The 144,179-nt window shown below is 39.3% G+C and overlaps 1 pseudogene; it reads left to right on the plus strand.

Annotated features, from left to right (window-relative positions):
* Positions 1–13,774: 13,774 nt before the first annotated feature.
* LOC149254642 (uncharacterized) lies at positions 13,775–88,360 on the plus strand (annotated as a pseudogene).
* The last annotated feature ends 55,819 nt before the right edge of the window (positions 88,361–144,179 follow it).

The following is a 144,179-nucleotide window of genomic DNA, read 5'->3' on the forward strand; positions in this document are numbered from 1 at the left end:
GAGTAAACAAGCATAATCACTCCATTACTAGTGAACCATTACATTAGTAGGGGATACTACGTTACTAGTGAACCATTATATTAGTAGGGGATACCTCCATTACTAGTGAACCATTACATTAGTAGGGGATACTACGTTACCAGTGAATCATTACATTAGTATGGGATACTGTTTGTGGACATTTCCAATGGCACAAGGATCAAAGTATATTCAGGCTTACATATAACTATGAACCAATCCTCACAACCATTGTAACTAGGGGAAGAAGATCTACTAAAAATCCAATCAAGATAATGTTGACATATAACTACGCATTTTTCACAGCATAAAAAGAAGTACTTTAGAAAGGTGGAACATGGTAGATGAGGATAAGAATTGGATCCTTCGTTGTATTTCTATTTAAACATGTCATTGAATTGAGTGGCATGGATCTCTTCCATAGTAGTCACATTGGAGATTTGGAGATGGATTTTTCTTGAACTTGGGCCAACTTCTTGCCCCACCCCCTCCTCTTCCCCACACCAAGCCCTTGATATTCCCTCTCTAGCGCACAACAGTAAAGTGAGCAAAGTGAGAAAGCTAGTATCAACACCAACATCTCGATGTAGAACATAACAAGTAGCAACAATGACATTGGCCTTCATTAAAATCCTTCTCTCCTCCTCCTTCTCAATGGTGGGCTTCAAGCCGTGCTCGGTCTGCTCAACCTTGAAAGAAAGCACCAAGAATCCTAGCCCTGCTTAGCCACAGAAAAGAGAACGAAAAAACATGTAGGGTGAAGCATGGCTTGTTGATGTGAGAGGAGAGGCCAGTCACCCCAGGGAAAACAAGATTGTTGAGGTCGTAATAAAGGCCTAGCCCTAGGGGGTGAATCTCCTCTTGAGGATAATTTTAATGGTGATTGAAGTGCATGACCCTATTATCAGGGCCATGTTTAGCCACTGGAGAAAGGTATTAACACTAGAGCTAAAGTTTTTCTCATGGAATGACGCCATTGAAGAAAACAAAGGTGATCATGATGACTGAGAATTTAGAGACGATAAGAATGCCTTATGTTTGTGTGCTTGGCTTTGTCTGATCATCTACATTTTGGTTTTCTCCGTTGATTGCAAAGCCACCATAATGGAGTTTGAATCACGTGGATAGATGGAATGTGAATGTAGTTGGAGACTGCAACTCGAGCGCGTCATGGAGGGTGGTGTGCATTAATGAAGTAGCGAGTTGAGGAGAGAGCTACACAGTGACAAAAAAAGATAGAATCCAAATTTAAACGGAGTTAGTTGCCAGCAAAGGGGAAAGAAAGTGGTGAACGTGCTGCCAATAAACTACAAAAAAAAAGCATTTGGGAAAGCCAAAATGTAGCGGAATAAACTACGCCATAGAGGAATGACGTCTATTCCTACAACATAAACTACGCACAATAAATAACAAAAAAAAATCATTATTGTAACTAACTTGACATTATAAACCAAGTATCATTAAATATAAAAAATAACCCGTAGTCTAATTAATAGAAGAAATGATGTTTTTTAGGGCATTTTTCTGGTTAATTTTAACAAAAATCCAGTAGAGGTTTTTAAAACTTTGAGTTTAAGTTGTTTAATTTGTAGAATTCGAGCTCCCCATGAGTTTTTTAGGGTGTTGAATCTATTTATGCATTCCAAAATGTATTTTAAACAACAAAAAATTCATAATTTTGCTTGAAATTGTAACGACAAATTGTAATGGAAAAAATCATTTCTTCTATAAGTTAGACTCCCAAAAAATAATAATTTATTATTATTTATAACCGTTATTGTAATTAACTAAATCCAATAAACAATGAAAACATGTTAAATATCCATCATAGTATATGATTGTTTTAATTGAAAATATTTGTTTCTTTTATTAATGATCATTGACATTAAAGGAATCAGTACAAATATTGATAAGTATTGTTATTGTAGTATTTTTAAAACCAACAATGTAAACTTTGAAACGAGAATTGATATTGTTACCCATTTTGTATAGACAGCAAAAAAGTGACCCGATTTTGAAAAGGGGTGATGCAGAACACACATGTTTTTTTTAGAGCATAGTTTTTGGCACTTTAATTTTTTTTTATGTACATTGCGTTTTAGAATGGTAGTGATTTTCATGCTGATTTAAATAAGTGGTAATTCTGCATCAAGTCCTTTTTTTAAAAGACCTATTTTTTGACTTTAAATTTTCTAATGTATGCAATGTAAATAATTAATTTCTAAATTTAATAATTGTTGAAGTGGTCTTCTTCTTCATATATATATATATATATATATATTTGTAGTGAGGTTTTTATTGTTTTGCATATTTAAAGAAGAAGGTCGATATTTTGAATTTTTGATATTCTACAGATTTATACATCGTTAATTAACTTTTTAATCCACATGAAATAATTATTTATAAAAAAAATAATTTTTAACAATTGACATAAAAATAACCATTTTTAACATAAATATAACTAAAAAACTACATGTTTTGATAATTTTTTCATAATTTTTGCTAGAAATGACATGTCAAAATCACAATTTTTATAGGAAAATTTTAACTAAATATTTTTTTTTGTTTGACAGGGGAATCGGCAACTGGGGTAGCCTCGCAACTTGAGTAACACGGGGTAGATTCTGGCCGCTACCACTATAACCCCTGGGAGACTGCGCCCCGCCCCTCTCCACAGCTCCGGGTTAGTCCGAGGGATTTGAACTCGTGACCTTCAGTACAGAGCTTGCCTTTCTAATGAACTTCACCGCAATGTGATTACAAACTCGCCTACCCCTGTGGGGCTAACCTTAACTAAAAATTGTTAAATAATAGTTTTTTTAATGAATTTCATGTCAAAAAAATAATAAAAATCATAGGCTTTTCAAAAAATAAAGATTAACATAAAAATTAATGCGAAAATCACATAATACAAATATTGAACGCATAACAACCTTAATTGAGTGCTTATTCTTCTCATAAAATGTCAAAGTCAAAACATTACAAGTATAACTAATTAATAGTTACAAAAAGTGATCTTGATTTCCAAGCATAACTTAAATTTAATCAACAATGTCACGTAATCCAAACTTTGTCCTCTAGAGTTTCATCATTGTCTTCTTCCACAATGTATCCAAAGCTCAGGCAGTAAACAAATGTAATATTTTCTGCTTCATTTTTCTCATTTTCCTCTTCTAATGGATCTTTGATGTCTGCTAATCTCCCAATGTATGCCTTTCCAATCATTTCGTGTAATGGTGGTTGGGGTTCCTTTTCCTTCTTTGCCACATGTGATTCACTAAAGTCCCCTTTCTTCAACCCAATTTCTTGCCTTGCATCTGGAAGAAATTGAAGAGCATTAATTCTTTGCTGAATAAAATTGCACTGTATTGGATCTTTTTCAATGGCAATGTAATTTCTTCCTTTTTGAAGGCAACATGCTAGTGTTGTACCTAATTGTCAAGCACAAAATAAATAATGAAGTAAATTAGTACAATGACATATAAATTAAGAAATAACATATTGAAATTCAATTCCATATAATAAAACTTACCTGAGCCAGAAAATAAATCTAGAACCCAATCTCCTTCATTTGAACATATGTCTATAAGATAGTTAATCAATAATTGTGATTTTTGATAAATGTTAACTATCTCTCATTTTGCGTTTTTGTCTTCATATGTTAGTTTTCTCACAACAACATCATAAGTCAGTATTTGGCTATGACTCTTTCCATCTACTTGATTAAAAATCATAGACATATAGCTATCATCTTTTGCCCAACTATCAATATGGATGAAATCACAATCATTTATAAATATTTGATCTTTACGGTCAAGAAGATTTGACTTTTTCCTGTAACATGAAATAGTAAAAGTTCAATTAACTTGTACATAAATGAATTTTTTAACATTAATCAAATATACATTTTAAACGTCTTACCATGTAAGCTGCATCCTTGAATTTATTTTCCTCTTGGAGCTTGACAATAACATTGCCAATTGTGTGTCTGAATGAAATGTCACAAATCTCCATAATGGCCATGACATGACTTTTAGAAATCCCGCAACCACTTTATTAAGAGCTTGATAAGTATAAGGGTCACTATCATAGTCAATGTTTGGAATATTGAAACCATAGGGAATATTTGCAATAATTAGGGCATAATCCCTTTTAGGTATGAGTTTAGCAATGTCTTCACAGTTGCCTTGTATTACTTGATATTGAATAGTGTCAAGGCCATTCAAAATGAAATAAGTAAGAGTTGGACCATGTTCAACATTCTTAAGACGTTACTTCTTCAGTCTTTCGATCTTAATTTTTTCAATAAATGTTTTGAAACTATTTGGTGCTCCATTTGCATCCTTCTTCATCTTTTATAAAATAAACAAATATATGTGTAAGTTCTAAATTAAAAATAGTATACAGACGAATAAAAATGAATGTATAAATCAACATACCTTTTTAAATGCAAGATACTTTTTTTTCGATGTTGATGTAGAACTTGAATCTGGATAGTTGCGTACAACATCATCCCAACTATCTTTATTCAACAATTTAATCATTTGTTCTTGAATTTTCATGTAAACTTTGTGACTGCATAGATAAAGTAAAAAAGGTTAATATAATGATATGTATAACAAATACTACCAAGAACAATATGTTATATTTAAAAGAAAATTATAATCTAGAAATAAATAAAAATAATTCAACAAACTTACTTTTGAAATTCCTCATATATTTCCTCCAATGATAATTCCCTTGACCTCACACGAGATAATATTGCTTTGACAAGTTTTTAATCCTTCACTCCTTGCAATGCTCTTGAAGGTGTGATAGTCATATCTTCTGGAAGCTGCTTCATTTCAGGACCTGATTTACTATTGCTACATATCAATGGTTTAGACCTTTTGACCTTCTAGTTTTTAATGCCAATGTTCTCCCACATGCTAAAAATCTCATTAATTAACTCCCATATCTCTCCAGTTCTAAATGCCAACTAGAAAATTTTATCAACACCTTTGAATAAATCACTAAATTTGCTGCCTTTGCAGCATTTTGAAATAATTTTCTCTTCAATTTGATAGCCTATTTCCATACAACATTACTTTCGGAAATCTATAGTAACATTTATCCTATTCCCACCACATTTTTCTTCAAATTCACTATGAATAAATCTAACCCTTTGGATGAAAGTCATAGACATCCTATATTCATTATCTAAATTATGATCCCATGCCACTAACTTTGCTTCTGTATCTGATAAAACAGGATAAATGATACATTTCATTATTTCAAAACGTGGGTTATTGGGATATTCCTCCATCAATTGTCTTTGAGCTTCTACTGAATGGTTCCCCCCAAGCACATAATAATTGTATTCAAATCATTTTGACTTATCAAATGCTTCTTCATCGGGAACTTGAATTGGATCAACAAGAAGCACATAATTAACCACATGAGCATATGGATTGTACCTTATCAATGTCTTCAAGTTGTGAACATGTAGATGGTGTGACTTTCTGATTTGATATTTACATTGTCCTTCACTTGCCTTATAGATTTGTTTGACATTAAGCTGAAATGTACGACCACCCTCAATTAAGTTTCTCTTTGTCAAGTTTTATCGAATGGAATTTTGTTTTGTTTTCATAATGCCATCCTCTAAATCAGCTCCTGGTGTAATGATTTCTCTGCTTTCTTTTGAAGTTTCACTAGGTTCTTGACTATTGGTAATGACTACTTCAAAATGTTCAACTTTACTTTTTTCCCTCGTAACATTCTCATCATTAACTAGAAAAAAATTATTCTTGGGCATTGTTACTTTTGGTCTTTTACGGTTCTTCTCAGTTCCAATGTCATCCTCAATAATGACAACATATTCTTCACTAACAGTTTCAACTTCCACGTCTTCAAAAGTAACTTATCTACCTTTGCTAGATTTATCCACTAGAGGATTTTTTATTTTATTTATTATTATTATTTATTTTTATTTTTATTTTTATTTTTATTTATTCTTTTTATTATTATTTTGATCCCTTGGATGTAGTGTTGTAGCATCATGAATTACTACATTTTTCTTGTTTGCCATATCTTCTTCTGACACTGAGTAGAAATTGCTGATAACTTTCATAATATCATACTCTATGAAATGAATGCCTCCCAACCTAATTGAACAACTTTCAACAAAAGTCTGCCAAACAAAATATCATATGTCAATAAAAACAAATTTATAAAAATATAGTGAGACAGTTACAAGAATGCAAAACACAAATATAAATAACAATACTTATGATATTTTGTGTCATCTCATTTATGATTTATTTACACAACTTTGTAGATACCTCTTTCGTGTCATACAATGAATATGATAACTGGTATTTAATCCTTTCATGTTACTTGGGCGGTTTTGTAAGTATGTAAACAACTTTTTTTGTCCGGTATCGAACACATGTCTATGACCTTTCCCATCACCTCATAAATTCCATTATCATTAGGTATATCAATATATAGATATATCTGCAAATTTTGGCTTTCTCTTTCTTTCACATACCAAACATTTGATGGAAGTTTCACTTCTTTTGATTTCTTCTAGTATGAAATCATCTTCTTATCGTTTGAGACACTTGAAAGATTTGTAGCCATCAGCTCAGGTGGGGTTCGTTCACCAATGTTTTTTGAAGATCCACCTTTAAGAGTCTTTGGTCTAGAAAGATTCACAAAAATCTTCTTTGATGCTATTTTCCTGAAGAAAAAAAAAGACATATAAATCAGTAAATCACAAAAAAAACTTAAATTAACAACGAAAACGATAAATGATAATTAATTTTATAAACCTGAAAATCGGTCGGCCAACCGAGTCAGCCATTGGGTCTGGCCCCCCTAGTGGCCCAACCACTGCCCCCTTTCCCGAATCCCAGCCCCACCCCACCCCGGTGGCCTAACAACCTGCGGGGGTGGCACAACAATTCCTAGAATCGCCCTGCCACCCCTACGGGCCGCCGACGTGGGGCAAATGGCTGTGGACAGCCCCTGCCCCACCCCGACAACCCAACGACCTGTGGGAGTAGTGGGTCGATTCCCATAATCGTCCCGCCACCCTCGTGGGCCGTTGGGCTGCCAAGGTGGGGTAGCGGCTGTCCGCAGCCCTCCATCCCACCCCGTCTCAAGTCTCACCCTCCTTTCCTTTTTGACCTCATCCATGATTATCAAAATACACCTCTATTATAGTTCAATACATGGTACATAAACAATTGATTTCAAGAGAATATTTTACCTTTGTGGTTGTATCATCATTCATGTCAACTTAAACTCTCTTTCTTCTAGGAATGTTAAGGTATTTTGATTATCATTACTCATACAAATGATAGAATTTAAATGAAACATAGAGAGTCATTATTTCTCTTTATTTTCATTGGCCCCCATGGTGTTCAACATTTGAATATATCCATGTCATAACAGGTCTTACCTTGTGACAGTTGTAGTCTCTAGTTCAAGTCAAAGACCCCTATGCTTGATAATCCATCAATGCCACCAAGTACAAACACGCAACATTAGTTTTTGTATCAAGTTCTATGAAGCATTTTCCTAGAGATAGTGCTTTATTGTTATCGGCACCCTCGAGGGTCGTATAGTTTTCTATTTCACAATTCATCTAGTTACAACATCTATAGTTCTCTTTTGCACATTTGTTATGCTCATAAAATAACCAACTACCTTTTGTCAACTATTGTAAAAATATTTTGATAATTTCACGAGCATGGACATGCTTGCCTCATTACTATAAAGAAAATAATATTTCTATGCATGATTGCATTGTAGGTGGTTTATCCTTCTTCCTATAGGGGATGTTCTTATGTCACATGCTCTCTCTCTCTCTTTCTCTACAAATAATTGGTTCAATAGTAGTAGCTAAAGAAAAAAATGATGTATTTAAGCTACATGTAGACTTCTCCTAACCTCACAAATCATGGGGAAATTGTTGTCACTTAAAAATAACTCACAAAGTTATACTTGTGATTACCATATAAGTCATTGTTACCAATGGTAAAGTTTTATTACATGGAAATCTATCACAACCTTCAATGGAGAACCAAAAATTATGCATTTTTTTGTAGGTGGGTTCTCCTTCTTCCTCCAAGGGATGCTCTCTCTCTCTCTCTCTCTCTCTCTCTCCAAAGAAGCTAAAGAAAATAGGGATGTATTTGAGCTACATGTCTTCTCCTAATCTCACACATCATGGAGCAATTGTTATCACTTAAAAATCACTCACAAAGTTCTACGTGTGATTACCACATAAGTCGTTGATACCTATATTAAAGTGTTATTACGTGGAAATCTACCACAACCTTAAATGGAGCACCAAAAATTATGCAACATGGATTGTCATGCATTTGCATAACTTACTAGTTTTGATTTTGCACAACTTTGTCATCAATAACTGTGAAAATCTCGTAAAAGTGAATTCTTGCATGAATAAAATGTAGTAAATGAAATAATAGTGTCAAAGTTACTCTCAAGGTGGTGCACCAGGTTTGATATGAGTTACATTTCCATTAATTGTGAGTTCTTGGGTGGTGCCAAGTCTCTTCACATGTGGAATCACAGTTCAAACTTGGTTCATTCACATTGGAAACTAATTTTTATGAAGCTTGAAGACATCCTATAAGAGGAGGCCATGGAACAAAATTTCAGGGAGAGAAGACAAAGTAAGGTTATGTTATTTGAATGATACTTGAAGCTCCAATAGTCTTGTGATCCGCTTAGAGCATCCATAGCTACTAGCTTTTGCTTGACCTCTTCAATCACACTTCTTTCCTAGAGAAAGGGAAGAGCTTCCAAGAAACACAAAAGAACCCTCTTGTTTCATGTTTAGTTGCACTTAATAGATTATGAAGACCCCATGGCCCAAGACATAGAGTACTTATCAATTTTTATTTTATTTTAATATATTTTTTTTAATTATTTATTTATTTATTTATTTTTTCAGAATTCCAGACATTAGCAAGACATTATGGCACCTATTGACATTTTTCTCTCTCCTCTCTACTTAGTTTTCTCTAAAATTATGCAATCATCTGAGGAATTATATCAAAATTCACTAATATGATAAATTTTTGTAAAAGTTTCAATATACTTGGGACTCAAGCATCGAGTGCTTACACTCTAGAGTGTTTTTTTCACTTAGCTAATTATTCTTGCTTTTCAACGATGAATAATTAGTTGAGTTTTTTCACTCACCTACCTCCAAAGCTGGAGTGACGACTTGATGACTGAATATCGAGTTCTTCCTTGTACACAAAGTCAATGTATATTACCATACTAGGACATATCTAAAGTTTCGCGGAATTTGACTAGGTCTAGGTATGATTTTGTAATAATTAAAAAATTATCACGGAACAAGATTTTTTAATAAAGTTGTACGTAAAATGTAAATAAGTCATGCCAGAAGATGTTGGGGTTGTAAGAATACTCTAAATTCATCCTATCCACCTCAAAAATCTTCTGGGACACAATTTGGGGGTCAAAAAATCAATATCTCCCCCTCAGAACCCACTTTTCCTATGTCGATGGCAAAAAGTGGCATAAAATTTTAAAAAATAAAATAGGTGGTGGAAAAAATAAATATTTCCACAAGTAAAAAAGGAGTGGAAATGACAAGTGTTGTCACTCGTTGCATTGTGGGTTTTAGTTGGTCAAGGTTGCCTAAGAGCAGTGAATTTTGAAGCCACCTTCCGAGGCCACATAAAATATTAGAGCTTAATCAAACCGTCTCCATTGCATAGTACTCAGAGAGATATTTTCAACGGTATATGGAAGTCCACGAATGGACTTATGGATCAAAAGTTAGAGCATGTTGAAGTTACCCTTGGAAAGCCCAGAAAACAAAGAAAATGCCCAAGTATAAAGGCAAATTGCGTATCGGGGGCCCATGGCACATAGCAGGTCAGGGGGTTCGCAATGTGGATCACTGATATCACATATCGGTGATCATGAAAACAAAGGGAAGCACAAAAACACCGGATCATGAAGTCGTCGATGCCGATAACACTAAAAATTGTTGAAATCTAGGCCTTAGTGTTAAAGCACCAGGAGGGTCAAAATCCGATTAACAAATGAAATGCATGAAAAAATAGGAATAGGCGACACCCTTTCTCTCTCCTCCATGGGGTAGTAAAGAAGGTGATGTGGTCGTACAGGGGACATGTGTCACTCAGTTTCGACATTTTCAGGGTTCCTATAGGGGCATTTCTAGGTGACACGTGTCCCCACTCACAGGGTGACACATGGTAGTAATGACGTCACCCCCCCACAGATCAGCGATTGGTGATCACACAGGTTAAGGCACTCCTGCACCTTAGTCTCTCTCGACTTGCGATTGTGAGATGCGGGAAATCCACTTGGATGCGATGTTTTATTTTTTCTATCTCATGAGGATTTCGCATCTAGACAAGTCGGCCCATGTTATGGAAAAAAGGTAATGGGCCTTTACCCTCCCGCATTGCGATTGTGATAACTCCAGTGGGCCCCACCCTGCAGGGTTCAAATGGAAGTCTTAGGGGCAAGCATTGTAAACTGTTGGGATGCGGGATTTTGCGTTACAAAGGAAACATGCCCCCAGACACAGGTCCAAAGGTCTTAGCGCCTGAAGGTTAAGCCCCTAGTCATGGCCCCTAGTCATATAAAGAAAGAAACAGTGTAAGGGGCTAAGGGAGATCAGGATTCGTCTGTTTCGTAACGCTTTTTACAGCCAAAGGCCTATATGAAAAAGTCCTCCATATTGCCACCAAGAGAGCATCACCAACTACATCAAGGTGGCGATAGTGCAGGACAGGGATTTAAAGGCGTGAAGAGTTGGTAGGTGTGGCTTTAAGGGAAGCATGTGGTACATTCAAAGCCAAGATGGGCTAATTCAGAAAGGCTCACTATGACATGCAAACGACGGGGTCGACGCCGAAAGTAGCCGTGGCTTTAAATAAGGGAGATGGAGCATTCAAAACTAGGCACGGGCAGACCCAAAAGGGTCTTTTGTGACACATATTTGGAGGTCGACGCCAAATGAAATAAACACAGAAATGACAAAAGTCGACTAAGCATCACATGAATTCATACCGTGAGTAGACTAGCTCCTGAAGCAGAGATGATCATACGATGGGAAAGGAGAGATTTTTATTAGATTGTTTACTTATTTATTGTACTGTAATGTGCCTCCTTTCAAAGAGGCATTTAATTCTGTAATGATTTTGGGCCACAGAGCCATCTATGACTGAGACAACTAGTCAACTCGATAGTTGAGACTAGGCTAGAGATATTTTATTATAATGAATGTTCTTGCTCCCCTCTCCAGATAAATAGTGGAAAGCAAGACTTAAGAAAGGTTCAGTAATTTTAAAGAAAGACTACATGTTATTTTCAGACTGTATTGCTTTGTAATACAGATCTTCATAATGTCAAGGAAATGGTGGTGATTTCCCCTTCAAGTATTACAGTATGTGTTCCCTCTATTGAAATCCATTTTGTGTTCATGTTTCTCATCTAAATTCATGCAATTATAGTTTCTAGAATTATTTCAATATTCCTCATAGATTCATTTGTATCAATATGTTTATGAAAGTTCTTGTAATTATATCACATATTCACTTGTTTCACTACTGTTGATGCATGTGCCTATATGGATTATTGAAATCATATCTTTAAATTTGCACTACATGATTCATAGCATTCAGTTCCCCCCTTTATCCATTATATCTTCTTGTAACTCAAATCAGTGTAGAAATTCTTAATGCCTCAAGCTCTATGTGTTAAGTGTAGAATTATTGAAGCCTTATGCTCTATGTGATGAGTTTCTCCTTCTCCTCATCCTCTCTCATATTCCCTGCAAAATCTTATTAAGTTGTAAGCCCTTGAACTACTCAGCCTCCATTATTTTATGCATATTTATTAGATTTGTACATGTGAAGAAGTACCATAAATTCATGTCTTACTCCTTTAGGAGAATGAACCAACCCAATATATATATATATATATATTGGGTTGGTTCCTTCTCCTAAAGGATAAGACATGCATTTATGGTACTTCTTATATATATATATATCTATATATATATATATATATATATATATATATATATATATATATATATATATATATATATAAACTATATGTGATGTTTCCATTTCTAGAAAATCATATGAGACACAGAATTTAGATGTGCCCAGGAACTGGTCTTGTAAGAAATCCAAGGTTATCTCTGGGAGCTACAACAACATGGGAAAATGTAAATTCAAAGTTCAAGTTGAGTGATGAGTGGGAATCCACCTAAGGCCCACAAACTAAGTTGCCACTTAGAGGTCAAAGCATTTCATAAGAGGGCTCACGAGTTACCAAGGACACAGATCATAAATTGGGTGCTCACAAAAACTATATGATTTACCTTTGATTAAAGTCTAAAGTTAAAGTGAAGTGAGTGGAGGTAGACCCCACCTGACTCTATTTTCTTTGCTCCACGTATACTCATTTGCATGAATAGAATACACAACAATAACTAGAGGTTCCACGTAATAGGGAATATTTCCTTGATACACACATATTGGAGGGGATAGTCCAAAGTTTAGTTAGCAAAAAATTTCACAGAGTTTGTCTCCATCTAACTCCACACATGGACACACATGAATTGAGTTACCATATTCTACTCCCATGCAGGAAGACTAAGAGGCCACAACACAACAGAAAATTAATGTATGTGAAGGGAAATTGGTTGAACTATGAGTCTAGGTCAGATTTTGTTGAGTTTTCACCAGTCAATAGGACAAATGATAGAGCTATTTCACTGTCATACTTAAGTTTCATTCTAGTTGTTATACGCATGGTTGAGTAAGTGGATACATTGGCTAGTTTGGATAATTTGATTTCTGCCTACAACTAGTTCTCTATCCACTTGTGAATCGATTTCCTCATAGAGATTTTGAACTCTTCTCCACTTGTCATTCAATTTTCACATTGGGGTTTTCTTCCAAAACTCTGTATATGTAACCCTTTGGCTACCAATTCTCATAATTGGAAGCTGGTATCTTTTTGTAACTCTGTCAAAATTTTGATTCAAGTAATAAAAAATTAAGCCCTTGGAGGTCACCAAGTTGGGTTTCATTGTTTCTCCTTGTAGCATGAGGTAACATGGTATGTTTTTCATTGAGTTATTCTTGCATTACAACAATTTTTGTGTTATAGCTTGAGGGCATTCTTGTCTAGGGAGGGAAAGTTACAATTAATTGTAGTTTTATTTTGGGATTGCACATATCCTAGGCCTAGTTAGGGTTTATATGTTCTAAATTGAAGTACAAATCCAACTTTGCCATCATATGGCAAGTTCCCATTAACACTAGTATTTTGTTTTGCAAGATTGTGGTTGTATTGAAACAGGTTACCAATTGCATTGGATTTAGGACGTCCTTTGCTAGACTAGCCATCTACATTGACTTCAAGGAGAACATAATTCAAAGAGCGAAAGACATTCCGGGAATTTCCCCACCACCCCCGTGGGCCGTTGGGCTACCGAGTGGGGCAAGGGTTGCTAGAATTGCCATGCCACCCCAGCGGGCCGTTGGGTCACCGGGGTGGGGTGGGGGGTTGCAGACAGCCTTCGCCCCACCCTGGAGGCCCAATGACCCACAAGGATGGCGAGGTGATTCCGGGAACTGCCCCACCACCCTGCGAGCTGTTGGTCTGCCGGGGTAGGGCGGATGGCTGCAGACAACCCCCGCCCCACCCTGGTAGCCCAATGGCCCACGAGGGTGGTGGGGCAATTCACAGAATCGCTTCGCCACCCCCATGGGCCATTGGGCTGCCGGGGTGGGACGGAGGCCTGTGGACAGCCGCCGCCCCACCCTGGCGGCCCAACGACCCACGGGGGTGGCGGGGCGATTTTGGGAATCACCACACCACCCCCACGAGCTGTTGTGCTGCGAGGTGGGGTGAGGTGCTAGATAGCCAACCCCATTACCCCTAACCTACGGGCCCGTTTGGCCGCCGTGAGAATTACCGGGCCCACCATGCCCACTGCAAACATAGTGGGTAAATTTGGCCCACAAATTTTTTTAATTAAAAATAAAAATAAAAATTAAACTTCATTAAACTTATTTAATTTTAAAATTTGCAAAGCAGAAAAATTAACTAACCTCTCAAATTCGAGAATCCTCTGTTGAATATGTTGTTGTGCAATGTAGCTTCTCCACAAAACAAACCTCGGAAAACCTTGATGTGATGTGAGTAATAGTGATAATGAAATTTATTATATAGGTGAAATTATGGAAATGTTTTACCGCACGGTTAATGTGGGACTAATTTGTTTGTTTGTTTGTTTTTTTTTAAATTAACATGTTAATTTTGTTATGGCAATATATGAAACTATGATAAAACGAATATTATGGAATTGTTTTATAGCACGGTGAATGTGGGATTAATTTGTTTAGAAGGTATTATAAAAATAAATAAAAAAACATTCAATTGTCTAGTAAATATTATATAGTTTAACTATTAAATTAATTTAGGTAAAAGATTTAGTTTACAATTTTAAATTTAAATATTTATTTCATAAAAAAAATTATTTAAAAATTTTCAATAAATTGTAGAATATAATAATGGAGGGAAATACATGAAACACAATTTTTGGAGGAAAAATTTTATTCTTTAAGCTATATAATATCATTAGGAGAGTTTGCATTTGTATCATCCAACCTCTTCTATTTGAGAGGGATGGATTCTTCTGATAGTGAAGTTTCTCTTTGTGAAGCATCAACATCTTCGTCGCATAACAACTCTATTCATATTGATGAATATAACGAAAATTCTTCCACTGTGAATAAAAAGTCACTTCTTCCACTTAGTCCTAACCCTAAGGACTATGACAACATCATTGATGAAAGAGGGGATGAAGAATTTCAAATAAATAAAGAGTTACAATTTCCACTTAGTCCTAATCCTAAGGATTATGAGAGCAACAGTGATGAAGAGCATGATGACGAATTTCAAAAGAATGGAGTGTCACGATGTCCACTTAGTCCTAATCCTATGGAATATGAGAGCAACAGTGATGAAGAACATGATGACGAATTTCAAAAGAATGGAGTGTCACAGTGTCCACTTAGTCCTAATCCTATGGACTATGAGAGCAATAGTGATGAAGAGCATGATGATGAATTTCAAAAGAATAGAGTGTCACGGTGACGACTTTGTCCTAATCATAAGGACTATGAGAGCAGCAATGATGAAGAGCATGATGAAAAATTTCAAAAGAATGGAGTGTCACGGTGTCCTCTTAGTCCTAATCCTATAGAATATGAGAGCAATAGTGATGAAGAGAAAGATGACGAATTTCAAAAGAATGGAGTGTCACGGTGTCCACTTAGTCCTAATACTATGAACTATGAGAGCAACAATGATGAAAATTTTCAAAATAATGAAGTGTCATGACGTCCTCTTAGTCCTAATCCTATGGACTATGAAAACAACAACAATAAAGAATTTCAACTGAATAGAGTGTCACAGTGTCCACTTAGTCCTATGGATTATGAAAGCAGCAATGATGAAGGACATGATGAAGAATTTCAAAAGAATGAAGTGTCACGATGTCCACTTAGTCCTAATCCTATGGACTATGAGAGTAGCAGTGATGAAGAGCATGATGAAAAATTTCAAAAGAATGGAGTGTCACGGTATCCTCTTAGTCCTAATCCAATGGACTATGAGAGCAACAATGATGAAGAGTATGATGACGAATTTCAAAAGAATGGAGTGTCATGGTGTCCACTTAGTCCTAATCCTATGGAGTATGAGTGCATCAGTGATGAAGAGCATGATGGAAAATTTCAAAAGAATGGAGTGTCACAGTATCCTCTTAGTCCTAATCCTATGGACTATGAGAGAAGCAGTGATGAAGGGCATGATGAAGCACTTTGTCCTAATCCTAAGGACTATGAGAGTAGCAGTGACAAAGGATAGGATGTAGCATTTTCAGTAAGTAAACAGTCACATTTTCGACGTAGTCCTAATTCTATGGACTATGAGAGCAACACTGACAATGCACACGAGGAAGAATATCCAGTAAAAATCGAGTCAAATTTTCCATTTAGTCCCAATTCTAAGGACTATGACAGTAGCACTTAAGAAGGGGAAGATGAAGAATATCCTCCAATTCAGTATTTGAAAAGCACAGCTGATCATAGTGTGGATAGAATTCCTCATAATGATGATGAAAATGCTTATACAAATGATGATCCAATGATGGAGATGTTGCTAAGAAATATTGTATCGAGGAGTAGGAGTAGACCTTTTCGTATCAATGCAAGATGTTCATGTTATACAAGGGGTAGAGTAGAATATCTTACAAGAAGAAGTTCTATCAACACTCTCATTTGAAGTGAATGTTCTCAAAAAGATTGCTTGAAACATATGGATTTCAAATTTGCATTAGAGAAAAGGAAGAGATATTTGTCAATGAATAAAAGCATGCAAAATTCATATTTAGTCGGGTGGATGCAATCTACATTGTCATGTTATGATTATCATATTGGGTCTTTATTTATCTATACAAAGGCTTTCAAAATGTTTCATATGATGGGCAATTTTCATCTCTCGAGAATCCAAGAAAATTTGGAAAAGGATCCCACATTTTATTCAGAAGTACGTCATAAACAACAGTTTGTGCCATTATCAAATACTGCAATGTCATGGATGAAAGATTTCTTTTCAAAGCATGGAGAGTGTATGCCAAATAGAGAAAAAATGCATATTCCAGATAATTTTTCAAGACGAGAAATCTACAACTTATACAAAAAAATATGCAGAAGGTGTTGAGGGACATGGTCGATTTATTACATATCAATATTTTGTGAAGGTATGGAAGAAAGAATTCAACAATGTCCATATTCCTAAGAAGACAAGGACGGGGATTTGCAGTACATGTGCTTCTCTTAAATAAAAAAGGGACAAATGTGAACGGTCAGAAAGAGGTAAGCATTCATAACTTTAACTTTTAAAATTGTATAGTCATCAACTATGAAAACGTATTTCTTAATGGCTTTCTTTTATGTTGTGTAGATTCAATTGTCAAAGAACTTCAGGAGCATTGCGAACAACAAACAAGTGAAAGGAAAATGTTGTACAAGCATCGAAAGAAGTGTTATGATAATCGGGTTTGATAATTGATGGTATGGACCAGAATAAAACACTTTTACCACATTTTGTTCGCACACCAAAAAATTTACAGGAGGAAAATTTTATTCAGTATCACTTGGTCGGTTGTATGGTCTTCAATGGGAAAATGTTGCCAAGGGTGTACTTCATAGCTCCAAATATTCATAATTATGCAAATCTGACAATAACCATAATTCATGATGTGCTTTCTCATTGGTCTGGTAATCTTCCTGAAGTTTTGTATCTATAATTGGACAACACTTTCCGTGAAAACAAAAATCAGGTTGTTTTTGGATATCTAAACATGCTTGTTGAGTTGAGAATTTTTCAGAAGGTAAAGGTTGGTTTCCTTCTTGTTGGGCACACTCATGACCATATTGATCAGATGTTCAGTCATTTTTTAGTCACATTGAGGAGGAAGGAAGTTGGGAGCTTGCCATCATTAATTGAATGTATTAAGAAATCATACATGCTAGAGCCTAATTTTGATGTGTTGGAAGAAACTGCTGACATGCAAAGGTTTATTCTGGGATCACATGGTGAGGAGAAATGCATTGAAAAACTTAATGAAATTAGCTTCCAACATCAATTTCGTATCAAAAAAATTGATGGGAAAACACTAATATGGGGCAAGAAGTATTCAACTACTGCAAAATGGGCACCGTCATCAGGTTTGGAATTTTTGAAGTTCATTCCAGATCATCCAATATTTTCATCAAAAATATCATTATTAAAATCAGTTAGTGAAGTTCATAATGCACGCAGACAGAATAGAGATACAAATTATTCTGATTGCCTAGAAGAAATTAAAAAATGTATAAGATATACATATGAGTACTTGACATTGTTGATTCAGTTTGGTAGGAGTCATTTTCAATAATCAAAGTGATCTCATTTCAACAACAACAAATGAAGATATATCTTTGAAAAATCCATTTATTTGGCCAAAAAATGTGTCAAATGAACATGAGGAAATAAACATTGTTGAACAACAACAACCTCAAGGTATTATTAATTCTTCACAAGCAGAGGAAAGAGAGATGTTTATTGGTTCCATAAGATCTTGTGCACAACGTGAAGCCATAGAAGACCTTTACAGGGGTTCAATACAAGATATTAAGGAGGGTTGCATGATTGCAGTGCTAGCAGATGGAGATCCAAATGGATATCCATTTTTGGTTGCTAAGGTTATAAAGGTCTTTACAGAAAATGAGGATGTTACAGGTGTTGAAGTACATTGGTATGCCACAAATATACACCCATTCAATGGTGTGTATAAGCCCAAGATGTTAGTTGACAAAAAAAATGCCGGAAAGAGAAAAAGAAAGGGTACAAATATAAATCGCCACCGCATCGACCTCTTAAAATTGGTGGATGTTGACATACTTGTTTATGAATTCAATTTAACAAAGAGAGTAACTCTTCGCTTCAAGACGATAGAGATTCTGAAAAGGTTGTTACTAGAAGGAACAATGTTGAGATGGGAGTCCACTGAAACCAGTCATAGATCTAGAAAAATTTTGAAACCTGAAATGGTGGGCATGCATGTGGACTTAGATGGGGCACTAGTTGATGAAAGAGAAGAATATGGAACATCTTCATCTGCATCTAGTCATTCATCTGAAGATGTGAATTCTGATGGTGTGCAAGAAAATATGAGTGATTTTGAATAATTGTCTAAGACAGTTTATATAACTGATGTTTGCATCGTATCTTGAAATAAAAATTTTGATTTCCATATGGTGTTAAATAAGAAGTTATGAGTCATTTTTATGTTGTTAGATTATATGTCTTGATTATGATGATTTTTATTGTTTAGAATATCTACAATGCAACATTAAATTAGAGATATAATGTATGTTTCATTCAATATACAAATAATGACATTTTGATTAATTTAGTCATGTAATTTGTTCATAATGTCATGGTTTTTTAATTTTATGGTTGAAAAAATTCCAATTTTTTTTGTATCTTTAATGTTATGGTTGAAAACAATTAGAAATTTAGCAATCTTTAGTGTGATGTTATTAAATGTTTAACAAGATGGATGAAAACTAATAGAATTTTAATGTATTTCAGATCCCATTATTTTATCTTTATGGTCATTACTAAAACATGTTGAATTTATACTTAGGAAAGAAAAATGTTATTCTACCAAAAACATTAGTGTGTTTTTTTTCCTCATAAACAACTGTTTTTTTGCACGAAAATTTCATTTTCACTGCCATTTTCAAAAAATGTTCAAATTGACCCTAAAAAAAAAACCATTGTTCCAGTATACAAACTTTTCGTTTTTAGCACTATTTTTGATGTTTTTTCGGGGTTTTTTGGCCAAAGTTCCCGTTTTGAGTTTATAGTTCCCGTTTCAAAGTTTACATTGTTAACCAACCTAGATCTCATTTTTTCCATGACTTTACTCCCCTACACTTGATCATGTATGTTTTTAGCCATGGATTTGCTTATTTGCAATCCTCTTGACTATAGTTATTCTTTCACTTACACTATCTACCTATATAGCAGAACCTAGATCCATCTTAACTTCGGATCTACCAAGGGTCAAGAGCTATTAAATCTCTAGAGATGCAAACCTCTTTTAGAGTGAGAAGATATTTGATCCATCTCAGCACTTGGTAGATCCAAATTTAAGATGGATCCGAGCTAGTTTAATTATTAATTAATTATAATTATAATTATAATTATGAATTTTATGCTGATCGAATTTAGGCTTCTGTGATTCATATCTAGTTTCAGAGATTTTTTTTTTGGTGAAAATCACATAAAGATTCATTTGTCGACACATTTCGAATGAGCCAGTGTGGTTCATCGTCACGACAAGATGAAGAATGATAGCAAGTTAAATAGAGAGACAAATCATTCCAACCACTAAATTGAAATGGCTACATTTGACTAGGTCATAAATTGGGTAAGGGATTATCAATATGGTAATATATAATTAATCAAATAAAATATATTTAAGATATTATTTTAATATATTATTTTAATATATATTATGTTTTACTTAGACTAAGGGATATGAAAAAACTAATAAATAAAATATATAAGATTAAGGATTAATGATGGGACATACTAAAAATATATTTAAGATATTATTTTAATATACAAATTATACTTGACCTAGATTAAGGGAAAGGAAAAAACTATAAAATAATAACTAAATAAAACATAAAAAGACTAAGGAATAAAAATGAGATTTTACATAATCCTCAAAACCAGGCATAGGATAATTTATAAAAGATAAATTACAAATGGTTAAAAAAAAAATACTAAAGATAAAGGGACAAAAATATTATAATTGAAAAGATTAATAAAAGAAAACTCAAAAGATATATAAAATTCTAATTCCATCCAAAGTCAAAAGGTAGAAAGTAAAAATAAATAAATGAAGGAAAAACAATTAAAGGGACAAAACTAAAACAAAGGAAAGGGGACCAAAGATGAGACACTAAATCCTTGGGTAGAAATCTAAAAATAATTACAAAGCTATTAACTCAAAAATAAAAAATAAAATAAAATAGAAAGGGGAAACAAAGAGGCCAAAACAATCACAAGGAAAAAGAAAGGCTAAGAGGAAAGGGCAGGGATCCAATAGTTGTTTATTTTCCAGCCATCATCCCTATTAAGATTGCTAGGCCTCCTTTCAATTTCAACGACCTCCCTAAATTTCCAGTGATGAAAGTGAGAAATCTTCGCAATTACCTGTGCCTCCTCAATGCATATGTGATGTTTTGTCTTATCTGCATGTTCTGCCAAAGCTGAAGATTAGGTCCTCCCATGCTTGATGTCAGTTGAGTGCTCATTAATCCTTTGATTTATAGAGCAACATGTTTCACAAATGTATGGGGTCATGTTAGCCCTAAGGTGCAACGTTGCTATTTTAATGGAAATGTCCCTTGTTTTAGCTCTGATGGTCCACGTCTCCTCTTGCTCCACTTTGGCCATAAGTCGGACTTCAAAAATTATACACCTATGCTCATAAATATTGGTGGGTCCGCTCTCGGTTCATCTCTTTTCCACTATGCTCTCCATTCTCTGATCTCCGATCAGATCGATCTCTGTCATCCATTTCATTTTCCAATCCAACAACTATTGCGCATCACTTAATTGCCAATCGGCATATCGTAATTCCATCACACTCTCCGCCAACCCTTCACCTTTGCGATTAACAATCAGATCTTGACCATTGATCTGAACTCGATCCGACGATTGTCGCTTAGCTGATCAAATCAACTTGCACAATGATCCTCAACCGTCGATCTTCCTCCATCATATCTGATAGTTCACAACGATTTCGGGTGAGCAACGTGCACAAGGATTAACCACCCGAAAAGTGGTTTCCTCTCTCCTCCTCACTGCTACATGTCACTTGATGAGTGGAATCGAGTGCCAATCTGAATTACCACTTACCTCTTGTGATCTCGCTCGAAATACCACCTTTCTCTTTCAAATATGCCGATGCGATATCAATTCCTCTACCTCTGTGATATGATCCTGTCCACTGATCATATCGATCTAACGACCTTGTATGCCACTTCCCACTAGTCACCCAGGGAGGAAATTTTTTGGCTCTGTCAGTGTTTTTTGATGGTCAGACAGTTGAACTGAAATAATAGAATATATGGCCGAAAGGGGAAAAACAACAACGCAATGCAGCCGAACTAACACAAATGGTCATGGAACGTCGTTGGCACGAGCGAGCCACCTGACAGCATGAAAAAATTACCAGAATTTGGTTACTGTGTTGTTAGAAAAAGAGACCTATGAGCTCATGCTTTTCTAGTTATGGCATCAAGTATTTAAGAATACAGAGGTGATAGATTAAGACATCTTGAGCCTCAGAGGGTTCGAGAGCATTGTAAAAAGCCTATAAATGGTTGAAAGTTTGAAGGATCAAGGGTTCAACTTTCAGAGACTGTGGATACTCTATTCCTCCCAGCGTCTCATCTTCATTCCAGTAATATAAGCTTATTTTGTTGTTACATGTTCATCGCCATCTTCTCCTCTGTTCTAAGATTGAACTTGAATAGGTTATTCATGTTTTCTTCTGTGTCAAATGCCAGATAACTGTCATCTTATCTCTGCATTGATAAATTAGATTTGTAAGCTTCATTTACTTTATGTAGCTAGCCATTCATATGTGTTTATGTATGTATCTGTTGGTATAGTCAGGATTCTCCATCTATTCATTGAATCTATAAACTATTGAGCATTAGTGGTCGAAAGTCTTGTCAAGCTGAGGGTGTTCATGCATGTCTTGAGTGAGAACAGAGTTGAAACAATCATCTGACTTGATCCAAACCCTAATCCATTCCAATAGTTCAGAGAATGATATTGAAGATTTATATGTTTCCAGGCATCTCCAAGCTACAACCTAGGAGAGTTTCCTGGAGTGCTAACATAATTGGTGCCGCTGCTGGGGAGAGGAGACTGAAGCTTAGCTTCCCTAGGGGATGACACAGATCCAAATTTGATGATAGACAAAGTCTGGACACTATTTGGGTTGTAGTCATCTATCTGGCGACTCTACTGGAGGACGAACCTCTTGGCGACTCCACTCCATAGTTCTGGCTCATTTTGTGAGGCATACTCGGAGAAATCCTTAGAAGCCACAAGCTGACCCAGTACTTGACCTTGAAAAAATCATCAAAGAAAGAAAGGCATTGCAAAAAGGAGCATCAGGTTCAGGTAGCTCTAAACAATATTCTATATCTCTTCAAGAAAATCTTGTAATAGAACAAATACATGTTGAGAGTATAGCATCTAATACTAGTAGCGAAGAAAAAATCTCAAAGATTCATAGAGCTCCTTATTCTTTAGGTTCTCCTTTCATTGTAAGCCCAAAGGAAGCCTCTCCTCCTATCCATCATACTCCTTTAGTCTTATTAGTCACTCCTCAACCCTCTGTCATTCAAACTTCCAATACCCTTATAGCCACCACAGCTATGGTAGCACCTACCAAAATGGAAAGAATCATAACTGCTAGGTATGGACCTTCGGTACTACCCACTCCTTTGAATGCCATGCCTACTGGAGAATATTAGAAGTATATGCATAAGTTCACTAAGACTGAAGGTGTTACAGCTAAGGAACATCTTGAATCATTCTATAGCTATGCTCATAACCTAGACATTAGTGAAGATGATGTATGGATGAGAGTCTTTGTCCAAAGTCTAGATGGAGAGGCTAGAAAATGGTTAAAAGAACTGACCCCAAGGTCTATAGCATATATTGAGGCTTTAGATGACGCATTCCTAAAGAATTTGGGGGATAAGAAGGATCTACTCTACTACCACACTGATTTTGGGAACTTAAAGATGGAAAATGGTGAGTTGTTGTTTGATTTTAATAAGAGGTTTAACCGCATGTACAACAAGATACCAGCTGAAGTAAAACCAACCACTACCTCTGCTAAACTCACCTATGCCAGTGAATTTGATTCTGACTTCTGTCTATTGTTGAGGGAGAGACGATGTGCTACATTGGCTGATATGTAGGATGCAACCTTGGAAGTAGAATCAAACATCATGGTTGTAGAGAAGCTCAAGGGGAATGTTGATTGAAGGAGACAAAGGGGCGAATCTTCATCATCTTCGGATCCCAAGATAGATAAAATGACCAAGATGATAGAGACATTTGCCACTGAAATCTGCAAATTAAAGGTTGAGTAGCACCCTAGGAAAGGAAGACTTCCTAATACCGTTGGTCCTAGAAATCCAAATCCATATAGAAGAGCTAATGAGTAGTTGTAGATTCTGCAAATAAGCAAAGATGCCAATGAAGACCAAAGGGTGAAGACCCCTTTCCAAAATGTAGTCATGGAAGAAGAGCAGTTTGAAGAAGATGATGAGATCCATTGTCTGGAAGACAAAGGCAGTGCCTCCTTTTTGACCTTAGCTTCCTATGAAAAGTCATTATTCAATGACCAGATCAGCCAAAAGTGGAATGGTGGAGCTGTTATGCAAACTGATGATCAACACAGATATAATCTGAGGTCAAAGATGAATAATGCCAAGGAAGCTCTTGTTCAGAGAGCTACTGTCCCTGCAATACAACAAGGTAATAAGCAGAAATGACCGACAGTTGATCCCATCATCCTCAAAGCTCCAGCTCATGAGGTAAGAGGCCTTGACAAGTCTCCTTCTCCTTTCAGTTTTGAATCATAAATTAAGAAGCTAAGCATACCTATATCTCTGATTGAACTAGTGAAGAATGAGTCCTTCAAGAGATCTATCCTCGAGGCCCTTGAGCCTAAAGCCATCCAAGCCTCCATTGACTATGTAAATCTGCAAGACAACAAACCAACTGTTATTCTTAGCCCAATGATTGAAAATTGTGATGATAGCTCCCCATAATTCTATGTCTCGTTGACTATCCATGACAAAGTACTTCACAAATGCCTTCTGGACACAGGAGCCAGCCATAATCTAATGCCCAAGGCTATCATGGATGAGTTGGGTCTTGACATTACCAAGCCTTATCATGACCTGTTTTCTTTTGACTCTAGAAAAGTGAAATGTTTGGGATTCATCAAAGACCTATCCATCACCTTGTCTCAGCTACCCATGAAGAGCATGATGATGGATATTGTGGTAGCAGATGTACCCCTCAAGTTTGGCATGTTGCTTTCCATAGGTTGGATCAAGAGATTAGGTGTGTCACACGGAATCAGTCAAGGGTGCGGACACAGCTGACCTTCCTAGAAGTCTAAGACATTCTAATGACAAACAAAACAAACTGGAGCTATCCTTCTCTAAACATACATTATGATATGAGAAATCAAGGTGTTTCGTTCTTACCTCTGTCCAAACGCTGTTGTAGAAGTCCAAGCTTTGTTGATCCGGATGAGCTCCTCCCGTTCTCCAAAACCTGCAATCACCAACAGTCAAACAATTAAATAGCACCTGATTATAACATAAAACAAAGCATATTCAACATATAGACCAAGGAGTACATGAAATAACCCATTAACAACAAGCTATTGAGAAGAATGGACCAATTTGCATTAAAGGTAATCAAAAGGAACCATTACAACCTGAGCCTTGGTGTTGTGCAAGCTCCTTCCAGGGTCCACAAGAGTCTTCCTCTACTTTGACAAAGCTCACCCACTTCCAAATAGAACAAGTAAAGATGACAATCTCTCCTCACAAGCTTCTAAATGGGAGTCCTAATTCCTGCAGCATTTACCCTTAGAAATCTATAGCTTTCAACCTTCTTCCTTCTGGCTCAATGCCTCTTTTTATAGTGCTCAAGAGGAAGTTAATCAGGTCCACCATCAATGGGATAGTCCCCTCTTTGGATGGGATCACTCCCTTATTGATGGGATAAGTTCCTCTTTGATAGGAGTGCATGAACCATCTGGAGGCGCTCAATATTCATCCAAGAATCTTCTAGAAAGCTCTAGAAGTGACCACAAGTAAGTTTTTGAAGATGAAACTCATGCATTTTAACCTTTTCAGAGGGACGCACCTGCCCCTTTAGATACAGAGCGTCCTTGGACGCAGACCTTGTGAACAAAAGGTGCGTACCCGCAGGCAAGGCTTGAGAGAACCTGCGTACCCAGAGATAAACATATTTCATAAGGACTTTCTCTCTTTCTTGGATTTTGACATGAATAGCAGAGGCCTAAGACTTGCTCAAAAAGGGTAGTATGACTGTTGATTGAGCCATACTGACTGTAAATAGCCATGGTGACATTTTTTAGTGTAACAGATTGCCCCCTAAAGTGCGAAGCCTGGAATAGATTAGGGTTTTGTATTATCTAGGAAGGGTGAAGCGCTTTATCATTTCGAGGATTATCTCGTGGAGAACCTGGTTGGAACCTGCAATTTTCAACACAAAATACATGGATAAGATTATATCATCACTGAGGTAGGCATTCCCATACTCAGATAAAAACTTTAACTAACAGACTAAACTACTCTGATACAGAAATGATTTTGTAGTACATCATAATCATAGACTTTTGTAGACACAGTATGGGCGCAGCCATCTGTTTATGATTAGTCTACTTAGATAATGAATACAAAACTCCTCGCAGCCTGGACGGTAAAGATTTGACCCAGGGTCTTCATTCCTACTCCTCGAATTGGTACGATTCTAGCCATGCGAATAAATGAGTCGATGTCGAACATGGTAGAAACCACTTGATTACCAGTCGATGATGTGAACTGTTAACAAGCGTGAGAGAGACCACCAGTAATTTCAATGGTTCTCAAAGTACCCAGTACAATCCATGAGATGTGAATGAATGAGTTGGTGTCGAACATTTCACGGAATCCTTCGATCGAAAGTCAATGATGTAAACTGACGTCAAAGGCGAGAAACCTGCCATTGATGCATGCAGACTTCAAGGCACTGACGATTTCTAAGTCATCTCTCTAGATAATGTGTTGATGTCGATAGAAAGAGACTCGTTGCAGGCAAGCCCACAACACGAAATCATTGTTCAAGTTGAAGAAATATTGCTTTAAGGACTGACTCAGGGATGGTCAAATGGATGACAAGTATTTTGCAGATGAAAGTTTTGTTTGCAGACCTCTTGAACACATAACGACACGACAGATGGTTTGGTGCTAAATAACTCAAAGTTAATCCCCGGAACCCGGTTAAAGACTTTCAAAAGTGGTTTGATTGACTGTGAGGTAAAAGATTTCCCAACCCAGGTGAATGAAAAGTGTCGTGTCCAAGAGTGGTAATAAAGTTTCTTTTGAGACAAAAGGTAACAAATAGGCTCATTCTTCTCTCTTTTCCCCCACCATTTCTGGCAAGTACCTCTTTATTTTTAACAAGCTTGAGGAGGATAACATATGCTTGATTATAAGCCCATCCTTCGGACGAGTCCAACCTAGTTTTGATTCGAACCCTAGGAAGGAGTGGTTCGTTCCTGTTTGTAATTGAACAGGTCCTTTACTGTGAAATGTTTAACGAGCCCAGTATAGGAGAAACTCGGCGTTTTTCAATTTTAGAGAGTCTGAAAAACTTAAGGAAACTCCAAGTTGAACTTTTTCGTAAATTTGTGTCCCTCAAGCCCGAAAAAGTATAAAATAATACCTGGGGGAACCGCTTGATCTTGCGACCAAGGAGTACTTTCATAGTTAGTGTCATTGACCTGAAAAGTAAAAAGCGATCAAGGACACGTCGTTTTATTTCCATATCGAGTTTGAAACGACAAAAACACGGCAATCTTTTCCTGATTTTACGGTCAGAAAAGAGCTATAAGGGGACCGTCTTTTAATTCCGTTTTAACGAGTGTAAAAGAAACGCTCGGCAATCTTTTCATGTTTTAGGAGTCAGAAAAGGGCTTAAAAGATGACTCTGATATTTTGTTTGTGAAAAATTACAATTTTCCCTCTAAGTCCCTTTGTCCTGCACAAAAGCGACACATTACTCATACCTGTTTAAGATAGGCAAAAATTCATCGAAAAACGTCTTTTCATGGTGAAAAATGAACAAATTCATCCAAAAAACCTATAAAAAGACTTTTTACCATGTCATTTTTACCGTTTGACTGTTGAGGTTGAAAAAGGAGCTTTTGACAAGAAACTTCCCGTGGTCGCTGCGGAAAATCTGACCGTTAGAATCGAACGCTGTCTCTTCCAGGTATTTCACAACATCCTCCTTGTCAATTTCATCCGTTTAGAATTTTGTTTCAAGTTTCATTTTTGATTTTTAGGGGGTTTTGGGTTTTGGAAACCGCCCTGCGGGGGACGCAGCTTTCCTAAAGGCTGACCTGCGTCCCCCGACTTTTTCCTACACAGGGAAAAGGTCGGGGGACGCAGGTTGCCTTCAGGCCACCTGCGTCCCGGCGCACTGTGTGCCAAACGCGGGGTGCGTCCTCCGCAAAACGCGGGTTTTGAAACCCCAAACTCCCAAACCACCCAATGAAATTTCTCAAAACTAATTTTAATGCTTGTGTAATCATGTGTAGGGCACTTATCATGCTGGATTGGAGAGAAAGAGAGCATGAGGAGGTTGATGAAGCTGCAATCAATCATCAACCCTCCCTCGATGCCCTAAGAGGATGTGGTTTATACAAATACTGGTCCATTCCCGGTATGAGAGCTCAGGTAAGGTTCTTGGAGTGGCTGGTTGAGAGATGGAACGTTCAAGAACAATGCTTTTATATCGGCGGGCAAAAACTCGAGATAGAGCCTGCTGACATTTACTTTCTTACTGGCTTGCCGAACAGAGGTGAGCAACTCAATCTGGCTGGGACTAGGCCGGGTGGCCAATCCCTTGATAGTCTCCGAGCAGATTGGTGCCTTCCTGATCGAGAGCACAAGAAAGGCATAGAGATCAAATATGTCTCTCAACGTGAACTCATGGTCTTGGCTTTCACTGTGACCAGAATTTGTGGCTCAGCCACTTTACATATTGCTACTGGGTCTCAATTTCGGATGGCAATTGATTGTCTCCAAGGCACCATTTTCAACTGGTGTGATGCACTGTTGGCTAACTTGAAAGTCCAACTGACCAAGGCAAAGACCGGCAGACTAAAGACCTTTGGATATGGGCCTATAGTCGTGAGCTTTGCCTTAGAGAGGGTACCAATGCTGATCCCTCAGCATCTCACTGTTGATATTTCGGGTCCTCAGGAGCCAAAGCTGGTACGATGGGTTGCTGTGATGGCCCGACATCCGGACGAGGGTGCGGCAGTTGTTCGATTCACTGACAGTTATTTTCACTGGTTAGAGGACCAGGTGTTCGTGATCCAGGATTTTCCGTATGCCGGAATAGATTTTCGAGGTGATCCGGACATGGTTCTTCCACAGGGAGAACAATGGGATGACAGAGGTACTTTATTTTTCACGAGTTTTCAAATTATGTATTTTTTTTTTTTTTTATATATATCGTCTCAAACTGACAGTAAAATTTTCAAAATGCAGATGTTGGTCCACAGCGTCCAGCCAACCTCCGGCTTTTTGAGAGGCGACATCCAGTTGCACCGCTACCGGCCCCACAGGACGCGGCGGCTGCGGAGGTACTGACTGAGTTGGAGCATGATCTACAGCGTCTGACGGCAGATATACCAGAGACATCTATGGATGATATTCCTATCAGACTGCAGCGCTACGTAGTCGCGGTCCCTGGACCGTTGAGGAGATTTTTGCGCAAGGTAGCTCGTGCAGTGGTGTCGTACAGGGAGCACCACCAGTGATTAGCTAGTCACTTGTGGACACATGTGACATTTTGACTTTTTGTACTTATCATTTTGCCGATCATAAGGTGTTTTTCAACCTATGATCGAAGACGATGTATATTTTTTGACACACTCTTATCTATATATATATCACTATTACCGGCTTATCTTGTTTAACATGTATGATGAAATGTTTTTTAAATTTACTTGCATGATTATCGTAAATGTCTGTCCAACACTCGAGAAGCAATTGCATCTGCTAATGTATTTAAGGACCTTGGAATATGCTGATATTCAATGTAATCAAATTCACGTTCCAAGAGACGCACTCTCAAAAACAACCTTAATAACACAGGATTTCTAATGGCATAAACTCTATTAAGCTGTAATACAACAAGTTCAGAATCTAACCTCACTATCAAACGTCGAATTCCAAATGAAATAGATTCGGATAATAATTCAACCACTGCACTGTATTCTGCAATGTTATTCGTTGTTTGACCGAGGCTTACCCCATGCATAGAAACTAACTCGTCAGAGGGTGAATAGATAACCCAAGCTGCGGAAGAGATATTCCGTGTACTACGACAAGCACCATCAGCGAATCCAATGTATGTTTGGAGGGGCGTCGACATCTACAATATCAAGAGCAAAACCAAGATAAGCCATAATAACGACGAAACACACTCACTAAGCTAAGCACACTGTTACACTAAAAAATGTCACCATGGCTATTTACAGTCAGTATGGCTCAATCAACAGTCATACTACCCTTTTGAGCAAGTCTTAGGCCTCTGCTATTCATGTCAAAATCCAAGAAAGAGAGAAAGTCCTTATAAAATATGTTTATCTCTAGGTACGCAGGTTCTCTCAAGCCTTGCCTGCGGGTACGCACCTTTTGTTCACAAGGTCTGCGTCCAAGGACGCTCTGTATCTAAAGGGACAGGTGCGTCCCTCTGAAAAGGTTAAAATGCGCGAGTTTCATCTTCAAAAACTTACTTGTGGTCACTTCTAGAGCTTTCTAGAAGGTTCTTGGATGAATATTGAGCGCCTCCAGATGGTTCATGCACTCCTATCAAAGAGGAACTTATCCCATCAATAAGGGAGTGATCCCATCCAAAGAGGGGACTATCCCATTGATGGTGGACCTGATTAACTTCCTCTTGAGCACTATAAAAAGAGGTATTGAGCCAGAAGGAAGAGGGTGGAAAGCTATAGATTTCTAAGGGTAAATGCTGCAGGAATTAGGACTCCCATTTAGAAGCTTGTGAGGAGAGATTGCCATCTTTGCTTGTTCTATTTGGAAGTGGGTGAGCTTTGTCAAAGTAGAGGAAAACTCTTGTGGACCCTGGAAGGAGCTTGCACAACACCAAGGCTCAGGTTGTAATGGTTCCTTTTGATTACCTTTAATGCAAATTGGTCCATTCTTCTCAATAACTTGTTGTTAATGGGTTATTTCATGTACTCCTTGGTCTATGTGTTGAATATGCTTTGTTTTATGTTATAATCAGGTGCTATTTAATTGTTTGACTGTTGGTGATTGCAGGTTTTGGAGAAAAGGAGGAGCTCATCCAGATCAACAAAGCTTGGACTTCTACAACAGCATTTGGACAAAGGTAAGAACGAAACACTTGATTTCTCATATCATAATGTATGTTTAGAGAAGGATAGCTCCAGTTTGTTTTGTTTGTCATTAGAATGTCTTAGACTTCTAGGAAGGTCAGTTGTGTCCGCACCCTTGACTGATTCCGTGTGACACACACTGACTAACTAACAATCAAACTAGCTAGAAAGAAAACCTAACCTAACTAAAAATCTCCATACCCACCATTTAAGCATAATACCTCTTTAGGTAAAGCCCATTTCTGGGTTTATCCAAAGAGTCCCCATCAAAATCTACTAGCTCATAAGCCCCTTTTGCTAGCTTTCGCTTTACAATATAGGGTCCATGCCACATAGGAACGAATTTTCCAGTGCCTAGCTTATCGTTAGCTTGATCATATAAGAGCACTAGGTCTCCCTCTGAAAAATTTCGAGGGGTCACATTTCTATCATACTGAGCTTTCATTCGCTTCGCGTGAGTCTCGATTGCCAATGTAGCGTCACGTCGAGTCTCATCTAATTTAGCTAAGTACAATAAACGTTTCTCCTCTTCGGAAGTAGCTGGAAGTAATTCGACAGCCATTTGAAGTGATGGGATTTCACATTCAATGGGTAACACTGCTTCTAAGCCATAAACTAGCTGGAAGGGAGTGAACCCTGTTGAGTTTTTCACTGAGGTTCGGTATGCCCATAGCGCCGAAAATAACATGTTATGCCAATTCGACCGATGAATACCAATGGTTCGTCGGATCATGATAACCAGAACTTTGTTGATAGACTCAACTAAACCGTTGGCTTGCGGATAATAAGGAGTAGAGCTGTCATGGCGCAAACCAAGCTGGCTTGTAAGTTCAGTCATCATGGTGTTTCGAAAATGGCTTCCATGGTCAGTAATAATTGCTTGTGGGACACCAAACCTAGTTATTATATGATTGAATATGAAAACTGCAGCTGTTTTGCCGCTTGCGTCGAATGTAGGCATCGCCTCGGCCCATTTAGTGAAATAATCAACCGCGAGGATGATATACGCATGCCCCCCGGCCGAGTGAGGGTTACAAGTAATAAAGTCGATACCCCATTTGGCGAATGGACCAACGGCAATTATAGGGTGGAGAGGAGCAGGTGGTGCGCGCATCTTTCGATCAAACACTTGGCAGTTGTGGCACTTCCGGACTGCAATGATACAATCTTTAAACATAGATGGCCAGAAGTAACCAGCGCGCAACACCTTCTGAGCTGTGGCATACCCAAACATATGACCGCCACATGCTCCAGAGTGACAATCATTCAAAACTCTCTCAGCCTCTTCATGAGTTAAACAACGTCGAAAAACTAAGTCTGCCCCCCGGCGATAAAGTGTATCTCCAATAATTTTATATTGCTGGGATTGAAACCTAATTTTCCGCCGTTCCTCTTTGGAAGCTTCAGGCCGAAAGGTTTGGGTTTGGAGATAGATGATTATATCCCCGAACCACGGATCTAAAGTACTGATAAGAAACAAAGATTCGTCCGCAATGGACTCTTCTGCCACAGTCTCTGTGTCAGTACGTGGGAAATCACACATCAATTCCGCAAAAACTAAAGATTTCTTAGACTTGGACTTCTCGAACTCCAAGTCGAACTCTTGCAGGATAACTATCCATTTAGAGTACTTGCCCCCTAGCAATTGTCTTGTCAAAATGTAAATCATAGGGTTGCAATCCGAAATAACTGTAGTTTTACGGAGAAGAATGTAGTGACGAAAACGCTGGACAGCTTGAACGACTGCCAGGGCCAATTTCTCCACATGTGAATATTTTAACTCAGTGGGATTTAAGGTTTGACTAAGATAATATATCACATGTTCAGCTCCGAATTCATCTTCTTGAACTAACACCATCCCAATGGTGGAATGTGAAGCTGCGAGGTATAAGAAGTAGTCCTGGTTGTAGTTGGGAGGATGCAATAACGGTGCATGGGTCAACGCGTGTTTAAGTGCATCAAAAGATTGTTGGGCAATCTCGTCCCAAAAGAATTGAACGTTCTGTTTCAACAACCGTGTAAAACCTTTAGTGACCTCGGCGTAGTTTGGGATGAATCGACGTAAAAAGTTCGCTTTCCCTTGCAAACTTTGGAGTTGGCGCAAACTCGAAGGAGGAGGCAATTTGATGATCGCTTCGACTTTCGAGGGATCGACGCGAATGCCGGCTTTTGAAACAACAAATCCCAGCAATCGACCTGTTTCTATACAGAAAACACACTTGTGGGGATTCAACCGAATTCGATAATGCCTACACCGCATAAAGATTGCTCGTAGGTGGTCAAGGTGATCAGCTCGTCGTAAAGAATGAGCAGGCAAATCATCGAGATACGAGCTCGTCGTGAAATGCGTAAGACATCGCCCGTTGAAAAGTGGCTCCGGCATTCTTAAGCCCAAAAGGTAATTTGCAATAAGCAAACGTTCCCCATGGACAAATGAATGCCGTTTTTGGTTGGTCGGCAGGTAGAATATTGATTTGATTATAGCCCGAAAAACCATCCATGAAGGAAAACATTTCACTTCCGGCACAATCATCAATAATTTGATCGATATAAGGCGTAGGATAGTTGTCTTTTGGACAAGCTCGATTGATATCCCTATAGTCGATACAGATTCTTATTGTTCCTTGTTTCTTATTGACGGGAACAATATTCGATACCCAATCCGTTAACGGGATCGGATAAATGAAACCTGCTTTCAACAGCTTTTCGACTTCTGCTTTAATCGCAGCCGCTTTTCGAGGGTGAATCTGACGCAACCGTTGCCGAATGGGTTTAGCATCCGGGTAGGTTTTGATTTCATGAACAACAATGGCAGGATCGATTCCCGGCATTTCCTCGTAAGACCATGCAAACACATCGCGGAATTCTTGGAATAGGGCCTTGTAAGTTTGGATTTCTTCTTCTGTACATGAGGCACCTATATGAATGTTCTCCTCAATTCCAGGCTTCACTGAAATATCAATGGGAATAGTACGAGAAATATTCCCTAAATTCAACTCTGAATCAGAATGTTTCGTTGGATCCTGAGTGTCTTTGACATATTCAGTGGTAAAGATAGATGAAAAATCATTTTCAAATGCATCATCCTTAGGTAAAAACGAAGATCTGTGATGGAGATCTTCCCATGGTAGATCGTCTACACTTAGGATTTCGCGAAGTTGTTCGTCAGATGACACGACTTCGGGAAACGCTATCCGTTCTAAGTTTGAGGTGAAAAGTGATTCTTCACTGACCACATTCATTTGGTCGACTTCGGTTGAATGAAAGTCGGTAAAAGACATAAGAGCTTCATAAGCAATTTCATACGGACTCAATGGCATAACATCACCGAATGAGTCTAACTCAGAGTCAGATGGAACATACCAAGGATCATCATAAATAATGTTTTCTGACGTGATCATATGAATTGTTGCAAACGAAGGTTCTACGCTGAGTGGAGGGAGAGGAAAAGTTCCCAGTAAACCGGAATCCTTAACTAAACCTACACCAACGTCCTTATAAGGGATTGTCGTTTTACCGACATGCTGGATACTCTCTGAAGAGGCTGGGTCGGATGAAAAGTATGTCAACTGATCAATAGTCACGATCTTACCGTTGTGTGGAAATTTAATTACTCTGAAGACCGATGAAACGACCGCTGTCATAGCATATGACCAACTTCGACCCAAAAGAAGGTTGTAGTCTAGAGGGGCATCAACCACTTCCACATCCAGACTAACGGTTTTACCTTCTACCCCTATAGGCAATTCTTGTAAAATACCAAACGGACGGAACCCACGGCCATCAAAGGCCTTAAGGATGGTGGGGGATTGGTTCAGCGAAGGAGAACCAAGGGATCTCCAACATTGAATGGACATAATACACGTAGAAGCTCCCTCATCAATCACAGTGCGATGAATAGGCCTGTTTTTGACTATCACTGGAATTTGGAAAGCCATTTGATGGGGGAGTCGTGGTGTACTATTTTCTAAATCGAAGATCATTAGATTCGGATCCTGAACGTCAACAGCTCCTATAGCCGACAAAAGTAATTTTCGTTGTGCTGGACATGATTGCAGCACTTCTAACGCCGACATTGCTGAGGGTGAAACAACTAAGTCCTCAACAATGTTGTAATTCTGGGCCGCTCTCGCATGTGGATTGAAAGCAGACCTTCGAAGTACACCCTTGGCGGGCGGTTTAATTACTAAGTCTGGGTTAGGTTTCTCGATCTGTAGTGGATCGGAACCAGGAGCTGAGGTTGATGGGTTAGAGTGAGAAGATTCTGCTTCCTTGCCATCAACAGGATTCTTACTACCATAATCTTGCGATCGAGTCGCAATCCTCACATGAGACATCATCAAAATGGGTTCTTCACTGGCATTCGAGGAAGAACCTATCATTTTATTCTCCTGCTCCGGAAATGGATTTTTTAACACAGCAGGAGTGGGAGAACCTTTGACTATTTTCACTACCTCGGCCCGATGAGGGCAATCTCTCGTAAAATGATCCTCTTCACAAATGAGACAAGGATATCGAGGTTTGCGCTTTTCGTCATTGGTTTCCGACTTTTCAGTTTTCTCCTTTGGAGCCTTGTCTGCTTTAGCCTTCTTCTTTCCTTTCTTCTTCCCACCGTTTTTTGATTTGGCCGTAGATGACTCTACAGCGTGAATATCGGCGGTAAGTTCAGGAGAAGACTCTCCTGTCGGGGAATCGGGCAAAGTGATAATAGGAGTAGTTGAAGCCTTGGAAGACTTCTTCTTGCTCTTTGTATTCACGATACCAATCATACCATCAGCGGCATGAGATCCCGAAGGAGCAGCAGCGATTTGGTTCGACTTTGGAAGATCCGGAATCTTCTCGTGTAATGTACCCGACTGCGTGTAAACTAAGTCAAGGTATTGTGCCTGAGCAATGACTTGCTCCTCAGTAACTACTCCGGCCTTAGCTACATCTTCAGTAATTCTTGGTAATAATGATTTAACAAACCATTCAGCTAAGATTTGGTCCGGGATAAAAACTTTCACTAGCCTTCTTCGACGTCTCCACTCATGAATGTGATCTGAAATATACGTGGAGGTTGATTGTTTTAGTGAAGTTAATAACTCTGTACCGTTATCGTATCTGACTGGTAACTGAAAATGAGTTAAGAACGAAGTAGCTAACTGGCTAAAATTGTAAAAAGAGGCCCGTGGTAACTCAATGTACCACTTGGCCGCGAGACCAATGAGTGTACGCTGAAAAAGACGTAAACGGATCGAATCATCCGAGATGGAATTTGAAGCACACCAGAGGTGGTAAGTCATCACGTGATTGGACGGGTCCTCTCCAGACTTACCTTCGAACTTGGGTATATCGCTGGGCAACTTATTTGGCATTGACGGCCAGAACGGAAGATATTGAATTGGATCGTTCGTTAGGCGCGTCAAGTCTGGTAAATCCAAAGTTGCGATAAACGGTAACTGCCGGTTAGGATCTCTAAAACTCTGGGTCACAATACCGGCCCCAGGAGGAGGATATCCAGGATAACTAGGAACAGGAGTCGCATTTGGGATATTATATCCTCCTGGAAAACCAGGATTAACCGGACCGTACTGGGGTTGCTGAGGTTGTTGATAAGTGTACCTAGGATACGGTTGATACTGGTAAACCGGTTGTTGGACAGCTTGCCCAGGTTGATACTGTCCCTGGTACGGAGGTTGAACAAATTGAGGTTGAGTAGTAACAACCGTACTTATACCAGGTTGGCCTACAGGCATCTGGACTGTGGTTTGAATCGTAGATCCAGACAACGGTACAGATGTCTGAGGAGTGGTTACAGGGACAGTAGAAACCGGAGCCGTCGATACTCCAGAAGTAAGTATGGTAGATGTGGCGGTAGTTGCTGCAGCCGTTTGAGATGGAGTACTAGGTGCAATTGGCGGCTGAGTAACTACCGAAGTTACAGGGGTTTGAACACCTGACTGGACAGGTTGCGGTTGCTGGGGTGGACCAGGAACTACAGGTTGTCCTGCTTGGGGTACCGGCTGTATACTTGGCTGCAACATCTGTTGACCTTGAGACGGATCCCATACTAACATTCCAGGGTATTGACCCATAACAGGTTGAGGGTACTGAGATCCATAGCCGGATTGAGGATAGGATTGATAATTGTAAGGTGCAGTCCCATATGATTGCCCTTGAGGTGGTTGATAACTTTGACCGGGGTATTGACCCTGAGGTTGATAACCTTGAGGTAAATACGGGTACTGGGGTTGACCTTGACCTTGAGGTTGGTATCCTTGAGGTTGATACCCTTGGGGTTGATACCCTTGGGGTTGCCATCCTTGAGGTTGCCATCCTTGAGGTTGATATTGATACTGAGGTTGACTTTGGGGTACATATTGAGGCTGGGGTTGACCTTGAGGTATGTATTGCCCCATAGGAGCGTACTGACCTTGAGGTTGCCCCCCAGACACGAATGAAGTACCTTGAGGTTGCCCCCCAGGCATTAACGAAGGCTACCCCCCAGGCGGTAATTGGCCACCTTGAGGTTGGGTAACGGGAACTGAACCTGACATCATGTAAATGTCTCCTACACTCAATGGTACATTACCACTGTTTCCAACTAATAACCCATGATCAATGGGTTGAGGAGATGCTCCCGCAAAAGTACCAGAAAGAGATTGATACCCAGTAGGAACAGAAGGACCGCCATGTAAAAAAGATTCAGGACTTTGTGAAAACACAGATGACTGACCAGACATATTTACAGGAGTATGAATTCCTCCAGGTGGAAAAGGAGTACGAGGTGTAGAAAAACCTAGCCCAAAGTTGTCTAAATAATTGGTTAACGAAAGGTACCAAGTGGTACTTCTAGGAGGACTGTAAAAGATGGATTCACGCTCCCTTAGATCAAGGGTAATTTGATCTTCAGGATCAGAGACGCCTATTTCTTCCTCTGGAACAAGTTCTTCTATAGCAATCAAACCAACAGGAAGATTTTCGGTGATAATTCTTTCTATTCTCGGTGAATCAGGAACACTAGGAGTTGGAGTAACAGGTTCGGATATTTCTGGTTCTTCGCCTGTATCGCTAGCAGACGAAAAACTACCAACAAGCTCAGAAACTGTAACAGCTTCGGGATTATAACCTGTCTCTAAACTTTGGTAATCTGGATGGACTACCAAGGAAGATTCTCCTTCTTCAGGTGAACCTACTCTACTGCCACTAGGAGGAGTTACAAGGACCTTTAAACCTTCTAAATTACTGGGGTCGTCTCGAGGAGGTTCACCCCTAAGTCTACGGGATCTTCTCAACAATTCGGCCACAGAAACAACTTCAGGAGACTGGCCCCGAATTCTACGGGACTGTCTCGGTAATTCTGCCACAGCTAAAAACTTTTAACTACTACACACGAAAACAAAATAAAATTTCAAATCAAACCACCTAAAGCCTCTAAAGAACCAAACAAATTGAATCACACGCCTAAAGAATCTAGAGCGTCAAACCAAACACAAACAGTATCTTCCGGACCAAAAGCGCTAGTTGGTGATTAGGTCCAACCTCGCAGGATTCAGTACAGAAATGGCGGGTGGAACAGTTATGCCGACAACCTGCTTAATGAATAGACTGGACCAAGTTCCTCCACTTTAACCGTCTCGAAGTGAAGTGAACCCCCCAGAAAATCCAAGTGAGTATAGCCGACGTCTGCTCCAGGTACGGTGGGACCTTCCCTCCACCGTCACCTTGGGTAGAATCCTAGAGATTATGGTCACTAAGGTTACCAACGGCCACAAGTACACCTAGGGGAACAGTCTAAACTCCGACAACACGCAAGGGCAGAGTAGCAAGCTCAATCCCCTTACCGGCTCCTTGACAGTAATCCAAGGTTTACCGATAAGTGACCCCTGGCTCCTCGACAATGGTTAATCCGAGGTTTACCGTTTGTAATACGTACTGCCTGGCGTCGTTCCCAACGAGGGGGGAATGATCCCCTCACTGGTTCGGACACGAGCTCGTGTTTCTCCTTTAAGAGGAGCTTTCCCAGAGTGTAAATGTAACAATTGGATTTGATTCTATCACAAGATCGACTACTTGTTTGTTTTACTGCCTTGGAGAGTTAAGTACTCACCTATTCCAAGACACTAGCCTAAGCTATGTTGGTGCTTTAGAGCCCTAGAAAATAAAAGTTACTAGTTCAATTTTACTTTAAGCATTGCTTTTAAGGTTGTTCTTTAAAGTCACAAGGTGATGGAAGTGAAACCAATGGTGTATAGACTCGACTCCAACCACTACAAAAATGCACCTAAGATGATCTATACTACTTTTGCTTTTTCAATGAAAATCTTTAACTAAAAGAGTTGAGATAATGCAATTTTTAGAGAAAACAACTTCTTTAGAAAAGACAATCAAAGAAACAATTCTCTTTTTCTTTTTGAGCACACAAACATAACCACTCTTTACTTGCACGAAAAACTCTTTTTCTTTCAAAAACTTTTAAAGATACTTGAAACAAAACTTTTCAAAGGAGATATTTTTGTATTTTGTATTTTCAATAAAGCATGTAAACCTACCTTTAACAAAAAAACAATATCAAAAGCTATAAAACTATGAAATTTTGACTCACAAGCAAACCAAAAAAGAGATTACTCTAAGTAAACCTAACAAGGCAAAAGCTCATAAATGCGATTCTAGGATGTTTTACTTGATCAAAAACAAATCAAGGGCTAGCTAATGCAGAATCAAAAGACTAGCCAAAACAAAACTCAAATCTTTTTGTTCTTTTCGTAAAATGGAATTCAAGACTTAAATAACAAGTACTTCGAAAATGGCCCAAAAGACAACTTGATGGTAAGTTACTTCTATAGGTAGGCTTTTAGAACAGGTCTGACTTCTTAGAAAGTTGACAAAACCAGAGAGATCTAAGGCTTTGACAATTCCTACCGCTAAAGTCACTACAAGACCTACTCAAAATCAAACCCTAGGGCTTACACTTCGATGAAATCCACTAAAACACTTAATACTAATGAAACCAGTTCAGGTGAAGATTCTGGACAAGGGACTGATGAATCTGGGCAGAAAAAACTAAGAAAAAACAAAATCTAAGAGCAAAAAAGGCAAAAAATGGAATTTTCTTAAATTTTGGCAAGGGACGCAGGCAACCCGTTAGCACAGGTGCGGGCCCGCTCTGTGCACACAGCAAAAGTGCGTCCAGGGACGCACTGTGCAACACTCAGAGGGTGCGTCCTACTGAAAAACTCAAGAAAACCAAAAATAAAACTAATCCTAAGCTAACCCACCCAGAGACAAGATCACAGAGCCAAAACCAGAAAAATAAATCAATTTTCTCAAAGCAAAGTTCAAACAAAAGAAAAGACTCTTTTCATTAATGGAAACTATCCCCAGTGGAGTCTCCAATTTGTCACACGGAATCAGTCAAGGGTGCGGACACAGCTGACCTTCCTAGAAGTCTAAGACATTCTAATGACAAACAAAACAAACTGGAGCTATCCTTCTCTAAACATACATTATGATATGAGAAATCAAGGTGTTTCGTTCTTACCTCTGTCCAAACGCTGTTGTAGAAGTCCAAGCTTTGTTGATCCGGATGAGCTCCTCCCGTTCTCCAAAACCTACAATCACCAACAGTCAAACAATTAAATAGCACCTGATTATAACATAAAACAAAGCATATTCAACATATAGACCAAGGAGTACATGAAATAACCCATTAACAACAAGCTATTGAGAAGAATGGACCAATTTGCATTAAAGGTAATCAAAAGGAACCATTACAACCTGAGCCTTGGTGTTGTGCAAGCTCCTTCCAGGGTCCACAAGAGTCTTCCTCTACTTTGACAAAGCTCACCCACTTCCAAATAGAACAAGTAAAGATGACAATCTCTCCTCACAAGCTTCTAAATGGGAGTCCTAATTCCTGCAGCATTTACCCTTAGAAATCTATAGCTTTCAACCTTCTTCCTTCTGGCTCAATGCCTCTTTTTATAGTGCTCAAGAGGAAGTTAATCAGGTCCACCATCAATGGGATAGTCCCCTCTTTGGATGGGATCACTCCCTTATTGATGGGATAAGTTCCTCTTTGATAGGAGTGCATGAACCATCTGGAGGCGCTCAATATTCATCCAAGAATCTTCTAGAAAGCTCTAGAAGTGACCACAAGTTTTTGAAGATGAAACTCGCGCATTTTAACCTTTTCAGAGGGACGCACCTGCCCCTTTGGATACAAAGCATCCTTGGACGCAGACCTTGTGAACAAAAGGTGCGTACCCGCAGGCAAGGCTTGAGAGAACCTGCGTACCCAGAGATAAACATATTTCATAAGGACTTTCTCTCTTTCTTGGATTTTGACATGAATAGCAGAGGCCTAAGACTTGCTCAAAAAGGGTAGTATGAATGTTGATTGAGCCATACTAACTGTAAATAGCCATGGTGACATTTTTTAGTGTAACAAGGTGGAACATTGCAAAATGATCTATCCTATGCTACTGTCTTAGTTTTTGGAGGTGAGAGTAGGAGATTATACAGAGAAGCTTAGTTGGCTTTTATCATCAATGATGAAAGGAATCCCACTAATCATCCCATCTATGCTGTCGATGCTGATTTTGGAGCCTATATTTTTCAGGTTGAAGAATCCCAATTGGCCTCCATGCAGCTTAGGAAACTGGTTTTCCAGATCACAGACGAAGAAGGCCCACAAATTTGGGACATGTTCTTTGATGGAACTTGCTCCAAGGAAGCTGTAGGGGCAGGTGTAGTCCTTGTGTCCCCATGCATTCATTTATCTTTCAAGTTAACTTTTCAGGTCAAAAATAACATAACAGAGTACGAAGCCTTGATATTGGGCTTAAACACTACTAAAGAAATGGGCATCAAGGGTCTGAAGGTGTTTGGATATGCAGACCTTACCATTCAACAGGTGAACAAAACCTTCCAAGCAAAACATCCAAGGCTAAAAGCATGTAGAGATGAGTTATGGAAGCTCACGGGTTCTTTTAATAGTTTTAGCATTTCTTACATCCCTAGAATGAAGAACTAGCTCGCTGATTCCCTTGTTGTGTCTACTAGCATGTTTATTCCTCCTTTGCCTCCTAAATTGACTTAGGTAGTTCAAGTGAAATATAAACCATCTCTGCCTGACAATGTCAAATACTAGAAAGTTTTTGAAGATGATGATGAAATTAATAGGTTTTTACAAGTCATTGATGAATTTTCTGAAATGCCCATTGACCAAGAAAACGAAACCATTGAAGAATGCAACCAGTCCAAGCTAAAGGATGAGATTGGTCAGGATAGCATTGTTCAGCTGCCTAGTAACCATATACCCAAAGGATTGGTGCCCCTAGAGAAGTTGTTTGATCATAATGATGTACCTTATAATTTTGTCAAAAAGGAAAATGAGTCTGCAGTTCATAGACATAATGTAGGGAGTATAGCCCATCCAAAGTACATAAATCTGTCCACTCAATTGTCTTCTACCCAAAGTTTCGAGTATGGCACCCTGATAAAAAAATTTGCTGATATCTTTTCTTGGGAGTACAGTGATCTTAAGACTTATGACACCAACATCATCCAACATAAGTTTCCACTGGAGAAGAACACCATCCCTTTTAAGCAGAAATTAAGACCTATTAGACCTCTCTCATTGCCTTTGATTGAAAAGAAAATCAAGAAGCTGTTGGATGCCAAGATCACAGTTCCCCTAAGGTATTCAAATTGGATAGCTAACCTTGTGGTAGTAAGAAATAAGAATGGAGAAATCAAGCTTTGTGTTGACTTCAGGAATCTGAACAAATGCTCTAAAAAAGACAACTACCCCCTGCCTAAGATGGAACACTTGCTGCAAAAAGTTTTAGGGGCTAGAGTTATGTCTTTCTTAGATGGATTTTCAGGTTACAATCAGATTGTTGTACATCCAGAAGATCAGGAAAAGACCACCTTCACTACTACTTGGGGCACTTTCATGTACTCCAAGATGCCTTTTGGACTGATGAATGCTAGGGCTACTTTTGAGAGGGCCATGAACATAACCTTTGTGGGAGAGAAGGACAAGTTTGTCCTTATTTACCTTGATGACATAACGGTATTTTCTAGTAGTCACAAGGACCATTTGCAGCATTTGAAGAAGGTGTTTCTAAAATGCAGACGGTTTGGAATTTCTGTGAACCCAAAGAAGTCACAATTTTCTCTAGAAGAAGGCAAACTTCTGGGACATATTGTTTCTGCTGAAAGTGTGAAGATTGATCCAGTGAGAGTTCAAGCAATTAAGACATTGTCCATCCCGAGGTCAAAAAGGGACATTCAATATTTCTTGGGAAAGATTAACTTTGTCAGGAGGTTTATTCCAAACTTTGCAGAACTAGTGAAACACATCACTTCCATGCTGAAGAAAGGATCATAAATAAAATGGACAGATGGTGCAAGAAGCTCTTTTGAAGCCATCAAACAAGCTATCATGGAAGCTCCCACTCTAATCAGTCTAGATTATACCAGGGAGTTTTATATCTTCTCTTTTGCCTCTTATGATACACTTGTAGTTCTATTGTAGAAAAATGATGAAGGTGTAGAGCACCCTGTGGCCTTTTTCATTAAAAATCTGAGGGACGATGAACTAAGGTATGACCTTATTGAAAAAAATCTTATGCTCTCATAAAATCTTTAAAGGCATTCAAAATTTATATTCTGCATTCCAAAGTGGTTGCGTATGTACCTTCAGCCTCAGTAAAAGGTGTCCTAACTCAACTAGATATTGATGGAAAGAGAGCTAAATGGATTGCAAAATTCATAGAGTTCAACATAGAGGTGAAGCCCACCAAGCATGTCAAAGGCTAGGGCTTGGCTAAGCTTATGGTTGAGGAAAATTGCAGTTTGTTAGACATCAATTGCATGGGTTCAAATTTAGGTGGTGAGCAGACAAAAGAAGCAATATAAGAGCAGGAGAAGAATTTGGCTGAAAATCTAGCCACCTGTTAATGGTATTCTAGTCTAGTTCATTTTTTGCAGAAGCTATAAGTCCCTCCAGGGCTTAGGTCAAGTCAAGCCTGGGCCATTAAGCTCAGATCAACGAAATTCTGCATTAATAAAAACCTGCTTTATTGGAAAGGCCCATCAGGGATCCTCTTGAGATGTCTAGACAAAGGACAATCTGTGGAAGTCACACACCAGTTCCATTCTAGCATCTGTGGAGGGCATCATTATTGGAAAACCACAATCCACAAGATCCTGAGAGCTGGGTATTATTGGCCTACTCTGTTCTCTGATGTGTTTTCTTTTGTGAAGTCTTGTGACAAATGTTAGAGGTTTGTAGGAAGACAACAACTAAAATCTCTGCCCTTGAAGCTAGTACATGCCAATGGTGAGATCAATCCAGTGGGGCTTGGACTTCATAGGTGAGATCAATCCACATTCCAGTGGCCATCGCAAATAGATCTTGGTAGCCACTAATTATTTCACCAAATGGATTGAGGTTATACTCACTAAAAATGCTAATCATCAGGTTATCATAAAGTTCTTGAATGAGAATATTTTCACTAGATTTGGTTGCCCAACCAAACTAGTCACTGATAATGCAGCAAATTTTAGGGCAGAAGAATTGGTGGACATGTGTGAATCCATGGGCATTCAATTGGTGCATTCTACCTCATATTATCCTCAAGGTAATGGCCTGGCAGAATCATCTAACAAGAGTCTTGTAAGGATAATCAAAAAACTGTTGGAGGACAACAAAAAGAACTAGGATTCTAAGTTGAAGTTTGCACTGTGGGCTGATAGAGTTACCAACAAGAAGTCCATAGGAAATTCTCCATTTAAGATGGTTTATGGTGTTGATGCTATTTTTCCTATCCAACTGATTCTCCCTGTGGCCAAATTCTTGCAATAAGAAAAAGATGAAGAGAATGACATGGCGAGGATAATGAGTAACTTGGTTGAATTACAGCAGATCAGAGAACCACTAGTTGAGAAGTCAAGAATTCATCAGAAGAAGATCAAAGAAACCTTTGATAGAAAGGCAAAAATGGATAGTTTTCAGGTTGGTGACTGGGTTCTCAAATGGGATGCATTGAAGGAAAAGAAGGGCAACCATGGTAAATTTGATGCCTTATGGACGAGACCATTTGTCATTGCTCAAGTTCAGATGAACAATACTTTCATTCTACACAATTTGGAGGGGGAAGGTGTTTTTGATGGCCCAGTCAATGGGCAGTTTTTGAAACTTTACTTCATATGAGGCTTTAAGGCCTTAATATTTTAATAGGTTTTTTCAGTTTTTGTTTTCTATGAAAATAAACTCCATGCCCAATGGAACAATAGAAGATAAGTTTGTTTTGGTTGTTACTGGAAAGGCAGTAGTCTGCAGTTCTTGAAACCTCACAGGGAGGCTTTCATCCCTAGAAGGAGCTAGTGTTAGCCCTGAGGTGCAGCACTACTATTTTAACAAAAATTTCCCTTGTTTTAGCTTCAATGGTCCACGTCTCCTCTTGCTCCGCTTTGGCCATAAGCCAGACTTAAAAAATTATAGACCCACTCTCATAAATATCGGCGGGTCCGCTCTCAGTTCATCTCTTTTCCGTTGCGCTCTCCATTCCCTGATCTCCACCATCCATTTCATTCATCGATCCAATGACTATCGTGCATCACTTAATCGCCCATTGGCGTATCGTAATTCCATCGCACTGTCCACCAACCCTTCACCTCTACGATTAACGATCAAATCTTGACCGTTGATCTGAACTCGATCCGACGGTTGTCTCTTAGCCGATCAAATCAACTTGCACGATGATCCTCAACCGTTGATCTTCCTCTATCATATATGATGGTTCACAAAGATTTCAGGTGAGCAACATGCACGAGTATTAACCACCCGAAAAGCGGTTTCCTCTCTCCTCCTCGCTGCTACGTGTCACTTGATGAGTGGAATCGAGTGCCAATCCGAATTACCACTTACCTCTTATGATCTCGCCAGAAATACCACCTTTTGCTTTCAAATCTGCTGATGCGATATCAATTCCTCTATCTCTGTGATATGATCTTGTCCATTGATCATATCGATCCAATTGCCCCATATCCCACTTCCCACCAGTCACCCGGGAAGGAAATTTGCTGGCTCTGTCAGTGTTTTTTGATAGTCAGACAGTTGAACTGAAATAACGAAATATATGGCCGAAAGGGGAAAAAACAACACGATGCAGCTGAACCAACAGAAATGGTCATGGAACGTTGCTGGCACGAGTGAGCCACCTGAAAACGCGTCAAAATTACCAGAATTTGGTTATTGTGTTGTTAGAAAAAGAGACCTTTGAGCTCATATTTGTCTAGTTATGGCATCATGTAGTTAAGAAGATAGAGGGGATAGAGTAAGACATCTTGAGCCTTAGAGGGTTCAAGAGAATTGTAAAATGTCTATAAATGGTTGAAAGTTTGAAGGATCAAGGGTTCAACTTTCGGAGACTGTGGATACTCTATTCTTCCCAGCGTCTCATCTTCATTCCAATAATACAAGATTCTTTTTCTGTTACATGTTCAATCACCATCTTCTCCTCTGTTCTAAGCTTACACTTGAATAGGTTATTCACGTTTTCTTCTGTGTCGAATGCCAGATAACTATCATCTTATCTTTGCATTGATAAATTAGATTTTTAAGCTTCATTTACTTTCTATAGCTAGCCATTCATATGTGTTTATGTATGTATCTGCTAGTATAGTGAGGATTCTCCATCTATTCATTGAATCTATAAACTATTGAGCATTAGTGGTCGAAAGCCTCGTCAAGCTGAGGGTGTTCATGCATGTCTTGAGTGAAAACAAAGTTGAAAGAATCATCTAACTTGATCCAAACCCCAATCCATTCCAATAGTTCAGAGAACGATATTGAAGATTTATATTTTACAAGCATCCCTGAGCTACAACCTAGGAGAGTTTCCTGGAGTGCTAACAGGTCCCACAAGGACATGGGATAACATAAACACCCTTCATATCCTTGGGGTCCACTGGGTCCTTTACAGACTTTAAGGAGCTACAGATGGTGCTAAGAGGCCTAAAGGATGAGGGAACATTATGCTTCTTCAAGATTATCACAATCTTGTCTGTGGTCCCTTGGATGAAAGGGAGATGCACCCCTGAAACCCGATCAGAGGGGTCTTTCTTAACCTTAAGACCTTGGCTAGCTTTAAGGAAAGCTTTACACCCTTGATGTCTACTATATCCATTATTAATGAAAACATCAAGGAGATTGTCTCTCTTTAGATATGTGGTTTTCGTTAGAAATCCTTAGTGCGTGAGTAGCTAGCATGTTGAGAACACTTAACTTTTGAGTTGGGAAATGATGAGACTTCGCATGAAGATACTGCTCAGTATGAGTTTTCTTCTGAAATACCTGGTGAGAGAAATAACCATCATCTTTTTTCGAAATAAGGACATCAAGGAAAGGAAGGCAACCATCAACTTCCTGTTCCATAATGATCTTTATGGAGTTGGATTGATTGTTGAGATGCTGGAAGAAGATATCTATCTTTCCATGACCTTGCAGCTATATGACGCATGTGTCACCCACAAATAATTTCCAAAGCTTAGACTTAAAAGTAGATGAGGCTAAAGCTTTTGATTCAAATTCTTCCATAAACACATTAGCAACAGTAGAGGACAGGGGGGAGCCCATGGTTACACCACAAGTATTCTCATAGAATTCCCATTCAAAATAGAAAAAAGTGGAAGTAAGATAAATCTCGACTAATTTAGCAGTGTCAAGATATGTGAGGCAATTGATGACCTCAATGGACCCCTCAATAGGGATATTAGTATACAAATAAACTACATCGAAACTAACTAGATTGTCCCCATGATCAAACTTCATGCCCTTCAACTCATTGACAAATGACAAAGAGTATTTGAAAAAATACTCTGTGAGGCCAACAACGGGCTTAAGCTTCAATGCTAAATATTTAACTTCAATGCTTTTTTTATTTACCAAATCAAGATGTTAAACAAAACATTACAATATCTCTACCAAACTGGGTTAGAGAATTTTTGTTTTTTAGTTTATTTTATTTTTATTCTGTTTTGTTTTATTGTCACTAGTAATGAGGTTAATGCTTTAGATTATCTATTCATAATTAAAATTGTCCATACACTACATTTAGAGTTTAGAATTAGGGTGTTCTAATATTTACATCATAAGGCGTTCCCCTCTGAAATCAACTCCCCCAACTGCCTTTTTGTCCTAATCCTGACTGTTAGATCCATTCAATTTAATTTTAAAACATTAAAAAATATCCAATATAAATTAGTTATTACACCATAAGGAATTCCCCTTTGAAATCAACTCCCCCATTGGCCTTTTTTTCCTAATCCTAACCATCAAATCCATTGTTAGACGATTAAACAATGATATGTTGTTCAATTTAATTTTAAAACATTAAAACACATTAAAAAATCTCCAATATAAAATTAGTTACTTAATAATTTTTTTAATTTTCATTAGCCTGTCCGTCGTGCACGTGCGGGAATAGCCACATATGTTGTAGAGGAGGGCAGGGGCGAATACAATATTTACTACAGGACGAGGAGTGCCATGTTTCCTACAGGGGGACGAGGAGGGCTAGGAGGAGGATTATTTAGTTTTTCCCTGCATCTGAATCTGGTGGCCTCTTTGCATCAGAACTGGTTATGGCCCAGTTATTTGCAAGCTTCTGCCTCTTAGGTTACGGCCTTCGACATATTTGCAGCCTTCCGCCTCTCAGGTTACAAACTTTGACACATTTTCATCCTTCTTCCTCTCAAGTTATTAGGTTAGTATAAGAAAAGGCAGCACAAAACATAGGAAGAGAATGAATCTATGCTTTTTAAACGGTCTTAACAAAGTGTGAACGCTTGTTGTGAATTCCTTGTAATTTTTTAAATCTGTTCAGAAAGAAATTATAAATAGATCCTTTACTTTGACATGGATCTCATAAATTCTTGATTTATGTACATATTCAATCCTTTTAATCAGATTCTTTTATAAGAATCTATATTTTAGGTGAATAGTCTGTTGGGACTAGATAGGAACTCTTAACAAAAATATTATTTTAAAAAATGCAATCATTATGTAAGAGAAGTTTACACTGAAAATTATCAAGAAATATATCGAGGATAAGTTTGATTAGCACTGCTATCACTTTTTTCCCCATGGAGGCATCTTTTAGTCCACTACTACATGTCAATATTCACTGACCAGTAAAGATTCCTTTAGGTTTGCACTCTTGTGTACAACAAATAGGTAGCTTTCTTGTAATTTCACCTATGCACATATATCACTGTTACTTTCCATTCTAAAAGCCATTATGCAAAAACAGAAATTAAGACCTCAGTAAAATTTTCCCACTCAGAGGATTCTGTTAAAGGCTACAATTAGTTACTTTGATTAGATCATTACAAGGTTTTAGTGGACGTTGGAACCGAAGTGGTTATCCATAGTCGTTTAAGGTATTACACACAATTTAGTATTGAAATATATGAGCCTTGATTGTATAAGTAGAAGATATTGGATTAAAGATAGAATAAAAACCACTAGATTTATCTAGGATTTGAAGCCCATCTAATCCTCTTATGACCACCTGCAGTGTGAATTACAATATTTCTCCTATGAACACAACCGGTACCGAAGTAAATAGGGCCATGAAGCCCATCTAATCCTCTTATGACCACCTGCAATGTGCATTACAATATCTCAATATCAATCTCTGGACCAAGAGAAGGAAATTGACCTTTAAAAATAGTAAATAAAAAAAGTATATAATAAGCTTCAGGACTGAATTTGAAAGAAATAATGACCTGGGTAGTTGCAACTTGTTGGTTTTTCATGGTTGTTGGCATACTGTGACCTTGGTTTACTTCCAAAAGGATCCTTTCTCATATGAATAGAAACAATACCGAAGTAAATAGGGCCCTAAAGCCTTCAAGTTTCGCTCAACAACACACTGGTTAACAAGATCTTAATTATTTTGTATATCAAATTTTTATTTCTATTGTATGCAGATTCAGAGTTGTCCTTGTGTAATAGAAATAACATGGTATTACAGAGTATCTAATAATTTCCTCTGGAGTTGAATAGTCACAGAGTAATAGAGTACACTAGATGAAAATGACTGGGTCACCAACAAAGCGACCTAAAATGTGGGCTACACAAAGTAATCCATTCAAAAAAAAAAACCCTTACTATAAATTGGAGAGGTTAGGAAACTACTAAAAATAATGCAGGCTAGGAATTAAATGGTAAACCCCAAGGATCTTCCCCTCGCCAATGGTCTTCTCTACCACCAAGTTATATGGTATTTTCATGAGAGACATCCTTACCTACTAATGTAGTTAAATTTAACTTAATTTAAAATTAATCTCCGCTAGAGACCATGGGACTGGAAGCCAAAGGAGTACACTACTCCTTTAGGCTTATAGTGACCGAATGCTAAGGGAACTCCATGTATTACAAAGAAGGAAGAAATCCTGGCCTCAAACAAAAAAATTCCCTTTTAGCCCAATAAAACAATCATAACCATTAAAGAAAAGCCCAATAAAAGGAAGAAACATCCCCATCAAAATAAGGAAAATCAAATAAGAAAGAAGTCCCATAGAAAGAGATGAAGCATGCAGAAAGATACTATTCATGTTTTCCCTGGAGAAACACCTTTACATTGAAAGCTGGAAAATGTGCATGGTGGATGTAAAGCCAATGGTATCCCTTCATATGTGACACCTCACAGACCTACCCGAGAAAATAAAAGTACAACCACAACGAAGAGTACTTTAAACATTGTCGAAACTAATAGATTCTAGAACAATATAAGTTTGGATAATACTTTGACCTTGTACTTTGTATACACTTCATTCAACTCAGTATAATTAGAATTAGCCAACCCACTGCAAAATAGAATTACAATAGACATGACCTACTTAGTGAAGTTTCTAAAAGGGGATAATTCCACTAACATAAAACCATGCATAATCCGTGAAGCCCATAGGATAATTTTGTTCCTTGAATACATTTGTTAAAATAAATCAATTTGAAAGCTCTGTTTTGACAAAATTGTAGTGCTGAGAGGTCTAAAAATTATGTTTCCCTGCTTTAAAATCTGATGCTATTCTGCATTTGCAGATGATGCAACATAGGCCTTAGATCATGATTTATTGAATCATCAATGCAAATAAGACATTGATTTGAAGAATAAGGTACTTAATTTTTAACATGTTATTCTCAACAACGTCATGGCTTATTTGTTTCTTTCTGTATTTGGGGCAGAAAAACAACTAGGACTCTGTCAGTTTCCTCTAATTCAGTGTATTTTAGTCCTTGACTTGTCCCCTGTCTAAAAATATTCCAGATCACTTTTTTCATAGCCTATAGTAGTCTTGAAAAATGTTGGAAAAAACCAAAGCTTATTTAACTAAACAATCACACATATAAATATGAAACTATTCAGAAGTTTTCCTTGAAGTAGTGCCTAGTTTATGCCCTAATGACTTCAATGTTGAATACTTTAGACTCATCATTTGGGTAGGTAGGGTTTTCTATCTATTTAGTCAATTCCATGCATTTAACTTTTTGAATTGCCGGCATTTAGCTTTGTTTTTTCCAGTTTTCCCAGCAAAAGTGTTAAGAATAAGAAAAAGCCCCACAATTTTTGAAGTTACCCTAGAAGGTCAAATTCTAAGTTTGTATTTTTTTTTTCATCTAGTCTTTATGGAAAAAGAGGTGTTAAAGGTGGGCTTGGAATATAAATCTCCTTTTCTTTTATTTCATCACCCTTACTGGGTTCAGTGATTATAGGAGGAGGGGTTGTAAGAACCCTTCCTGACCTCAGATTTCTTCCTTGCGAACCACTTGTAGTGTGCATTACAATATCTCAATATCGATCTTTGGACCAAGAGAAGGAAACTGACCTTTAAAAACAGTAACAGTAAAAGTATATAATAAGCTTCAGGACCGAATTTGAAAGAATTAATGATATGGGTAGTTGCAACTTGTTGGTTTTGCATGGATGTTGGCATACTGTGGCCTTGGTTTACTTCCAACAGGAGATTTTCTCCCGTGAACACAACCAGTACCGAAGTAAATCATTTTAGAAACTTATTCGAAAAAATATATATTATAAACCAGAGTTCACTATAAATTGCATACCAAAGTTGTATGGATTTGCTGCCATATACAGGTTGAATGAAAATTACATGGATTTATTGAACCACCCAACATAATATTGACTCTCAAGTTTTAAGTAGATATCATTTAAGTTCACCATATGTTCTCAATATAAAAAAAAACATACAACTTCTTATACAGGTTGAGTGTAAGTGCAAAGTGATTTGGTGAAATTAAATTTCCATGAAGTGAATCTGGCCTAATGTACCCTAATATAAAAAGGGGCATGTATGTTCTTGTTAAGGGTACTATTACATGTGTTCAAGGTTCACTATACTTCTTTTTATTCACAAAAATTATTGTAAAAGACATTACTCTAATTACTTCCTTTCTCAACAATAAACTTTGGACAATTCTTTCTTTATCAACTTTGATGGCAACAACACATAAACTTATTCTTGCCTTTCCAGCTCTCCTTTTGAAAATTTGACCTTTGTTAATTCTCTTTTTTGAGAAGAATAACGCTCATATGTCCTCTCAAATTACATAGTAATTCAACATCAATTTTCTTTAATCTCTTTCTTGAGTAAGCAAAGCGTAGATCGATGTAAGCTTAGATCAGGTAGTATAAGCAATATTATTTAGTTGGGTAGCATATGAATTTACTCCTACAACTTATAACTTTGGGAAGGGATAGGATTAAATTCTGCAAAAGATTGTGCAGGCTTTGGGATTTTTAAGATTTGAGGGAAATCTTGAAAAATGATTGAAAACATTAAAGTTTATTTAACTAAACAGTGACACATATAAATATGAAACTATTCAAAAGTTTTCCTTGAAGTAGTGCCTGGTTTATGCACTAATGACTTCATTGTTTAAGACTTTAGACTCATCATCTGGGTAGGTAGGGTTTTCTATCTGTTTAGTCAATTCATTACATTTGACTTTTGGAATTTCCAGCATTTAGCTTTGTCTTTTCCGGTTTTCCTAGCAAAAGTATTTTCTGTCCCAAGTGTTAAGAATAAGAAAAAGGCCCACATATTTTGAAGTTATCCTAGAAGGTCCAATTCTAAGTTTGTATTTGTTTTGTTTTTTTCATCTAGTATTTATGGAAAAGGAGGTGTTAAAGGTGGGATTGGAATATAAATATCCTTTTTCTTTTATTTCATCACCCTCAGTGGGTTGAGTTATTATAGGAGGAGGGGTTGTAAGAACCCTTCCTAACTTCAGATTTCTTCCTTGCAGACCAACTGCAGTGTGCATTTCAATATCTCAATATTGATCTCTGGACCAAGAGAAGGAAACTGACCTTTAAAAACAGTTACAGTATAAAGTATATAATAAGCTTCAACACTGAATTTGAAAGAATTAAAGATCTAGGTAGTTGCAAACTATTGGTTTTGCATGGTTGTTGGCATACTGTGACCTTGGTTTACTTCCAAAAGGATCTTTTCTCCCGTGAACATAATGAGTACTGAAGTAAATCCGTTTATAAACTTATTCAAATATATATATATTATAAACTAGAAGCCGCTATAAATTGCATACCAAAGTTGTATGGATTTGTTGCCATATACAAATTGAATGAAAATTACAGGGATTTATTGAATCACCATCATAATACTGACTCTCAAGTTTTAAGTAGATATCATTTAAGTTAATTCAAATTCATTTCAAAAGGTGCTCATATTAGCCATTTGTCTCAACCATTACGAGAACGTTTGGATCAGATGTCTGTTGCCTTAAAAGTCAAGGTCTGATGGAAAGTTGAGGTCACTCTAGGTTTAAATTCAACAACATTCTCCAGGTTCAATGTTGATATGTACTCCTTGGACTATTCAAATTTGTTGCCTTTGGTACAAAATCTCTTCAAAAATGTATTGAACTCTGTTTCATGGATTCTCTATGATCAAATCTCATAGTGGGTTCATACAACATTTCCACCAACATAATATGGACTCTCAAGTTTTAAGTAGATATCATTTAAGTTCGCCATATGTTCTCAATATAAAAAAACATGCAACTTCTTATATAGGCTGAGTGTAAGTGCATAGTGATTTGGTTAAATTAAATTTCCATGAAGTGAATTTGTCATAATGTACCCCAATATAAAAAGGGGCATGTATGTTCTTGTTAGGGGTACTATTACATGCCTTCAAGGTTCGCTCTACTTTTCCTTATTCACAAAAATTATTCTAAAAGACATTAGCCTAATTATTTCCTTTCTCAACAATAAACTTTGGACAATTCTTTCTTTATCAACTTTAATGGTAACAGTACATAAACTTATTCTTTCCTTTCCAGCTCTCCTTTCGAAAATTAGACCTTTGTTAATTCTCTTTTTTGAGAAGAATAACATTCATATGTCCTCTCAAATTACATACTAATTCAACATCATTTTTCCTTGATTTCTTTCTTGAGTAAGCAAAGCATAGATTGATGTAAGATTAGATTAGGTAGTGTCAAAAATATTCTTTAGTTGGGTAGCATATGAATTTACTCCTACAACTGATAACTTTGGGAAGGGATATGATTACATTCTGCAATAAATTGTGCAGGCTTTGGGATTTTTAAGATTTGAGGGAAATCTTGAAAAATGATAGAAAAAACTGAAGCTTATTTAACTAAAAAATCACACATATTGTTGGCTTATGAGGTCCTGACCCAGATTCATAGTTAATCGCGCCAAACAAAACCCTACACTACTGGCGCTTTTGGAAACAACCTGTGTAGCGCAGGCTAAAGTCTCACAAGAAGCAGTATGGGGGGATGCTGGAACCAAGTTTCCGCATCCAGAGATCAGTGTGAGGTATTTTCGTTTCCCAAATCTGCCTTCGCGTAGATCTATAAGCCCCTAGGGCTCGGTACTGCAACTCCCTTTAAATGGCCTCTAGACCTTCGCGAAGGTCTATGATTGGTCTTTGCACACCCTTAACAGTTGAATCATCCACTTACGCGCATCAAAAAATAACTCTAGATCTAAGCTCACGCAGATCTACTTAAGTATTTAATAAACATAATAGAATTTACCACAATCTTCACGAAAGTACTTAACATACATTGCTTATAGTTATTAAGACTTATTCCATAGAGTCACACATTATTAGATCAATATTTGATAAATACATTATTCATCCACAACATATATCGCAAGCATAAATAAATAGAGATGAACATATATACACAAGAATTATTCAATAATCTTCTGTATTGATCTTCAGTTCATGTTTACTGACTCAAAACTACCATGCGCACCAAGCTGTAGGGGTCTATGCAATCAGTTGCGGACTTTGCCTAGGCCTCTATGCACTCAGCTGCATAGCCTTTCTCTCCTATCCGACCCACTTCTTTGCGCTATATTCTATTGACCCATCACTAACATCATCTTCATTATCTTATGCCTTCGACTCTCTAAGACACACCTATTTATACAATCCCACAGTTCACAAACCATGGGTGGATCTCAAAGCTGACTCAACTTTACATAAACAAGGGGCTAAAACCCCTTTTAATCTTAACCATCTACGTGCCTCGCATCCACAAATCGTGGAAATCTTACATCATTTACAAAAAATACATCAAAACTTGGGTTACTTTAAACCCAAAACTGACCCAGGGGACCCCATCCCAACAGGCCCCCAACACAAAGATTGTGACTTGCCCTTGAGTCACTTAGCTGGCGTGACGATCTTGCTGCAAATATCCCCCATATCCACTTGAACTACAACAACTTCGACAACACCCTGAGTAGTTTCCTTCTTTACCTCCTCAATTAGCTTCTTTGTGGCTAGTCCTTCTGCGGCCAGCCTCATAGTCTGTTGCATTTGTTGTAAGCCTGTAATCTTCTCCTGAATTGGTCATGACTTGATAAGCCTATTTTAACCAAGGCTCCATCCTGGCCTTAAGCAAGGCCTCCTTCTTCTGTGCCAGCTTGACCTGCGCGAGGAGATGCTTCCCCTCCTGCAACTTGGCTAGGCATTGCACTAGTGCAATGGAGCGCGCCGCTGCCTTGACCTCATCATACTGCCTCTGCAGCTCCCTGACATTTGTATTCAGTGTCTGCAGGTTTGGGTCTTCTTGCAGAGTTGTCACCAACTCCATTGCCTACTCAAATAATGTTGAACAATCAACGATTGTGGCATCTAGAGTAGCCAATCCATCCTTGATTGTGACTACGTGTTGTTCTTGGAATTCCGGCGGAGTCGTGGGTTGCATCTTCAATTGTAGCTTGGTTATCTTCATGTTGAGTTCAAATTGAACTCGACTAATCTCAAATTTTGCCTCATGCACATCAACAACTAATTTTCTAATCTTTGCTTTTGGTTGTGTCTCCTTAGGAATATGGATTTCAGGCATAGTTCTGCATGCCTCCATGACCGCTGAATCCAGTTGTGAAATGTGCGCTTGGAGAACCTCCTTTTCCTCCTAAATCTGTATCTTCTTGGTGAACAAATTTTGATTATTGGCCATGATCTTGCTGACAACATTTAGTGCTCATTGTTCCCAAAGGCAAAGCTCCTCCACAACTCCCTGTAATACCGCATGCAATGAATCTAGTTGCATTGCGGCAAGGTTTAGGCTCATCTTTGGGATCCTATCAATGAGGGAACATTGTTCCTCGGTGTCGATTCGGACTAAACCTATAGGTAGGGGGAAGGCTTGTACATCCATCGATGGCCACAAAATTATATCTGCACCTGTACTTTGACCCTGCGCTGAACTGCCTACTGTTCCACTCACTTTTCTGACATCTGCCTGGATCTTGGTTGCTTTGAAGTAGCAACTTTCGAAGATCTTTTTGGACTATCTTGATGTCTGTGTGTACTGTTGTTCCAACTACTATAGTACTTCTATGGCGACATCCTTGACTTTATCACCGATATCATCCAGATCAGTTTCTGTGAACACTAAGGTCTCAACCTGTGTTTTATGATCCTTCTACTTCTTCCTCGATCCCGCTTGTTGTTCCAATTCTCACCTTTTCATAACAAAGGGCGTGCGCAGCCCTTCCTTGCCTTTGCTGCCTTGCCCTATAAGCTCTTTGGTTTCAGTTTTTGGTGAAGGTGACTTGTCACTTTTTTGGGTCTCTCACTACTCCTACTTTGCCTTTTCCTTGGCAGCATTTTCATTCTCAACTTGAGCCTTCTTTGCAACATCTTTCTTTTTCTTCCTAGGGTTTGCGCAGCTTTCTTAGCTTCCTCCTTCCTCTTCTTCGCAGTAACATTCTCAGCACCTGTGCTTGGCCCAGTAGCTAGATCTGAAGGAGCACGCCACTCTGCTAGCCATCGCACTACTACCTCTTGCACATTGGACTCTGTGACCAAATAGGGCAAGTCATGCCACTTCTGTGCTGGATCCCTCCACGCTTGGATGTAAACTCTATGGAAGTTAGCTTTGAAAGCCGTGTAGGCTGACAACTGTGTATAAAAGGTTGGGGACAACCTTGGGCACTGATTAACTGCCATGTGAAGACTTGATTCCATCAGGACCCAAAAAATCTTGGTCTCTGTGATTCGTGCAGAATCCTTCGTAGCCCATAGGGAGGAAAAATGCACTGCTTTCAACAATCCTTCTTCCAATAGAGGAAATAGGTTGTCCTCCGGCAGCTCCCATTCAACCAACACAATAGAGAGAAACAACCAAGCATAATGAAATGGTTTGGTTTCATCCTGGGCCTCGTGGAAATTCGCGAGGAACTCTTGGCATAAGTATCTAGACCAATTGAACAGTACACCTTTCGCACACAAGACAACTAGAGACACTAAGGGCATCGAAACCACATCTTTTTGGCATTTCCTCATCACCTTTCCAACTAATGTATGTGCAGCCAATTGAACTGCAGGGTCATTTATTGACAGGATGGAATACCCTCACGCCTTCTTCACCAGTTCATAATCTTTTTTCATGTGCTTTGCCAGCTCCTTCTCTCCCGTCTTTGCACCAAACTCCTTGGCCAGATTCAGACCTTCATGAGGCAGGTGCGTAATCCTGTGAATCAACATGTCAATGATGGGAATAGGCCCTCCTAGCCATAGGCACCCCTCATGCACCAAAGTGAGCAGCTGGCGTATGCAAATTGTGTTAATGGGGTGCGATGGTAGTGTGGCACCCATAGCAAGTTGAGCAATCCTAATTTCTCAACACCGTGAACCCATTCCTCCATTTCCAGCGTGGTGACACATGTTTCTTCATAAAATAATATCTTCATGTATTTTTCAATCGCTAAGTGAGGGAACTTAGTGTGATTCGCGAAGTCCCAATCCTCCATCTTCAATAGAGGGACTCGTGCAAGCCGCAAACCTTCAAAGGGAATCTGCTCTGGAAGTAGGGGTGTGGAAATGGTAAATTTCCCAGAGTCTGGGTCTTTTGTAATCTTTTCCTTTCCCTTCCTTGGAGGGATATACTGAGGGAGCTTTATGATGGGATCCGCTCCTTCGGTGTCAACATCTTCTGTTCCCTGGCCTTCTTCTGCCTCCAGGTCTACAACCTTCTCTTTTTCTTTTGTCAGCTGCTTATCTCTCTTCTATGTGGGTGTCGCGGTATGCTTCCTTGGGGAAGCGCGTACCTGCACCGAATTTTTCTGCTTTTCTTGTGCTGCGGGTTATTTTTCTTTCGCCATGGACTATTTTGGCGTAGGTGACCTCAACACCGTGGGAACTGCACGCATGGATTCAACATTGGACACTTATGGTCCTGGAGCATCAAATATAGTGGCTTCTGAGCTCATGACTTCGGCAGTATTAGTGGCAGTCATCTTCTCTATAAATAACTCATGAGCTTCTAGAGAAACATCTGTGTGGGCGAAGAATTCCTCCCAAACCACTCGGCTCATAAGCGATATACAAGAAATTTCATTAACAACTCTAAGGGCGTAAAGTGTTCTCTGTTGGGATAGCATGCTAAATTTATAGGGATTTTGAATTCAGATCCAATTGTTCCCCCCAATTTTAGACAATTAATTCTACTTTGGTGGCAGATCTTTGAAGATTTTGGCCTTAAATGCTGCCAGTCTGCTCCTCTTAACCATGTTTTGGTTGTCAAGTCATGAATAGTGACTCCAACAGTCACTTTATTGCTACAATGTGCAGCACCTTCCTCCATGGCATAGCTCCATATGTTGCAACTTCACCATTTTCCATGCAGCCTGCATGCTGCTTAGTCCTTCAAACCTAGTAGTGTAGTTTATAGTCTCGCGCTCCTTTGCAACTGCCTGAAGCACTAAGACTGTACTATTGTCATATATTCATTGTGCAAGATGCCTTGTATATAGCTTCAATCAAATTCCATTCACTCTCCCTAGGAAAGGATCTCCATTTAGCTTCGCGAGCTGACTACGCCTCCATCTGTAATTTCTTTGATAATATACAGCCCTAGCCAATGCATCTGAAATTTCCCTGGAAACTTAGTGAATTTACTATCATATAACAGAACCATATCATTTACCTTGAATGTGTAGAGCTTGATGTGTCGATCGTGCCATGCTTTTTCATGTTCCTTCTGTACTTGTTGAAGGAATCCTGCTAAAAATTTATCCTCCTCGAGCTCCATCAATTGCGCGAGTCATTCCTCTAAGGCCCCGCGATCTGCCATATTTGTTAGTTCCGCTATGTGTAGACTAGGTACAATATATTCCATTGACATGAAAACTTCTACACCATATACCAATCTAAAAGGTGTTTTCCCTGTCAGCTTTTTACAAGTAGTCTTGTAAGCCCATAGCAGTATAGGTACTCCACGTCCCAGTCATTCCACTACGCGTTGCAAATATTTGTCAGTGTGTTCTCCAAAATCTTATTAAAGTCACTTGGAATTCTTCTGTCACTACATTGATCGTCTCATTTAGGAAGTGCGTACCTCGATCACTCATTAACAACTACGGGCAGTGAAATTTGGTTAAGACATACTCAAACAAAAACTTCGTTGTTGCAGCCCCTGTACAATCCTTAACTGGTTGTGCCTCTGCCCATCTGGTTAGATATTATGTTGCGGTGATGATATAGCGCGCACCAATTTTCTTCCTTGGGGGTTGAATTGGCCCAACGAAATCAATTGCCCATTTTTTAAATGGCTACGAAGATACTTGGGGATTCAGTGGAAACTCATCTCTCCGCGATGGTCTGCGGATTCTTTGACATGCTTCGCATGCCCTATAATATGCTTTGGAATCTTTATGTAGCGTTGGCCACCATAGACTTGCGTGCAAAATCTTCTGCGCAATAGCCTTTCCTGCATAATGTCCTCCCGCAGCCCCTCCATGAGCTTCAATGAGAATGCTATTTCTCTCAAAATCTATCACATACCTTCGCAATATCTCGTTTGCACCCATCTTATACAAATATCCCACAATCACTGAAAAGTCTGCTGCACACACCACTAGTTCCTTCTTTTGCTGACCTGTATACCCTTTCAGTGTCATCCCCATAGTCAAAAAGTGGATAATATCTACAAAATGATTATATGCTACACGCACTATGAAGAGCTGCACAACTGGAAACCATTCCTCTAAATTAGTAAGCTCCTCTCCTATTTCAATTCACGATAGATGACCAGGTCCCGCATTTAACCTCCCTAGTATCATAATCACCTCAAAGTCATACTCCTGAAATAGCAACATCCATCTATAGATCTTCCCCCCCCACGTAGGCTTATTGACCAAGAATTTCAAGGCAGAATGGCCTATGTACATTTTGAAATGTTCGCCCAACAGATAGTGCCTGAACTTTTGAAGCACATACACCATAGCCAACCCTTTGCACTCTGTCATTGAGTCATTCTTCTTGGCCTTCGATAATTTTCTACTCGTGAAGGCTATAGGATGGTCCATTTCTCTCTCACTGGCCTGTGTTAGTACTGCACCCAACGCAATACAAGAGGCATCGACATGTACATGGAATTCCTTCTTCCAGTTTGGGAATACAAAAGTCGGCGCAGTGACCATCTTTTCTTTCAATACATCCAAACTGCGCTAACATTCTTCATCCCAAAAGAATGTTGCATCGTTCTTCAGCAGTTTCTCCATGGGCACGGTAATCTGAGCATATGCCTTGATGAACTTCCTATAATATCCTATATGTCCTAGCATTGTGCACATCTACTTAACACTCCTCAGGGCCTCCAAATTCACTATCACCGCAATCTTGGTAGGGTCCACCATTATCCCTTTCTTGCACTTCACATGACCCAACAAAATCCCAAAGGAAACATGGAATAAGAACTTATTTAGATTCGGCACAATCTGGTATTTATGACATATATCTAGCATAAGGCGCAAACTTGATACATGGCGCTTCACTAAATCAAACATTGTCCAATCATCAAAGTAAACTTCCAAGAAATTATGGATGAACTCCTTAAATGTTGCTATAACTACACGAGATAATATCACAGACACCTTCTTGAATCCAAATGGCATCACAGTATATTGGAAACAACCCCATTCCATCGCGAAGGTTGTTTTGCTCCTATCCTTTGGTGCGATCTTGATTTGATAGTACCCAGAAAAACCCATCAATGAATGAGTAGGTCTCCTTCCCTCCAACGTTGTCCAATACTTCATCTGTAAATGGTGTCAGGAATGGGTCATGGACACAAGCATCATTAAGCTTCCTCAGATATATGCAAATCCTTATCTCACCCTTCTGTTTCTTCTCCTGAACCACCATTGGGCTCACCCAATCCGATTCTTCCACAGGTTCGATGATGCCTGCCTCTAGCATATTATCCAACTCCTGACGAACCTTTTCTTTGTATTTGGGATTAAGGCGATATGATATCTGCTTAATAGGCTTCGCGTCTGGCTTCAGAGTGATCTTCATAACACCCAAGTCGCATATTATTCCCTTTAGGTTCGAAAACTTGGTAGGAAAAAGATCCTGATATTTGCAGGGTAACTCAATGACTTTATCCACAGTGGCATCATCCCAGTAATCCCCAATCTTTACAAATTTTGGTTCCACTTTAGTAACAATGTTGACTTTCTTTGTTCTCAATGGCGAGGTGATATCCAGGTTCTCTATTTGCGGACCTTCAACTTTGCCATGCCCTTATCCTTCTGGTATATTAATGTTCCTTGGATCCTCATCATCCTCTTCAACGGTGACATTATAACATTCTAGCGCATGGTGCAACTGGGTGCTCCAATCTGGTTGAACCCATTCCAAAGGTTCTTGTGGTGTTCTGAAGATGATCACCTTAACTTCTTGCAAGGCTTCATCAATTCTCTTGTAGCCCTCCTCAAAGATGAAGGTCAATATGAATCCTTCCATCAATATATCCCACTCTGCAATGCCATGGCGGAGCTCCGTTTCCAGATACCAATTCATAGGAATTATATCAAAGGTATGGAAAAATAAGTGTACGCACTCTGGTTGTGGCTCCGTTCCATAATCTCTAGTCCATTTTTCCAAGTGATCGTGCGAATCATCTCTTCCATCATATTTCTCAGCCATTCTAGTATTAGGATGACTGAACCACAATCTCATGATCCTTTTGTAGTTCGTCATCCATCAAAGCTATCCTTGTGCGTACCCCACCATCGTGCAGGCATAGTGCGTAGTGTCAAATACAATGCTTGTAAGCGATGATCCTCAGGGACTTCACGTTAAAATGCATCCAATAACTTATCCATGTCATTTAATCCATGAAAATAAGGTAAGTTTCTTACCTCTAATGACACACAGCGCAACGATGTTGTCATCATATTGCAACGTAGTGTAGATACTTCATTCATTCGATTCTGCCAATGCTCCAAATCTTCATTTGAATCTGAGGTGCAGGAACTTTCCCGGTCCCATGAAATCCATCCATCTGACATTGGATTGATCTAATCCTGGTCTCACACTATTATTTTATAGATCTGATCTAGTTCATCTTCACTTTCTTCATAGTCACAGATTGGTTTAGTGTAGCGCGACCCTTCTGCAGGGTCCAACGACACTACAACTCGAAGTGATTTCCTTTCAAAGGACATTGTCCTCTTTTTCAGATTGATGACCCCATTCCTGTCAATGGCCCAGTCTAACACTCTCCCACATAGTGCCTTGGTGTTCCACAGTTATAGCAAATAACATGTTCGTGACCTCTACCAGCTCCTCCTCCTCCGCGAGCTCATCCTCTTCCTTGATATCCTCCACGTGCTCCCCCGATGCCTTGATCCAGAGGCCGTGTTTCTTCTTGCATTCAGCACATAGGTTTTCTTTCCATCATCAGTTCATAGCTAGAATAGTGGCACTCATCATGGCCCACAGATTTACAAAAGTCACAGAACAACTGATGCTGTGTCTGAACGAACTTTTGAAGAAAATGACAATTATCTGTTGTGTGTTTTCCAGCCACTTGACAAATAGCGCACCATAGCACAATGCCCATGCTCAGCCCTATTAGGGCTTCTGGCTTCAGGGGGATAGTCCCCCTCTTGTAATATAATTTGTGAATGCAGGGCAGTGGTCTTTATCATGCCCCTGGTTCTTGCAGTTTAGACACCAGACTTCTGCACGCACCTCTGGTTTAGTCTCCTTGTCTTTCTTCAAGCTCTACAATTCCAAGCATAGGCTCTGCAACTGGGAGTGAATCTGTTGTACCCCTGAGGTCATGTCCTTAGTAGGGGTCACATGCAATCTCATCGTGATTTCCAGGGCTTCTACCTGAGTTCCTATCTTCTGTTGCGACAAAGCAATTCTCAAGTGGGGAATGTTATAGATCTATTTGGGCACATCAAATCCCAACATCCAGATCAATGTTTTAGGGCTCATCAAACCCTGATTTTAGTTGCTACATGCCCTAAAAAAGTCACCCTTTGAATGCCTCCTTCCCAGAAAGTTTCATGACCTAAGAAATACAGAAATGGTCTCTAAAGGGACCAACGCAGGTAGATACACTGCCAAGTTGCTCTGCAGTGTAGGTAGATACACTGTCAGGGTGCTTTGCAGAGCACCTAAGCCCTCTTTAGACTGCGCTGGGTGAATTTGAGCGAGATTCAATTGGGGTTTGGGGAATATTCCTATCTCTTGGAGTCATCTAGAAGTTTCCCTGAATTATCAACTCCTATGAGCTCGAAAATAGATGAGGAATGAGTTAAGGATCATCTTATCCTCTCATCCCTTCCTCTATGGATCTAATTCTAAGTATGGAAGGCCTTTCAATGTCACCATTTATGACAAAACATCCTTCATCCTCCTATAAATTGACCACTCATCTAAGTGATCAGGGGTTGGCTGGATTATGTTGAATTTTAAGGAGATAATGCTGCTATGAGACTTGACTTTGGAGCAAATGATGTGATGCCACAATCTTGTCTCGCTTTTGATGTGATGTGGATGGGATCCAAGCTGGAGGAATGACTTTGAATCAGACACTGATGGTTGTAATTCCTTCTTCTAGCTAATAAAGTGTTTGAACCTTTTTCCATATTTGTGTTCTTTCATAATGCTTATATGTATGAATTTCTTCTGATTCCTTTCATTTATATTCAATGGGTCGTATGCTTTGATTGGTTTTCGTCTTCTATTGTGTTGACAGGGTACTTTTCAAGTGGTTTAAGTACGGGAAGGAGCGAATTAATCAATACAAGGGAGATGAGAGGAAAGCAGAACTACAGGTAGGCCTTCTATCCTCTCTTCTTATCTATTGCTTATAGAGAAAGTCTAAAACACTTCAAACTATTATTCTAGGCACAACTACTTTTCTAGTGAATTAGTATTTATCCATAGATGCTAAATTTTCCAAAAAAAATTGGAAACCATACTGGGGAAGAATCCTCTTTCCTAGTAGCTTATCCACCTCCTAATACATCCTTGTAGACTCTATTTGTGTTCATAGATTGTAATTCAACTTTTTACATTGAAAAATTGGTCAAAACTGTGTCAAAGTGCCTTCTTGAAATGGCTTACTGTGACCAGCGCAAGCTTGTGAGAGACAGTGCGCTGCAGAGCATCCCTAGCTTAGGGATAGTGCTTTGAAGCACACTGTCTCCTACTTTGGCCTCCTAGGTTCAATTTCCCACCTTTGGAAAGAGTTTTTGCCAACTTTTCTCTGTTTGTTTGCTTGCTGATTGATCAATGAATTTCATGTCTCAGAGAACAAATTTTTATCTCCTTTGCCAAAACTACTTTGATTTGATTGATTACTATTTCTTTAATGTTTTCTTTGTCATTATCAACTATAGTCAAAATTAGAATATAGTTGATTAATCTTCATTCGAAATAAAGTGTCGTAAAGTATTCTCTTCCTTCAAATTAGAACTATCATAAAAGTCTTTGTTCTTATGAAAGATTGATTGATTGTATGTTCATATTTCTTTTTGTCCATCATAACATTAAGAGATTCGAAAATAAAAACTTGTATCATTCATATTGTAGTTTGTGAATGCTTGAAAGGAATAGCTAGGGAAATTGCATTAGATGTGCTCTTTTCTCTTTGTTAAAAATCTTATTGCTCTATCCATACTAGCTAAGGATTTTCATTGTTAAATTGAATGGAAAGAATGCTTATCATATTAGTTGCATTTTAGGAATTGCATACATACATCATGTGGTGAACCTTGAAAGGAAAATTATAAAGAATATCAACTTAAAATTTATCTGAATTTACCTAATGGAGCATTGTTACTTAACGAAAAACATTTAGAGGTCTAGGCTAGAGACGTGTTCCGACATCGTAAAACAAAGCAGCTGTTGCTAACTTGTATACAATACATCCCGAGTGTGATACCTCATTCCACGTACATGAGTATATCGTAGATTTTCCACGTACCTTCTGGTATATAGGGTGGTGTTACAATACGTAAAGTATATGGGAATGCTCTCACTATGCAGTTTTGCATTAGACAATGCTTATACCGATTGGGCCTCCATGTACTTTCGGGTATATATGGGAGGACAATGCTAGGTTTCTCTCCATCCTTAGGTAATCGAGTCGGCCGCCTTGTACACTATGATACACCAAACATAGCATTTGGGGAGATTTCCTACCCGTACTTCTTGGTTCGCCAGGAGGTATTCTGCAGTTCACAGTTGCTTGGTAAACCTTTTTCCTAGATTATCCCTATTTTGTTTTGTTAGGTTACTTTGATTAAAATAAATTTAATTGGCCATGTATAACATCCGCCATGCTCGCTCCTTATTTGATCTTAGGTTGAAACATATGGTGACAAATCCGGAGTCCACCGATCAAGGAATTCCTTTCAATGGGAATCGTAGTCCTTGTCCTCCTTTTGGAAATATTGGTGCTCCATATATGGCTACATTTTCCCTTTCGGGATTTACCATTGGCTTTCCAGTATGGTTGTTTCCAACCTCCATGGTTCAAAATGTTGTTATTTCTCCGCAATCGAGTACACCTCCAGCTGGACAAAATCAACCTTGAGTTGATCCTAAAGTTGACCCTTTGCCTTCTTCTTCAGTTGTTTCTTCCTCCCCTTCTTCCTCTTCACCTGGTGAAAGTATTGGTACTAGTAACCAGGTGGCTAAGAAGAAGAAGAATGGGAAGAAGAAGAACAAGAAGCAAATTCAGTAGAGGGACAACCAAGCAACCATTGCTTTGAATGCAACATCTGATGAGAAACTGTCCATCAAGCCTCACAAAGTTCGATATCCATGCAAACTTTGTGTGGGGGACCATCTTCTTTGAAATTGTCTTGATATTCCTCAGATCTTAAAAGAATGGTCTTCTCATTCACATCATCTTGTGTCATCAACTTCTGGAGATAATGTTGGTGACACACCATCAACTAGTGGTAATAACGTTCATGGAAATAAGGGTAAAGTTAAGTTTAATTATAGGTTATGTGAAGGGAATCACCCCATTCACCTTTGTCCCTATCTGGATGAAGCCAAAAGAGTGTTGGATAACCATCCTGCTTCACCACAACGATTTCCATCTGGTTACAGGAAAATCTCGTTAAATCCTTCATTAGTTGATGAATTGAATGACCAAAATTAACCGTCAGTCAAAGCCACTCTCTCTGAAAGTGAATCCTATGAGTCTATACCCAACCCAAACAACAGGTCGAGGTAACAGTTGACCCGATTTCACCTTCAACTAATCGTACCTTTCCTGAAGAGAGTGAATATGATACCACTCAAGTTCTTTTTGTTTCTTCAGATTCCAATGAGCTTGGGGGTAATCTTCCTGTTCCATCAAGATAGGAGGAAAATCCTCCCACTCTAGTAACTCAAGGGGTTAATTCTCTCATTTCTACGGTTCCCCCTCCAGGTAGTCTAGTCACTTCCATTGATTGGAATTAGCTGGCAGGATTTCGTCTTCCTTCTTATTTACCTTTCCAGATCATAGTACAATTTTTTAATATGATTGTATCAAGCACTATTATAGATGAAGGTGCATCTATGAGTATCCTTTCCTCAACTGCTTGGCAAGCGCTCAGCTTGCTACCACTTGTGCCTGTTACTCAGAATTTTTTGGCTTTTAACAGAGGAACAATTCAACCTATTAGATTCGGTCTTTACATCCCTCCATCAGAGATCATTTCTCTTTTTGCATTTCATTTTTAGGTGTCTCGCTTGATTCACTTAGTTGCATTCCGCTAGGACCATACCATAAGCTGACGGGAGGATCTTGTCATTCAAATTACCCCTCATGCCTTATCATTGCTGGCTTAGGTCTGTCCATTAAAATCAAGTTTTAAAATCACTTACAACCCTATTTTAGTCTTTTGATCAACAGAGTCATTTTAGTCACTAGGTCTAGGGTTTCAAAATTACGTCTTCAAAGTGTCCAATAATGCCAGCAGGCTAGAGGGAGGTTTTATTTCACAAAATTTTATTGTCATATGGATGGATTATGACTTTTCATGGATTATGACTTTTCTTCAAAACTATGTTTTGAAGAAAATTTGTCATTTCATTTTTGTAATAAATTGCCATGTAATTTTCAGAAATTTTCAGTTGCTGAAATCTCCAGGCGTAGCCCTAGTCTTCCTTTGTCAAAACATGCCATTATCCCTGCAAAAATCGCCAAAAGATTCATTATTCAAGTAAAAAATAAGAAGGAAATTTGAAAAGGCAAAAGTTGTATTAAATGCAAAAAGTGCCAAAGTTAAAAACATTACAAAATGGGTTATTGAGAAGAAAAAATTTAATCCATCTCTATATAAGATATTTCTCAAGTTATTGATCCATTTTCATCAAGAGACATTTAAGAATCCAAGAGAGGAGTCGATCTTGAATTTTGGAAGGTCGACTGTGTGTTGAAATACAGAGCACGACGCATTGGGATAGGTCACGGCGCACCCATAGAGCGCGACGCATAGAGCCGAAATTCACTGTGTATTTTTCAAAGGGCGCGACGCATCTAGGCTACGCAGCGCACTAGGTTTGAGCGCGGCACATAGAACCTCCAACACCAAAAATCATTGTGGCCTCAATGAAAATCAAACCCATCATGCCATTAGCCATTTTCATTGCTTGAAACATCACTTATTGTGCAAAGAGGTCAAAGGATTTTGATTTGAAGGTTAGAGGAGCAAGTTTCTTGTTTGAAGAACTGAGACTGTGTTTGAAGGGCCGCGTGGCGCATTGGAGGAGGTCGTGGCACACACAGGCCGTGCGGCGCATCGGGCGAAATTCCGCAGTGTAAAATTACACTGTCGCAGCGCATCGGGCGAAATTCCGCAGTGTAAAATTACACTGTCGCGGTGCATCCAGGAGGCGCGGTGCACTGGGTTGGTGCGCGACGCACAGAGCCGATAGGCCAGATTCATATTCCTGCTGTCATCAAAACTCAAACCATGCCATTTCTTTGGATCCAAGTAAGTGTGTGAGCCTTAGTCATTGCTCTTAAATGGTGTTTGCTATGATTTGAAGAGAAGAATATAAGGTTTGAATGGCAAAAACATAAACCTTATCCTTTTGTTGAAGTTGCTCTTTAGGGTTTCAAATGGTGTTTAAAAAAAAACAATCATTTTCATGTTGAATACTCATTGTCACAACATTATACAGTCCCTCTCCTTTTCCCCTACATTCTAAAAGCATTCATATCACTTGTCTCCCATTTTGTTTTCCTATCCCTAACACTACCATTTCTTATCATTACCCCTTTCCCCATATCACTTTCAAAATCCCTAAATTCCCACATCCCTCAAAGTGACTGTTGCACATTTTAAATTTCATTTGGCAAGCTCCATCATCTACTTTTCCCCCTGTCCCATATTCTTCCTCACATTCCCTCATTTTCCTGTGGCACATTGGCATTGAAAACAAATCACATATTTCTCTTTGCCAAACCAAACACCTACTCAACATACACATTGCAACATTATGACATAGACAGATTCATCATATGAGCAAGGCAACGACTCATCCACTGAGCTTAATGTGTCGAGAAGGCCTCGAAAAGGTGGCAGACATGTTAGAGAAGAGCCTACTTCCCTAACTCAATCGCAGGCCTACCCGCTTGCAATGACATGATTTCAGCAAATGTCATGCTTTCAGTATTGTGAGATGATTGCTCAGATCCAACATCATCAGGAGTTAGTTCGCTTGTTTGTTTTACATTTGCATGATATTCATGTTACTCTTGCTGGAGTAAACTTTACCTTGACACCAGAAACCATCTCTCAGGCCACCGCGATACGGAATATAGGGGAAGAGTGGAACAAAGGGCAGCAGCTGGATAGATCATACTATGAACCTTACATCAGGCCTAGCTATTTGAAGCAGCTCAGGAAAGTATTCCCATTTGAGTTTCTGAAGGAATCTTACGCGCCGTTGATGAAACTCATTATCAGATACTTCAGTTGTGAAGGTCGCTTTTCACGCCTCTATTCATACCATATCAGGTTATTGATGCATTTCATGAGAGTGAGGTTCATGAACATTCCATATTTCATGTGTGAAAACATCAAGAGGATGACCACTATTGTGCGGAAGAAAATTCTGGAACAGCAGTACAACAACATTTACCACTATGCGCTCATCAAGATCATTGTTGTGCATCAGCTTGGTTTGCAGGGTATCACATGGGATGATTTTATTTCCCATGATTTTTTCAGAGCTTCACAGGGGTTTCAGAAGTTTTGCATGATATAGGTGGACCTTCTCATTAGTATGAGTGCCATGAGACTGTTAGTGTGCTGGTATTCATCACATATCAGAGGGGCACTAGACATTTGTTTGCAGCAGCAAAGCGAGTGTTATCTCCACCCAGGGTGGAAGGGGCCTTGCTTCCTTCATTAGCACCATAGATACAGGACAAAGGCAAGAGGCCAATGCAGGATGAGGGGCCTTCAGGTGAATGAGAGACTGACTTCATTCTCATTCATGATGATGATACAAATACGGGCCCACAAAGTGCACATCTTAGAGAGATCATCCAGGAGCAGCAAATAGAGATCAAAGCATTATCCATTGACTTGGAGAGGGCTAAGTGGACTATGAAATACTTGGAGCAGAGGCACAAACATCTAGAAGATCAGCAAGCTATCATGGAGTTACAAAACATTCGCGAGAATTGCCAAGCTGAACAAAGGAGGAGGATTGAGCTCACCTCGTTGGAGCAAGAGATTAATGAGGATCGGGAATCTTGGCTCGAAAGAATCAAAATCCACTTGGAGAGAGTGCTGGAAAAGGCCGATAGAGATAAAGCATTGTTGAGGCACATGGTTTTCCATTACAAGGCACGACATATGAGTTCCAAGGCACGAATAAGGAATCTAAAGGCAAAATTGAAGAAGGCGACAAAGAAGCAAAAGAGGAAAAGGGAGCATGATCGTCTTCAAATCTTGGCCGAAGCTTCTTTGGTTGAGCATGGCACTTGATGAGGCACCTTCAGCCCAAATTTCAAGGAATTTGTAGAAACTTTTGTCAATTTTGAATTTTTTGGCTTTAAAAACAGGTTTTTCTGCCCTACGCGTAGCACCACTTGGCGCGCGCTTATAATTGGGAGATCTCCAGGAGGAAAACTTTACATTTTTGGATTTTTAATCAAAATTTATGCATGCTCATGGATTACCTAAGGATTTCATCAAGTTCTGGGTTGCCTACAGGGTCAAAAACACCATAAAAATGACCTCATTGCCCCTATTTTGACACACAGGAAGCAGTCTTGGGAGATTGAGGTTTTGGAGGGGAAAATGACATCCAAATTCAGAAATTCCACTTGGGTTGGAAAGTAGACAGGTAGGGCTTTCCAACAAGCACACTTGGGCTCAATTTGGACTTCAGGAAGTGCCACAAAATCAGCTCCAAAGTGGCGCGACGCATACAGATTTTGGCGCGGTGCATAGAGAATTTTGGCCTGTTTTTCACTCGGCAGCTCAGAATGTGGCCCAGTTTTGATGAGTTTGACTTTTTGATGTAATTATTGATCTATATTGATGTAACTTAATGACTATGATGTAATTTTGGCACATATTTACTTGTTCTAGATGATTCAATCACTAAAAGGTGAAAATTAAATGAATGAATAAGTTCCATAGCATATAGGGGTAAGTTGTTTGACTACCTAGATTTCAGTTCCTTGTTTAGAATTAGTTCAAACAGCTCCTAGAATGATGAGCTCGACCCCTAGAGGCAAGGTAATGGGTTGGGCTAGTCTATATCATGTATTTTCTGAGTCATTTTCAGGGTTGGATACTTGGGATTGCTTAGCACTCTATTGTACATTTCATTTCTGCAATTTTGGCAAAGGAAAGACTAGGGTTTTGCAGCACTTGTTGGGATCCATGTGGCTCTATGTTTTGATGGTGTGTTTCTCTATGTATTTGTAAGTTCATTGATGTTATTGTGTATCCTTTCCCTTCTTTTGTCTTCTGTAATTAAACAAATGAGTAATTAAGGTAGAATTCATGGACCGCTATGCTCTGCCTGGAAATTTTGTTTAATTCTTCATGTTTTCATCTGTTTGAGGAGGAATCTTGAGACCCTCTTGCCCTCCTTGGCTCCTCATCGGTCTGATCCATCCATTCATTCAATCCAAAGCATCAAAACTACCGCCTATCTTGCCCCTACCTGAACTCTGCAAAAATCTGGCCTCATCCCCAGACCCAAAATTTGCCTTTCCCTTTTTCCAACAAAACCCCCAAAAAACTCAAAACAAATCCTTGTAATTCATACCTAGCCTAAAATTAGTTTTATTTCAGTCATCTCAAGCCCCATCGATTATATTTTGTTGAGATTGACCTGGAGAGAGCCCTCTCCTGTCCTCGTAGGGCTAGCTATGAGGCTGAGAGTGGTTTGATGTGGACCTAGAACCTTGTCTTTTTAGCCTGAGGCTTATCTAGGATCTAACACAACCATTATGGATCCTCCCTCAGTTACCTATTAATTTGGGAGGAAAAATCGTTTATCTGAATGTGATGGTAGTCTCAGGCCCTTTAGATTATAATTTACTTCTTGGGCGCGACTATGTTTATGACATGGGAGTTATTGTTTCAACACTCTTTCGAGTGATTTATTTCCTGCATGAAGGTAGAACTATCGTTGTTGACCAGATTTCATTTTCTGGTCCAAACATGGCTCCTAGTCAACCATCTTCCCTAAATGGTCTTTTTGTACCAATGGTATCATCCTTGCCACGGGTTAAGTATGTGGCAACTCATTCCATACCTACATCAACTGACGATCATTTCAGTGTTGTTGTACATCATGTACTAAGGGCATTGGAACCAGATCTATCCTTCATGACCTCTTATGAGTTGTGATCCAAGAATATGAGGATAGTTATTTTACTGTGTCAACCTCGTTAAAAAATGAAACAAGCCAATGAGGATAGTTCTTTTACTGTGTCAACCTCATTAAAAGATGAAATAGGTCCATGAGGATAGTTCTTTTACTATGTCAACCTCATTAAAAAATGAAATAGGCCAATGAGGATAGTTCTTTTATTGTGTCAACCTCATTAAAAAATGAAACAGGTCCATGAGGATAGTTCCTTGTCTTGTGTTGACCTCATTAAAAAAATGAAACAAGGAATATGAGGATAGTTCTTTTACTATGTCAACCTCATTAAAAAATGAAACAAGTCCATGAGGATAGTTCCTTGTCTTGTGTCAACCTCGTTAAAAAATGAAACAAGGAATATGAGGATAGTTCTTTTACTATGTCAACCTCATTAATAAATGAAACAAATCCCATGAGGATAGTTCCTAGTCTTGTGTCAACCTCGTTAAAAAATGAAACAAGGATTATGAGCATAGTTCCTTGTCTTGTGTCAAGCTTGTTAAAAATGAAACAAGGAATCAAAGCAGAGTTCCTTGTCTTGTGTCAAGCTCTTCTAAAATGAAACAAGGTCCCCTGGAGTAAAGTTCCAAGTTGAGTCTTTGAGTATATCTCGTAAAATTGGAGTCAAGTCTTTCACTTGATCTTGTAAATGAACCTTCATTCCATCCACCTGATAGCCACGAGTAGTCTACTTAGGTGAATGTAATGAAGCTTGGGGGGCATGCACCTAGTGGTAAAGTTAAGTTTCCCTGTAAGTTATGTGAAGGGAATCACCCCATTCACCTTTGTCCCTATCTGGACGAAGCCAAAAAGGTGTTGGATAACCGTCCTGCTTCACTGCAACGACTTCCATCTAGTTATAGGAGACTCTCCCTTTCATCATGCTGGAGGCATGTAAACTAAATTCCAAGCATAGTTTTTCGTTTCAAGCTTGTGTAAACATGAAACTAAATACAAGCATAGTTCCTTATGGTTCAAGCTTGTCTTAAAAAAATGAACCCATTTCCATTTTAACCCTTGTGATTTCCATTCTATTAGCCTTTTCTATTAGATGAGTCTTGGTTGTTTCATCCCATCGCCACCATCCCTTTGGCCGATCATACGCTTTCACTTGGTTGTTTTACCCTTTTTGAGGAATAGTTGCAATGAGTGGTCTTATTAGACAACCTCTTCACATAAATCAACATGTTTTGATAAGTTCCAACATCATTGGAACTAGTTGCTACCCTAGAAACCACTCATTCCTCAAAGTTGAGTCTTCTTTAAGCTCTTTTCAGACTCTCTAAATATGAAAAGGTTGCCAAGTGCTTGTCCTTTCCATCTTGTTAACAGATTGGAAATGATATCTCTCTTGTATTATTTTACGTTTTTTTGGACTTGAGAGATTAATTTATGAAAAATAACTTGTAGAGTTTTCTTTTTGTACCTTTTCAAACTCTCTAAACATGAAAAGGACTAAGTTATCTTTGTCGTTAAACTCGTTAAAAACATCAAATAGTGACAAACTTTTCCATCTAGACAAGACCGATTTTCACCTTCGCTAGACTCGTTAAAACATCAAATAGCAATGGATTCATCCGAAGGGTGAAATTATACAACAAGCATATGTTATCCTCCTCATGCTTGATAAAAATAAAGAGGTACTGGTCAGAAATGATTGGGGAAAATGGAAAAAGGGGAAAACCACTTTATGGTAGCAAGTTGCTCTTGAACATGACACTTTCACTCCATCACCTTGACTATCTGGGTTGTGTTATTAGCTTGATGGTTATCACACCGTTGGTCTATCATACCATCCATCACTTTGTTTTGGGTCAATGCTACCGATTCACTTTAGTGTCGCTGACATGTTCAAGAGAAGTCATTCAGTCAAAAGCCATCTTTTGCAATACCATAAACCTTCATTTTCATGACTGCCATTCCTAAACCTTGTGTCGTCAATCAGATTCCATCTCTAAAATCACTACACTCGTTTCGTGTCGTTGATGTGGGATACATCAAGGCCCTATTGCGATGAGTCACTTCTTGTCAACATCAACTCATTATCCAAAAAGTTGACTTAGAAACACCCATTCAGTACCTTGAGGCTTGCATGCATTAATGGCAGGTTTCTTGCTTTCGGAGATAGGCATACATCAGTGGCCTTTGACCAAAAGACTTTGTATGGTGTTCAACATCAAATCATCCATTCACACCATGTAGAATGTACTGCAGTACCTTGAGGATCATTATCATTATCGGTGATTTCTCTCGCATTTGTTAACAACTTACATCATCGATTGGTAATTAGATGTTGTCTTCCCATGTTTGACTTCAGATCACATATTCAAATGGTTAGACTCGTACTTGAGCGAATAGTTGAATGAGATTGAAGACCCTAGATCTAGTTTGATCCATCCAAGCTGCGGTATCAGGAGCACTAAATCATATGTATAATAGCTTTACATTGATAGTCATTCCGATCATGGGTCTATATCTGTAGATGACTATTTATGTACATGTAATGAAAATCTATAAGCTGAGCATGGGTATTCCTTCCCTCAACAATTCATGTAAAATCAAATATCATGATATATGTATTGTAATTGATGCAGGTCACCTTCCACTGTGATACCTCCTCATCACATCGAAAAGCATTTCATTCGACATTGGCATTTTTCTGACTTCATGCTTTAGGGGGCAACTGTTACAGATCTATTTGGGCACATCAAATCCCAACATCTAGATCAGTGTTTTAGGGCTCATCAAACCCTAATTTCAGTTGCTACATGCCCTAAACAAGTCACCCCTTTGAATGCCTCCTTCCCAGAAAGTTTCATGACCTAAGACATCCAGAAATGGTCTCTAAAGGGACCAACGCAGGTAGATACAATGCCAGGGTGCTCTGCAGCACAGTTAGATACACTGTCAAGGTGCTTTGCAAAGCACCTAAGCCCTCTTTAGGTTGCGCTGGGTGAATTTGAATGAAATTCGATTGGGGTTTGGGAAATATTCTTATCTCATGGAGTCATCTAGAAGTTTCCCTAACTTATCAACTCCTATGAGCTCGAAAATGGATGAGGAATGAGTTAAGGATCATCCTATCTGCTCATCCCTTCCTCCATGGAAGTAATTCTAAGTATGGAAGGCCATTCAATGTCACCATTTGTGACAAAACTTCCTTCATCCTCCTATAAATTGACCACTCATCTAAGTGATTAGGGGTTGGTTGGATTATGTTGAATTGTAAGGAGATAATGTTGCTATGAGACTTGAATTTAGAGCAAATGATGTGATGCCACAAGCTTGTCTTGCTTTTGATGTGATGTGGATGGGATTCAAGTTGGAGGAATGACTTTGAATTAGACATTGATGGTTGTAATTCCTTCTTCTATCTAATAAAGTGTTTGAACTTTTTTCCATATTTGTGTTCTTTCATAATGCTTATATGTATGAATTGCTTATGATTCCTTTCATTTATATTTAATGGATTGTATGCTTCGATTAGTTTTCATCTTCTATTGTATTGACAGGGTACTTTTCAAGCGGTTTAAGTATGGGAAGGAATGACAGAATCAATACAAGGACGACGAGAGAAAAGCGGAACTACAGGTAGGCCTTTTATCCTCTCTTCTTATCTATTGCTTATATAGAAAGTCTAAAACACTTTAAATTGTTGTTCTAGGTGCAACTAGTTGTCTAGTGAATTAGTATTTATTTGTAAATGTTAAATTCTCCAAGACAGGGTGTAGGTTTTAACCCCATGTGGAAATTACCTGCATACGAATTCTAAAACACGGAAAATAAACAATGTGAGAGCATAAGACATAAAACACATATAAACAGATATTTTCCCCTGGATCCCAAAACCAAGACTACCAGCTTGATTTTTCATTATGTTCCTTTCAATGTTATAATACATATTTATACATGCCGAAGCATCCAATACCATGGAATGAAAACCATCATGTCCAAAACCATGGACCGAAAACCATCGCGTCCAAAAACATGTGCTAAAATCATGCACAAAACCATAGGTGGGTTCGCCCAACCTAACATAGGTTCCAAAACCAAAAAATTTCAGGGCGTTGCACCAGAACCCATAGAGTGGGGTTACCTGCATCCCTCAAACCCCCTGTGACCCCACCCCACTGTGTGGTCACAGGGGGTTTGAGGGATGCAGGTAACCCCACTCTATGGGGTCTGGGGCAGCGACCTGAAAATTTTTGGTTTTGGAACCTATGTTAGGTTGGGCAGACCCATCTATGGTTTTGTGCATGATTTTCGCACATGTTTTTGGATGTGATGGTCTTCGGTCCATGGTATTGGATGCTTCGGCATGTATAAATATGTATTATAACATTGAAAGGAACATAATGAAAAATCAAGCTGGTAGTCTTGGTTTTGGGATCCAGGGGAAAATATCTGTTTATATGTGTTTTATGTCTTATGCTCTCACATTGTTTATTTTCCGTGTTTTAGAATTCGTATGCATGTAATTTCTGTATGGGGTTAAAACCTACATTTGGTATCATAGCTGTTTTGGCTTCAAGGGGATGCCTTTTTTGCTGAGGGGTTTTTCTTGGGCCTGTGGTAGACCCTATTTAGTGGGAGATCTGAGAGATCAATTTTGGTGGTGAAAGATGATGGCGAGCAGTGGAAAGATAGAGATCGAGAAATTTAATGGTCAGAGTTTTGAGTTGTGGAAACTCAAGATGGTGGATCTGTTGGTGGATAAAGATTAGTGGATCATGGTAGATCTGGGTACTAAACTAACGTGAGTGTCTGATGAACAATGGAAGAAGTTGGATCGGAACACAAAGAGCACAATATGATTGTGTGTCTTAGATTTAGTATTGCTGAATGTATCAGGGGAAGCTATGGCGAAGGCTTTGTGGGACAAGTTAGGTACTTTATACCAATCTAAGTCTCTAGTGAATAAATTGTTCTGATGGAAAAAGCTGTAACCTGAGGATGAAAGATGGAGACTCAGTGACAGAGCATCTGAATGCATTTAATACTATGATAAGTTAGTTAGCATCTGTTGATATTAAAATTTCAGATGAAGATAAGTGCATCAGTTTGTTGTGTTCTCTACCAGATTCATGGGATAGTCTGGTTATTGCAATAGGTAGCAATGCAATTGCCTTGCAGTTTGATGAAATAGTCTCATCCTTGTTGACGGAGGAGATGAGATAGAAAAATATGGAGAGCCAGAATGGTGATTCCTTGTCTGTACGAGGATGGTCCCAGAACATAAATAAAAATAAGTCATTGAGTGGGAGATCTAAATCTCCAGGAAAACCTGTAAAGGCGGTGTGCTGGAAATGCAGAAAGGAAGGGTACTACAAAAGGGACTGTAAATCTAAAGCTCCTGACAAAGGAAAGGGATCTGATGATTCTCCTTCTACAGAAGTGAAAACCACCTTAAATGAAGGTGGTGATGTGTACTTGGCTTCTTCAAGTACACATGTAGATCATGAGACATGGGTGATTGACTCACGTGCATCCTTTCACTTCACTCCCCATATAGAGTGGTTCTGCGCGTATGAGAAATACGATGGTGGTGATGTCTTCTTAGGGGATGATAGGAAGGTTAGAATCATTGGTCACAGAAAAGTAAAGTTGAAGTTTCAAGGTGGAAGGGTTAGAACACTTCCGAGTGTCCTACAAATTCATGCATTGGCCAGAAACCTGATTTCTGTAAGCAAGCTAGATGATGCAGGTGTAAAAAGAGTGTTCGAGAAGGATACCTGCAAGATGGTTTGGGTAGCACTGGTATTGATGTGGGGAGTTCAGATTGGAACTTTGTACAAGCTGCAAGGTAGCACTATTGTTGATGGGTGCAATAGTTCTGTGGTTCCTGAAAGTGGAGTAGAAAATCTAGTGGTCTCTGGAGAGAAGACCATGCTGTGGCGTCAAAGGCTTGGACATATTGGAGAGAAGGGCCTTCGAATACTTCATGGTAAAGGTATGGTAGAAGGTATGAGTAATAGCTCTCTGGATTTTGATTTCTATGAAAATTGTGTATATGGGAAGCAGAATCATGTGAGTTTCCCCTCTGGTGGTAAGAGAACGAAACAGATGTTAGAGCTTGTGCACAATGATGTGTTTGGACCTGTGAAGGTTCCATCACTCGGTAAGTCTGTGTACTATGTATCATTTATAGATGACTTCTCAAGGAATACATGGATATATTTCCTTAAGAAGAAATCTAAAGTCTTTGTCAGGTTTAAAGAATTCAAGGCTTTGGTGTAAAACTAGACAGAGAAGAAGATAAAGGTGCTGAGGATAGATAACGGTGGAGAGTTTTGCAGTAAGGAATTTGAAGAATTCTGTAAGAAGTGTGGTATAGCACGGTAGAAGACTACTCCATATACACCTCAACAAAATGGAGTTATAGAAAGAATGAATAAAACATTGATGGACAGGGCAAGAAACATGCTCAGTGTTGCCGGTTTAGGATAGGAATTCTGGGTAGAGGTGGAGGAGACAACGTGTTATCTGGTCAACAGATCACCTTCATCAGCGTTGGAGGATAAAACTCCACAAGAGGTATGGACTGGTAAGAAACCCTCTCTTTCACATCTAAGGGTATTTGGATGTGATGCATATATACATGTTCCAAAGGAGAAACGAACCAAGTTGGATAGTAAATATAAAAAGTGCATCTTTATTGGGTATAAGGATGGTTTAAAGGGTTATAAGCTTTGGAACCCGGTAATAAGGAAGGTTGTGTACAACCGAGATGTGTTGTTCAGAGAGGTGAAAGATGTTATTAAACATGAATTCCAACCAAAGGAACCTGAGAAAATAGAGTTTGAGCTAAAGGAGGAAGAATCAAACTCTACAGCAGAGGAGGAATCAAAAGATGAAGAGCCACAAACTCCAGGTGTGAGAAGATCAGTTTGAGAAAGAAGGAAACCAAAAAGGTATAGTCCATCTGCTTTCTGTTCAAATTTTTCTTTATCTATTACTGATGATGATCCCAGAATTGTGAAGGAAGCAATAGATTCAAAGGATGGAAAATTCTGGAAAGAGGCCATGGTTGATGAAATGGCATCTTTGCATAAAAATGAGGCTTGGGATCTGGTGGAGTTGCCAGCTGGAAGGAAACCCATTGGCAACAAATGGGTGTTCAAGAAGAATTCAAATGCAAAAGGAAAGGTGGAGAAATACAAAGCTCGGTTGGTAGCAAAAGGTTATTCCCAGGTGTCGTGAATTGATTTTGGTGATATTTTTTTCTCTTGTTGCCAAGGTAACTTCTATTAGATTACTTTTATTTGTTGCTGCTACTTTCGATTTTGAGGTAGAACAAATGGATGGGAAGACAACATTTCTTCACGGGGATTTGGAAGAGGAAATCTACATGAAGCAACCTAAAGGTTTTGCGGTGAAGGGTAAGAAAGAACTGGTATGCAAGTTAAATAAGTCTCTGTATGGGTTAAAATAGTCACCAAGGACGTGGTATCAGAAATTTGATACATTTATATGGGGACTTGGCTTCACCAGAAGCAAAGCAGATCACTGTGTGTATTTTAAATTAATTGGTGACCATGTTATTTATCTAGTCTTGTACGTGGAAGATATGTTGCTGGTTGGAAATGACAAAGAAATTATCCAGGATTTGAAGACCCAATTGTCCTCCAAATTCGACATGAAAGATCTTGGTGATGCAAACTATATTTTGGGCATGGAAATTAAAAGAGATTAGGCAAAGAGGAAGCTCTGGTTAAACCAGAAGAAGTATGTCGAGACAATATTGCATAGATTTAATATGGAGGATAGTAAACCGGTGAAGGTTCCTACTCCTGTAGGTGTAAAGTTATCTGTTGAAAAGTGTCACAAGACACAAGAAGAGGAAGAGGACATATCCTATGTTCCATATGCAAGTGCAGTCGGTAGCCTGATGTATGCAATGGTATGTACTAGACCAGACATTGCACATGCAGTGGGAGTATTGAGCAGGTTTATGTCAAAACCAGGATATGAGCATTGGAGAGCAGTGAAGTGAGTTTTCAGGTATTTGCATGGCATTAGTGATTATGGTTTGTGCTACCAAGGAAGACAGGGATTGGACATAGTGTTGGATATTCGTGGTTTTTTTGATGCAGACTAGGCTGGAGATCTGGATCAGAGAAGATCTACAAGTGGGTATGTGTTTAACCTATTTGGAGGTGCAGTTAGTTGGATCAGTAAGAAACAATCTATAGTGGCACTATCAACTATAGAGGCAAAATACATGGCAGCCACTCATGCAAGCAAGGAAGTAGTTTGGTTGCAAAGATTGTGTTCAAGTATGGGGTTAATACAGGGAGCTATAAGGATAGAATGTGACAACCAAAGTGCAATTTTCTTAGCAAAGAACCCTGCTTACCATTCAAAGACAAGGCACATTGATGTTCAGTATCACTTTGTGAGGGATATGATAGAAAACAAAAAGGTTTTGCTGGTAAAGGTGGACACTTTGAAGAATAATGTAGATGCATTGACAAAATCTATGAGCTCTGAGAAGTTCTCTTGGTGTAGAGAAATAGTGGGCATTTCAAGGTTGGATAAATGACTAAGCTCTCTTGTGGCCCCCTGTGGAAAGAAAACAGCAAGTGGGAGAATGGTATCAGAGCAAAATTTACCTACATCCCTCAAACCACCTGTGACCCCACCCCGCTATGTAATCGACCAAATGAAGGGGGTGCTTTGCCCCCCTTTTAACCCCCTGGTTAACTACATGGGCTAGTCGTGGAAAGAATATAACACAACCCAAGATAGGGAAGAAGCAAAGCTATAAACCATTCGCAATGTTGACCATTTGTGAGCTGCATTTTAGCTTCTCAAATCACACACTTCAACCTTTGATCTAATTCCCAATGTGTCTCATCAAACCTCATTGTGATCTCCTTGAATCCAAATACTGACTATGATTTTGACTTAGGCTTGCTAAACTCCTTGTTTAGAGCTGCCTTAGTATCTGCTAGCGATGCAAGAGGTTGATCAGAACAAAATTTAATATACCAAGTCGGCCCATGATCCTGCAGAGCGGTAACCAACTATGCCTTCTTTATATTATCATCAATAATCTTCTGCGCAGTCCACACAACATCTGCAACAAACCAAAACTGCTTTGTATCCTCACTTCCAATGACTTTGAAAATCGGTAACTTCATCATGTTCACCATGGAGGATGGTGGTGGTGGAGGTGGAGGTGTGGGCAAAGGCATATGTGGTGCAGGTGGAGGTGTTGGCAAAGGCATATGCGGTGGAGGTGGAGGCGGAAGTGGAGTGGATGGGTGATGTGTCCGAGGAAACCCCTGAGTGATTAGCTAAACAACGCTTCACATCGGAGTTCGTTCCACCCCTTTGTCGTCACTCACAAGGGGGTCTAATCTAAGGACTATACTCGGTCCTGATCCTTCACGATTTCTAAAGATCCACCCACTTCACATAGATCCGAACATCAAGGCAATGACATAACCCGTTTTTTCACACAACAAAATCTTAATCCAGGTATTCAAAGATCTTAAATACTTACCTCGTGGTCCCTTAAAAAACATTTGATTCACTTTGTTGTAGCTGACTAAAGTATCAACTGTGAAATCTGTAACAAATTCTCCTATAATTCGATCGAGCCAGTGATCAACAACCCGCACGATCTTATCTTCATAAGCTTCCAATCTTCACACTAACTCTAGAGTCCACACTATTGGATTGTCAAGCTTCCAATCTTCACACTAACTCTAGAGTCCATACTATTGGACTGTCAAGCTTCCATCTCCCTTGGTCGTCTGCCAACTTAGATAACCACTCGTATAATTTGATCAGGAAGGCGTAGAAGAAAATTTCGTGAATTTCTATATACAAATATCTATCCAACCACTACTCCTTTGACAAGCACGGATTCTTGTTTTCCTACGCTACGGATTCTTGAATCTTCTTGTGCAACCACTTTTCAATTTCCTTCTTGGTCGAATTCCAGTGATGCAACATCACACATCTCCTTAAGCAGATCTCGGCCCTGGCAACAAAATAATTTGTTGGCTTATGTGGTACTGACCCAAGTTCAGAGTTAATTGCGCCAAACAAAACCCTACAGTACCGGCCCTTTCAGCAACATCCCGCCTAGAGTAGGATAAAGTCTCACCCAAAGTTGTATAGTGGGATGCTGGAACCAATTTTTTTCATCCAAAGATCGGTGTGATGTCTTTTAGTGCCCTAGACCTGCCTCTGAGTAGATCTATAAGCCCCTAGGTCTCGGTACTGGAACTCCCTTTAAACAACATCTAGACCTTTGCAAAGGTCTACGATTGGTCTTTGCGAACCCTTAATAGTCAAATCATCCACTTACGTGCATCAGAAAATAACCCTAGATCTGAGCTCATGCATACTACTTCATTATTTAATAAACATAATAGAATGTATCACAATCTTGGTGAAAGTACTTAACATACATTGCGTACAGTTATTCAGACTTATTCCATAGAGTCGAGCATTATTAGGTCGATATTTCATAAATACATTATTCATCCACAACATATATCACAAGCATAAATAAATAGAGATGAACAGATATACACAAGAATTCATCAATAATCTTCTTTATTGATCTTCAGTTCAGGTTTAAAGACTCAAAACTACCCTGCGCACTCAACTGCGGGGGTCTGCGCACTTAGCTGCAGAATCTACCTACGCCTATACACACTAAGCTGTAGAGCCTTTCTCTCCTATTTGACCCACTCTCTGCGCTATCTTCTATTGACCCATTACTAACATCATCTTCATTATCTTATGCCTTAGACTCTCTAAGACACACCTATTTACAATCCCATGGTTTGTGAACCATGGGTGGATCTCAAAGCCGACTTAACTTTACATAAACAAGGGGATAAAATCCCTTTTATTCCTAACCATCTACATGCTCTACATCCACAAATTGCAAAGACTTTACATTATTTACAAAAAATAAATCAAAACTTGGGTTACTTTAACCCTAAAATTGACCCCGGGGACCCCATCCTGACACATATAAATATGAAACTATTCAAAAGTTTTCCTTGAAGTAGTGCTTGATTTATGCCCTAATGACTTCATTGTTTAAGAATTTAGACTCATCATTTTTGTAGGTAGGGTTTTCTATCTGTTTAGTCAATTCCTTGCATTTGACTTTTGGAATTTCTGACATTTAGCTTTATTTTTTCCGGTTTTCCCAACAAAAGTAATTTATGTCCCAAGTGTTAAGAATAAGAAAAATCCCCATAGATTTTGAAGTTATCCTAGAAGGTCAAATTCTAAGTTTGTATTTTTTTGTTTTCTTCATCTATTCTTTATGGAAAAGGAGGTGTTAAAGGTGGGCTGGGAATATAAATCTCCTTTTCTTTTATTTCATCACCCTCATTGGGTTCAGTGATTATAGGAGGAGCGGTTGTAATAACCCTTCTGACCTCAGATTTATGCCTTGCGGACCACCTTTAGTGTGCATTACAATATCTCTATCAATCTTTGGACCAAGAGAAGGAAACTGACCTTTAAAAACAATAACAGTAAAAAGTACATAATAAGCTTCAGGACTGAATTTGAAAGAATTAATGATATGGGTAGCTGCAACCTATTGGTTTTGCATGGCTGTTGGCATATTGTGACCATGGTTTACTTCCAATAGAAGATTTTCTCCTATGAACTCAACCAGTATCGAAGTAAATCAGTTTAGAAACTTATTCGAAAGAATATATATTATAAACCAGAGGCCACTATAAATTGCATACCAACGTTTTATGGATTTGTTGCCATATACAGGTTGAATGAAAATTATAGGGATTTATTGAACCACCCAACATAATATCGACTCTCAAGTTTTAAGTAGATATCATTTAAGTTAATTCAACATCATTTTTCCTTGATCTCTTTCTTGAGTAAGCAAACTGTAGATCTATGTAAGCTTAGATCAAGTAGTATCAACAATATTCTTAGTTGGGTAGCATATGAATTTTCTCCTACAAATGATAACTTCGGGAAGGGATAGGATTACATTCTACAACAAACTATGAAGGCTTTGGGATTTTTAAGATTTGAGGGAAAAAATTGTTTTAGAGGACAATACCCATACGTTTCCTCCATTGGGTCTATCATACGAGAGTCTGAAGGTGTTTATTAGTCCTCATATGAATGAAGATGTGATACTTATTCTTCTTGTGTTGCTTTGCATAGTCATATGTCTTGCAAGGCTATTTTGCATCGTTCTGTGGCACAACATTTGGCGGTCACAAAATAATTTTATGGCCACCAGACTCGCTAATACTAGCATGACGGATAAATCCATAAAAGCACTCCCCTATGTGATCTATGGATAATCGATGCCATAGCTTGCAACAGAGTGCCTCTCTGATTGGTGGAATTCGAGGAGGGTGAAGTTGTTAGGGTCTTGCCGTGGTGCAACCATGGGTTCCATATGAAATGTGTAGACAAATGGTTTCAATCTCACTCTTCATGCCCTACTTGTAGGCATTATCTTTTGGATCCTGGTTGTAAAAAACCAGCAAAACAGACACAGCCCAACAAATCGGATGCCCGTGTGATTCATCAATTGAGACCAGTGCAAGAATCATTCGAGCTCATGGACATAGAGTGTGGGGGGTAAGCAATAAAAATGTCCTTATGGAAGGAAATACTTAATTGACCAAATTGTTTGATGACGATATCATATACCTGTGATCATGAATTTCCACTGTGATCGAACTAATCTCCAGGTACCCACTGTATAAATTAAATTAAGATGGAATACTTTTAGATAGAAAAATGATCACATTAAATCATCAGCTTCTTGAATCATGATGACTTGGTCGGTGGAATATGTGTTTCTCTCTATGTATGTCCAAAGTAATATAACCATCACAGAAAATCCCAATAAATAGAAGAACATCCCCATCAAAGTAAGGAAAATCAAATAAGGAAGAAGTCCCATAGAAAGAGATGAAGCATGCAAAAAGAGATGATTCATGTTTTCCCTGGAGAAACACCTTTACATTCAAAGTTGGAGAATGTGCATGGTGGATGTAAAGCCAATGGTATCCCTTCATATGTGACACCTCACAAACCTACGCCAGAGCCAAGATGTTGGTCAGGGGATCTCCTCCAAAAGTAAAGACAACAAACAAAATATGGGTGGACATAGGAACATAACTAATAACCAGTCTATCGGTCAGGTTTCTGATAACAAAGGACTCTACGAAAACATTATAGCATATTGCTTAAGCTAATGTAAAGATTTTTAAGAGGCTTGAAATAAAAACTGGACCTAGAAAGTTATAAAAGTCTCACCTTCCTAGTATAAGATACAAACTATTATTAACACCAGAAAATAAAAATACAGCCACAACGAAGAGTACTTTAAACATCGTCAGAACTAAGAGATTCTAGAACCGTATAAGTTTGGATAATACCTTGATCCTTGCACTTTGTATACACTTCATTTAGCTCAGTATCATTATAATTAGCAAAATAAAATTACAATAGAAAGGTATGCTCTATCACCAAGTTATATGGCATTTTCATGAGAGGAATCCTTACCTACTAATGTAGTTAAATTTAACTTAATTTAAAATTAATGTCCAGTGCAGACCATGGGACTGGAACCCAAAGGAGTACATTTCTCCTTTAGGCTTATAGTGAGCAAGTGGTAAGGCAACTCTAGGCTTATAGTGACTGAGTGCTAAGGGAACTCCATGGATTACAAAGAAGCAATAAATCACGACCTCAGATCAAAAAAGGCCCTTTTATCCCAATAAAAGGATCATAACCATCAAATAAAAGCCTAATAAAAGGAAGAACATCCCCATAAAAATAAGGAAAATGAAATAAGAAAGAAGTCCCAAGAAAGAGTTGAAGCATGCAGAAAGAGACAATTCATGTTTTGCCCTAGAGAAACACCTTTACATTCAAAGCTGGAAAATATGCATGGTGGATGTAAAGCCAATGATATCCCTTCATATGTGACACCTCACAGACCTACCCCAGAGCCAAGATGTTGGTCAGGCTCCAGTGTTTTAGAATTTTGTAAGATCAATCTAAAGGCCATTCTGCACAAAAATAAATTAAGATGTAAGATTTTTCCCTCCTAATGAATTTGTTAAGCCTGTAGTCAGAATAAATATTTCTATTCTTAGCAATAATTTTGAAGTATATCGTTTAAGTCCCCCAAGACAGGTGCTCATATTAGCCATTTGTCTCAACCATTACGAGAACATGTTGATGAGATGTCTGATGCATTAAAAGTTAGGGTTTGATGGAAAGTTGAGGTCACTCTAGGTTTAAATTCAACAACATTCTCTGGGTTCAATGTTGATATCTACTCCTTAGACTATTCAAATTTGCTGCCTCTACGAAATCTCTTCACAAATGTATTGAACTCTATTTCTAGATTCTCTATGATGAGATCTCATAGTGGGTTCATACAACGTTTCCGAAAATATTGTTGCAAATGATTTAAAATTAACATCAATTGATGGCACAGAGACATATCATACTAGGAATCCATAACTCTTAAAACCTCATCCCACAAGAAATATTTTTTTTTTCCAAATTAAGTTGCACAAGACTACATCAAATATGACACCTTATTGTTTCACATCTTTTTGGTGTTTTATTCTTTCAATTTTTGGATTAGCAGAATTTCAGATAAGGTATTTGCAGAACTTCAGATAAGGTTTTTTGGTGATTGTGGCATCTACAAAAAGATAATTCAGATGAGTTGAGGACCCACAATTGGAAAATCCAGTGCCTGCACTTGCCCTATAGACATATCGTTGAAAACTGAATCATTTCAAATGCCCTTCACTCTCACTGCCTTCATCAATATTAAATGTTAGTCTGAAATGAATCTTATTGTATTAAGGTTATAGTTTCATTGAACAGATGATGAGATTATTTAAAGTTGGATTATAAATAAATAAATTCATCTAAATTGTTTAAAAATAAGAAACAATAAACCTTAGAATAATATATGAAAACATGTTCACATACACAACAAAAACTGCATGGATAATAGATAACCTCTATATGACAATACTATTATTTACAAAATATCCATATTATTGCAACTATGACTCATTATCACCCACCACCTTGCTTTCAAAAATGTCCATTCACATGTTGTTCTTCTTCCACACTTTATACCTTATGACGTTTCTTTTGCAACATCTAATATAACTAATTTTAACACTTAAAATTTAGAATTAAGATGTTTTTAATATTTTAAAATTTATTTTACTATAATTTAATCTCTATTTGAATGGTATAAACTAATGCAGTTGTCTATAATGTGACTTTTTGGAAGCCTTTCCAGTGGGTTTTTCCAGTCAAAATCCGGCAACAATTTTAGGTTTTTTGAGTAATACTGACCAGGGTTTTTTGACTGAGCTCGAGGAGGTCCCTGCGCATGCCCTGTGCAGCCCTGGACCTCGCCCTCGGCCTCCCTGCGTTGCATGTAGTGGTTGGCCCCTGCGCGTTCATCTTGGAGAGCCTTGTGCAGCCAATCAGACTGCTCACTCTGACCGCCTCAAGATCGGATCGGCGACCGAGCTCGAGGAGGTCCCTGCATGCCTGTACAGTCTCGTTCTTGGCCTCCCTGTGTTGCATGCAGTGGTTGGCCTCGTGGATCGCCCTGCGTAGTCGATCGGACTCCCATCCTGATACCTGAGCCTCTGCATGCAGCGGTTAATGGATGCTGCTAGGTTTTGACCCCCCAGCTCCTGGGATTTTCAATGGAGGGGTTGGGCTCCCCTCAGTCCCCGCCTCCCCCGCCGAGATTGCCAGCTGAGGCCTTCTCCCAGCTCCTGGATGGCCTCCCAAAGAAGAGGACTTCAGATGCAGTGAAGTTTGTAAAAAAATTAGATGAAATCCCGGTGATCTCTCTTCCTCCTGAAACCCCAATCCAAGTCGCATTGTCGTTAGCTGAGCGGGCTCTCATCGGCCAGTTTACGAGTTTATGGCCATCTCCAAAATCCACCGAGAGCTGGGTTAATAGAAACTGGGCGCCGCTTATCAAAGAAAATGTCACCTCATACTTTCTGGGAAGGGGATTTTTCCTATTCGAATTCACATCAAAAGAAGACAAGGAGCTGATCTTCCAAAATGACCCCTATTTCATGGGTCCTCATGGATTGTACCTAAACAATTGGACCCCGGACTTTGATCTGACAGTCGACGTGCCCAAAGCAGTCCCGGTATGGGTCAGGCTCCCAAATCTCCCGGTTCACTGTTGGAACTGGGACTCATTGAGACATATTGGAAACGCCCTGGGGAAATTCATAGACCGAGCTAACAACAAAGATCAATATGACTGCGCCAGGATTTGCGTAGAGGTGGATCTGGAGGAAGGATTACTGGAGGCCGTTACCTTAAAGGTCGGAAGTTGGATGCACCTTCAGAAATTGGATTATGAATAGCTGCCCTTCAAATGTCGGAAATGCCATGTCTATGGGCATTTCGCTAGAGATTTCCCTTCCATCAATGAGATAGTGCAAGGGAAGGAGGACGGATGGAACCAAGTCAAGAGATCCAAAGCTCACCCTAAGAATCAGAAATCGGGAGGCCCTTCTGGCAAAGGGAACCATCAGAATACTGCCCACCAGATTCCAACCAAGACTGCGTCAGAAAACAAATTCGACCCTCTGAGTTCGCAAACAGAGGGCACCCAGGAGATCGAGATCCAAAAAGAAACAGAAATGGTCCAGGAGACTGAAGTCCATAAATCAGCTCCTCCAGAAAAAGGTAACCCCTCTCCCTCCATCAAAGATCTCAACGGCAAGAATCTAGTAGGGGAGGAAGAAGAACCTGAAACTGAAGAATCAGAAGAGGAAGGGGAAATAGGTGAGTCTCAAACCTCAGTAAGAAGATCTACCAGAGGACGGAAAACAGACAAAGAAAAAAGGGAGCATGAGACCTACAGAGAAAAACTACAGGGCAGCCAACCAACATTGGAAAAACTGTTGGCACCAAAGTCAAAGATGTTGAAAAGTCAGATCCAAGGCTCCAAGGGAGCCCATCAGAAACAAAAATAATGAAGATTATCTCCTGGAACTATAGAGGTATGGGGAGCAAAACTAAGGAAGAAGCAATCAGAAATTTAATCAGAACAGAAACCCCAGACATTCTTCTGGTCTAGGAGACAAAGTTGGAAGACACTGTCTTCATCCAATCAAGTAAGAAAATCTGGTATAAAAGTGAAGCAATAGCAATCTCTGCCCGGGGAGCCTCGGGAGGAATTGGCACTGTATGGAATATGAGTAAATTTGCAGTCCTATTTGAGGTCAGAAATTCCCACTGGTTACTACTGAAAATGCATAATTTAGTCACCAAGGAAATTTTTTGTCTTTTTAATGTTTACTCTCCCATAATCGCTAGGGATTTTTTTTTTTTGGGATTCCATAAGACAACAAGCTGATTTGGTAAACATGGAGAATATCATATGTTGGCATTATGATACAAGTGTTGTCCTTGATGGCAACTCACTCAGAGACAGGTACAAGTGATGGCAACTTGATCAGAGGGCAGATCTCAGTACAACAGGACAAGAAAGAGATATACGCAGGTTCATTAAGGAAAACCAACGTGTACATGTAGGTTGGCTTCAGTAAAAGCGCGTACGTGTGAAAAGTACCTTTGGTTCCGTGGCGGTTAGTCCTTGGAAGTTGTGCCTATGGTTTTGGACCATGGTGTCTCGATGGGCGTGTCGATCCCTAGTTTTGAAGTTGATGGTATTGTGTTACTATGGTTTTGGTCCGTGGTATTGTGAAGTGCCTAAGGCTATATAAGGAGAAGATCATTAGGCAAAGAGTGGAAGCAATGTGTGTCTGATGAAGTGAGAAGATCTGGTATTGCTGGTTAACTGTTCGGGATGCTTGGCAAGGGTCGGATCTGACAGCGAAGGTATAAGTAATTATTTCTAGATCTGCACGCGGGTTGCCTTTGGAGAAAGTGCGTATACACGCGGTTTTGGTATATCGAAGTAGCGTATGCATAATAAGATTTGATATTTCAAGTTGCTGTTGATTCTGGTGGTTGTTGCAGAGTTCTGGGCTCTGGTTTGTGTTCTGTGTTCTTGATGACAGGGTTTTAGTGATTCAGTATTGGGTGATCTAGAGAATTGTGATGCAAGTATAAGTTGATGATTGTATTGCAACAGTGTTTGTTTTATACTCATGGATCCAGTCTGAAAATTGATGAAACGTGGTCCCTGTAGGAAAGAAGGTTGTAGCCTTCTGTAGGGTCAGCAGCTACGTACTAGTAAATGGATCGGCTAGTACAAGAGCTGAGGGGGTTGTAGCTCCCTTCCAAAAGCAGTTGGAAAACGAGAGAGGGTTGTAGCCCTCTGTAGGTTGTAGCCTGCGTACTGGTATAAGACTTGCACCAGTACAAAAGATTGTAAACTGAAGTTTCTTATTAAAGAAAGAAAGAGACGACTTGCAGCAGGTGGTTTTCACCCACATTGGGTTTCCACCTTATATCATGGTGTTCATGTGTGTGGCTTTTATGTGATGATTTGTTCTGTTATACTGCACCTGTTTACTGTCAATGTGGTTAATAATGTTCTGATGCATTTACTGAAGATAAGCTAATTGAATCATAAGATTTCTGGATATACGCTAGTTGCTTTAGACACAGTAGCGTGTACACGCTGGTTCACTTAACTGAAGTAGCGTATATGTTTCTGAGCATGAAATTCGAAAAGTTTTATTGATCTGATAATACTGATTCACCCCCCCTCTCAGTATTATTTCCAACATCATAATAGTTGGAGATCTCAATCTCACTCTCCATTCTTCCGAAAAAATGGGAGGCAGCATAGTACGAGATCCAACAAGGGAATAGGCGGAGCACATCTTGTAGGATTAGGACATGCTGGATATCAAACCCTCTTCCGGTAAGTACTCTTGGTCAAATAAAAGATTAGGCCTAGGCCATATAGCTGCCAGGCTAGATAGATTCTTTATTCAAAGTTCCTTTTTGCTGCTAGGCCTAGAACCACGAATGCTCATCCTTCCTAATAGCATTTCGGACCATAAGCCCATTAAACTTGAGCTTCTAACCCATCTGGATATGGTCCCTATCCCTTTCCACTTCAGCTCGCTTTGGATTAAGGAGCCAGCCTTCATGCAAATTTTCAAGGACAGTTGGAACCAGGCGGTCAAAGGCTCGCCTTTCTATATATGGGAAGAAAAGCTTAGAATATTAAAAGGGGATCTCAAAAGATGGGCAAAAACTCTGTCTAATCCGACCACAGACAGAAAATCCTTGAAAATCTTGTTGGATTCCCACCAAAAGAGCATGGAGAAGGGCACTATTACTAAGGAGGAGATTGATTAGGAATGTCACTTGCAGCAAAGCTATCACAAGGCCTGCCTAGCTGAAGAAGAATTCTGGAGGCTGAAATCCCGCAATCTCTGGCTCAAAGCTGGGGATAGGAATACTGCCTTTTTTCACAAACAAACCCTGGTAAGGAAATGCTATAACTCTATTTATGAGATCAAAGCAGATAATGTCATTCATAAAGATTTTGAATATATAAAGAAAACAATGTTTTTACACTTCCAAAGCTTGTATAGTGAGGACAAGGATCTGAATCAAAACTCAGATTTGCTAGATGTTGTACCCTCTATAATAAATCAACAAACAAAGGAATCTTTTGAGGCCAAAATCACCAAAGAGGAAGTGGAAAAATCCCTTTTTGATATGGATCTGGATAAGGCCCCGGGGCCGGATGGCTTCACAGCTAGATTTCTCCAAGTTTGCTGGCTGATTATAGAAAAGGACTTGCTCAGAATGGTGCAAAAATCTCAGAACATCCAGAAGATAGGAGGCAGCACAAATTCTGCTTTCTTAGCCCTTATTCCCAAGGAAAAAGGCGCCAACACCTTCAAGAGATTTCGCCCGATTTCTCTATGTAACATCAGATACAAATTAATTACCAGAATAATAGCAAATCGATTGAAGCCAATCCTTCACAAAATAATCCCTGAGAATCAAGGAGGCTTCATTCAAGGAAGGAAAATCATGGATAATTACCTTCTCGTCCAGGAGGCAATTCATTCAAGTCTTCTCTGTAAAGAGAAAGGTACGACAATCAAACTCGACTTAGCCAATGCATTTGATAGAGTAAATCATAGTTTTTTGTTAAATGTTATGAATAAATTTGGGTTTGGAGAAAAGTTCATTAAATGGATATGGGCATGCATCTCGAAGCCATGGATCGCCCCATTAGTGAATGGAAGAGCCACGAATTTCTTCAAAGCTTCGAGAGGACTAAGGCAGGGGTGCCCTCTATCCCCTCTGCTTTTTGTCATCCAAGCTGCCGTCCTCAGTTTCCTGCTAAACAAAAAAATGCAAGATCAAGATATTAACTGATTGTGCATCGCAAGAGGGGAAAAAAACATAAACCATGCACTGTTCGCGGACGACACCCTACTTCTGGGCCCTGCCACGCTCTCCTCTGCATCAAAATTCAAAGGGGTTTTAGATGACCTCAACAAGGCTACAGGTTGTGCTGTAAATAAGAGAAAATGTCATATATACAGTTGGAACATTACACCAAGGGCATTGTCTGATATCTCAAGAGGCTTGGGCTTTGCAGCCTCTTCTTCTTGGGCATCGTTCAAATACTTGGGACTACCTGTGCACAACAAAAAACTATCATGCAAACACTGGCTTCCACAGTTGGAAAAATTCAAATAAAAAATCCAAGCCTGGGGCTACACTTGGTTAAACACTGCTGGGAAATCAGTTTTAATCAAATCAGTGTTACACAGTCTCCCACTATTCCAGTTCATTGCCCTCCTTGCTCTGGTAACCATCATCAAAAAAATGGAAGAATTCATTAGGAGATTCTTTTGGTAGGGAGGAAAAAATAATGGAAAAAAAATTCCTCTTATTAGCTGGGAAATCATAACCAAGCCGCTGTGGGAGGGGGGTTTAAAATTCAAAATACTCTGCTAGCAGAACGTGGCAATGGCAGCAAAGATCCTTTGGAAAATCACTGCTCCCAACCCGGGATGGGCTCAAATAGCAATATGGAAGAAATACTTCAGGGCCCCCCGCACCGGGTGTTTAGAAAACGTCATTCAAATGCCCAATTCGACCTTCCTGAAGCTCCACGCTAAAGCTGCTCATCTAATAACTGATCACTCATTCTGGATTCCAGGTAGCGGTAAAAAGGTTAAGATCTGGAGTGATCGTATTATGAATAAAGAGCCGATTGAATCCAGAGTCACCCTGAACTCGTTGCGTAGCTGGATGGACAGTAACTCACTGCGCACGGTGTGGGACATTTCTAAGTGGCACAATGGTTCCTGGGCAGGCTGGATACAATTTGACGGACCGGTGCAGCTGGCAAAAGACTGGGACACGCTCCTGGACTGTCTTCATGGAATGGCGCCCATCAACAGGAGAACAAGAGACCAGAAGGGATGGGGCACGAGTGTCAAAGGATATACAGTTGACCGGGGGTATAATAAACTAAATGAGATCCCTTACGCTCCACCTGATCCAGCTCCATGGCGTGGCGTTTGGTGTATTCCCTCTCTGCCGAAGATTGATTTCTTCGCATGGCAGCTCTGCCACACCAAAATCCTCACATTCGATATTCTCCAGAAAAAAGGAATTTACGGACCCTCCATCTGCCAGCTGTGCAGAGAAAGCGCTGAGACAGTGGTTCATTTGTTCCTCGAGTGTTCATTCTCCAAGCAAGTCTGGTCCTCCCTCAGTCCACATCCAAGTCTCCAGCTCCCCGACACCACGACAGGCCTCTTCTCTACTTGGGCACTCAATTATCCAGGTCCAGCCCCTAAAAACCATGTTATCAGAATAGTGTGGGCAATTCTCCCCAAGATCACAAGTTGGCAGATTTGGCTTGAGCACAGCAGAAGAAATTTCAGGGATACAAAGCACAATCACAGGATTCTAGAAAATAAAATTAAATGTCAAATTAAGGAATGCTTGACGGATACTAAAGATGACTCTAATCTGAGTCAGAAAGACATTGCTTGAGCATTGGATCTCGGCCTCCAAGTCCAGCCAGGAGACAAAAACACCCCAACTATTAAACACTGGTAGATAAGGAAGTCTGAAAATGATATGCAAATTTGGATCAAAATGCGAGAGACATTCCCTTTTTTTTGATGGGGCAAAAAAGAGTAACCCGATCAAAGCGAGAGCAGGAGGAATCGTTCTAAATCCATCAGGAGAAAAAGTCCATTCCTATGCCTGGGACCTCGGCTATGCCTCCAGCATCCAAGCGGAGGCTTTATCCCTCCTTCAAGGTCTCCAGAGCCTCAAAGAATTAAACATAAAAGATGCCAACATTATAGGAGACTCCCAGATCATCATCAATTCCATGGTTTCCAATTCCCCAGCCTTGGATCTCAAGTTAGCAAGAATGATAACCAGAATTAAAGGCTTGGAAAGCCACTTTCAGAACTTGAGATATTATCATGTGCTGAGAATCCATAACAAAGAGGTGGACAATGAAGCCAATATAGCTGTCCTCCTCCTTGTTGGAACTAAGTTGAAGGACGGAAAATAAAATCGGGAACCCATCCCATAATCTGTTCACTGCCATGTTTTATTGCTGGTTATTAAACAAATTTGTCTGCATCTTCAAGTGGGGGAAAATTACTGATATGGAATTCATGGACTCTTTAGCAATTAGGAATTCTGCAAGCTTCAATTGTACTCTTAGTCTCTGCAGAAAGCAGCAACAAGGCAATGAGCTTCCCAATGTAACATTCCTATCGGCATTCAGGCCAAGATGAATATAATCAACCCATAACCGTTACTGTGAAAAAAAAAATCCGGCAGCAATTTATTGGAATCACAAGTTTGATAGCTAGTTTCTGCACAATCAAAGCGTTCCAAGGGTTTTTCAGGGTGCTGAATCCAAATATGCAGTTAAAAAACCATTTTAAATAATACAAATCAAGATTTAACCTCAATTTTTTCCATCGGATTCCGTCACCGGAATTTCCAAAAAATCGCATTATAGACAACTCCTAAACTAATAAATTATACTTACTATATAAAAGAATTATTAAATTAAAAAATAATAAATATTGTAAATAATAATATTAAATAAGCACAATAAATAACGTAAACAATCATTATTAAACCATCATTATTATAATTAACTAAATATTTATTGTAATTAATTAAATATTATAAACTAGGATCATTAAATATAAATAATAATAATGTATTATTATTTATAATCATGATTGTAATTAACTAAACCAAATAAATAATGAAAACTTGTTAAATACTCAATATAGTATAGTAGATCGTTGTTTTAATTGGAAAGTTTTTGTTGCTTTTATTAATAGTCATTGGCATTAGAAGAATCATTAATGAAAACTTGTTAAATGCTCGATATAGTATAGTAGATGGTTGTTTTAATTGGAAATTTTTTTGTTCCTTTTATTAATAGTCACTAGCATTAGAAGAATCATTACAAATGTTGATAAGTATTATTTTTATAATTTTCTTAAAACCAATCTAGAGCTCTTTTTGCCCTCCCCTGCACTTGACCAGGTCTCTTTTCAGCTATGGCTTTGTTTATTTGTAATCTTTTAGACTACAATTGCCCTTTCACTTACACTATATGTTTATATATATAAATTGTTCTTTCACTTCCACTATATGTTTATATAGATAATTTGGTACTATATAGAATAGTAACTAGGTTATTGTTTTCTATTATTCATTCATAATTTATCACAATTAATGTTGTCTATACATTACAATTAGGATTTGGGGTTACGGTCTTTTCAATATTTTTTAATTTATTTTACTACAAAATAATATTTATTTGAATTTATAATATAACAAGATGGATAGCAGCGTGGCTGCTAGTCCCTGCCCAAGGAAAAAAGAAACCCCTGTAGCGGCATTCAAACATCCGAGGCATTGAACACTCCGTGGCGATCATTCAGAGAAACCACCTGCATGCATTACACGTGCTCGTTCCTGTATAATCATTTGGATCGTTGGATTACTGGTGTCACGATGAATCTACTTGCTTCAAAGGGAGATGTTGTAGCAGGCTGTACTGGTTTTTGATAAATGGGAGATGTTGTAGCAGGCTGTACCGGTTTTTGAGATCTAGTCTGCTCATGAAGTCGATGTTGCAAAAGTTACATTTTACAGATACTTGCAGGTACAAGCAAGGCAACAACAACATGCATAGAATGAGCTGGAGATGGTCAGGGTTCGTCTGGAGGACCTCTGTACTGAATTGAAGGAAGGAGGTTGATCTAGAGTAAAAATATTTTGTCCCTTCTTGTCCATCAAAGACCGTCCCTTCCAAAATCAAATCGTACCATCGAAGATTGTAGCTTCCGATCTCAGCTCTCTGGTATGCCTAGATTCTTAGGTTTGTACCTGTCCCTCACATTGATCCAAAGATTGCTCTGTACTTGTATAATCCATCGGGCTTCCAAGTTCCAGCAACGAGCAGAGAAAGAATAGGTGAACCTAGGTTCTATAGAATCTCTCTATTGGTTGTATGGTTGTTCCTTTTAGGCCTCTCCTGTAAGTTTTCGGTTTGATCCCAGGTGGGCAGCTTCCGAGGGTGTTTGTTTTCGAGGATTGGGATTCAATCATATGGAGGGCTACTCGTCAGGTGAGGTTCTTAAGGCTCAGCTGGCTTTCCCGCTTCCTTCATAATAGGGTTTCTCTCAATGTTCCAATCAAAGTATGGCTGCTAGGCTTGAGAGTTGATGTGAGTGGGAGACAGGCCTTCGAACCTCATTTCGATTCAATGCATAATGGTACGAAGGTGGTTACTGCAACCCACTAGGAGGGTAAAACCCTCCCAACCATGTTTCTCCAGAGCGCTCTCTGTGCCAGAGTAGAAGAAGGCTATAAAGGAGAGCCAACTTAAATGTAACCAAAATGTGCGAAATTTCTGTTCACTAGAGTCATAGAACAAATTAACTTAGAAGTTCACTATGAAAATAGAGAAATTAAACATTGAACAACATAATTAGAAGCATTAATGGGTCCTTATGGAGAAGATGGAAGCCAAGTTGTGAATTAATTTTATGTCTTACATCTATTTATCATATTGATTACTTGACAGGCTAAAAGACTAGATCAAACATGCGAGAATTTTAACGGTTGGCGCAATAGTTTTATGGATTTTGGTCTCCATAGTGTAGTGGTCTTCTTAATAGTTGATTGATTTGAGAAAAAAATATGTTTAAAATATCTTCAGAGAACTTGTATCAGCCAACATTCAATCTACTCTCTGTTCACTACAGTCATTGAACAAATTACTTGGAAGTTCACTGTGAAAATAGAAAAATTAGCTAGGGAGGGTTAGGGTTTTGGGGATGACTAGAAGAGATGGCCTCTACAATGGATATAAATCCTTGTGTTGCAGCAACTATTATTGTGGGATCGGGTCAATGAAAAGCTTAATCAAACGCAAGTTTGATAGGGAAAACTAGGGAACTAAACATGAGCCATCGTCGTGCCTTGATTGATACAACAATATTATTTATGTTACACCCAGACATGTTGAAAGACTAGATGGAACATGCAATACACTTCAATAGAAGTGCTTTAAGAAATACATTTCATGTTACTTCTACAGTTCAGCGTGTTATAAATTATTTTCTAGTTTGAGCACTCAAAAATGCTCAAGGCCTTAACAACTGATTTTACTTCATTCATCAGAATGAAGGTGAATAATTGAAGTTCATAAAAGGCTTTAAGCCAACATGTTTTAAGTGAATACTTCACTCATAAAAGTGAAGGAGATTAGAGGACCTTAAAGCCCAAACAAATCATGCCAGAATAATGCATAGCTTACACTCTAAATTTTGAGACAACCACATAATCAAGGCCTCTTTTTAGCTTCTGCAAAATGGGAGAAATTGCACACCATCCACATAAAACATTTTATATGTTTGGGAGAAAGTTTAGAATTCATGAAATCATCATGCCCAGATTCTCTTCACAACTATTTAAAAGTACAGAAATAATCAAGAAACTATTCTCGAAATATATTCTCTTGCGATTTATTGGCCGATTTGTCAATTTATAAATAGACATCTAAAACACATAAAAAAAAATTAGATATATTTGAGAAACTGCCTTAAACTGTTAGGAAGGCTAACCTATTAAATGCACCATGTGCCTTCTTGAGGCTTGCATGCAAACCAAGTGCCCGTTCTTCACTAAAAATTTGTATATGAGTGTGAATTTGAAACATGAAGCAATTCTTGATTACATAGTTGGTCGTTTGGTCTGGATTGCTGTCTTAATGTTTGTATATGAGTGTGAATCCGAAACATGAAGAAATTCTTGATTACATAGCTGGTTGTTTGGTTCGGATTTCTGTCTTGTATGGCATGGCTGCGAGGCTGGTCTTGCTATTGGTTCTCTTGCTATCTCTTCTACTATTGTTGGTGTAGGTAGTGGTGGATAAGTTGCTGCTATATCTACTGGTTAAGCAACATCTACTAGTTAAGCAACATAAAGGGCTGGCTCTCAAGGCATAGCTTTGTAAGTTCAATAGTTCAATACAATAGGCCAGTTTATTTGCCAAGGGCAAAGGAACTTTTGCAGAGGCTGGGAGACTACAGTGAACAACATTCGGTTCGACAGAAGAAAGCTTGGAAGGTGCGAACGAAAGTGGCTGCCCAGTTCTGGCATAACAGGTTCGACCAGTTTGGGTTTTTTTCTTTCTTCGCAAAGTCTGTTTACTCGCATAATATCACTGAAAACTATAAGTCCATTGAACCTGTCCAGTGAGATGCGACACTGCAACATATATAACAGTGATGGACCGTACAGGAATGGGAAAACTTGCTGTAAGGTAGTCGAACGTGCTGGGTGGCTCCTCTAGAAATGGTCATTGATCGAACCAGGCAACAAAGCAGGCGGGTTGGATTGTCCTTCCCTTTGAGATCTTACGGTAGTCGATTGTGCTGGGTGGCTCCTCCAGAAATGGCCATTGATGGAACCAGGCGGCAAAGCGGGCGAGTTGGATTGTCCTTCCTTTTGACATATCACTGATAAGGTACTCGAGATGCGGGGTCGTTCCGGTACCCCCGCCAAGGAAGGTCGATGTGAGAGTGGTACCCTCGCCAAGGAAGGTCGATGTGAGAGTAGCTGCGCTGATCGAATTGAGAGAAGGATGCAGGTGGAGGACCAACGTGACGCTTCTTAATGAATGCTCCCCTCACCTCATCCCCTTCGAGATAAGAAACACTCTCTCTTTTGTGTGGCTTGAACTTTGTCTAGCCATTGGGCTGGCCATGAAAAAGAGAACCAGGAGGTTGCCATGAAAAAAAATGCAAGAGCGCAGTGCAATAATATCGTAGGATACCATAATCCACTAAGGAATGAAATGTTAACTGGTATCACATACAATGAAATGTTAACTAGTATCACATACAGGAAGGAATGAAATGTTAACTCATATCACAGACACAAGGGCAGTACTTGTAGTGGCCATGTGTCGCCATGTGCTATCTAGTCTAGCCACCGTCACACTGTAACCTGCCTGGGCCAATCGCCATGTGCTGTAGCTAGATGCATCCAGCAACCTATGCATCCAACAACCTGCGCATGTTTATATGTTTATATGACTTAACATATAATGTCCTCTAAGAATGCTAACATTAGTTAATTTAGTTTAGGTTGTACAATTTACAAGTTTGAAAATATCAGGACTAATACAAATATAACATATTGTTTTAGGTTCGGTTCAGCTTTGGTCCTCGGGAAGAAGCCAAATAACACAATAAATTAATATGTCTCTAAATTTTTTGTTTATAAGTAATGAATCTGACCTAAAAATAGCTGAATTAATGCTATATCCCTTCATTTCGATTACTATAGTCCATGCCTGCGACAGGGACTAATAAATTATATTTATAACATAAAAAATTATTAAATTAAAAATAATAATAAATAATGTAAATAATTATTATTGTAAGTAAATAAGTATATTAAGACCATCATTGTTGTAAATAAGTAAACATTATAACCAAGGATTAGTAAAAAATATATATTATTATTGTTATTTATATTCATTATTGTAATTAATTAAATCCAATAATGAAAACATGTTAAATATTCATTAAATATTATATGGTTGTTTTAATTGGAAATATTTTGCTACTTTTATTAATAATTATTGGTATGGGAGGAATCATTGTAAATGTTGATAAGTACTATTTTTGTAGTTTTTTTTTTTTTTTTTTTTTAAATCAGTTTAGATCCATCTTAATTATGGATCTACCAAGTGGTGAGAGGGATCAAATCTATTTTCACTTTAAAAGAGGTTTGCATCTCGAGATTTGATCTCTGGGCATTTGGTAGATTTAGAGTTAAGATGGATTTAGGATGGTTTAATTATTAATTATAATTATTACTTTTTTATTTTTTATTTTTATTTTTAATTTTATGTAATATCATTGATGTAAAATGTTTTATTGATAATTATAATTATAATTATTTTTAATTTAATTTAATATTTAATTTTTATTTTATTTTGACTAAGTCAAAATGTTAAATATTACAACATCTCTACCATACTGGGCTAGAGAGCGCCTCTCGCTGTAATAAACTAATATTTGCATTAAAGTGTTAGTGTGTTAAGACCACCAACTCATTATAACAAGATGCATGCATCCAATGTTATGACAATGAGAATATCCCATGTCAACGAGGTTAACCCAAATTGTATGGAATTATTTGTTTAATCACTTTTAAGGTAAGTCGTTGGCTCAAGTGGATATCTTATGGTTCTTAACTTGTGGAAACATTAAAACTAGCCTATATCGATCTTAACTTTAGATCTACCAAGCACCGAGAGGGATCAAATATATTTTCACTCCACAAGAAGCTTGTGTCTCAAGGGATTTAATCCCCCTAGCCACTTAGTAGATCCAAAGCTAAAATGGATCTAGGCTAGTTTAATTATTAATTATAATTATAAATCTAATTATTAATTTTATGTTTTTTTTTTAACAAAGTCAAAGTGTTAAACATTGCAACATCTCTACCATACTGGGCTAGAGAGTGCCTCTCATCACAATTAAGGGCTTCAGTGCTAAAGAAATAATTCTCTTTGTCTCTTCTCTAGAAGCAAAATCATTATGGGGTACTCTTAGGATGGACAGTCTTTGGAGTAGGATTCTTAATCAAAAGTATATACCTCCCATTTCATGGATTGATCAAATGAGGAAATTTCATAAACCTATCCATAACATGTGTAATCATTGGAAGACACTTTCCCTTTCCTCCTAATAATTGGGTCCCATTTGGCTTGGCATGTGGGTAACAAGTATTCAACTTACAGTTGATGGTATCATGGGATGTAATGGAAACATTTTTATAACCAAGAATTTGGTTATTTTCTTATGCGTCAAGCATGGATGATCTCAGCTAATCTTGGTATGGAGGGTGACTATGCAAGGTTTTGGGAAATATTTATTTTAGAGCTTTAGATGACCCATATTTAGTTATATAATCACATTGATCAACTTATTTGGGGCTACAACAAACAAGTAGGACATTATTCAACTAAGTTAGGGTATTAAGATCTATATGGATGCGTAGATGTGTGGTCATGGTGGAATTCATTGTGGAAGGATAAGGTGTCACTAAAGGCTAAATTTCTAATTAGGCTAGTCTTATGAAACCAACTTGTAACAACCCTGGTAAAAAATCCATGTAAAAATATATAAGACCACGGTCATGAGATATGTATTCCAAGCTGAATGGTGGTCAAACATCCTAGCGGGTGTTCATTTCGGTTATTATGGCTAAAGGAAACTGGAAAACACAATGACAAAGGCTTTGTAAAGGAAAAATGGCATTTTGGCACATTTATTTATGAAAATAACAAAAATTAGGAGAAAAGGGAGGTGAAAGGTCACAGGTTGCATGTGAGGAGGAAAATGAAGGAAAATAATGGAAAATGAAGAAAATAGAGGCCTCATTGATAAAAAGGCTTCTGAGGATCAGTTGGAAAGCTTTTGAAAGGTTTTGGTGGATATCTATTCTATTCTATCTCTCCCATACTCTTGGGCACCGTGGAAAATTTAGGGGCTAATATTCGTAGTTTGGCTAATTTTCCATGATTTTTCCAGAAAAACGACTTGCAAATTTCCATTTTTTAAAAAATGATTCACCCAAATTTTACAATATAAAATTATTTTACCTTAAAAATTGCTAACATTATATAAAGACTATATATAAAATCATTATAAATTTGAATAATTTTACAAATAAATTAATAAACACTTTATAGTTTGCATAATAGGGACAAGTGAGATTCACTAATGCTTTTAAACTTCAAGATAATTTTTCATCCTTAAACTTTTCCCTGTTGGGCACTTAAAGTTTTTCTTGGATCACTCTTGGAGGGTGTGACATACTTGGAGTTTTGGAGCAAGAAGGCAAAGAAAGAGCAGGAAAGCGCAAGATGACATCGAGATCAACAATTACAACGAGTCTGCTTGCAGGTACTGAGTTGCATGTATGCTTTCCTCACTAGTTTTGGTATGCATGACACATGCATGTGGTTTCTTGGTTATGATCTGTCATTGGCATGGAGGATTGCCTAGATTGACAATAGTTTTTCCTAACCTTGCCATTTCCTGGATAGCCATGGCATTGTGGTTTTCTTTTCTTTGTTTTGCTGGTTGGTTCTCATGTTTCCTTTAGCTTGGGTGGAGTTACTAGTTCTTGGAAGCCCTAGTTGGACAAATGCTCTAGAAACCCTATAATAGCTTGGGTTGAGTTACTAGTCTCGAAAGCCTTGGTTGGACAAATTCTCCGGAAGCCCTAGTTGGGCAAACACTCTAGAAGCCCGAAGTAAGATGTGGGTTGAGTTACTAGTCCTGGAAGCCTTGGTTGGAATAAACGCTCTCGAGCCCTAAAAGGCTTGGGTAGAGACCAATCTGGTGATGGTTGTGATGTCTGACCATGGGGTGGAATCATTGTTTGATGGGTTGAGGTGGTTTGGCCTCTGGAAGCCCTGGGTGGTTTTGGTTGTTGTGTTTTATGAGATCCCACATTCATGCTTGGAATATGGCATGAGGGTGACTGGATGAAGAGAGATTTTGCTCAACCATGTCTATGGTCGAGTGGTAAATGGAAGTCCCAAACCTGATTGTATTTTGCATATGCTAATAATATCATTTTCCTCTTGTAAATGATGGGTAAGTGTACTTGTTATTATGTGATCTTGATGGTTGTAATATCATTGTTATGCTACTAGTTATAAGTTGGTTATGAGCATGTTTTATGATAGTGATGATGTATGGCTCTCATCATGTTTTGATTTGTAAATGAATAAACAATGTATCAATGACCTAATAGATGAAATTGAAACTAATGAAATAAGGGAACAATGCTTCTTAGTGATTCTCATATAAGTATGAGACCCCTATGCTCAAATATGTTGTTTAAACTTTTAGATCACATATTTGTGATATGTTTGATGAAATTATTATCATGGCTAGTAGGGGTCCAATATAATCCTTATTGATGTTTTTGAAAATGCATCATTGTTAGGTTGTGAAAATTCATTTCTAAAAGTTTCATTGAGTTCTGGGTAGTGACTTGGGCTCTGGGCCTGAAAAAGTGGCTCAAATCTCGAAGACACAGGCATAGGTCTGAGGAGAAAAGTCCTTAGACACATGCATAACCATGTTGTGGGATCATCCAGAGCCTCATAGATGCATGCATGCCCATATTAGGGAGTGTCATTGGGTTTAATGGTTTAAAAACTCAGTGGGACCTAGGGGCTGGTTACCTAAGAGTTTGGGATAGTTCCTGGGAGTCGTGTTGTTGGTGTGGAATGTATGTATGGTGTGTTTTTGTTGGTTCCACTTCCTTAAGGTCACCTAGGAGGTTGAATCATATCATAGTAATGTCCCATCACATGTTTACCTTGGTTTTACGGTTACTTGGTTAGATGTGAGAGTAGGGTGTTATAGAGTCGTATTAGAGCATGGTTCACTCCTCGGACTGGATGGGTTGTGTGTTGGTTGTGCATTCATGTCATTTGCATATGTGTTTTTTGTGTTGTAAGATCATGTTCTTGTTGCATTTTCATGGTTTTGATCATGGTTGTGGTGATGTCACCTTGTGAAGGTTGATGGTATTGTTTTGGGATGTGTCGTCATAAGTGTATGGTTGTATATGCATTTTTATTCATGTTAGTGTCTATAGGTTGTTGTGCATGCATTGTTATGGTTATGATTATGCTTATGAATGTATAATAGGTTAGATATGCATTGTGAGGTCACTAGATGTAGTTAGGTTATCATGATGTAGTTGTTATGTTATGATCCAGGTGGCTCCAGAGACACACACAGGACAAGGAGGACTCAAGAAAGCTCAAAATTCAAAGTGTTTGGATTAAGCTCAAACTAGGACCAAAGCGTAGATCTTGTCGCCCTGATTGTGGCAGTGTGAATGGTTCGTCAATCCAAGTACATATGCAAAAGTTAGAAGTAGTCAAATTTTGGTTGATTTTTTTCTTACTGGGCAGGCTTAAGGAGGCCACGATTTGAACTTTTCCGGCGGACGGAATCCGGCTAGCTCCAACCAGATTCCGGGTGAAATTGTCGCCTATTTAAAAAGACTCCTACAGTCAAAAACAGATTGACCAAAAAATGCATAGTTTTTTTTAAAAGAACAAAAAATATATAAAAAAAGGGAGTGACGGGCCACCAACCTCGCCACTGCAACTCGTACCATGAAACCACCATATTGAATATGGAGGGGCGGGCCATGCCCCTCGACCCTTCCCCACATCCTACGGCACTAATAAATCAGCAGAGGGAGGTACGGTGGGCGGGCTGCTCAAGGCGGGCCCGACCCAACTGATAAATAATGCATGGTTGTTTTTAAAAGAACAAAAAACATATAAAAAAAGGGAGTGGCGGGCCACCAACCTTGCCACCCCAACTCGTACCATGAAACAACCATATTGAATATGGAGGGGTGGGCCATGTCCCTCGACCCCTCCCCACATCCTACGACACTAATAAATTAGCAGAGGGAGGTACGATGGACAAGCCGCTCAAGGCGGGCCCGACCCAAACGAAAATTATAAATATATATATATATATATATATATATATATATATATATATATATATATATATATATATATATATATATATATATATATATATATATATATATATATATATATATATATATATATATATATATAATGTATAAAAGAGGAGGCGAGGTTTGACCTCCCGACCTCCTCCCTATGAACCGAATCCTCAACCAACACACCACAATATAATTCTTGAGAAATATGTGAGGAATTTTTTATTTAAACGCAATTTTTCAGTGCACTGAGGCAGAGGAGGCAATGCACGCGGTTCGAGGTAGAATTTTACAGGAGGGGCAAAATTTCACTTTGTCGGAATTTGACAAATTTTATATGGTCTCAGCACTTCTCGACACCATGAACATAATGGCGCTATCTATTTCTCCATTAGAGTTCTATTTTTTCTGGCCATTTTTCAGTATGGAGGTGGAACCATGACCGCTGTAGAAACAGGGAGCGGAGCCATGATCCTTGAAATTTCCCCGAGGAGGTAATTTTTCTCCATGTTGGAATATAGTCAAGTTTATAGTTGTTTTTCACGATTTTCTGTAGGGATCGCAATGGCGAGGTTCGATTCGCCATTTGACTTGCAGATTTCTAGTCCACCTATGGAGCAAAATCTTTGAGGAATCTAGGGGGAATCTAAAAGATTCCTTGAGCCCTAGATTCTCAATTTCTCATAATTCAAAAATTGGACAGTTGATTTTGCACTATTCGACGCCACAAATCTGATGGTGCATTCAGATTTTTCATCTTCTCATTTCATTTTCGAGCCACTTTTCTAAGTGCTAGTGCAGATGTCCACATTCATGTGCGAGCAGTCATTTTCATGTGATCGATGCCGTGAGATCGATGGTTCGAACAACTTCAGCAGTTTGACATCTACTTCTTCAGATGGCCCTTGGTTTTGAGGTATATGCACGATTCATGTACTTATTTTCTATGCATTGTGCTGCACAGGTCCTTGATTGATGTTTGATGTGGGATCCTGTTTCTTACTCATTTTTATGATTCCTGCTTGATGTGATGCGGAATCGTCTATGCAATGTATTTGTTGTCATGATTTGTCATGTTATGTTTTGAGATCCCTTTGTTGTATGTTGATGGGATACTCATGTGTCACCATGCATGTTTTCTTTGAGATCCCTTTTATGCCATGTTGGCGGGATGCACATCATGCATGAGTTTTATGTCATACTGATAGGAGTCTTTTGACTGAGAGTTCCTGTAGTGGAACATCTCTTGGAGCCACTCCTGCGTGAGGTCATTTTCATTGTATGATAACGACATCACCTCTATGTACATCATCACTATTGGCAGCACTTAATGCAACAGCCTACACCATCTTGGCACTGGGGCTCGGAGACATAGTCCCTCCTGGATGAACTCTGTTATCAACAATTTTGTTTTTATGTCGCTGATGATTGACACGTTCCTCTTCTTTACAACATGCACATGTATTCACTCATGTTCTTTTAAAAATGCAATTTAACACATCACGAAAGTAAAAGGTCTTGGAAGGGTCCTTCGTCACACCCGGACCTGGATCAAGTGGTATTAAAGTGGTCTTTGCATTGATGTGAATTGCAGCATGAACAATGGAATGTGCAGAGATAGAGGATGAAAGAGCGATGTACGAGACCATGATCAACATTTCCAAAAGAGTGGAAATCATGTATGAAACTATACAGAAAGAGAAAGAGGAAAAGGAGCGATTGTAGCTTGAGTTGCAAGCCATGGAAGAGGCCTTGGAAGAACTGAAGCACAACAAACATAATCTTCAAACAAAGAATGTTGAATTGAAGATGTGTATACATTAACAGAAAGAGGAAAGTTTACTACGACAACTGCAAGCAAAGGATGAGGCCTTGGAAAAGTTGTAGCGAGACCCATGTGAGTTAAAAAGTAGTTTTCCATCTTCATGTATGTTTCCTGATGATGATTTCGCTGTTTTTGAAAATCATACCTCAGGAATTGGCTCCAAACTGTTGAAGAAAATGGGGTATGAAGGAAAAGGCTTGGGCATTAATGGCCAAGGCATTGTCAACCCCATCAAAGTAGAGGAATTACCCTATCAAGCAGGACTTGGGTATGTCAGAAAGGAAGTTGGGGAATGCACCACGACAGTTAGCGAACCACCAACAATGGATGATGAGAGACCCTCATCAGTTCTTTCCAAATCAAAAGAGGAGGTAAAAGATGTTGATTTCCTTTTGGTTTCATCTTCACATAGTATGAGTTTTGTTGGAGATTTGGAGATCCCAATTATAGGGACAAACATGAGGCTCCTTACAAGGATGAGGCATGAGGAGGAAGAAGAACTTGGTGTTAATAACCAAGGCATAACTCAACCTTTGGAGGTTGTGCACGAACATCGATTTGCAGGCTCAAGATACACTAAAGGAGAATGCTCGAAGGTGTCATATTCGCCCAAGGCATCGTCGAAATCATCAAGGAAAGAGAATGATGGGAAAACATCCCCATCATCCCATTGCAGTTTCCATTGCAGGGAGAGAGCTGAGACAAGCTCTCATCGCCATACTTACACTAGAGACAGCAAGGGAAGGTATAATCACTTTCGATCTTCGAATGTTCATTTCAATTATGATCATGTTGATAATAATGAACGTAAAACATGGCATCAAAAAACATGCACCTTTTGTGGATTACATAACCATACATTTTCTAAGTGTTGGAAAAGAATGACAACACACAAAAGGATGAGGCATGAAAGTCCCTCTCAACAACATGAAAAGAAACATGTTAAGCAGATATGGAGGAAGAAAACCTACTGCAGTCATTGCGATAGAAGTGGCCATCAAAGTGCCACTTGTTGGAGGCTCCATCTAGAGCAGTGCCTTAATGACAAAGCGTCGGTGTGTGAACCAGGTGAAGTAGTTGTTTGACAAGAAAAACCGCCACAAGGAGGTGACCCATTCACATTGATAAGTGAAAAATGGTTTCTAGACATGTTATCATTTCATGGTCATGATTTTGTAAATCATTTGTTGCATTTTAAAATGTAAAAGTGATGATGTGTTTCCATCACTTGTTCAGCAACAATGATGTCTGGTCTTATTTTGTGTTGCATGATAAACAGTGACAGTGATGTTGTGTTTCCATCACTTGTCAAAGCGAAACAAAATAGTGTTTGTCCTGATCGTTGTAAATCATGTGTTGTAGTGATGATGTGTTTTCCATCACTTGTTGAAGCAACAATGATAGATTGGCCTTGTTTTCATAGCTGAGGTCTTGCGTCCATCTTGATGTAAACTTGACCACCGAGTATATGTTATAAACTCGTGGCAAGTGTGGGAGTTTGGGTCATTAGTTGTCATGAAAGTCAAGCATGTAATTTTCAAAACAATGTACTACAGGTTGTAGAGGTTGCAGGTGTCAACTCATTGCCTAAGGCTCCGAAGAACAAAGGTGAAGGAGATGGAAGCGAGGCCTTTCCAGGATGCTTGTGATACAAACAAGGTGTAGAGAAAGTTGCAGATTATTTTTCATGCTTTTGGAGGACCAAAAGCTCCTCAGTGGGGAGGATTGATCCAGGTGGCTCCGGAGACACACACAAGATAAAGAGGACTTAGGAAAGCTAAAAATTCAAATTGTTTGGATTAAGCTTGAACCAGGGCCAGAGTGTAGATGTCATCATCCTAATCACGCCGGTGTGAATGGTTTGTCAATCCGAGTCCGTATGCGAAAGTTAGATGCAGTCAAAGTTCGGTTGACTTTTTGCTTACTGGGCAAGCTTAAGGAGGCCACGATTTGAACTTTTCTGGTGGATGGAATCCGGCCAGCTCCAGCTAGATTCTGGGCAAAATTGTCACCTATTTAAAAAGAATCCTACGATCAAAAACGGATTGACCAAAAAATACATAGTTGTTTTTAAAAGAACAAAAAATATATAAAAAAAGGGAGTGGCGGGCCACCAACCCTGCCACCCCAACTCGTACCATGAAACAACCATATTGAATATGGAGGGGTGGGCCATGACCCCAGATCCCCTTCCACATCCTACGACACTAATAAATCAGCGGAGGGAGGTAAGGTGGGCGGGCCACCCAAGGCAAGCCTGACCCAACTGAAAATTTTAAAATAATTTTTTTTGTTGTAATGTATAAAAGAGGAGGATGCAGGGTTTGACCTCCTGACCTCCTCCCTATTAATCGGATCCTCAACCATCGTGCCACAACACAATTATTGAGAAATTCGTCAAGAATTTTTTATTTAAATGTAATCTTTTAGTGCGCTCAGGTAGAGGAGGCAGTGAATGCGATTCGAGGCAGAATTTTGCAAGAGGGGCGAAATTTCGCTTTGTTAGAATTTGACAAATTTTATATGGTCTCAGCACTTCTCAACACCACGAACATAATGAAACTATCCATTTCTCCATCAGAGTTCTGCATTTTTCAGCCATTTTTGCATATGGAGGTTGAACCATGACAACTGTAGAAACAAGGAGCGGAACCATGATCCTTGAAATTTCCCTAAGGAGGTAATTTTTCTCCATGTCGGAATATAGTCAAGTTTATAGTTGTTTTTCACATTTTTCCACAGGGATTGAAATGGCAAGGTCAGATTCACCATTTGAGTTGCAAATTTCCAGTCCACCCATGGAGAAAAATCTTTGAGGAATCTAGGGGGAATATAAAAGATTCCTTGAGCCCCATATTCTCAATTTCTTATAATTCAAAAATTGGACAGTCGATTTTGCACTATTCGACGCCACAAATATGATGGTGCATTCATATTTTTCATCCTCTCATTTCATTTTGCAGCCACTTTTCTAAGTGCTAGTGTAGATTTCCACATTCATGTGTGAGCAGTCATTTTCATGCGATCGATGTCGTGAGATCGATGGTCTGAACAACTTCAGCAGTTTGACATCCAATTCTTCAGATGGCCCTTGGTTTTGAGGTATATGAATTGTTCATGTACTTATTTTCCTATGCATTTGTGCTGCATAGGTCCTTGATTGATGTTTGATGTGGGATCATGTTTCTTACTCATTTTTATGATTCCTTCTTGATGTGACACTGAATCATCTATGTGATGTACTTGTTGTCATGATTTGTCATGTTATGTTTTGAGATCCCTTTGTTGTATGTTGATGGGATACTCATGTGTCACCATGCACATTTTCTTTGAGATCCCTTTTATGCCATGTTGGCGGGATGCTCATCATGCATGAGTTTTGTGTCATACTGATAGGAGTCTTCTGACTGAGAGTTCCTGTAATAGAACATCTCTTGGAGCCACTCCTGCATGAGGGAATTTTCCTTGTATGATAACTACATCACCTATATGTACATCATTATTATTGACAACACTTAATGCAGCGGCCTACACCATCTTGACACTGGGGCCTAGAGACATAGTCCCTCTTGGACGAACTCCATTATCAACGCTTTTGTTTTTATGTTGCTGATGATTGACATGTTCCTCTTCTTTACAGCATGCACATGTATTCACTCATGTTCTTTTAAAATGCAATTTAACACATCACAAAAGTAAAAGGTATTGGAAGATTCCTTCGTCACACCCGAACCTGGATCAAGTGGTATCAGAGCGGTCTTTGTGTTGATGTGAATTGCAACGTGAACAATGAAATGTGCAGTGACAGAGGATGAACGAGCGATGTACGAGACCATGCTCAACATTTCCAAAAGAGTGGAAATCATGTATGAAACTCTACAAAAAGAGATAGAGGAAAAGGAGCGATTGCAGCTTCAGTTACAAGCCACGGAAGAGGCCTTGTGATCTGAAAATGGACTCTTAGGCTTCTTGTCTAGCTTACAAGAACCTCTCCCACTTCCAAAGCTTGAATTTTACCAAGTATATTTGATTAACCAATGTGGAATTAAGAAATGCTTGAAAATATGGGTCTATGCTTGTATTTGTTTTCAATTGATTACTTTCTTTAATTTCTATTGTTATGTTGTAAATTAGTGTGTTGATACTGATGTATAAATACGTATAACAGTAAAAAAAAATAGCAGAGGTAATGCAGCAATAAAACACACACATAAACAATGATTTAATTTGGAGTTCACCCACAACTCTTGGGCTACCTCTCGTGAGCTCTAGTCAACTCAGCTAGACTCTCTGGGATTATGGTATTAGTCTTTTTTACAAGCTCTTGTCTCAACTCCTGTTGTTCTACACAAAAATAGTGGGTTCAGACACCATTTAATCCCCTGGCTCTTGAAGCTATAGATCTTGGATCTGGCTCTTTGGCTCTTGGTTATGACTCTGGCTCTTTGGCTCTGGTTCAACTCTTAGCTTTGACTCTGGCTCTTGGATCTAGCTCTGGCTCTTTGGCTCTTCCCTCTGGCTCCTTTCTGCCTTCTATCAAGTTACACCTCTCTCTGGGCTTTTCACTTGAACTCCAAGTGACTCCCTTGGCTATCTTTTGCTTCTGCATCGTTGTCTCAATGCTACCTGCTTGTGCTCAGCTTCAGTAACAGCTCCAACAGCACCCTCAGCAACCAACAGCAACTCGGCCACCATCAACAACTCAACAACCCTTGTTATCTATCGTTTTGTGGCTTTTAAGCCAAATCGACACTGCCTATTCATTGTCCCTCTCAGGCTCCCTGTCTTCCTGCCACAGTCTGTTCAAATCCCGTCTTTCAGTGTTATTAATCATTGCTAAATTCCCTCAGGGATGAATGCCACCTATTTGGTAACGGAAGGGGCAATCGTCACTTTGAATCCTTCAGAAACAGTTACTCTGTGTTAACACTAGAAACGCTGTAGAACACGGGAAAATCCACAGAAACACTGTTCCTCGGACTTGAAACATTCATAATCCCACTTTATAGCGCCATCAGGTCCGCTTGGGGATCACTATCGCATATTGCAATTGGTCTGCCCCTTTGTATTTCGCAATACATTAAAACTGTGAAAATACATATAAAACACGGAAAAACCCCACATGTCGGACTTTAAATATTATATAGAGGTATTTCGGAACCCTTTCAGGTCCGCAATATTGCATCGAGCTTAATTCCTTTGTATTTTGTTTAATCAACGAAAAACGAAAATACAAAGAAAATCATCGTTGACGGATCTCAAAATGTATGGAATCCGATTTATATTGTCGTCGGGTCTGGCCAGTCGCATCACACACACACACACACACACACACACATATATAACATATCCTTGCTCCATTGTGTTCGTCGATTGTGATCCATCGATATCGATGATCATGGTATCGCATCGCTCTGGTCCCAACGCGCTATGCCTCCGACTGGCTTTGCCAATTGCGATTTCCAATCGGATCTGGACTGTTGATGGACTAGATCTGATGGTCCTTGTTCAACCATTGTTTAAGCCTCCGATAGCTCGATTTCATGGTTTTTCTTCATGTTTTCAGCCTCCGATAGTGTTATCCGCCTTCTCCATAGCTTCTCCTTTTTTGGTGGTCTTGCCCTTTTGGGAGATTTAGAAGACTTAGAGGGTTTTTAGACCCAATATTCAAGGGATTTTTGCCTCTTTTTCCTTTGAAAAAGGGCAGCTTCATTTTATGATAGCTTTCCCATATGAAGTCCATTTTCGCCCATTTAAATGTGTTGGATTTAGAATGGAGGGATCCCTACAATGAGACTATTTCTGAGAGCAGCTTGTGATTTTCATTTTCCTCTGATTTACAAAGGAATTGTGCCATTTGGCACCTTTTACCTCTTGCATGAAGTATTTTAGACTTAGAGATTTATCCAGGATCCATTTTTGGATCCCGCCTTCCCACTAAAAGAACTTTTGGTTTCCAAAAGACTGATATATTGATCTGAACAGTAAATTAGAGTGACTCACCCTCTTCTTTTAGCCTCCCTACACTTGCCTTTGCATAGTGTCTCTGAACCAAAGTTTCTGACCACTTCCCTTCTCTGGATGGGTTGGTCTTCTTGGGAAGAATTGTCTTCCTCCTTGCCTTCCTGCAGAACTTCTATTGAAATTGTCATAGAATTCCTTTAGCCCTTCTCCTTCTTGTCCTTCCTGGATTGAGCTATCAATAGATTTCCCTTCACCTCTGCAAACTCAACAAATAATCAGTCTCCAAACAAGCATACAGTCAGCCTCTTGCTGCTCAAACACCTTTCAGACAAGCAGTCTTTGCTCTGTCAATAAAGCATTCTTAAATAACCTTCTTAAAGGTGTGTTTAATAAATCTTAAGCTCCAATACCACCTGATATGAAAATGGACTCTTAGGCTTCTTGTATAGCTTACAAGAACCTCTCCCACTTCCAAAGCTTGAATTTTCCCAAGTCTATTTGATTAACCAATGCAGAATTAAGAAATGCTTGAAAATATGGGTGTATGCTTGTATTTGTTTTCAACTGATTACTTGCTTTAATTTTTGTTGTTATGCTGTAAATTAGTGTGCTGATACTGATGTATAAATACATATAACAGTACAAAAAACAACAGAAATAATGTAACAATAAAACACACACAGAAATAACGATTTAATTTGGAGTTCACCCACAACTCTTGGGCTACGTCTTCGTGAGCTCTAGTCAACTCAACTAGACGCTCTGGGATTATGGTATTAGTCCTTTTTACAAGCTCTTGGCCCAATTCCTATTGTTCTACACAAAAATAGTGGGTTTAGACACCATCTAACCCCCTCGCTCTTGGATCTAGCTCTTGGCTATGACTCTGGCTCTTTGGCTCTAGTTCGAGCTCTTGGCTCTGACTCTGGCTCTTGGATTTGGCTCTAGCTCTCCGTCTCTTCGATCTGGCTCCTTTCTGCCTTCTATCAAGTTACAACTCTCTCTGGGCTTTTCACTTGAACTCCAAGTGACTCCCTTGGCTGTCTTTTGCTTCTGCCTTACTGTCTCAGCATTGCCTATTTGTGCTCAGCTTCAGTAATAGCTCCAATAGCACCCTCAGCAACCAACAACAACTCAGCCACCATCAACAACTTATCAGCCTTTTTTATCTGTCGTTCTGTGGCTTTTAAGCCAAATCGGTGCTACCTATTCATTGTCCCTCTCAAGCTCCTTGTCTTCCTGCCACAGTCCATTCAAATCCTGTCTCTAAACATTAGTAATCATTGCTAAATGCTCTCAGGGATGAATGCCACCTATTTGGTAACGGAAGGGGCAATCGGCACTTTGAATCGTTCAGAAACAGTCACTTTGTGTTAACATAGGAAACACTGCAAAACACGGGAAAATCCGTAGAAACACTGTTCCTAGACTTGAAACATTCATAATCCCGCTTTATAGCACCATCAGGTCCACTTGGGGATCACTATCACATATCACAATTGGCCTGCCCCTTTGTATTTCACAATACATTAAAACTGCAAAAATACATATAAAACATGGAAAAATTCTGCTTGTCGGACTTTAAATATTATATAGAGGCATTTTAGAATCCTTTCAGGTCCGTAATATCGCATTGGGCTTAATTCCTTTGTATTTCGTTTAATCAATGAAAAACGAAAATAAAAAGAAAATCATCCTTGACAGATCTCAAAATGTATTGAATCCAATTTATATTGCCGTCGGGTTCGTCTAGACGCATCACATATATATATATATATATATATATATATATATATATATATATATATATATATATATATATATATATATATATATATATATATATATATATATATATATATATATATATATATATATATATATATATATATATATATATATATATATATATAACATATCCCTGCTCCATTGTGTTTGCCGATTGCGATCCACCGATATCGGCGATCGTGGTATCGCATCGGCCTGGTCCCATCGCGCTATGCCTCCGACTGTCCCCCGACTGCCTTCGCCGATTTTGATTGTTGATGGGATCTGGACCATTGATTGGCCAAATCCGACGGTCCTTGTTCAACCATTGTTTAAGCCTCCGATAGCTCGATTTCATGGTTTTTCTTCATGTTTTCAGCCTCCGATAGTGTTGTCTGCCTTCTCCATAACTTCTCATTTTTCAGTGGTCTTTCCCTTTTGGGAGATTTGGAAGACTTATAGGGCTTTTAGACCCATTATTCAAGAGATTTTTTCTTCTTTTTCCTTTGGAAAAGGGCAGCTTCATTTTATGATAGCTTTCTCCTCTGAAGTCCGTTTTCACCCATTTAAGTTGCGCTGGATTTAGAATCGAGGGATCCTTGCAATGTGACTATTTCTAAGAGCAGCCTGCAATTTTAATTTTCCTTTGATTTACAAAGGATTTGTGCCATTTGGCACCTTTTACCTCTTGCATGAAGTCTTTTAGACTTAGAGGTTTATCCAGGATCCACATTTGGATCACCCTGGAAGAACTGAAGCACAACAAACATAATCTTTAAACAGAGAATGTGGAATTGAAGATGCATCTACATGAAGAGAGAGGAAAAACAAAGTTTGCTACGACAGCTACAAGCAAAGGACAAGGCCTTGGAAAAGCTGCAACAAGACCCATGTGAGGTAAAAAGTAGTTTTCCATCTTCATGTATGTTTCCTGATGATGATTTCGCTGTTTTTGAAAATCATACCTCAGGAATTGGCTCCAAACTATTGAAGAAAATGGGGTATGAAGGAAAAGGCTTGGGCATTAATGGCCAAGGCATTGTTAACCCCATCAAAGTAGAGGAATTACCCTGTCAAGCAAGACTTGGGTATGTCATAAAGGAATTTTGGGAATGCGCCAAAACATTTAGCGAACCACCAATAACAGATGATGAGAGAAACTCATCAGTTCTTTCCAAATCAAAAGAGGAGGTAAAAGATGTTGATTTCCTTTCGGTTTCATCTTCACATAGTATGAGTTCTATTGGAGATTTGGAGATCCCAATTATAGGGAAAAACATGATGCTCCTTACAAGGATGAGGAACGAGGAGGAAGAAGAACTTGGTGTTAATAACCAAGGCATAACTCAACCTTTGGAGGTTGTACACGAACATTGATTTGCAGGCTCAAGATACACTAAAGGAGAATCCTTGAAGGTGTCATATTCACCCGAGGCATCGTCGAAATCATCAAGGAAAGAGAATGATGGGAAAACATCCCCATCATACCATGGCAGTTTCCATTGTAGGGAGAGAGCTGAGGCAAGCTCTCATCGCCATACTTACACCAAAGACAACAAGGGAAGGTATAATCACTTTTGATCTTCGAATGTTCAGCAGACTGACAGATCTGCACTCAGAGATTGTGGCCATGGACGGGCTGGGCACCCCTCAGGCGCCTCTTCCGCCTCCTCTACCGACCTCACCTTCTGAGGCTTTTAACAGGCTTTTGGCAGGACTGCCAAAGAAGAAAAACACTGAAGCTGCGAAGTTTGTCAAGAGATTGGACGATATTCTGGTGATCTCCCTCCCTCCTGAAACCTCGATCCAAGTTGAAAGGGTTCTCATCGGCCAGTTCACCGGGCTATGGTCATCTCCAAAAACCACAGAAATCTGGGTTAACAGAAATTGGGCTCCTCTAATCAAAGAAAGCGTCACCTCTTACTTTCTGGGGAGAGGTTATTTCCTCTTCGAATTCACATCAAAAGAAGATAAAGACCTGATCTTCCAAAATGGCCCCTACTTCATGGGTCCTCAGGGACTATATCTGAACAAATGGACCCCGGACTTCGATCCAGCAGTAGATGTGCCCAAAGCAGTCCCGGTGTGGGTCAGGCTCCCAAATCTCCCAGTGCACTGCTGGAACCGGGATTCGCTGAAACACATTGAAAACGCCCTAGAAAAATTCATAGATCGTGTGAACAACAAGTATTAGTACAACTGTGCCAGGATACGTGTAGAAGTAGATCTGGAGGTGGGACTACCAGAGGCCATCACAATAAAGGTCGGAAGCTGGACGCACATGCAGAAACTGGACTATGAGCAGCTGCCCTTCAAATGTCGGAAATGTCATGTTTATGGACATTTCGCCAGAGGCTGCCCAACTAACAAAGAGGCTGAGCAGGGAAAAGAGGATGGATGGAATCAAGTCAAGCGATCCAAAAATTACCCCAAGAATCAGAAGCAAGGAGGCCCTAATGGCAAAGGAACCCAGCAGACCACTGCTCAGCAGATCCCCACCAAATCCAATCCTGAAAACAAGTTTGATCCCCTGAGTTCGCATCCAGAGAGCACACAAGAGGGTGAAGTTCAAAAGGAGGCAGAAGCAACACAGGAGACCGAGGCTCAACCCACAAGCAAAGGTACTCCCTCAGCCTCCCTCAAAGGAACAAGTGCTGAAGATCCAAAAGGCATGATCATAGAAGATGAAGAAGAAGGGCAGGAAACGAAAGAATCAGAAGAGGAAGGAGAAATAGGAGAGTCCCATACCTCGGTAAGAAGATCAACAAGAGGCCGGAAAACCGATAGGGAAAAAATGGAGAAGGAGACTTACAAAGAGAAACTTCAGGGCAGTCAACCAATCTTGGAGAAAATGCTAGCCTCAAAGCCTAAGATATTGAAAAATCTGCCCCAAGGCTCCAAGGGAGCCCACCTGTAGCATAAATAATGAAGGTCATCTCCTGGAATTGCAGAGGTATGGGGAGAAAAGCTAAAGAAGAAGCCATCAGAAGTCTAATCAGGACATAAACCCCACATCTACTTCTCATCCAGGAGACAAAGCTGGAAGACATAGTCTTCCTTCAAACAAGCAAGAAACTTTGGAATAAAAGCGAAGCAAGACCAATCTTCGCCCGGGGTGCCTCAGGAGGGATAGGCACTCTTTGGAATGCCAATAAATTTACAGTCCTATTCGAGGCCAAGAATATCCATTGGTTGTTGCTGAAAATGCAGAACCTGGACACTAAGGAAACGTTCTGTCTATTCAATGTTTACTCTCTAGTCAACGTTAAAGACTGTTGGGACTCTATAAGACATCAAGCAGATTTGAAAAACTTGGAAAATATAATAATTGCTTTGACCTCAACCTCACCCTACACCCATCAGAAAAAAGGGGAGGCATCATAGTTAGAGATCCGACTAGAGAATGGGTGGAGGACATAGTGCAAGACTGGGATTTGCTGGACATCGAACCCTCTTCAGGTAAGTACTCTTGGTCTAATAAAAGAGTGGGACTTGGACACATTGCTGCCAGGCTAGATAGGTTTATCATTCAAAGTTCCTATCTACTGCTAGGATTAGAGCCTAGAATGCATATTCCTGCCAACAACATCTCTAATCATAAGCCCATAAATCTAGATCTCTTAGCTCATCATGATCTAGGCCCTATCCCATTTAGATTCAACCCTCTTTGGGTAAAGGAGCCCGATTTCATGAAAACTGTCAAGGAATGTTGGAACCAACCAGTTAAGGGACCGCCATTCTATAGTTGGGAGGAAAAGCTCAGAAGGGTGAAAGGAGCTCTAAAAAGATGGGCCAAAATGCTGTCCAATCGGCCACAATAAGGAAAACCATTAAAGTTGTTCTTGTTTCTCATCAAAAAATTATGGAAAACTCAATGCCCACAAAGGATTTATTAGAACACGAAACCCAGTTACAAAAACGATACCACAAAGCCTGCATAGCTAAAGAAGAGTATTGGAGATTGAAATCCCGGAACCTCTGGCTTAAAGTAGGGGATAGGAACACTACTTATTTTCACAAACAAGCCGAGACAAGGAAATGTTTCAACACCATCTCAGAGATTAAAGAAGAGGGAGATATCCATAAGGATTTTGATCACATAAAGAGAGCAGCATTTACTCATTTCCAGAACTTATATAGTGAAGACAAGGATCCAAGCCACTATCCTGATCTGTTAGAAAATATACCCTCTGTAATTTTTCAGCGAAGTAATGAATCTCTTGAGGCCAAAGTCACTAAAGATGAGGTGAAAAAGGGTCTCTTCGATATGGACCCGGATAAGGCCCCTGGGTCGGACGGTTTCTCTGCTAGATTCCTCCAAGAGTGTTGGCTGATTATTTAAAAAGATCTACTCAAAATGGTACAAAAATCCCAAAATATTCAGAAAATTGGAGGCAGTACTAATTCTGCATTTTTAGCACTCATACCCAAGGAAAAAGGGGCCAATAACTTCAGCAGATTCCTGCCGATTTCTCTATGTAATACAGGGTACAAATTACTCACCAAAGTAATTGCAAATAGATTGAAGTTTATTCTCCCCAAAATTATTCTAGAGAATCAAGGAGGCTTCATCCATGGTAGGAAGATCGTGGACAACTTTTTACTGGTACAAGAGGCAATTCACTCAAGTCTCCTTCGAAAAGAGCAAGGTATGGTGATTAAACTTGATTTAGCAAATGCTTTTGATTGAGTAAATCATAGCTTTCTTTTAAATGTTATGTGTAAGTTTGGCTTTGGAGCAAATTTCATTAATTGGATCCGGGCATGCATCTCGGAGCCATGGATTGCTCCTCTTGTTAATGGAAGAGCCAAATACTTTTTTAAAGCCTTGAGAGGACTCAGGCAGGGGTGTCCTCTATCCCCCCTGCTCTTTGTCATCCAAGCCTCAGCCCTTAGCTTCCTGCTAGACAAAAAGTTGCATGAACAAGAAATCAATGGACTATGTATTGCAAGAGGGACCAAAAATATTATCCATGCCTTGTTTCCGGATGAAACTTTGCTGTTGGGTCCTGCCTCTATTCCCTCCGCGACAAAGTTCAAAGAGGTCCTGGATGAGTTTAGTGAAGCTTCAGGCAGTGTTGTTAACAAGAGAAAATGCCATATTTTCAGTTGGAATACTACGCCTAGACTGCTATCTGCCATCTCCAGATGTTTGGGCTTTGAAGCTTCCACCTCCTGGTCTTCTTTTAAATACCCGGGCCTCCCAATATCTCACAAGAGACCTACTAGCAAAGAATGGCTCCCACAGTTAGAAAAATTCAAGGCAAAGATCCAAGCCTGGGGATATTCCTGGCTGAATACTGCAGGCAAAACAGTCTTAATTAAATCTGTTCTCAACAGCTTGCCTCTATTTCAATTCGCTGGGCTCCTCGCTCCGGCATCCATTCTAAACAAAATGGAGGAATACATAAGGAGGTTCTTCTAGAAGGGAGGGAAACAAAATGAAAAAAAGATCCCTCTTATCAGCTGGGATATCATCTCCAAGCCGTTGTGGGAAGGTGGCCTAAAATTCAAAAATCTTCGTCAACAGAACGTGGCAATGGCTGCAAAAATCATTTGGAGGATCATTGCGCCCAACCCTGGCTGGGCCCAAAAGGTGCTTTGGAAAAAATATTTTAGAGGTCCAAGATCTAGATTCTTAGAAAATGTGATTCATCTGCCAAACTCGACATTCCTCAAAATTTATGACAGAGCTGCATCTCTCATCACCGCCCACTCTTACTGGATACCAGGCAACGGGAAAAAAATCAATATCTGGTCGGACAGAATCATGAACAAGGAGCCAATAGAAGTCAGAGCCTCCATTAATTCGCTGCGCTGCTGGATGGACAGAGAAGGACTGCAAACATTGTGGGATATCTCATGCTGGAACGATTCGATATGGGCAGGCTGGAAACGTTTAAAGGTGTCGGATAACCTGAACACCGAGTGGATCACGCTGCTCGACTCCCTCCACGGATTGGCGCCCACGCATTCGAGGAAAAGAGATGAGATGGGCTGGGGGCCGAAAGCCAGAGGATACGCAGTCTCACTGGGGTATGCTAAATTGATCGAGAGACCATATGTTCCTCTGGATCCAGCTCCTTGGCAAGGTGTCTGGCGTCTGTCCTCATGGCCCAAGGTTTATTTCTTTGCCTAGGTTTACTTTCGCGGCAAAATATTAACTTATGATAACTTGCAACAGAAAGGATTCCACGGCCCATCCTTCTGTTCACTGTGCAATGAAAACGTTGAGACAACAGTTCACCTAATTCTAGAATGCAGCTTCTCCAGGCATATCTGGTCCTTCTTTACTCATGATCTAGATCCTAACTTCACTATACCTTGCTCCACTTCTGAACTTTTCTCTGAATGGACAAACAGATTTCTAGGTTCTCCTCCTAAAAATTTGATTATTAAAGCAGCATGGGCTGTCCTCCCAAATACCATCTATTGGAAGTTATGGATAGAGCGTAATAGAAGAATTTTTAGAAATACAAAACAGAGCCACAAAGTCTTAGAAGCCAAGATCAACTGTCACATAAAGGATTACTTGACTGATATAAAAGACGAATCCAACCTCAGTCAACAGGACATAGCATGGGGATCAATGCTAGAACTTCAATTTCATCCAGCAGTCAAAACATCCCCCACTATCAAAGAATGGAAAATAAGGAAACCTGAGAATGACTTTCAAGATTGGCTTAAATCACAAGCAAGGCACTTCCTTTTCTTTGATGGAGCAGCAAAGGGAAATCCGAGCAAAGCTGGTGCAGGAGGTGTTGTTCTAAATCAAACTGGGGAAAAAATTCACTCCTACACTTGGAGACTAGGTCACACTACCAGCATTCAAGTTGAGGCCTTGGCCCTCTTCCAAGGACTCAAGACCCTTAAAGATCAGGACATAAATGAATCAATTGTTATAGGCGACTCTCAGGTCATTATAAACACAATGGTTTCCAATACTCCAATATCGGACCTCAATCTAGCAAGGCTAATTATTAGGATCAAAGGTATGGAAAATAATTTTCAGAACTTGAAGTACTACCATGTGTTGAGAACTCATAACAAAAAGGCAGACATCGAAGCCAATAAAGCTAAACTTCTCTCTGCTGGGGTCAAGATGAAAGAGGAAGAAGCATCATGGGAACCCATTCCATAAATAGATTGATGCCATGTTCTACTGTCTGTTATTAAACAAATTTGTTTGTATCTTCAAGTGGAGGAAAATCTCTAAAATAAACTCAGTGGGTGTCTATCCAAGGAAGAAACCTGTAAGCTTCAACTGCATCCTTAGCAGAGAAATGCAATAAAAAAATAATGAATGTAAAACATGGCATCAAAAAACATGCACCTTTTGTTGTTACATAACCATACATTTTCTAAGTGTTGGAAAAGAATGGCAGCACATAAAAGGATGAGGTGTGAAAGTACCTCTCAATAGCATGAAAAGAAACAGGTTAAGCAGATATGGAGGAAGAAAACCTACTACAGTCATTGTGATAGAAGTGGCCATCAAAGAGCCACTTTTTGGAGGCTCCATCCAGAGCAGCACCTTAAATACAAAGTGTCAATGAGTGAACCAGGTGAAGCAGTTGTTCGACAAGAAAAACCACCACAAGGAGGTGACCCATTCACATTGATAAGTGAAAAATGGTTTCTAGACATGTTATCATTTCATGGTCATGCTTTTGTAAATCATTTGTTGCATTTTAAAATGTAAAAGTGATGATGTGTTTCCATCACTTGTTTAGCGACAATGTTGTCTGGTCTTATTTTGTGTTGCATGATAAACTGTGAAAGTGATGTTGTGTTTCCATCACTTGTCAAAGCGAAACAAAAAAGTGTTTGGCCTGATCATTGTAAATCATGTGTTGCAGTGATGATGTGTTTTCCATCACTTGTTGAAGCAACAATGATAGATTGGCCTTGTTGTCATAGCTGAGGTCTTGCATCCATCTTGATGTAAAAAGTACCACCGAGTATGTGTTATAAACTCACGGCAAGTGTGAGACATTTGGTTCATTAGTTGGTCATGAAAGTCAAGCATGCAATTTTCAAAACAATGTACTATAGGTTGCAGAGGTTGCAGGTGTTGGCTCATCGCTTAAGGATCCAAAGAACAAAGGTGAAGGAGTATAAGCGAGGCCATTTCAGGACGCTTGTGAATCAGACAAGGTACAGAGAAAGTTGCAGATTATTTTTCATGCTTTTGGAGGACCAAAAGCTCCTCAGTGTGGAGGATTGATCCAGGTGGCTCTAGAGACACACATAGGACGAGGACTCAGGAAACCTCAAAATTCAAAGTATTTGGATTAAGCGCGAACTAGGACCATAGCGTAGATATCATCATCCTGATCGTTTCAGTGTGAATGGTTCGTCAATCCGAGTCCGTGTGCGAAAGTTAGAAGCAGTCAAAGTTTAGTTGACTTTTTGCTTATTGCGCAGGGTTAAGGAGGCCATGATTTGAACTTTTTCGGCAAACAGAATCTGGGCAAATCTGGCAAGATTCAGGGGGAAATTTTCACCTATTTAAAAAGACTCCTATGGTAAAAAACAGATTGACCAAAAAATGCATAGTTGTTTTTAAAAGAACAAAAAATATATATAAAAAAAGGAGTGGCGGGCCACCAACCCCGCCACCCCAACTCGTACCATGAAACAACCATATTGAATATGGAGGGGCGGGCCATGACCCCTAACTCCTCCCCACATCCTACGACACTAATATCTTAGTAGAGGGAGGTACGGTGGGTGGGCCGCCAAAGGTGGGCCTGACCCAACCGAAAATTTTAAAATATTTTTTGTTGTTGTTGTTGTAATGTACAAAAGAGGAGGAGGTGAGGTTTGACCTCCCGACCTCCTCCCTATTAACTGAATCCTCAACCAACTCACCACAATAGAATGTTTGAGAAATTCATCAGTATTTTTTCATTTAAACACAAATTTTCAGTGCGCTCAGGCAGAGGAGGCAGTGCACGCGGTTCGAGGCAGAATTTTGCAGGAGGGGCAAAATTTCACTTTGTCAGAATTTGACAAATTTTATATGGTCTTAGCACTTCTCAATGCCAAAAACATAATGGTGCTATCTGTTTATCCATCAGAGTTCTACATTTTTCAACCATTTTTCAGTATGGAGGTGGAACCATCACTGCTGTAGAAAGAGGAAGCGGAACCATGATCCTCGAAATTTCCCCGAGGTAATTTTTCTCCATGTCGGAATATAGTCAAGTTTATAGTTGTTTTTCATGGTTTTCCATAGGGATCGCAATGGCAAGGTCAGATTCACCATTTGAGTTGCAAATTTCCAGTCCACCCATGGAGCAGAATCTTTTTGGAATCTAGGGGGATCTAAAAGATTCCTTGAGCCCTAGATTCTCAATTTCTCAGAATTCAAAAATTGGACAGTCGATTTTGCACTATTCGATGCTAAAAATCTGATGATGCATTCAGATTTTTCATCCTCTCATTTCATTTTCCAACCATTTTTCTAATTTCCAGTGCAGATGTCCACATTCATGTGCGAGCAGTCATTTTCATGCGATCGATGTCGTGAGATTGATGGTCCAAATAGCTTCAGCAGTTTCACATCCACTTCTTTAGATGGCCCTTGGTTTTGAGGTATATGCATTGTTAATGTACTTATTTTGCTATGCATTGTGCTACATAGGTCCTTGATTGATGTTTGATGTGGGATCCTGTTTCTTACTCATTTTTATGATTCCTGCTTGATGTGGCACGGAATAGTCTATGTGATGTACTTGTTGTCATGATTTGTCATGTTATGTTTTGAGATCCCTTTGTTTTATGTTGATGGGATACTCATGTGTCACCATGCATGTTTTCTTTGAGATCGCTTTTCTGCCATGTTGGCGGGATGATCATCATGCATTAGTTTTGTGTCATACTAATAGGAGTCTTTTGACTGAGAGTTCCTGTAGTGGAACATCTCTTGGAGCCACTCCTACGTGAGGGAATTTTCCTTGTATGATAATGACATCACCTCTATGTACATCATCATTATTGACAACACTTAATGCAACGACCTACACCATCTTGACACCAGGACCTGGAGACGTAGTCCCTCCTGGACGAACTCCATTATCAACGATTTTGTTTTTATGTTGTTGATGATTGACATGTTCCTCTTATTTACAACATGCACATGTATTCACTCATGTTCTTTTAAAATGCAATTTAACACATCATGAAAGTAAAAGGTCTTGGAAGGGTCCTTCGTCACACCCAAACCTAGATCATGTTATGATTCTAATGTGTTGACTGAGATAGGGAAGGAGATGCAAACCATCAAAGTGAAGTTGCAACATTGGACCTCGAGGCAAGAGCATGTCGTCATATAGGTTTTTATGTTGGGCAAGCAGGTATATGGTTAATGGTTTTTCTAAGAATTAGGGTTACTTATATACTTGTCATTCTATTGATGTTGGGGTTACATGCATGGTAGACGATGATTGATTCATGTAGTCATATGCACATGTGTCAAATGGTCATGAATGATAGTAACCTGTGGTTGCATGCAATTCTATTGTTGTTTTATAATAGTTGACTTGATTATTATATTATATTTTGTTGATGAGTGTTATCTCAAAATCAGGCCCTGGAAGGCTGTAGACCAGGAAGACTTCAAGTAACTATTTCAAACCGACTTTAGGCTGAGGCTTAGCCTCCTCAACCTGAGAGGGCTCTCTCTTGATGGGTTAATGATTTTGATTAAAGATAAGATGGCTAACTCTTATAGAACAACTGTGAAAAATATGAATGCTGGAAACACATTAAACAACTATCCATTGGGCTTATGGAGTCAACAACACCTCAATATAACAGTGAACTTAACCTTACATAGAAGTCAGGGCATTCAGCATTTAGACATTTAGAACATCAACTCATATGGGACCACACAGTTTATAAATGTATACAGGAAATCAGAGCACATTCAGTGAATTTTGAGTGATTATACATCTATACCACTGTAAGAATTAAGAAAAGGACAACATCACATATTCTGAACATAAGAAATCCTTCATGAATCCTGAGAAGTAAAGTCAAAATTATATTATTGAAAATGAGTCTTACATAAGCCAAATACAAGCTTTGTTATAAAGTTTTCCAACCCTGATTACATTTCTGTTTCAGCTATATATAGAGCTCTTATTCTAACTGATCGAGATTCCTCCTCCAGCATGAGGGGAATTCGAAAACTACTTCTAATGACACCTATTAACCCTTTAACTAACTAATAAATACAACAAAGTGTTGACTGGAGTTTTTTTAGAGATCTAAATCGACTATGACTCTAACTCCATATTACATGCATGATGGCTTTAATTAAGATGATTCCTCGTTCTTTGACATCTGGTTCCCTTCTAGTTTAGTTGTGATGGTCTTCAAGGCTCCATGGTTGTCTTCAATGACACATGTTTTCCAATGCCCTGAAAGATAGGAAACTACCCCTGTTTATTGGTCTTTAGTTTTCCCCAAAATATTCGAATGCAAATAAGCATGTCCTTTATCCTTTAATTACCCAAAATGGAGTAGACTGCCACGTCCTTGATGCGTTGTAAGCTTTTTCCCATGTACATGTGTGTAGGCAAAAGTTTCTTGTAAACTGTTTGATATATCCTGAACTGTGGTAAATGTGCTCACTTTACGGAAAAAATTTAAAGTTGGATTTGAATATATATTTTCTCCACCTGTCTTGACCTGGTTGACTGTTGATAGCTTCAGATGATGCCTTGTATGCCTTTTAGATGTTTCCATTTCAAAATTCCCACTTATAATTCAAAACTGCTTGATTTATGTTGAAATCATCACTTTTAGCAGTTTCGTAGCGCGCTACGAAACTGCTGAGTTATTTAAAACAACTTGTTTTTAACCTGAGACCTTTATTAGACAAGTGCTTGATTTCCAAAAACTTTTTTAGACTTTCCACAGGTCAAATAGGAATTTATATTTCTTCAGAAAGATAAGATCAAGCAAACTTGTCAAAATTTTTGAAACAAAATCTTACTTGAAATGAGAACTCATTTAGCAGGTCCTTTAAGTTGGCTTAGCTGTGCCTTCAGATATTCAATTTGTTTCTTCATAGCCTTATTCCCAGCTCTCAGTTGCATATTGATTCTTCTGATGTACTTGGCTTCTTTGATTGCTGGTACTGTCTAGGTGTGAAATTGTGAATGGCCATCAACCACTAAATTCAGCTGGGCTTCTACAATTGCATTCCCTTCCCATAGAGTTTTATAATACTTTGCGTGTATGACTGCATGTCTTCTAACGGCTTTCTTCAATTTGGCAATCTCATGCTTAGCTAATTCTAATTGGCTCTTCAGGGCTGCTATATTATTTTCTTTAGGTGTAATGACTGTTTTGCCTGCGTTTTTCTGTGTCTCTTCCCTTGTTTCCTCTGTTCTTGGCAGTACTTCCTGTACTTGTTGGAATCTCCTTGTCATAGGTCTTCTAGGTTTAAAAACGAACTCTTCAGTTGGCTCATCAAATTTAAGCCTTTTTGAGGCCTTGGATTTCTTGGTGCTTTCTTGTTCTGACTGTATTAACTCGATTTGAACTGGTAGAGACTGCTCAAATTCAATAACCTGTAATAAGTCATTTAAACTTGCCTTGGACACTGGACTTTCTTCGACTGCTATAGCTTTACCCTTTTCCTTATTCATCTGGCTTCTTGTTCTTATCCTTGAGACTACTTCAGATGTGCTTGTTTCAGGTACAGTCTTTTTACCATGAGCTTTTTCCTTAGTTGATTGCTGAGGTTGATCTTGGATGACGAGTGGCTTCACTTGTTTTCTTACTTGTGACTTTGGAACTCTTTTAGCTCTTACTTCTGTTTGGAGCTCAGCTATTGTAAAATCTCTAGCAGGTGGAGGAGTGAGGCCAGTCTGGCTTTTGAAGCCAGCCATAAAAATGAATGAATTCCAATCTCTGTCTATCTTTTGGAGTCCATCTAAAACCAGTAGTTTGATCAAACCATGATGAAACAAAGAGGTTTCACAATCCTCTTTCCTCAGTTGTACCTTATCACACATCTTACTCAAACTACGGAACAGATAAAAAGGTAAGTCTATGGAGACCTTCCCGGTGAAATGCAAAAGGAGTTTAAAATGGTAAGAGTAAACCTTGTTATACCTTCCTTCACAAGTCAGATATTTCTGTATGCAGGTGAGTAAGTGAGCATAATATTCTTTGACATAATTCCTGGGCACTGCCTTACTTAAATCTTCATTTACAAATTCATCCTTCAAAAACTCCTTACAAGGATTCATGTCAAATTTGAAGTTTTTAAACCATTCCTCTTGTCCTCGTGGGATCTCTGTCACAGTAGATATCACTTCTGGCGAAACCTGCAATTCTAACATGGCTACTTTTGAATTCAAGCCTGTGTAGTTAAGTGAAAATTCTTTAGTTACCTATGCGTGTCCTCCTTGTAACTTTTTGAAAAACTTCCAGGACCCGACCTTTTTAAATGCTTTCTTCACCTCTTCATTTCTCAGCGTTATATCCAAGCCTTCAGGCTCAGTCCTTAGGCATTTGCTGGATCTGTGCTCATTTTTCTCCATTGATTCTTCCAAATCCTCCCAAATAATAACTACCAGCTCCGGTTGGAATTGTGTTTCAGCTTCTATTTGAATTCAGCCTCGCTTGATTATTAGCCTCGCTTGAATTTTAAATTTTTCCGTTTAAAATCTTTCAAGATGTAAACTTGCAGATTTGTCATTCATGCAAGACTTACGGCCATCATTAAGATTTATGCACGGTTGTCTTTCTTAGGAATGATAATTCGTGCGTATCAATAGATCTAGTGGTGGTGATAGTGGCAATGAGTGGTAAAATGTGATAAGAGAGGTACATGAGCTGACATGAGAAGACACGGCCTATGACTCACCTAACGGACTTGACATTTCGGGAAAGACTCGCTGCGAAATGTACGAATCCATGATTTCGCAGCGCTGTTAGTTTTAAATTTTAATGATGCGCTGCGAAACTGCCTAATCATGATGCGCTGCGAAACTGCCTAATTATGATTGCGCTGCGAAATTGCAAACAGGCACGGTGACTGACATAAGATAACAAGTGGCTATAGAACAATGGTAGATGGAGGGGAACCAATGGGAGCTGAGAATAACTTGACTCAAAAACTCTTCAAAACTCCAGATTCTAAGGGAAAAAATTAAAACAAAATTAAACTAGCACTGAACTTTGTCATCGGGCTAGGATAAAAAGTTACATGTATCAATTTTAGTTCTAAGTGATAACAATGAGTATGTTATATGTTAAATTGTTTTTGTTATATGTTAGTTAACTTGATAATTAAGGTTATTGCATTTAAGATCTTGATGCTATATGTATTGTGTTAACCTAGATTGGCCTACGCAGATGGTTATGGTTACGATATTCAGGTACAAGCTGACATATTTGTGATATGGTGTTGTACTAATCTAGATTGATTTTCCAAATGTGATTGCTAGGCATGAATGACAATTGTTTAGGAGTTTATGATGTGAACATGTTAGCTAGTTACTGTTATGGACATCATGACCTTATTTATGTTTGAGTTGATATGTTGTGAAGTTATATCGTGCTAATCTAGATTGATTGTGTAGACAAGATAGCCTCCCCTGAGATACATAAGGGTATGAGTTTTCTTATGTCTTACATTTGGTGCTTGACTGTTTGATTATGTCATCTATTTGGTGTTTGAGTATTTGGTGTGTATTATGTTGTCTAGCTGATTTATCTAACATGGTATGTTTATAGTTTGTTTGAATGTTTGATTAATTGCATGATATGAGTATGTGTCTATAAGATTGCATGAAGAAATGATCGTCTTTTAAGATGGTTGTACTTGTTAGCACCCTATAATTAATCTCTAGGCTGAAAGAAGGATCATAGGGGTAACCACATTCCACTTGCAGAATTGGAAACTAGCCCTTCCAACTCCAGAGAGGGATCTCTCTTTTAACTCGGTTAGAAAAGACTGGTTTCAAGGAAGAACAATGGCTAGATCTTGGGCAAAGGATGAGTTTTTCGATTAAACTTTGTGCTGTTAGGGTTTATGATGGAGTACCATTAGGAAATGAAGACAAACTTTGAGTGCTTATGGTCAAACCAGTGATTGGTAAATCTGAGAATAAGTGAGATTAATAGTGCTTATCAGTGAAAAAATGATTATTAAGGTGTCTGGGAAGAATAATACTAACAATATAATTATACCAAAGGCATCTACTAGAGGATAAAAATTTTATATAACTTTAACTGGAAAGAAAGAGATGAGGATTATTATGAACAAAGCATTTATCTTGGAAATAAATCTGAACATATAATCATAACAAAACAGAATAATTCTTAAACTACATTTGTTGGAGCACCTTGCAATGGATTAATTACAAATTGTACAGTTAAAACATTCAAAAGATTTTAAGGATATTATGGTAAACAAAGAAATAATGTGCATTCACATAAGAAGAGGAACATACATCAAAGCATCATGTATTTGAATCTCTAGTAAAAACAGATTTGTACTTCTACAACTAGATTTGTATTAATATTATCTGAAAACTACAGAAAATACCAATATTCTTATCTCCAAATACAACTACCAACAGGAACCCCTTTTTCATCTTATTTCATCATTAAATACAAAGAGGAATTCGAAATTACCACTCTAGGAGGTTGAATTCACTACACAAGAGTAAAACAACCTAAATACAATGTATTTTTAGAACAGCAGAAACCTACCATATAGAAGCTATCATAATTTGGAAATATCATTGTTTTAAGGCTTACAATTTTTTTGAAATAAATTGTCGAGACTTATCAATTAAACTAACTTATCGATGCTTATCTGACCACAAAAATCACTTCTATAATGTCTCAAAACAATAGTTCGTAAAAATATCCCTAATCAATAAACTTATGCAGCAGTGTGAAATAGGCCTTCAAGCTTGACATGGTTGCAGATCATTCTAGACAAAATTGAGCTAATGGGTGCGCTTGAAATTGTGTTATGCCCGTGTAGAACCCCTGAGATATTCCCTTTAGCCTTTACAGACCTCCCAACTAATTGCTTACTATTTTCGCAACACTTGCGCAACAGACAAAAAATATTATGAAGTTGTATTAGCATCTCCCGCTCCAAACTGATTGTAGCGATCATCCAATCATCTCACCCAACCTTATAACACCTAAAAACTTCCAATCAACCAAAATATCCACATTTTCATCAAAATATGACATTATGTCAATACATAACAAACCCTTAGTTATACATATTTAGCCTTCAGCAAAAAGAAACAGAGCATATAACTTCAAAAATGGAAAAAAATGGAAAAATGAACAAGACCTCTTTGTGCCACCTCATTTTTGGGAAGCCTTCAACCAAGATGCCAAGGCTACCTCCTCCTCTTCTCTTTGGATGATGGTTTGACTTCCTTAGATTTCTTTGTAATTATGGTTTGCTTACTAGATGACTGCTCGACTTGCTTGGAGGATTGTTTGGTTTCTTGTTGGGATGGGGTTCCCTGGGTCAGTTTTCGGGTAAGAGCCCAAGTTTTGATGTAAATTTTGATAAAAATATGTAAAATATTCGCTAATTGTGGATGCAGAGCGTGTAGTTAGTTAGGAGTCGAAAATGTTTTTTACCCTCGTTTATGTAAATTCGAGTCAGTCTTTGAGATCTACCCATAGTCCACGGACCATGGGATTGTATAAATAGGTGTGTCTTAGAGAGTCTAAGGAAGATCTATGTCTTTGTCTATGGGTACGATGAAGAGATTATTAGAGAGTTAGCACAGAGAATCAAGTCTTAGAGGAGGAAAAGGATTTGGAGCTAAGTGCGCAGAGGCTTAGAGTGGAGTCCGCAGACCCCTGTAGTTGAGTGCGCAGGGAAGTTTTGAGTTTGTAACCTTACATTAAAGATCAATAAGGAAGACTGTTGGAGAAATTCATGTGTTTACCTCTTACTTATGTTGGTTATGTTTCCAACTTATGTTGTGATGAAAGAATATCTTTATTAAATAATAATAGATTGATGCGCGAATCTACTGGATAAGTCTTGTTAATTGAATGCAATGCATGTTAAGTATTTATGTGAAGGTTATAATACTTTCTGTTATGTTTATTAAGCACTTAAGCTAATCTATATGGATTCCAATTTGAGGCTAGTATATGATGTGCGTAAGTAGATAACCTATCCGCTAAAAGTCCACAGAAGCCGATCGTGGACCTTCGCGGAGGTCTAGGGGCCATTTGGAGGAAGTTACAAGGCCAGCCCTCAGGGCTTTGAGATCTATGCGAAGGCAGATCTAGGACACAAAATGGAAATCACACTGATCTCTGGGTGCAGAAAATTGGTTCCAACATCCCCCCATACTACTTTAGGTGAGACTTCAATCCATGCTATGTGGGTTGATGTCGAAAGGGTCAATAGTGTAGGGTTTTGTTTGGCACAACTAAATCTGAACCTGGATTAGGAACCACTAAGCCAAAAAATGGTCCCATTGCCAAGACCGGGATCTGCATAAAGAGGTGTGTGATTTCCAATCACTAGAATCTGACCAAAAAATAAAATGAGAAGTGTTTGGATAGGAAGATTTATGAATTCACGGTGCAAGAGAACAAAAATCCATGCCTGAAAAAAGAGAAGTGGCTAGAAAGATATTTGTACATAGAAATACATGAAATTTTCTTATGCACCTTCCCAATTGAACTATACGAGTGGGTAGCTAAGTTGGCAGACGACCAAGGAAGGTGGAGGCTTGACGGTCCAATAGTGTGGAATCTGGAGCTAGTGCTGAGGTTAGAAGCTTCCGAAGATAAAATTGCACGTGATGTTGATCACTGGCTTGATCGAGTCATAGGAGGATTTGTAATAGAATTTGCGGTTGACACCTTAGTCAGTTACAATGAGGTAGACTGATGCTTCTTCAAGGGTCTACGAGGTAACTATTTGAGATCTTTAAATACCCAAATTAAGATTCTCTTGTGTGAAAAGTGAATTATGCCATTTCCTTGATGTTTGGATCTACGCAAAGTGGACAAAGCTTTAGAAATCAAGAGAAAGAAGGTCCCGAATATAGCCTATTGATTGGACCTCCTTCAAGCGATGACGAGGGAGCGATAAAGGCCTCACCACGGAGCACTATCCAATTGATAAGGTAGGGTTTTCCATGGATACACCATCCATCCACACCACCTCCACCTTCACCCACACCACCACCACCATTCAACATGTCGAATATAATGAAGTTTCTAGTTTTCAAGGGAATAGGAATTGAGGATGCATATTAGTTTGGTTTGTTGTGAATGCTTTGTGGACATCACAACAAATCACAGACAATAATATAAACAAGGCACAATTGGTTACCGCTCTGTAGGATCGCACGATGACATGGTGTTGAAAATAGGAACAACAAATGCTAAAAATAACATTCAAAATATTCCAAATTTGATTTGTCCTTGAATTAGAATTGTGAATTAAAATTCGAATTTAGTCTCACTAGCTGCTTGAACAATAATTAATTAATTCATCTTGAGTTAATTAGTTGGATAAATTCAAGTTAGAAGTCTTTGTGAAGTCATGCAATGGTTATCTCTTAAATTAAGGAGATTATCCCCTAATTAAGGAGATAAGGATGTGTTGTATTTGAGTTGTAATTAGTTAGCTCAGTTAACTGAGTTAAGTCTAGTTAAATTAGTTCCAAACATTTTGAGTAACTAATTGTGAGTTCAGTCAGTTAATGCAAGCATGCATGAAATTAGTGTACTCCATATAACCGAAGATTCTCTCATAAATAACTCATGCATGTCAGTTTAGACAAAGACCCAGTTGAGATTAAAGAAAGGGACATTGTACTATCAGTTGGAGGTATTTTCCTATAAAGGAAACTCATCCATGTAGAAAGAACAAGGTTCCTTGAGAATTACACAGTTTTACAAGGTTTGAGATCAGTGTGAGTGATCAGTGTTACACTTGGTAACAGTAGGATCACCCAGGAGAAAAAACACAAGGAAATAGGAGGCTTGGAGGGCAGAGGATGTTGTGGGGGAAAGTATCCAACTCGGAATGACCCTAACCCACTCTAAGGGTGACAGTTCCTTAGCAACAGCTAAAAGCAAAGCTATCTAAAGTTTCTTCTTTATGACATGCAAGAGATAAAAGGGAGAGATCCACTTACCGATGCCTTGCGCAAATGGTCGATCCAATCTCCTTTGTTTGCCGCTTGCTCCCAGCTCCAAGTCTTTTCACGGGCCCAGCTACACTAGATCCTGCAAATAAGACAAGAAAAGGAAACTACAAGAAGCATGCATTCATAATCGATTCAAGGATTAGCATAAATCAAAGACGCAAGTAAGACAATACACCATTGAAACACATGCGAATAGAAGAACCTCAAATGCTTTATTAATATATGGAAGTAAGGTTCAGGCGGTGATACAACCATGAGAGGTCCAATCCAGCATCACCTTCCCGACGGAGAGAAATCTCTTCTTCACCTCCCTCAAGCAATCACCCAATACTCTCAACTGTAAACCAACAACGATTCTTTGCACTAAATTCCGCCTCTTAGATCCCATGGGATGAGATCTTTATATAGAGTTTTGGAGTGAAGATAAGTCAGATTGATGTGTGACTTGTTGTCCTCTTCAACTCCAGTTGTTCTTCAGTTCTTCACTCGGAGTTTCTGTCTTCCACTTGGAGTTTTAGAAGCTCTTAACTCATCATTAGGCGAATCTTTTGATCAAGTGTCTTTTTGGAAGCCTCCTGGGCACTGGCACATTGAGAAAAATATTCCTCCACATGTCAAAGTACGCCCAGCGCAGGTAGCCTTTGTTGCACTTGCAATGCAGTGCAGGTACACCATAGAGCTCTTGGCATTCAGCGCAGATGCTTAGTGGAGCAGCTGCTTTGATCCAAAATTGACCTGTTTTTGAGTGTTTTTCAGTGGAGAACTGATTTGCAGTGCTGTGGTTTGTTGACCTTGTTCCTCTAAGGGTAAGAACAACATGTTTAGGGACTTTGGATCCCTTAGATTATTGACATTTCATGCTCTATGCTGTAAGGCACAAAAATGTTTATAACAGTTGCCCCCTAAAGTATGAGGTCGTTTATCGGGTGAAATGCTTTATTAGGAGGATCCGAAGTTCATTCAATCGCCGGGAGGTGACCTGTAACAAAATACAATACAATACATTATCTTTTCATACTTTCTTTTCATGATCTAGCTGATGCGGGCATTTCCCATGCTCAGCTTTATAAATACATTTGCTGTACATAAACAGACGATCGTCTGATAATAGACGGATAATTCTCTACTTTCAATTATCATCCTTTTAGTAGGATGATCATCTGCTGCACATGTCTATGTTTTTATCTCCTGAATATATATCGCAGCCCGGATGGATGAAACTAGATCCGGGGTCTTCAAACTTGTCCGATCTTCACTCTAGTACAAGTCGATCCATGTGAGAATTTCCTGAAGTCGAACATGGAAAGACATCGCTTGATTACCAGTCAATAATGTAAACTGTTAACAAGCGCGAGAGGAATCACCGATAATGATGATGACCCTCAAGGTACTGCAGCACAATTCACGTGGTGTGAATATAGGATCTGACATCGAACACCACGCAAAGTCTCCTGGTCAAAGGTCATTAATGTATACCTATCGCCGGGAGTGAGAAACTTTCCATTGAGGCATGCAAGCTTCAAAGTACTGAGGGGGTGTTCCTAGATCAACTTCTTGGATAATGAGCTGATGTCGACAAGAAGTGATCCGTCAAAGGAGGGCCTTAATGAATCCCACATCAGTGACATGGAACGGAGCTAGTGATGATGGTGAAAACGATCTGTGAAATATGATTCAGGGTGGCGGTCATGGAAGGATGAAAGATGATGTATGGTAGTGGATGGGACCCGGTTGACACTTTCTGAATGACATCTCTTGAACATATAACGACACTGGTGTGATGGATCGGTAGCATTACCCCATGTATGGATGGTATGGCGAGACCATGGTGAAGGGACCGGTGAATGATAATAACCCAACCCGATATTTACGGAGGCAAAAGTGTCATGTTCAAGAGCAACTTGCTACCATTAAGCTTTGAGGTTCTCCCAATTTTTCCCCAGTCATTTCTGACCAGTACCTCTTTATTTTTGTCAAGCTTGAGGAGGATAACATATGCTTGTTCTATAACCTGCCCTTCGGGCAAGCCCATCGCTATGTTTTAATGAGCCTAGCGATAGGGAAACTCGTTCTCGTCTAAAGACAAGTTTGTCGCTATCTAATATTTTTAACGAGCCCAGCGACAAAGACAACTCGGTCCTTTTCATTTTTAGAGAGTCTGAAAAGGGTACATAAAGTAGACTCCAGGGGTCCTTTTTCGTCATCTAATCCCTTAAGTCCGAAAAAGTATAAAACAATACAGAAGGGATGAATATTCGATATCTTTATCGAGCCGAACTAGACAAGCGCTCGATCTTTTTGTGCAATAATCCCTCAGGTCCAAAAAGATTAAAATCTAGAGGAGGGATAGCTCTTCCGGTCCTTTTAACGAGCTGGAAGGCCAAAACTCGGCAAACTTTTCATTTTTTACGAGTCAGTGAAAAGAGCTCAAAGAAGACTCGTATTTTGAGGAACGAGTGATAAACATGGGTAGCAGCAGATTCTAGGTACAGGTTGGAATTTTCCAATCACAGCAGTATTACAAGGATGGCTAGGTGGGATCACTCTTCGTAGCTGTTCCTCAAAATAGGTAAACAATCAAGTGGATGTGAATGATCGGCCAAATGGAAAATGGAGGTGACGGTGCACAAACACGACCAAGGCTTTTATGGCTGATGAATTTACGGTCTCAAATGGTTATTTACCGGTTCATTTTTCTGGATGAGCTTGAACTCTGGGGGAAGCCTGCTCACAAGCTTATGTTTATTTTTTAACGAGCATGAATTTCCACATTAAAACTGCTCGGATCTTGCGTTTATTTTTTAACGAGCATGAACTTTGCCAAAACTGCTCGTTTTTACCAGTCATAAAGTAGTAAGGTCTCATGGAAGATCGCTATTTTTTAAAGAGCTTCATCTCCCTACGTATTGCTCCATATCCTCTCTTTATGCAAGCTGGGTATCGGCCTATCCTACGGGTTAGAGGGGTTAGTCCTACCTAAAACTAAAAAGCCGCCCGCGCTTGCATTCCAAGAGGTTTGCATGCCCCCAGGTGTAAGTCTAATTTCAAGGCTGCCCCTACTTTTCCGTCAAAAACCTTTGTTTTCAACAGGTGAGGCTTACCTCTTTCAGGTTACCCAAAGATTGTTCTGCTAATCCTTTCAAACAGAAACTTTCTTCGGCGACGCCGACTAGGCGACGGTGAATGACGTTTCTCCGCCACACACTTAACTTTGACAAAAGAATCTTCTTCCAGAACAACCCCACTCCCAATTACCCCTTCTTCCGCATGAGAGCTCTTGCCGGCTCTTCTGTTTTACGAAGAAGAAGGAGGGGATGGGGTACGGACTAGTCATATTCTCCCGCGGAAATTCTACTTTACACCCAAGGTTTTTTCTGCCTCCAGAGCAGACCAGGATGCATGCCCCCTGGGTTCCGACCTTCCTTTCCCGAATCACTCGCACTCATCAGGAAGAAGAACTGGAGGTAGAGACCTTTCTTGATCGAAAAGACCATTGAGGATAGGTATGTGACTACTTACGATGCGTGATCCCGGAAGTGAAGGTTGGTCTACGAGCTTGACCATCCTTCCTTCGTATGGAAAACACATTATTCGAAAGAGCGAGGAGACTATTGCTTCCATGCAATATATGTAGTCTCGTCCAAGGAGTAGGTTATAATCCAAGGTTCCTTGGACGACCATCAAATTCATCTTGACAGCCTTCCCTTTCAGTGTAATAGGCACATTAGGTAAAATCCCTAATGGTCGACTGGTTCCTTTGTCAAAACCCGAGAGATTCCTTGTCTCGGGCAAAAGCGCCGGGCAACCCAGTGCTTTCCAAGCAATAGAGGACAGGATACTCACAGATGCCCCTTCATCAATGATAGTTCCAGCCATCACCATTTTGTATATTTGCACTATAATTCTAAATGGTATACTGGCTGGTAACCGGGGTCTGCCTAGTTGGTTCCAATCAAAGGACACAACTAGGTTGCTTGGTGGTGGGACCGAATATACGGCCGGATATGATCCTGGCGATGCTCCTTCCTGCGATAAAGGAGTGGGCACATTTCCCAGATGCTCATCAGAATCGGTGTTGATGAAAAGAATCTGGATGGTGTCATCCTTACTCTCTTCGGTAGGGGTGTCAGCTGAAGATGAATCCTCAGTGACTGTGGTATTTGAAGATGAAACTTCTGAAGGGAGAACCGGGTCAACTGCCGTTTCGACCTTTGGACTTTCGTCCGGTCCGGATTTAGTAGGTTCACTTTCAGTGACTGACACTTCAGCTGGCCCTATGAGCGGGGCAGCTGTATTTTCGACCAACGAAGGACTTGGCACGAGTTTTTGGTATCCAGGAGGAAGTAGCAATGGTGCAACCGGTTGATCTTCCAAAACTCTCTTTGCTTCGTCTAAAAAGGGACAACGGCGGAGGGTGTGATTGCCTTCACACAGTTCGCAGGGGAATCTAATTCCCCTTCATCGTCTAGGACCTTCACTTTCGCTGGTCGACGGTAAGCATTCAACCTGGTTGTCAGAGGTTGACGCTTCCGAACTGTGCAAACGAGGGGACCAGTCCCTTAGTATCCGGGGAATACTGGGACAATCACTATGGAAGTGGTCTCCTCTACATATGACACATGGCGATTTGGGCCCGGTGCGTGCTGTGTGTGGATTTTTCGTTAGATACCTTTTGCTTGCCCCCAGGCGCCTTTGGCTCCTTCTGCTTCTTTTCTTTCTTCTTCTTTTCCTTCTTCTTTTCTATGGGAGCTACGCTTTTGGCGGCTTGACCTTTCGAAGAAGAAGGATCGGAGGAAGGCGTATAAGAAGTGGAAGGCTGGAGGGTAGCTCTAGACTGGTCTAACTGTTGACTCGACTGTTCAGGAACCATGGTGGTCTGAACTACAGTGGTTGAGAATAGCCAAACTGGCAGGCCAATTGTCAGTCCTGGAAGCGACAATGTGGTCATGTGGGGTGCACCAACTTCTCCCCAAGAGGAGAAAGGGCTAGGGGTCCCATCATGTGGAATCCCTTGGTTGGTGCGTTCCATGTCTCAACCTTAAGATCAACGTAGGAATTAGGGGTGATTACGTTCCGTTTAAGATGAATTTTATATGACGACGCTTTAGACACAACTTGCTTTTTCACTTTTTAAGAGTCGAGAAAAAGCTAAAGATGACTCTAGTCTCCTTCGATGTATTAACGAGCCCGAAGTGACAAATGCTCGGATGGACTTTTTCAGTTATAGAGTTTGAAAAAGGCCAAAAGAAACTACTCTGGAGTTCTAGGCAGAGGGTGTGCCAAACCTTTCGCGAAACCATAGAATACGTTTTACGGTACGAGTGGTCGATCTTCGTGAATGTTGTGTTCACTGCATCGCGATCAGTAGGGCGGCCGACACGGCTTCCTATGGATAAAGGCTTTGTTCCTATAGGGGTCCCCCAATATACGCGACGGTACGCGGGGGCACAAGTCCGTATTAGTGCTATCGTCCCTCAGGAGGAATCACCCACCTTCGTAGAGATCGACAGTCACTATGTTTAAAGACGTCGGTTCACGTCTCTACCTAGACCTCTACTGTGTTTCGTTATGTTTCAAAGCGTCGTTAGATAAATTCAGTTCTTTTTAGGTTGATCTTGCTTAGCAGTTTGCCTTTATGGATCACCACGTGATGTATGATACAACTCCTAAATGCAGTCTAAGAATGATAAGCAAGCTTTTTCAATTCTTTCAACTTATGAAAACCTTAACTACTGAAGGAAAAGAAAGACATCATCTTTTCAAACAGATCATAGAGCACACACTGATGCACTTTTCCTAAATCGACATGCAAGCTGTCAAAATGCACATGCACAATGCAAGTATTTCTTTTCTTCTTCCTTAATGTTGATGTATTACAAAAAGAAAGCTGTTGTATAATTTCGAATTCAATTTCAAGTGAAAGCAAACAAGTTTTTGTCCAATAATCAAAAGAACACCTTAAGATTCACTCGTTTCAACACAAGAAATACTGAAATTCGAACCATATAATGAAAGCAAATGCTCAACCAGCTATGAACAGCAATAAAATAGCTCTCAGAATCACAACGACACTTTCTCATAGGTCTAGATCCAAGAGGTCATAGCAAGACTAGTTCACTTTCGCTATGGGAAACTGTGAATGACAGCAAGAAATACAATAAGAACAATCACAGTTTCTTCATACAACTGAGGCAGAATGAAGGCAAAGAGAAGTGGTTTCAGCTGGGTATACAGGTTGACAACAGGCTGCAAAAACAATACTGAAAACTGGGCAACAGACAGTGGGGAATCCCAGTTGCACAAGGCAAAACTGGATCAGCGCAGGTGCTGCACTGTCAATTTGACATGCAGCGCAGGTAGCCCCTTCGGGACCTGCGTTGCAGTGCAGGTAGCCTTTGTTGCAGCTGCACTGAAGAGACAACTCTCGTCTCTCTCAGATTCCGGGTCACAGTTTGCTCAAAAATCAATGGTTTTTGGCCAAATCAGAGGCTATCAGCCAAGTATACACTAGAGGATGATTAAAGGAAGATGAACACTATCAAAAAGAGCTAAAAAGAGTCCTTGCGGATCAGCTCTTCAAATCATAAACATGCCCAGCACTGGGCTAGAGTAGCTGCCCTCTACTTTGCATTCGAAGGACTCGAATGCAGTTCGATTCGGTACTCCTTTGTTTAAGAAATGAATAGCAAGAAACACAAGCTACCAACAAGACACGATCCCCAGTGGAGTCGCCAGTCTGTTGTGGGGGAAAGTATCCGACTCGGAATGACCCTAACCCACTCTAAGGGTGACAGTTCCTTAGCAACAGCTGAAAGCAAAGCTATCTAAAGTTTCTTCTTTATGACATGCAAGAGATAAAAGGGAGAGATCCACTTATCGATGCCTTGCGCAAATGGTCGATCCAATCTCCTTTGTTTGCCGCTTGCTCCCAGCTCCAAGTCTTTTCACGGGCCCAGCTACACTAGATCCTGCAAATAAGACAAGAAAAGGAAACTACAAGAAGCATGCATTCATAATCGATTCAAGGATTAGCATAAATCAAAGACGCAAGTAAGACAATACACCATTGAAACACATGTGAATAGAAGAACCTCAAATGCTTTATTAATATATGGAAGTAAGGTTCAGGCGGTGATACAACCATGAGAGGTCCAATCTAGCATCACCTTCCCGACGGAGAGAAATCTCTTCTTCACCTCCCTCAAGCAATCACCCAATACTCTCAACTGTAAACCAACAGTGATTCTTTGCACTAAATTCCGCCTCTTAAATCCCATGGGATGAGATCCTTATATAGAGTTTTGGAGTGAAGATAAGTCAGCTTGATGTGTGACTTGTTGTCCTCTTCAACTCCAGTTGTTCTTCAGTTCTTCACTCGGAGTTTTTGTCTTCCACTTGGAGTTTTAGAAGCTCTTAACTCATCATTAGGCGAATCTTTTGATCAAGTGTCTTTTTGGAAGCTTCCTGGGCACTGGCACATTGAGAAAAAGATTCCTCCACATGTCAAAGTATGCCCAGCGCAATGCAGCGCAGGTAGCCTTTGTTGCACTTGCAATGCAGCGCAGGTACACCATAGAGCTCTTGACATTCAGCGCAGATGCTTAGTGGAGCAGCTGCTTTGATCCAAAATTGACCTGTTTTTGAGTGTTTTTCAGTGGAGAACTGATTTGCAGTGCTGTGGTTTGCTGACCTTGTTCCTCTAAGGGTAAGAACAACATGTTTAGGGACTTTGGATCCCTTAGATTATTGACATTTCATGCTCTATGCTGTAAGGCACAAAAATGTCTATAACAGAGGAGAAGGTTTGTGAGAAGCCTTGTTTTCCTGTGAGCATCTAAGAGAATTGTACTGAGAGCTGGCTAGCTGTGAGAGCTAAAGCTTTGTGTAATCTTGATGTATTTCCACCTTGTATGATAATACAGATAGCGGCTTTTTTAGTTGAGGCTTTCCCTAGAGTATTCTTCTGTGTTTCATGTGTATTGATTCTTCTTCTTTATTATATGTGTTCTGTTTGATCTTTCTCAAATCTATTAAGCTTCCGTAAGTTTGATAGAAGAAGTAGATTATAGTATTTTTCTTTAGTTATATTGCATAATTAGGTTAATCTACAGTGAGAATTTCTACACATGGTACATCAAGTACTGCACCGATAATCCTTTGGCGTCATTAACAGATACTAATGCCACTTTGAACAAAGAATTTAGTAAGCCTAATTCTGACTCGCAATTAGTAATTGGATTCAAGGGAGGGCTGGTGAAACGCCTTAGGAGTTAGATCAAAGGTTGAAGTGTGATATCCATGAAGCTAATATGCAACTTACAGATGGCCACCACTGCAAGTGGTTTATAGCCTCGCTTCTACCCCACCTAAGGATTGCTTTGTCACAATAGAAGATAGGAACTTAGGCAGAAGCCCTGGAGATTGCGATGAGATTACATGAAACACCTATTCAAGACCCAACTTTGGAAGTTCAAAAAATTCACTCACAGCTACAGAACCTCTACTTGGAATTGCAGATCTTGAAAAAGAAAAGGAGGCCAGGTCAAAGGTGCACGAGGAAGTCTGGTGCCTCAAGTGTAAAAGCCAGGGGCATGATAAAGACCATTTCCTTGTCTTCACGAATTATATTACAGGGGGAGGACCAATGCCCTTGAGATAGGAAGCTCCAGTAGGCCCAAATGTGGGACCCACGCTATGGTGGTCTATTTTTCAAGTGGCCGGAAAACACGTAATTGATAATTTTCATTTGCTGCAAAAGTTTGTGCAAACACCACAACAATTATTCTGCAATTTCTGCAATTCAGTGGGCCATGATGAGCACCATTGTCGTAGCTACGAATTGATGATGGAGAGGACGTCGATGTATCGTATGCAAGCAAAATCTCAGCCTGTGGATCAGGGTGCTGGGGGAGTATGTGGAGGATATCAGGGGCATAGATGAGGCCTAGGAGGAGGAGCACCTCGTAGAGGTCTTGGACATGTCATTTGCTATTATTGTGGGACACCACGACACTATGCATGGGAGTTTATGAATGAGACACGCCCGTCATGTCAATAATGTAATCAATTTGACCACACAATAGAAGAATGCCCTATGTTGGTAGCTAATATGCAGGAGAAGAAGGCGCAGCCTCAACAACTTACCATGAGGGTTGAGCCATGCAAGGAAGATCCAAATGTGAATATCATGATAACAAGCAGAATAACGACTGGTGATGATAAAGGAAAAAGGAATTTGGCTTCAATCTGAAATGTGCAAAGGAGACATTTATGGAGGCGAAGAAAAACTTCACTAAGGCATCTACCTCAGGTAGTCAGGAGAAATTACCAAGCACTAGCGTACCCACAGAGATTGATCCCTCTATACTCACTAGGTTCTTGGAGACCTGTATGAAATTTCTGCACGATAGCAAGGTTGTGAAGGGGCTATAGGAGTTGATAAAAAAGTGTGTTGGTAAGGAAAATGATCCTAATGGAAACCACGTAGTTAGAAAGATTGGAAAACATAAGACAAGAGCAGGGCATGAGATGAGGCTCACTGTGCCGATAGGAGACTATGAGATGGACCAAGTTATTTTGGATCTGGGGTCTGATGCGA

This window comes from Pinus tabuliformis, chromosome 7, assembly GCF_031772625.1.
Source record: "Pinus tabuliformis cultivar Carrire ecotype Pingquan chromosome 7, CPIR1, whole genome shotgun sequence".
Lineage (NCBI taxonomy): Eukaryota > Viridiplantae > Streptophyta > Pinopsida > Pinales > Pinaceae > Pinus > Pinus tabuliformis.